We start from the raw sequence: 140,922 nt of genomic DNA on the forward strand, positions 1-140,922 counted from the left end.
CTCTGATGTAGGATAAGATGGCAGCTGTATCTGAAAGTCTTTCCACATTCATTGCATTCATGAGGTTTCTCTCCAGTGTGGATTCTCTGATGGGCTGCAAGACTGGAGCTAGATCTGTAAGTCTTTCCACAATGATTACACTCATACGGTTTTTCCCCAGTGTGAATTCTCTGATGTGCAGCAAGTAGGGAGTTTAGTCTGAAAGCCTTTCCACATTGATTACATTTATGTGGCTTCTCACCATTGTGGATTCTCTGATGTACATCAAGACTGGAGCTAGAACGGAAAGCTTTTGCACACTCACTACATTCAAAAAGTTTCTTTCTATTGTGGATTCTCTGATGTGAAACAAGTAGATAGTTTTGTCTGAAAGCCTTTCCACACTGATTACATTCATAAGCTCTCGCTGCAGTGTGGATTCTCTGATGTACAGCAAGATTTGAGCTGTCTCTGAAAGCCTTTCCACATTGATTACATTGATAAGGTTTCTCTCCAGTGTGGATTCTCTGATGTGCAGCAAGATTGGAGCCGCTTGTGAATGCCTTTCCACATTGATTACATTCATAAACTTTCTCCATATGGGTTTCCTGATGTAGAGTAACATGGCCTTTAAATCTGAATGCATTTCCACAAGGATTACATTCATAAGGTTTCGCACCATTGTGGATTTTCTGATGTTGAGTAAGATTGGAGCTCTGTAGCAATGCCTTTCCATGTTTATCATATTTATAAAGTTCCTCTCTAGTCTCCATGCTCTGATGTACAGCAAGACTACAGGTGCAGCTCCCATCCTTTCCACACTGACTGCATTCAGGAGACTGCCTCTCACTATCAATCATGTGATGAATACGGAAGGAGGAGAGTTCACTAAAATGTACATCACATTCATGAAGATCATGTGGGTTCTCTCCAGTATGAATTTTTTGACAGTAAATCGGGGAGGACTGTTGGCTCATGCTTTTCCCACAGTGATGACAACCATAAAGTTTATCTCCAGGGTGAACTTTCTGAAATGCAGCACAGATTTGGCTCCTAATGAAGTCACAGTGACCAGCACTCATGAGGTTTTCTTGCTGTGCTTCTTCCACAGAAATACTTAGCTTTTCAGTAGTCTCTCTCTTTCCAGGTCCAATCATTCCTTCTGCAAAAAAACAAATCGTGAAACATATTTACAGAGACACAGGTACACACACACACAATTATAAACACTTCCCTCCACTGGAAGAAAGTAAACTGATCTATATGACACTTCTTCAGGTAAAGATAAAAGTATTCCAAGTTAAATTGACACAATCAAAATGTTTGAAAATGCCACTACTTCAGATCTGCAGAATAACTTGACTTGGAAAGACCTTCACAGACAATCACATTGGATCCTCAGAAACACCTGTGAAACTGGCAGACCCAGCATTCATGCTACAACCTCAAGTCAGGCCATGAACTCTGAATGGCTGAGTTACCAGAAAAGTGTCCCTGCAGATATCATTAGATCACCCACCCTGCAATTGGGCATGTTCTGTCCACAGAACTTGATGGCCCTTTTCCATGGCACTTTTGTTCAAATTTTTTTTTTAAGAAAAAATGTTTTCTTTTTGCATGCTTGACTTTTTTCTCCCTCTCTTTGGGTCTTCCTATTACCTGAGACACAGAAATATTGAAATTAGGCCAAATCACGAGCGTACTTTAAACTCCAGGGAAAAGAAGAGTCAGTCAATGGAGGTGGCAAACTTAACTGTTTCCTTATTTTAAGAAACTGCCATGGCAACTGCCAACCTTGAGCAATCACAACTCTGATGAGTCAAGCCAGCAACACTGGACCAGAGACCCCACCAGAAAGATTAGGACTCACTGAAGGCTCAGGCATAGGTAGTTTTATTACCAACAAAATATTGTTAATTAAAATATGTACTTTGAAAAAACAAAATAGTATTGTGCATGTCATAGAAAACAGTATTTATAAACATAAATTTCATATGCACTGAAAAACCAAAAATTAAAGTGACTGACTTGATTGCAATATATGCTTTACTGCAGAGCTCTGGAACTGATTCTGCAATATCTCTGAGGTGGACCTGGATTTGTTCTCATTCTTGTCTTGATTTTTAAGTTTTTTTCCCCTAATTCTACTCTCCTTAATCTATTTTTATATTCACTCCTTGAGTTCCCCTTTATTCCACGGTATCCCAATGAACTAGATGTCTTTACACTCCCAAACACTCTCCTTTCCCTGGATTAGTTAAGACCAAGGTTCCTGATCTGCTGTTTCTTCTCCACCATTTCCATGTTCCTCTGGCAGACTGACAGCTCCTTGACCTCAGGGACTGCCTTTTCCCTTCCTAAAACTTGGTGAGTTGCCTAGAAAACTGAAGGTGTTTAATCCATACTTGTTCACTGACAGGACCCATGGTTGATACCAGGCCCCAGCTTCTGCCTCAATCCCTACATTCTGTTCTCTGCCTTACTTGGAAAATGCAGACCTGTTTCTCACTCTTTCATTTTATCTCCTTTTTGTGTGAACTTTGTCTGCTTCTAAACCTGATGGGACCTGAGCAAGCCCAGAGAGAACACTGCAGAAACTCTTTTTAGGCTCCTGAAGCATCCCATACTAAGGGACACCTAGGAATTTCTAATTAGCACTTGGCCAAACTCAGAGTGACTGTCAGTTCAATGAATGTGGCCAACAATTCTCCAAGAAGGGGCCAAAGACTGGGCCTTAGAGATCAAGGGAGGGACACAAGTTGATAATTTAGGTAAAGCATATCCTTGGATTAATTCTAAATGAGGCAACAACCTTTGCTTGTACTTAGATGCTACTGAATGGAAAGAGAAAATCATAAAACCTGCTGCCTCAGTCAACTACAATTTTAGGGTATTTAAATTCAGGGTGGACCTCATGGTGCCAAGGGTATCCTTTGAGTCCCTTTCGGTAGTTAAGTGGTGCAGTAGCTACTGATTAGGGAGACTGATGTTCAAATCCAGCCTCAGACACACTTACTAGCTTTGCAACCCTTCCCAAGTCACTTAGGGCTCTTGCCCTTGATTTCCTTGTCTATAAAATGAGCCTGAAACACAAATGGGAAATCACTCCAGCATCTTAGCCAAGAAAACCCCAAAAGAGGTCATAGTGAAACAGAAATGACTGGAAAGACTGAAAACCACAACCTGACTCCCTATCTCCTTCACCACAGCATCTTTCCCAATTCTTTTAATTCTTTCCCAAATGTCCCTGATTACCTGCTCCCACTGTCCACCCCACTAATCACCTTCTCAGTGAAGAAATGTGCTTTCTATTTTTTCTTTGAAAAAACTGGATGCTTATCAAGAGCTATCTTATCCTCCTCATTTTCCATCCATGAAGTGACTTTTTCTCTTTGACGTCACTGTCAGATGAAATGATCCCCCTGCTAGCTAAAGCAAACTCCTTTCCATGAATAAATCATCCCATTCCAGGACATCATCTTCCTCAGTATGATGCCCCTCCAGCATTCCTTTTAATCACTACTTTCCAGTCTCTCCCACACTAATGACTATTTCCCTACTGCCAGAAACCATTTCTTGCTAATGCTCAAAACATGATCACTTGATCCATTCAATCCAAGAGATATGTTTCCATGATCTTTCTTCTATTTCTTGGCTAAACAGCTGGAAGTGCCCACTTACAAGTGGAGTCACCAAAGCTCTTCTCTATTCTCAGCAGTCTAGCGCCCAGTTTCATTGTTCAACTGAAATTCCTCTCTCCACAATTACCAAGAACATCCACGTTGTGAAATCCACTGGTCACTTCTTCATCCTCATCTTTCTTTCCTTCTCTACAGCTTTTCACAATCAATCACCCTTCTTTTTTTCTCTCACTCTATTAGCGACACTAATATCATTGTTGTCCAAAACAAACTTATTCTCTTTCTTCCGGCCCTCCCATCTTCCTACTTTCCTAATGCTGTCCAAGGAATCCTCCCATTAGAGCACATTCATAAATGAGGTATCATGCCTTCTTCATGGAGTTTCACAAACACTTCTGTCTCACATAGTCAATCTGCTCCTATGTCCTCTGATTCCACCCAGATAACATTTCTCCCATAACACCCCCTTCTCTCCCAACACTTCTATTGTCTTGCTTCAGGTCCTGAACACCACACAACAGAGCTATTTCAAGAACCTGATACTTGTTCCAGGTGCTCCAAGTCTCCCTCCACTCCAGTCATTCCACCACTCCCTTACAAAGATCATCTTCCTAAAGTTCTTGACTGACCATATCACCATATCCTCAACAATCTCCTGGGGCTCCCTAGGAAAAGGATCAAATACAAAATCTCTTCTAAGGCTATTAATCACCTACCCTCTCTCTTTACATACCCCTCCCTTATTCTTCTAAATTTTCTTTCCCTTCACATCCCCACCAAACTTGCTATAATCCACTGGTATGAGCCTCACTTTTATTTTGTGAAGGGGACACTCTGCCTTCCAAATGTTTTGGCTTTCCAAGCCATGTCCAGACATGGAATGCCATCCCTGAAGCCCCAGCTAGGGCCCACCTTCCACAATAGGCTTTCCAGTTCTCCTTCACTGTAGTACATTTCCTCTCTCAATGAGATCCAATCTGTCTTGTCCATAATAGATTTCTACATGGTTGTTAGCATGTCATCTGCCCACCCAGTCTGAGAACACCACTAAAGCAAGGAATGTTCCTTGCATCTCTTTATGTTGATTAAGAGCGGGTATGGAACTTAGCAGCAACTTTCTAAGTCTTCACTGATGAGAACAATGCCTAAGAAAGAAACCATATTTAAAAGCCTAACCCCCTTTTGCACTTTCAGGGAAGTTCCATGCCCCCAAATTCTAAACAATGCATTTTTTTTAGGATCATAGATTTATCAGTAGGGGATAGCTTAATTGCACGGTGTCTAACTTCCTAATTTTACAGAAGAGTCAACTGAAAATCAGTGGGGTTCAGTGACTTGTGCACAGACTCACTGCTAAAAGTCTCTGAAAAAGAATCCCAATTCAGGTGTTCCTGCCCCCACATCTAACACTTGCTTTGCTACAACACCAAGAGACACAGCTCTCATGTGCCTGCTTTTTCCTCACTCACCTGGACAGCAGGTCCTCAGGCCTTCTTGTTCCAGCATCATTGGCACCTCCCTTTCCTCCAAATAAGAAACCAAATATTCTCTGGGAACTGGAAGCCCTGATAATGTGGAAAAAGGAATGAACATGGAGACATACTTAGAATTTAGTTCTCTTTCAGGAAAACAGAGTACATACAAAGCCACTCCATTTTGAGAATTGCTCCTTCATGTTCGCAAACCTCTGGCTTATTCTTCCATTAATGGTTGTAATGCAAGTAACCAAAAAAGGATATGCCAGATCAGCATTGAGCTCCAGCAGATTAGAGCTTGATGGATCAGCTCTGGATCTGCCTCCTCCTCAACTCCTCACCCCATGAAACCTATAAAAACCTGGTTACTGTACATTCAGTGAGTCATTGCTCTTCTGGTGAGATTCTCCTTTTGGGGAACTGAATGAACCTTAGGTACTCAAATTTTAACACTTGGCCAGTCTCTGATTCCTGCCATTGACAGGGGCATGCAATCAAGGAGGAAAAGATGGTGGCCAAAAGTGTTTAAACATGATTTCCATAGCATTCATTTTTAAGAACTTTGGGGAAAGGTGGGGGAGAAGATCATGGAGCCAATGGAGAATCAGAAAATTTGATCATGGTGCACCTTCCTCAAAGGAGGCACTCATTGCAGAATTTCATTATCTAGAAATTAGAGGTGACTGGTAGTGAAGTAGGGCAAGGTCTGGGAATAGACTAAGAAATGCCAAAGATTAAATCCCCCCTCAGACAGTTTTTAACTGTGTGTCTGGAAAAGACACTTAACCTGTGTTTGCTTCAGTTTTCTTAAATGCCATTTGGGGATAATAGTATCAGCTAATAACATTATATTGTAAAGTAAGGACATAACACAACAGTTGATGAACAGCAGGTGAATGGGAAGGATTATTTCCCTCTGTCCTTTCCCACCATCTGTACAACATAGTGGAGGCAAATGAAAGAAAGATTAAGGACAAATTTGTGACACTTGACACAATCAGAAACTGAGAGTTACAAAGTGATGCTTCTCAGAAAGAAGGATATCCTAAATACTTGGCCCATCCCAAAGAGGAAGAGGTTACAGAGAAAAGCAGGCTGAGCACTTCTCAGGTACTTGGCAGACAAAATTAATATCCAGGGAGAGGGTGGGTTAAATAATCCATAGGATTAGTTCTACATCTGAGATACTTCAACACTGACCTACCTCAGGCTACCTAGAATTGCCATGAGACAGCTGCAGTAGCAACAACAGAACATACATGTTATCTTCATACCATGTACTGACCTTCTAGAGGAAAACCAGGGAGCAGAAGGACCCTCTCTCTTGGACACTGGAGACCAGCACATTTCCCTTTCTAGTAATAGATAAATGCTCCAAAGTCAGCACACTGGAAAATGAAGATATTGCTTTTGGTAGCAGACTCAGAGTGGCCAGGGAAAATGTCCTTACCCAAGGAGAGTAGGTTGTGGGCATTCTCCAGCATGACTGCCTTGCAAAACTTCTTCTGAGGATGGTCTAAGAGGTCCCATTCCTCTGGGGTGAAGTCCACAGACACATCCTGAAATGTCACCAGCTCCTAAAGCATCAAGAGCCACAAGATTTAGACCTGAAAAAGACTCCAGAATTCAGGCAGTCTAACCTCACCAAGTGAGAAGAGGAAACTGAAGCACAAAAAGGGGACTGAACTAAAAGTCTTATCCTAGTTCAGTGAGAATCAACATTCAAAACCATAGTCATTGAGCTCAATGAAAACTTGAGAAAAGTATTTCATGTGTCTTTTTTCTGTGAGATAGAAACACCAAAGGAGGGGAGAAAAGTGAAATGTCTTCCTTATCAGAACTGATAAAAATAATATTTTATCAACAATATTCTGTCAGGTTTGTGAGAAGTTGGCAAGTAGAATATATTCTGGGGTGTCAGGCAGAGAATGTTTGCTATAGAAAAGAGAGGGAAGAGAAAGAAAAAAATCTGGTTAATTTCCTGAGAGCCTGGAATAAAGTCTTCTCTAGATAAAAGATGAAAAGGATTCATAAGATATACTAATTACAATCGAGACTGAAGTGAAGGAGATGAGACTTTCCAGCCAAGTGAAGGAGAATTCTCTGTTATTACAGTGTGTCTGGGGCTGTCCTTTTTATAATCCGTCATGGCTAAAACATCTTATGCCTTTTATTTATGATAGCTTTCATTTGTCAATAAGTTATTATTTCCTTATTAAAGTATTTAGTTTTATAGTTCTTCATTTTTGTTGTTCTTTGTGTTCACAGCAGACCAAAACTGCATCACTATGTAAGGGTTCAAGTACAATGTGTCTGACCATGGATGATCAGACTAATAGAGGCCAGAAGGCTCTACCATAGGTTGGGAACAAATAGTCCACAGGAACATTTGGGGTGGAGATGCCTCTCAATTTGCACATCTCACTATTCTTTTGAAATACTGCAATTCTGCTTTGCTAGCATAGCACAGCATGCATGTTCTTTGATGTTCATAACCTATGCTGGGTGGTCCTTTCACAGTCTCCCATGTCTCACCACTGATTTCAAAATTCTTCAGAAAGACCTTGGAAATATGGCCTTGTACTATGTCTTCTGACCACACTGAGTGCCTTCTTTGCATGTGTTCTCCATGAAACAGTCCTTTAGGGAAACATCCTTTTGGCATTTGAACAACATGGCCAGTCCATCAGAGTTGTGCTCCCTGTTGTAGAATGTGAAGGACTGGCAATCTAACTGGAGAAAGGATCTCAGAGTTCAGTACTATGGCAGGAGACCTTCAGATTCTCCCTAAGACAATTTAAATGGGATTCAAAGATGATTCACAATTTCTCCACTTGCTGCAGTCAGTGGATGGCTCCATGCTGAATGGTGGACAATCTGTATTTTCTTTTTCTACATTTTCTGAAATATTATTTCCCTCTACTACATGTTATGTTTTTAATATTTGTTGTATTTAAAATTTTAGAGTTCCAAATTCTGTCTCTCTTTCCCTCTATTCCTTCCCCCCCCTAATTTAGATAATAAGCAATAAGATATAAGTTATACATATGCAATCATGTAAAACATTTCTGTATTAGTAATTTTGTACAAAAAGACTTGGAAAAAATAGAAAAAGAATGTAAGAAAAAAGGTGAAAAATAGCATGCTCCAGTCTGTATGGCAAACAGTATCAGTCCTTTCTCTGGAGACAGACTTTGCCATTAGTCCTTTGGGCATTTTCTTGGATCACTGTATTGCTGAGAAGAGCTAAGTCACTCACAGTTCTTCACTGAACCACACACACTGCTGTTACTGTATACAATGTTCTCCTCATTCTGTTCACTTCATGTTGCATCAGTTCAAGTAAGTCTTTCTAGGTTTTTCTGAAATCATCCTCCTGGTCATTTCTTATAGCATAATACTATCCCATTACAATCACATACTAGAGATTGTTTAGCCATTCTCAAACTGATGGGCATCTCTTCACTTTCCCACTCCTAAGCAATGCAAAAAAGAGCTACTGAAAACATTTTTGTACAAACAGGTCCTTTCCTCATTATTCTGATGGCTTTGGGCTATAAACATAACAGTGGTATGGTATTTATTGGATCAAAGATTATGCACACTTTCTTAATTCTTTAGGCACAGTTCCAAACTGCTCTCCACAATAGTTGGACCAATTCATAACTCCATCAACAGAACATTAGGGTCCCAGTTTTTCTACATCTCTTCAACCTCCATCATTTTCCATGTTTATCATATTAGCTGATCTGGTAAGTATGAGTTGGTGCCTCAGAGTTGTTTTAACATAGCACGTGTCTAATACAAGTTTAGAAGGTTTTTTTCGTGAGCATAGATAGGTTTCATTGAATATTCCCAAAACTGCCTGTTCATATCCTTTAATTATTTATCAGTTGGAGAATGAAGTATATTTTTACAAATTAGAATCAGTTCTCTATTATTCATGAAATGAAGCCTTTATCAGAGATACTTACTGAAAAAAATTCCCCAATTCTCTCCTTTCCTTATAATTTTCATAGTATTGACTTCCTTTGTGCTAAAATTTTTTAATTTTATTTGGATTTAATTTAATTAAATTTTCTGTGAATTATGGATTGTACAGTTGTATTATTCTCTAGAACTTGTTTGGTCATAAATTCTTCCCTTATCCATGCACCCATGGAATTTTTGCAAAAAGTAACTGTGGACTAGGGCAGGAAGATATTACAAACGTGTAAAAAGGCAGAAACTATCAATATAGCCTTTCATTCTGTAATAAAATAAGAATGGAAATTGCCTCAAAGACAACAAAAGTGTCAAACCAAATGGAGACTTAACAACAATATTTATACATTTAATTCTATAGTAATGAAATGATGGGGACAACTGAGGGCGGTGTGGATAGAATGTTGGAACTGGAGTCAGGAAAAAGAGTTCAAATTCAGCTTCAGTGTCTTACTAGCTACGTGATCCTGGCCAGGGCTTTTCATTCTGTTTGGCTCAGTTCCCTCATCGGAAATATGAATTGGAGAAGTAAAAACCACTCCAACATCACTGCGAAGAAAACCGCAAATGGGGTCACAAGGACTGGGACACAGCAGAATAACATCAATAATAACAACAACAAAACTGTGGAGGTCACGTTTCACAGCAGAAGAAAATAACAAAATTCATTTGGAAAAAATAAAAGAACTACAATAATATCATGGGGGATGATGGAAACAAGTAAGAATAGGGGAGGAAGAGACATCGAACTATAGTAAACAGCATTGGTCATCAACACTGTGTAGTACTGGGGGAGAGAGGGAGTGAGAGAGAGAGAGAGGGAGGGAGAAATGAATGGAACAGATTAAACAAGGGAGACTCAGAATCATTAGAACTCAGTAACTCCATGTTTGGTAAAGTGGACAAAAGCCTGATTAAGGAAAAAATCCATATTTGGCTAAAAAAAAACCACTGCTGAGAAAAGCAGAAAGCTGTCAGGAAGGAAATTAGGAATAGACCCGCACCTCATACAGTACTCTACAATACATTCCAAATGGATGTTTTATTACTGTTCAGTTGCTTCAGTCTTATCTCACCCTCCATGGCCACATTTGACGTTTTCTTGGTACAGACCTGATACACTAAGAGGGTAAAATACAAATTGAAAGAATCCACCAACCATCTCCTAAAAGAGATCTAAAATTTAAACTGCCAGGAATATTAAACTCCAGTGCTCCCAGTTCAAGGAAAAAAAGAGTACAATCAGCCAGAAAGAAGTAATTCATATGTCAGGGAACTACAGTCAAGCTAACTCACAGGTGAAGAACTTATACATTAAAAATAATCGGAAGGTGTGGAATAGAATATTCACCAAGACAAAGGAGCTAGGATGGTGACAGAGAATCATATACCCAGAAAAACTGAATATAATCCTTCAGGGGAAAAAAATGTTCATTCAATAAATAGAGGACATTCAAGCATTCCTAATGAAAAGACCAGACCTCAATAAAACTTGGGTCTTGAAATACAAGACCCAAGAGAAACATCAAAAGGTAACAGAGCAAACAAAAGAGATTCAATAAGGTTAAAATGTTTATATTCCTACATTGGAAGATGATGCCTGTAACTCTGAAGACCTTTAGGACGATTAGGGCAATTAAGAGCATTAGAGTATTTGAAATTTTACTAAACTATATTTGGAATTACACTATAAAAGGGGTACAAAAATAGGGATGCCTTTGATCCAGGAATAACAATATGAAGCTGCTATCCACAAAAGGTTTTTTTCAAAAGATACAAAAGGACCTACTCAGACTCTTTCTGTGGGGGCAAAGTACGGGAGATTGAGGAGATGCCCACTGATTGCCTTTACAAGTTGTAGTATATGACTGCAGTGGAATACTACTGTGTTACAGAACATGACAAGCAGGATTTCAGAAAAACCTAGAAATGCTGAAATGAACTCATGCAGAAGGAACTTAGCAGAAAGTAATAGCAATGTTGTATGATGAATAGCAGTGAACAACTTAGCTCTTCTCAGCTATATAATAACCTAAGACAATCTGAAAGGATTCATGATGAAAAATGCTCTCCCTCCTCCATAGAAAGAATTGATTCAGAATATAGACCTAAGCACACTAGTTTTCACTTGCTTTCTTTTCAGCACAATTTTTTTCCCATGAACTAATATGAAAATGCTTTACATGACTGCATATGTAGAACCTATTTCTGATTACTTACCACATGGAGGAGGGGTAAGAAGAAGGAAGCAGGTAGAGAACTGTGACCTCAGAATTTTGGAATAAAAATGTTTTTACATGTAATTGAGGGAAAAGGAAGTATTGTTTTAAAAAAGACTAATAGCCAGTGGCAGCTGGGTGACACAGTAGACAGAGTACCAGACCTAGAGACAGGAGGATCTGAATTCAAATTTAGCCTCAGACACTTACTAGCAATGTGACCCTGGGCAAGTCACTTCCCCCTGTTTTCTCAGTTCCTCCTATGTAAAATGTGCTGGAGAAAAAAATGGAGAAACACTCCAGTATCTCTGCCAAGAAAACTCCAATGTGTCAAAAAGATTTAGACAAGACTCAAACAACTGAAAAACAACCAATAGCCATTCCCCAATAGATAAATGGTTAAAGGATCTGAACAAAATGTTATCAGTAACAACTGCCAAGAATTCCTACCCATATGAAAAAATGTCCCAAAATACTAAGAAAAGTAAACCATACCACAGAGAACTGATCTCACACTCGACAAAACTGACAATAGCACCAGTCAATGATGCAAGAGTTGTGAGAAGGTGGGCACACAAATACATTGTGGATGGAGCTATGGAAGTGGAGAAGATCATGCAGATCTGAGTTCAAATGCTATCTCAGACACTGACTTATGTGACCCTGGTTGATAACTCATTGAATCTGTTGGCCTCAGTTTCCTGTGAAAAAAAGGTAAGAAGAGCAACTACACTATAGGGTTGTTGTGAAGATGGTCAAAAGTAGATTTGGGGGACAAAGGAAGACACTCCACTGGGTCTTTGCCTTTGAGCCCTACGCCTCTTTGATAAGAACTGAGTGTCTCCTTTAGGACCTCCTTTTTTCCCAGTATAAAAGAAAACTCCCAGAATTTTAAATAGTTCCCCAAACTCAGTCCCTTCTTATATCTTCTCTGACAAAAGAAGTACCAGGCCTTTCATAAACGCAAATAAAGTAATAGCTAAAGAAGGTATTCTTTTCTTTGCCCTGGTCCACACAGCTTGGGGAAGGGCCTTTGATCATGGGAATGTGACCCAAAAGACAACTTAACCGGTCTACTTGACTCTGCCAGATTTTCCAGAAACACAGGACCAGAGCATGCAGGAGGCCAGGAACACCTCAGCCCCTCCTCATGGTATTTACTCCTGTCACCCCTCACTGGCCCCTCAGTATATCCTTCATGATGCCCAGCTACAAGACAGTGTGCACCAGACAGATGAACCATTTGTGCACATCAGACCATGGAGAGTAAGCAGAGCATCCTGTCCTCCAGGTCTGCCAGGGAGAGCTTGGCCAAAGAGGCAAAGGGGGTGGAGGGTGGGGCAGTTCTAGGGACACATGGGTAGGGGTGGTAGCCATGCACACAGGAGCAAAGACAAGATCCCTACAGAACAGAGAGGAAGGAGTGAAGAGGTCTTAGGAAGGGAACAATTGGGGGTGAGGGATAGTTAGTGATTTTGATGCCAGTATGCCATGGATTAATTCAAAAGACACAGAACAGGATGGTGGTGTTAGTACGGTTTTCAATTTCCTGCCTATTTTTGTAAAGGAACAATCCACAGGGAGGGGACTGCCAGCCTTACAGACAATCATCTTTGTCTACAGAAATGTCCTCTGTGGGGGTCAAGTCTGTAGAGAGAGTGCACTCACCTGGGGTGGGGGTCTGCAGCTGCCAAGAGCCATTCCTTCTGGCTCCACACTCTCAGCTTGGGCCAGGCTTTGGTCTTCTACAGACAGCTGGGGAGAGAGAAGGATCCTGAAGCCTAGAAGTAGGGTCAGGTAGGACAAAGATAGTCCCACCTTGTCCTACTACTATTCTTTCCCCTTCCTTTCCCCCATTCTTATTCAGATAACAAGGGGCAGAAGGTACTTGGGATCCCACGTGGAACAAGAGCAGTCAGAGCCTCAATGGCTACGGAATCAGAGATTTCCCTCTGACTGGGTCCAGGACATGAGCACAAAAGAGCAGTCCAGCTCCTGACCTTTCCCCCACCCCCACCTAGACACTGAACAATCCTCTCAAATATCCTGTATTTGTGGCCCCCACCCAGAGCAACCCTTCTTAGTGGGTTACCCTGGAATCATCCCAGGCCCCTTCTCCTTCACCTCAGGATCACCACAGGCAGCCTGCCACCCCTCAAGCCCATCCCAAATCTTCCCACTGTCCTTTCTTTTTCTCTATAAAAGTCAATTTTAACCCAACCAAAGGGGCAGATTAAAAAACAATTTCACCCTCTAGTACTGGCAACACAATCAGCCTTGTGTCTGAATGAAAAATGGCCTGAGGGGCCCAGTTCTTGGAGGCAGATCCAGGCCTTCACGCGGGCGTTTCCAGGTTCACTCAAGCCTTCCCCTTTTATTTCACTCAAGGCAGGATTCCTGGGTCCCTGACGGTGAGGTGTGAATTCTGTGAGAAGGTGACAGAGTCTTAAATCCGGGGGTTGAGGGGGTAGCCCCAGACTCTAAAGAAGTGGTCGGGAGTCGGCAAAAGAGAAGCTTGTCCAGGGACCAGGCTGGGGGGAGAGGACTGGTCCAGGGGGACCTGGAGCTAGACTCAGCACAGGGTCAGAGGGGGAGGATGAGACCCAATGGGATGAACAGCCCGCAGGTCTGTGAGGGGCTGGCTCACACCTACCTGGCACCTGCACCCACAGAGATGGCCTCCACAAGGCAGAGATCTCGGGTCCAAGAGAAGACACCGTGATCCGGGATCTGAGGAAAGAAGGCTGAGGGAGGTCCAGACCTAGGGTAGAAGGCAGAGAGATCTCAGCACAAGTTCCGGTTTTCAGCCAGCCCACTCTGGGAGGCTCCTCCCAGCCTCTGACGCCCCCTTTTCTCCAATCCCACCCAGGGTCTGGCACTCAGGACCCTTTCTCCCTCTCCTCCCCAAGTCCTGCCCTCCATCACCTGGGCAGCCGTGTCCACTGGGATGACCCCTCTTCCACCCTAGACTCTCCCCAGGCCTCCAAACTCCACCCCAGAGCTCCTGTTCCACCTGGACCACCCCCCACCAGGCTGGTCATCTCTGAGGGCTCCTCCTCCCCCATCACCCTCCACCTGATTTCTTATTGGAGGAAAGATTCAGGACTTTAGGAGCTGGGAGGGGGAGAACCAGGCAGAGGCGAGCTGGAGATTTCCAGGGAGCAAGGGATTCCCCGGCTACGGAGCTTAGTTTGAGGGTGGGGGTTGTTTACAAAATGCAGGCAGTCTGATGAGCACATTCTCCTAGTTTGAATTAGAATGGGGCTCATTTCAAGTCAGATCCCAGCAGGATAATTGGGATGTTCGACCAGCTCAGGACAGATCCACCCTTAAGGTGAAGTAGACTTAAAATTCAGCATTTAAGGTGCTGACCTGAACTATTTTCCCATTTGCTTTTCTGCCTCCTTTCACAGATGAGGAAATCAAAGCCAAGAGCCCTAAGTCACTTGCCCAGGGTTCCAAAGCTAGTAAGGGTCCGAGGCTGGGTTTGAACTTGAGTTTTCCTGACCAGTACTCTATCCCGTGCACCACCTGGCTACCCCAAGGGAGTCAGTTACCTTAATGTCAAAGGATACCCTTGCCACTGTGAGGTCCACTCTGAAAATACATACCCTAAGTTTGTAGTGTACCCAGGCAGCCTAGTTTTATTATTTTCTCTCTTTCCATTCAACAGCATCTAAGTACTAGTAAAGACTGTTGCCTCACTTAGAATTGTTTGAAATGTATGCTTTACATAACTCATCTACCTGTGTCCCTTCTTTGATCTCCAAGGCTCAACTTTGGCCCCTTCTTGGAGAATTGTTATGCAGATGTGTTGAATTTGACAGCCACTCTCAGTTTGTTGAAGTGGGAAGTAGAAATTTCCTGGTGTCCCATAGGATAAGATGCTTCAGGAGCCTTAAAAGAAGTCTCTGCAATCTTCAGTATGGACCTGGTCTGGTCCCATCAGGGTGAGAACCAGACAAAGTTCACTCAAATAGGAGAAAAGGTGAAAGAGAGTAAAAGGGCTGACAGGGCTGAGGCCAGAACCTGCATTTGCCAAATAAGACAAAGACCAGGATACAGGAATTGAGGTCGAATCTGGGGCCTAGTGTCAGGCACAGGCCTGTTAGTCAGTTAACATGGATTAAGCACCTCCAATTTTCTAGGCACCTCACCCCGTTTTAGGAAAGGAAAAGGTGCAGTCCCTGCTGTCAAGGAGCTGCCAGTCTGTCATAGAAACATGGAAATGGTGGAGAAGAAGCAAGAGATCAGGAACCTTGGTCTTAGGTGATCCAGGGAAAGGAGAGTGTTTGGGAGTGGAAAGGCATCTAGTCCAATGGGATACAATGCAACAAAGGAGAATTCAAGGAGTGAAATTAATAATAGTATAAGGAGGGTAGAATTAGGGGAAGAAGATTCAAATCAGGACAAGAATGAGAAAAACTCCAGGCACACCTCAGAGATTTCAGAATCAGTTGCAGAGCTTGGCAGTAAAGCAAATATTCCAATCCAATGAGTCACCTGTACTTTTGTTTCTTCAGTACATATAAAAGTTATGTTTATAAATACTGGTGTCTGTTACACGCATAATACTATTTTGCTTTTTAAGAGTGCATATTTTAATTTGGAAATATTTTATTGGCAAAAAAAGCTGACTATACCTGAACCTTCAGTGGGGCCCAAACTTCTTTCTGGTGGTGTCTCTGATCCAGTGCTGCTGGCTGCTGACTCACCAGCATTGTGATTGCTCAGTTGCCATGGCAGTTTCTTCAAGTAAGACAACAGAGGTTACCATATTGATATTGGCTGACTCTTCTTTTCCCTAAAACCCCACTGTAGGCTTATACATTGGCCTAATTTCAGTATTTTTGTGTCTCAGAGAATAGGAAGACACAAAGGGAGAGAGAAAACAGTCAAGGATACAAAAAAAAAAACCCAAAACATTGTTTCTTAAAAAAAGGTAGAACAAAAGTAAGTGCCATGGAGAAGGGCCCTCTAGTGCCATGGACAGAACATGCCCACTTGCAGGGTTGGTGGTCTAGTCTCAGCTGCAGGGATACTTTTCAGGTCACTGAGCCGTTCTGAGCTCATGGCCTGACTTTATGTTGTAGTAAGAACGTTGAATCTGCCGTTTTCCCAGGTGTTCCTGAGGATCCAGTATGATTGTCTGTGAAGCTCTTTGTAAGTCAAGTTACCCTACAAATTTGAGCTAATGGCATTTTCACACAATTATGATTGTGTCTTTGTAGACTTTTATGTGCACCTGGGGAAGGATCATGTAGATGAGTTTATTTTCTTGCGATGCAGGGAAAGGTTTATAATTATATGTGTGTGTACATGTGTCTGTGTATACATATTTTACTATCTGTTTTTTTTGCAGAAGGAAAGATTAGACCTAAAAGGAAAGACACTACTGAAAAGCTAAGGATTTCTGTGAAGGAAACATACCAAAAAAACCTCAGGAGTGATAGTTCCTGTGCCTTCACTGGGAGACAAATCTGTGCTATAAATGAGGGAATCTGCACAGGAGAGAAACCTCATGGTTGTCATCATTATGGGAAAACCATGAGTCAACAGCCATCCCTGACTGACTGTCAAAAAATTCATACTGTAGAGAAACCACGAGTCTCAAGAATGTGCTGTATCTTTCAGTGAACACTCATCCCCCCTTTTTCATCACGGTATTGACAGTGAGAGGAAAAAATCAGTGTGGAAAGGCTGGGAGTTTGCAGCTGACGTCTTGCTGTACATCAGAGCATGGAGACCAGAGAGCAAACTTATGAATATGAGAAATTTGGAAAGGCATTCCCATAGAGCTCTAATCTTACTCAACATCAGAGAATCCACAATGGTGAGAAACCTTATGAATATAATGACTGTGGAAATGCATTCAGATTAAAATGCCATCTTACTGTACACCAGATAACCCACACTGGGGAGAAACCTTTTGAATGTAATCAATGTAGAAAAGCTTTCAAAGAGACATCCAGTCTTGCTGCACATCAGAGAATCCACACTGGAGAGAAACATTATGAATTGAATCAGTGCAGAAAGGCTTTCAACACTTACATGCTCTTAGATAAGTGGGAGTTACCTAGAGGCATAAATCAATTCTGATTTGTTAAAAATTAATGAGAATGAGTATTATAATGAGATCTGGACTTTTTCCAGTGAGGGACTGGGGTGGGGGGCCATGAATCTTGACTCATTTTTGGACAAAGAGACTTATTTCTATCCAGATCACCCTTACGTAGGGCAGTCTAGACCAGAGGAGTCCACTACCCCTCAGACCTGTTTAACTAAAACACAATGGGCCAGAATTCACCTAGAATGAAATCTCTTTAAATTTTGGTCAGATCTAAATTTTCACAGTTGTACAAGTCTTTCCCAAGATTTCATCCGATCATCAACCCTGCCCTTCAAAGACTGGATAAATCACTTACAGTGGCCAGTCTCTGAATGAGGAAATGGGGAAGAAGCTTAGTCCTAATTCAAAAATTGTTTATTTATACGGGAGAAATATTCATTCCTCTCACATCAGAGAATCTATTGTAGAGGACATATCTCATTAATGTAATAATGAAAAGTGTTCAAGCTAATGTTGTCCTTTGTTTCCTATCAGAATTCATATTAGATAACAACCATGGTGCAACGGCATTCAGATGGACTCTGGAGCATATTACACACATTATGGTCCAGCCCTGTCTGGAGTCAGGGAAGGTCTGCAGTCAGAGATCATCTCTTCCTTTACATCAAGGATTCCTAGTGGAGAGAAGACTTAGGAATGTGCTTAATGAGGACCTGCCCTTTCCTGGAAGAGGCAGGTCATGAGACAGCATAATATTCACACTAGAAGGAAGCTTTGTAAAAGCCACAATTGTGGGAAGGTTGTCACCTGAATGTCATAAATTTTTATTTGTGTGCTCCAAACGTACATTGGAGAAATCTTCCTACAGATAAAACTTATGGATCTAATGAATGAGCTATGGTCTATCCTTGTAACACACACCTCACTAGACATTGTATATTTCATATAATGCATGAAACCCTAAAAAGGGATTCAATTTATCTCAGAAACCCCAAGGTTTCTCAAGACTTCCCTAAAATATGCCATGGCCCCCTAGGGGGAAGCCTGCCACTGGCTTCTTCACTTTACTCTCCCACTGTAGTGAGACACCATTCCTGCTCACCCTTGAAGCTGTCCTAGGCTGGCAATCTGGTTCACTCCTCTACAACTGATTCTAAGTCATTATTGCAAGGTCATTTTCAAGGGAATCTGGAAGAGCCTAGACAAGTGAGTGCCTCATCTTACCGTCTTGGCTCCAGTAGTCCTTATGCCCATGTTTTCAAGCAATACTCCCTTGATAGCTCAAATTTTCTTGAAAAGGTCTTTTTTCTTTCCCATTCAGTTGTTTTCTTCTATTCCTTTGCAATGCCCATTTAAGAAAACCTCATGTCTCCTTGTTATTCCCACAAATTATGAATTCATTTGGGGAAATCTCCCCTTTTATTTTCCCTTTCCTTCTTTCCTTAGCTATTTGTAAGGCCTCATCAAACAGGAATTTTTCTTTGTTGGTCTTTTGCTTAGGAGTATATTTAGTTGTTGCCTCCTGTACAATGTTAGGAACCTCTGGTAATGGCTCCTCAGCCACTCTGTCTCCCAGATCTAGTCCCCTCAGTCTATGCATCACTGTCATTTCCTATCCATAAGCCATGCTATTTTATCATATCTTTAGGGTCTAATGGTTTTCCCTGTTTTCTTCCATTTGAGTCTGAATTTTGCAGTTACAACCCCAGGACTTGGGCCTCAGTCAGCTGCTGATTCACATTTTGACTCATTGTATGGAATGTCTCCCCACTCTGCCTTTGCCCTAGAACATTTTTTTGCAGTTTTGTGGTTTCATGTAACATATGCCTCTTTGGAGTCAGTGGTGGGAAGATAGAATTGTTGCTGTGGTAGTGAATGGTTTTCCTTGGATTGGAACAGTACTTAAGTATATGTTGGGAAAATCTTGCTGGAGATAAAAGTTAGGGATCTAATTAACAAGATTAAGTCTCTTGCTCAAGACCTCATTAGATTTCCCAGTGTAAGAGACCTCATTAAACATCCACATTTACTCACTCTGATTAAATCCCTAAAAATACAGCTTTTCCCCTTGAAATCCTGATGTTTCTCATTATTCTTCAATAATATTCCCTTGAATTAATACACTGTAATTTCTTTAGCTGTTCAACAGTTGATGGATATTCATTTTCTTCTTGGCTGGAACAAAATTTTCTGGAACAAATATTTTTATAACGGACAACAATCCATCTAGAGTGTTCAAATCATAGCTGGACAAAATGTTTTTCTATGTAAGTCAACAATTTGGAGAATATATTCAACTGAATTGATGTTTAAATGGCAACAAGTTTTTAAGTTTTTCTCATTAGAACAGTAAAATTTGTTTTCAATCTGTAATGTTACTTTTGTTATGCTTCAAACTTTTATTGTGGTTTTTGGGAAATCATTTGGTAAGTAATATTAAATTTAAAAAGCATGCCTAGAGGGTGATGGAATTATATTCTTCAGAAATTCAATTCTGTTTTGCTCTGGAGGCTGTGAAATGGTGAATTAAACTGTTAGAGAATGTAATTACAGTGTTGAATAACTGCTAGGTATTTGATTGGATGAATTGAATTTAAAAAAGAAAAATACTAACAGCTTTTGGGAAAAGTAGAGTAGACAGATTCTCCTTCTCTGGGGAGTTCTTTGGAGACTGACCAAATGCTTTGGGTTACCAAATCTAAGCCCTGGGGCAGAAGTTGCTTAAAATAGTTGATGAAATAGAAGCCCAAGTCAAGACCTTTTTCCCTTGGATCAGGAGGGCTTTTGCCCCATCTCTCCCAAGGGCCTGGGATAGTCTGGCCTTTGTGGGGGTGCGTGGTGGGGGCAGTGGCTCCTTGGATTCCCCTTCCATTTCTCTCAGCCCAGATACTCCCTATCTGATCACCATTTAGCATTCTCTTCCTTTAATCCTAGCATCCTTCTCATATTCCCCCTACTTATGTGTGTGTGTTGGTCCTTCCTTGCTGAAGAAGACGATGCCATCAGAGAAATGATGACATGACTTGCACTTGACTTTGTTTTGAGTGAGGGAGGGCTGTGCAGGTCACCAGCCTTATTTCTCCTCCAGAGCCATCTGAATCCAGTGACCAGATATATTCATCAAGATGACTGGAGATGACCCAGGATGAGGCAATTGGGGTTAACTGACTAGCCCAAGGCCACACAGCTAGTGAGTGTCAAGTGCCTGAGGTGATATTTGAACTCAGGTCCTCCTGACTCCTGCACTGGTTCTCTATCCACTGCACCACCTAGCTGCCCCATTCCCAACTACTTAGCATTCTCTTGAAGTCCAAGTTGCCCAGTCTGGTTTGTGGTTTGTCTGGACTACCAGCTGCTCCCATCAGGACTCTCCCTGAGATTGATCTATGAAGACCATGTCTAGGACCCTGGGACTACCTGGAGACACCTGGATGCTTTTTCTGTATTTAAGGTCCATCTTGTCTCCATGAAGTCCTTCAGACTGTCTAGTATAGATTCTCTCTGGCCTGCTTGTGAATACAAGCCTTACAAATGCTTAGGCTCCTTTAAGAGTCAACTCAGTATGGTGAATCTTTCACAAACTTTGTTATTCTTTGGTTTAAGAGGGCTTGTGTTGAATTCATTCGAGCAGGACCCGGCATGTTGGTATTTTGGGGTCCCCAGAACCCCTAAACCTCATCAGTTCCATCTTGAATTCCTTGCTGACCCAAGGGGATCCACTGTTGAATGAGTTTCTACACTGACATAACAAACTCCTTTTAATTCTCCTTGTCCTGAGTTTTGCCTTTTTAATCCAGGTGAAAACCTGAGTGGAGAATTTACCAGGTCCTCAGTACTTTTCTCAAAGAGTAAATAATCAGACATTTTAAAGCAAAATATACCCAATTAAATATAGAACAGTGTGGAAACATTACAACCACTCTCTTACAGCTTAAGTCATAAATTGATAGCATTCAGATCAAAAGAAAATTACGTTTTCTAATGGTACAAGTGCATGTCTCTTAAAAAAAATTTCTTTTCAAATTAAAAACATACCACGGTTCTCGCAAATCCTCATTTGAGAAAATTTTGGAGCATAATAACAACAAAAAAGATGTTACAGTGTTAATACATGGAACAAAATTGCCAGTCCAATAACATCAATTCAGCGGATTATCTAAATTAGAATTACCTTAGAAAAAGCACTTTGTCCATTTATGCCTCTGACCCTCTAGGCTGACTGCATTCAGGGAGGAGCAAAGGGTAATTCTGACCCAGTGACACCGAATTCTTATTCTTTCAGCTCCTAAACCCGTGTCCTTAAGTGCCAGATTTTAAGTCTGTTTCACAGTAAGGGTGGATCTGTCCTTAGCGGGTCAAACATCCCAATCATCCTGCTGGGATCGGACTTGAAATGAGCCACATTCTAATTCAAACTAGGAGAATGTGCTAATCACTCTGCCTGCATTTGGTGAGCAACCCCCATCCTCAAACTAAGCTCCGTAGTTGGGGAATCCCTTGCTCCTTGGAAATCTCCAGCTGGCCTCTGCCTCCCCTCCCCCCCCCCTCCCCCGCCAACTCCTAAAGTTCTGAATCTTTCCTCCAATAAGAAACACGTGGGAGGGTAATGGAGGAGGAGGAGCTCTCAGAGATGACCAGCCTGGTGGGGGGTGTCCCAGGTGGAACAAGAGCTCTGGGGTGCAGTTTGGAGGCCTGCGGAGAGGCTAGGGTGAAAGAGGGGCCATCCCAGTGGCCAAGGCTGTGCAGGTGATGGAGGGCAGGGCTTGGGGAGGAGAGGGAGAAAGGGTCCTGAGTGCTTGACCCTGGGTGTGATTAGGGGAAAGGGCCCTTAAAGGGGCCTCAGAGGCTGGGAGGAGCCTCCCAGCGTAGGCAGGTTGAAAACTGGAACTGGTGAGATCTCTGCCTTCTTCCCTGGAGCTGAGATCTCTCTGCCTTCTGCCCTTGGACTGGAGCTCCCTCTGCCTTCTTTCCTCAGATCTCAGATCACGTTGTCTTTGAGTGGAATAGGTTTAGTGAAGACTTCTCAGATTGTAATTCTTCTCCCAGGGGTGAGGTCAGACCGAGAGGCTCAAGATTACAATATTTTTAATAATTCCATATAAGGGTATAAAACTGTGTAGCACATTAGGGTCTCGATGATTGGATAAAGCTTACATGACCCTTCGATGTCTTCATTTCAAAAGGGATTCGTTAGATTTCGCGTCTAGAATGTAAGATCGTATTCTCAGCTAATGAGGATAATGGTCAGCGGGGGAGGGAGGGACTTGCGTTAGGGTCTGAATGTATCACTGCCTTTTCTTTGTCTTCGGCTTTTGCTGCTCCAGGTGAACTCCAGGAATTGCCCTGCTTCTCGAGAATCGAATAAATCAACTTTCTGTTATCACTTTGAGAGGCCTCTGAGTAATTAATTTAAGTAGGGATCTGAGCCATCCCACTCATCTTCCCTTGGACCTGAGATCTCTGCCTTCTGGAGGCTTTCTCTGTGGGTGCAGGTGCCAGGTGGGTCGGAGCCAGCCCCTCACAGACCTGCTGGCTGTTCATCCCATTGGGTCTCCTCCTACCCTTCTGACCCTGTGGTAAGTCTACCTTCAGGTCCCCCTGGAGCAATCCTCCCTCTCCTGCCTGGCTCCTGGACAAGTTTCCTCCTGCTAACTCTTTTCCAGACTCCAGATCACTTCTCAAAGGTCTGGGGTTACCCCTCCCCTAGATTTACGATTGAATTTTTGAATTTTCACAAAATTCACACCTTCTCGGCAGGGACCCAGGAATCCTGTCTTGAGTGAAATAAAAATGAAAGGCTCTAGTGACCCTGTAAATGCCTATGTGAAGGCCTGGATCTGCCTCCAAGGAAATGGGCCCCTCAGGCCTTTGTTTTCATTCAGAGCCAAGGCCCATTGTGTTGCTTATAGAGGAGGGTGAGATGTTTTTTTTAATCGGCCTCTTTAGTCTGGTCAAGACTGACTTTTATGGGGAAAAAGTAAAGATGGTATGAAGATTAGGGATGGGATTGAGGGGTGGCAGGCTGCCTGTGGTGATCCTGAGGTAAAGAAGAAGGGGCCTGGGGTGATTCCAGGATAAACCACTCAGAAGGGTTGGGCTGGGTGGGGGCCACCACGACAGGGGATTGAAAGCATTATTCGGTATCTAGGTGTGGGGGGAAGTTCAGGCTGTGGGGGCCCTTTAGGGGTCCTGGTCCCACACTCAGTCAGAGGGAAATCTCTGATTCAGGAGTCATTGAGGCTCTTATTGCTCTTATCCCATGTAGGATCCCAAGCACCTTCTGCCCCTTGTTATCGGAATAACAGGAGAAAGGAAGGGGAAAGAAGAGTGGTAGGAGATGGTGGGACCATCTTTTTCAAGCAGGACCCCTACCTCTAGGCTTCATTCTCTGTCCTGAGGGCAGGGCCTCACCCCCTGTAACTTCCGTAGGCCAGCCTCCGTTCTCTTTATCCTTCTCTCTCCCAAGCTCAGTTTGTAGAAGACCAAAGCCTGGCCCAGGTTGGGAGTGTGGAGCCTGAAGGAATGGCCCTTGGCAGCTGCAGACCCCCACCCCAGGTGAGTGCACTCTGTCCACGGACTTGACCCCCAAAGAAGCTATTTCCATAAACAAAGAGGATTGTCTGTAGGCTGGTGATCCCCAACCTATGCATTGTTTCTTTACAAAAATAGGCAGGAAATTGGAAACAGTAGCAACAACACCATCCTGTTCTCTGTCCTTTGAATTAATCCATGGCATATTGGCATCACAATCACTAACTACTCATCCCCAGTGGCTGCCCTCCTAAGACCTCTTCACTCATTCCTCTCTGTTCTTTAGAGATCTTGTCTTTGTTCCTGTATCCATGACTACCACCCCTACCCCACATGTCCTTAGGACTGCTCCCCCTTCCCCTTTACCTCTTTGGCCAAGCTCTCCCAGGCAGACCTGGAAAACAGGATGCTCTGCTTATCCTCCATGGTCTGATCTGCATAAATAGTTAATCTGTCAGTTGCACACTGTCTTGTAGTTGGGCATCATGAAGGGCACAGTCAGGGGGCAGTGAGGGGTGAAAGGAGTTAGTATCATGAGCCAGGGCTGAGGTGTTCCTGACCTCCTGCTTACTCTGGTCCTGTGTTTCTGGAAAATCTGGAAGCTCCAGAAGACAGGTTAAGTTGACTTTGGGCTCACATGCCCACCATGTTCAAAGGCCATTAACAGAGCTGTTTGGACTAGGCCAAAGAAAAGAATGCCATCTTTAGCTGTTACTTAATTAGCATTCGTTAAGGGCCTAGTACGTCCCTTGTTAGAGAGGATATAGGAAAGAACTGAGTTTGGGGAACTACTCAAAATTCTGGGAGTTTTCTTTTCCTGTAGGGGAAAGGGCTGTCCTAAAGGAGATGCTCAGTTCTTATCAAAGAGGTATAGTGCTCGAAGGCAAAGACCCAGCACAGTGAATTACTTTCTTCCCCTAATCTACTTTTGACCATCTTCACAACCCCATGCATAGCACAGGTCCTCTTCTTATCTTTATTTCACAGTTCAGGAAACTGAGGCCAATAGATTTCAAAGGCTTACCAGCCAGGGTCACATAACTAGTCAGTGTCTGAGGCGGCATTTGAACTCCGATCTCCCTGATCTTCTCCCATTCCATAGCTCCATCCACAGTGTGTTTGTGTGCCCATCTTCCCACAGCTCCTCCAACATTGACTGGTGCTATTGTCCTTGCTGTCAGTTTTGCAGAGTGTGAGATGAATTCTCAGAGGTTTGCTTTGCTTTTCTCTTCTATGTGGGTTTGGAGCATTTTTTCATATGACTAGGAATACCTGGCAGTTGCTTCTGATAATTTTTTGTTCAGATCCTTTAACCATATATCTATTGGGAAATGCCTATTTGTTGTTTTTCAGTTGTTTTAGTCTTGTCTGGCTCTTTGTGACACACTGGGGTTTTCTTGGCAAAGATACTGGAGTGTTTCTCCATTTCTTTTTCCAGCACATTTTACATAGGAGGAACTGAAGCACACAGGGGGACATGATTTGCCCAGGATTACATTGCTGGTTAGTGTCTGAGGCTAAATTTGAACTCAGATCCTCCTGACTCCAGGCCTGGCACTCTGTCTACTGTGTCACCTAGTTGCCATTGACTACTAGTCTTTTTTAAAACAATACTTCATTTTTCCCCAATTACATGCAAAAACATTTTTATTTCTAAATGTTGAGGTTATAGTTCTCTACCTGCCTCCTTCCTCTTATCTCTCCTGCATGTGGTAAGCAATCAGAAATAGGTTCACATATGCAGTCATGTAAAACATTTCCATATTAGTTTATGGGAAAGAAATTGTACTAAAAAGAAAGCAAATGAAAACTGGTATGCTTTAGGTGTATATTCTGAATCAGTTCTTTCTATGGAGGGGGGAAAAGGGCATTTTTCATCAAGAATCCTTTCAGATTGTCTTACTTTGTTATATAAGCTGTGAATAGCTAAGTTATTCACCATTGCTCCTCAAACAATATTGCCTCTGCTTTCTACAACGTTCCTCCTGCATCAGTTCATTTCAGCGTTTCTAGGTTTTTCTGAAATCCTGCTTGTCATGTTCTGTAACACACTAGTATTCCACTGCAATCATATACTACAACTTGTAAGGGTATTCTGCAATCAATGGGCATCTCCTCAATTTCCCATAATTTGCCACCCCAGAAAGAGTGTGAGTAGGTCCTTTTGAAAAAAACCTTTTGTGGATAGCAATTTCATATGGTTATTCCTGAGTCAAGGGGCATCCACATTTTTGTACCCCTTTTCTTATAGTTTCAAAAACTCTTATCATGGTTGAATCAGTTCACAAATCTAGCAACAGTGCATTATTCTCCCTGTTTTCCTACTTCCTTCCAATATTTATCATTTCCCTTTTCTGTTTTATTTGTCAATTTAATAGGTATGAGGTTTGTTTTAATTTGAGAGTTGTTTCAAGTTGCATTTTTCTAGTTAATAGTCATTTGGAGAATTTTTATATGACTCTAAATAGCTTTGATTTCCTTGTTTCAAAGCTGCCTATTCATATCTTTTGACCATTGATCAACTGGGTTGTGACTTGTAGTCGTATAAATTTGACTAGGTACTCCATACGTCTGAGAAATGAGATCTTTATGAGAGGTACTTGGTGTAAAATTTTCCCAGGTGTCAGTTTTCCTTGTAATCTTGATTTTATTGATTTGGTTTCTGTAAAAAACAACTTTTGAATTTAGTACAATCAAAATTATCCATTTTGCATCTATTAATTCAATATAAGGGTGAGTTAATTCCATTCATATTTACAGTTTTGATACCTGTGTATATCCCTCCATCCTATTTCCCCTTCTCATTCTCTCTTTCTTCCACCTTTTACCCTCTTTCCTCAGCAGTGTTTTCCTTCTGATCAATGCCTCCCCCAATCTACCCTTCCTTCTATCAGTCTCTCCCCTCCCCCATTATCCAAGTCCCTTTTGACTGCTCTGTAGGATGAGTTAGATATCTGTACCCATCCAAGCATGGATGTTATTCCCTCTTTGTGCCAATTTGTTCAGAGTAAGGCTCAAGGCCTCCATTCCCACCTCCCCCATGTTCCCCTTCACTGTAATACCTCTTCTTTGTCTCTTTTATGTGAGATAATTCATCCACTTCTGCCTTTCCCTTCCTTCTTGTTGGAATGCAATTCTCTTTTTCAGCCCTTAGTTTTGTTTTCTTGAATACCACCCCATCACAGTTAATGTATACTATCAGTGTATACTCCTTCTCATTGCCCTAATAGTCCTAAAGGTCTTTAGTTACAGGTATCATCTTCCAATGTAGGAATATAAGCAATTTAACCTTATTGAATCTCTTTTGTTTACTCTGTTTACCTTTTGATGTTTCTCTTGGTTCTTGTATTTCAAGATCCAATTTCTGTTCAGGTCTGGTCTTTTCATTAGGAATCTTTGAATGTCCTCTATTTATTGAATGAACATTTTTTTCCCCTGAGGGATATATTCAGTTTTTCTGAGTATGTGATTTTTGTTCACCATCCTACTTCCTTTTTCTTGGTGAATATTCTATTCCACACCCTCCGATTGCTTTTAATGTATCCGTTCCTCACTTGTTGTGTTAGCCTGACTATAGTTCCATGCCATTTGAATTACTTCTTTCTGGCTGATTGTACTCTTTTTATGTCCTTGAACTGGGAGCACTGGAGTTTAGCTATAATATTCCTGGGAGTTTTCATTTTGGTTCTTTTTTAGGAGATGATTGGTAGAATCTTTCAATTTCCATTTTACCCTCTTAGTATATCAGGTCTGTACCAAGGAAACGTCAAATGTGACCATGGAGGGTCAGACATGACTGAAGCAACTGAACAGCAACAAAATATCCATTTAGAATGTGTTGTAGAGTATTGTATGAGATGTTGGTCTAATCTTAATTTCCTTCCTGACTGCTTTCTACTTTTCTCAGTAGTGTTTGGTTTTTTTTAGCCAAATATTGATTTTTTCCTAAATCAGTCTTTTGTCCACTTTACCAAACATGGAGTTACTGAGTTGTAATGATTCTGAAATTCCCTTCTTTCATCTGTTCCATTCATTTCTCTCTCTCTCTCTCCCTCACCCCACTACCACACAGTGCTGATGACCAGTGCTGTTTGATATAGTTGCTCCCCTATTCTTACTTATTTCCATCATTCCCCATGATATTATTGTATTTCTGTTATTTTTCCAAATGAATTTGGTTATTTTCTTCTGCTGTGAAACGTCACCTCCATAATGTTGTTGTTGTTATTGACGTTATTCAGCCGTGTCCAAGTCCTTGTGACCCCGTTTGGGGTTTTCTTGGCAATGATGCTGGAGTGGTTTTTATTTCTCCAGCTCATTTTTCAGATGAGGAAACTGAGTCAAACAGAGTTAAATTCCCTGCCTGGGATCACATAGCTAGTAAGAGTCTGAAGCTGGATTTGAACTCACATTTTCCTGACTCCAGTTCCAACATTGTATCCCCTCTACCCCCAGTTGTCCCCATCATTTCATTACTATAGAATTAAATGTATAAATATTGTTGTTAAGTCTCCATTTGGTTTGAATCTTTTGTTGTCTTTAAACCAATTTCCTTTCTTATTTTATTACAGAATGAAAGGCTCTATTGACAATTTTTGCCTTCTTACATGTGTTTGCAGTACCTTCCTGCCCTATTCCGCAGTTATTTTTTGCAAAAATTCCATGGGGTGCATGGATAAGGGAAGAATTGATGACCAAACAAGTTTTAGAGAATAATACAAAATGTACAATCCATAATTTTGATCATATAAAATTTAAATGTGTTAGCATAATCAAAACCAATGAAATGAAAATTATAAGAAATGGAGAGAATTGGGGAATTTTTTTCAACAAGTATCTCTGATAAAGGCTTCATTTCATAAATAATAGACAACTGATTCTAATTTGTAAATTATACATTTGTAAATTTGTAAAGTATACATCTTTCTCCAACTGATAAATAATGAAAGGATTTGAACAGGCAGTTTTGCAAACATTCAATGAAACCTGTCTATAATCATGAAAAAAATGGTCTAAATTTGTATCATACATGTGCTAAGTTAAAACACCTCCAAGGCACCAACTCATACTTATCAGATCAGCTAATATGATGAACATGGAAAATGATGGAGGTTGAAGAGATGTGGAAAAACTGGAATCCTAACATTCGGTGGGTGTAGTTATGAACTGATCCAACTCTTGTGGAGAACAATTTGGAAGTCCTCAAAGAAGGCACTCAGTGTGGTCAGAAGTCATAGAAGAAGGCCATATTCCCAAGGTCTCTCTGAAGAATTTTGGAATCAATGGTTAGACATGGGAGACAGTGGCTAAGGACCACCCACCATAGCTTATCAACATCAAAGAACATGGTGTGTTGTGCTAGAGAGGTAGCATTGCAGTATTTCAAAGAATAGTGAGATGAGCAAATTGAGAGGCATGTCCACCCCAAATGTTCATGTGCACTATTTGTTCCCAAACTGTGGTAGAGCCTTCTGGCCTCTATGAGTCTGATCATCCATGGTCACACACATTGTACTTGAACCCTTACATAGCGATGCCCTTTTGGTCTGCTTTGAACACAAAGAACAACAAAAATGAACAACTGCGTAAGTAAATACTTTAATAAGGAAGTAATAACTATTGACAAATGAAAGCTATCATAAATAAAAGGCATAAGATGTTTTGGCCATGACAGATTATACAAAGGGTAGCCCCAAGACACAGTGTAATAACAAAGAATTCTTCACTTGGCTGGAAAGTCTCATCTCCTTCAGTTCAGTCTAGGTTGTAATTAGTATATCTTATGAATCCTTTTCATCTTTTATCTAGAGAAGATTTTGTTTCAGGCTCTCAGGAAATTAACTAGATTTTTTTCTTCCCTCTCTTTTCTATAATCAAACATTCTCCCCCTCGAACCCCACAGTTGACTCTACTGGCCATCTTCTCCCAAAGCTGACAGAATATTGTTGATAAAATTTTATTTTTATCCGTTGTGATAAGGAAGGAATTTCACTTTTCTCTCTCTTCCTTTGGTCTTTCTATCTCACAGACAAAACGTACATTTTTTCCCAGATTCCATAGTAAGATGTTCCTCCACTTTATTCCAATTGATCATGTCAAATACATCTCTCAAGTTTTCATTGAGGTCTTAATGATTGTGGTTTTAAAGATTGATTCTCAGTAAAGTAGGAGAAGAATTTTAGGTAAATCCCCTTTTTGTGCTTCAGTTTCCTCTTCTCCCTTGATGAGAGTTAGACTGCTTGAATTCTGGAGTCTTTTCCAGGTCTAAATCTTGTGACTCTTGATGGTTTAGGAGCTGGTGACATTCCAGGATGTGTCTGTGGACTTCACCGCAGAGGAATGGGACCTCTTAGACCATCCTCAGAAGCAGTTATACAAGGCAGTCATGCTGGAAAATGCCCACAACCTACTCTCCTTGGGTAAGGACATTTCCCCTGGGCACTCTTACTTAGTGTGCTACCAAAGGCAATATCTTCATTCCTCAGCATGCTGACTTTGGAGCACTTATCTATTACCAGAATGGGAAATGTGCGGGTCTCCAGTGTCCAAGCGATACAGTCCTTCTGCTGCCTGGTGTGAAGATAATCTGTATGTTCTGTTGTTGCTACTGCAGCTGTCTCATACCAATTTTAGGTAGCTTGAGGCCTAAGGCAATGTCAGTGTTGAAGCATCTCAGATGTAGAACTAATCCCATGTATTTTTTAGTCCAACCTCTGCCTGGACACGAATTTTCTCTGCCAAATATCTGAAAAGTGCTCAGCCTGCTTTTCTCTGTTTCCTCTTCCTTTTTGTGATGGGCCAAGTATTTAGGATATCCTACTTTCTGAGAAGCATCAATTTGTAACTCACAATTTCTAGTTCTGCCTAGTGTTACCCAATTGTCCTTAATCTTCCTTTACAGCGCCTCCACTACCCACTACAGGTGGTGGCAAAGCAGAGAGGGCAATAAACCTTTCTCTTCACCTGCTGTTCATCAGCTGTTGTGTTATGTCCTTTCTTTACAATATTATCTTATTAGCTGATATTATTGTTCCCATCTGGTGTTTGAGAAAACTGAAGCAAACAGGGGCTAAGTGACTTTTGCAGACACACAGGTAATAACTGTCTGAGGGTGGATTTAATCCTTGGCATTCCTCAGTCTATTTCCAGGCCTCACCCCACTGCACTACCAGTCACCTCAAATTTCTAGATAATGGGAACTCTGCAATGAGTGCCTCCTTTGAGGAAGGTGCACCATGATCAAATTTTCTGATTCTCCATTGGCTCCATGGTCTTCTCCCCCACCTTTCCCCAAAGTTATCAAAAATTAAAGCTATGGAAATCATGCTTAAGCACTTCTGGCCGCCATCTTTTCCTCCTTCATTGCATGCCCCTGTCAATGGCAGGAATTAGAGACTGGCCAAGAGTTAAAATTTGAGTAACTAAGGTTCATTCAGTTCCCCAAAAGGAGAATCTCACCAGAAGAGCAATGACTCACTGAATGAACAGTAACCAGGTTTTTATAGGTTTCATGGAGTGAGGAGTTGAGGAGGAGGCAGAGCCAGAGCTGATCCATCAAGCTCTAATCTGCTGGAGTTCAATGCTGATCTGGCCCATCCTTTTTGGGTTACTTGCATTACAGTCATTAGTGGAAGAATAAGCCAGAGGTTTGTGAACATAAAGGAATGATTCTCAAAATGGAGTAGCTTTGTATGTACACTGTTTTCCCTAAAAAGGACTAAATTCTAAGTATTTCTCCGTGTTCATTCCTTTTTCCATATTATCAGGGCTTCCAGTTCCCAGAGAATATTTGGTGTTTTATCTGGAGGAAAGGGAGGTGCCACTGATGCTGGAACAAGAAGGCCTGAGGAGCTGCTGTCCAGGTGAGTGAGGTAAAAGCAGGCACATAAGAGCTGTGTCTCCTGGTATTGTAGGAAAGCAAGTGTTAGATTTGGGGGCAGGAACACTTGAATTATGATTCTTTTTCAGAGACTTTTAGCGGTGAATCTGTGCATAAGTCACTGAACCCTACTGATTCTCAGTTTCCCCTTCTGTAAAATTAGGAGGTTAGATACCATACAATTAAGCTGTCTCCTACTGATAATCTATGATCCTAAAAAAATGCATTGTTTAGAATTTGGGGGCATGGAACTTCCCTGAAAGTGCAAAACGGGGTTAGGCTTTTAAATATCGTTTCTTTCTTAGGCATTTTTCTCATCAGTGAAGACTTAGAAAGTTGCTGCTATATGCCATACCATCTGTTAAGCAACATAAAGAGATGCAAGGAACATCACTTGCTCTCCTGGTGTTCACTGACTGGATGGGCAGATGACATGCCAACAGTCATGTAGAAACCTGTTATGGACAAGACAGATTGGATCTCATTGAGAGAGGAAATGTACTACAGTGAAGGAGAACTGAAAAGCCTATTGTGGAACATGGGCCCTAGCTGGGGCTTCAGGGAAGCCAGGATGGCATTCTCTGTTTGGAGACAGCTTGGAAAGCCCAAACATTTGGAAGACAGTGTCCTCTTCACAGAATAGATGTGAAGCCCATACCACTGGATTATAGCATGTTTGGTTAGGATGTGAAGGGAAAGAAAATTTAGAAGAACAGGAGAGCGGTATGTGAAGAGAGATGGTAGGTGATTAGCAGCCTTAGAAGAGATTTTATATTTGATCCTTTTCCTCGGGAGCCACAGGAGATTGTTGAGGATGTGATGATATGGTCAGTCAAGAACTTTAGGAAGATGATCTTTGTAAGAGAGGGGTGGAATGACTGGAGTGGAGGGAGACTTGGAGCAACTGGAACAAGTATCAGGTTCTTGAAATAGCTCTGTTGTGTGGTGTTTGGGACCTGAAGCAAGACAGCTGAAGTGTTGGGAGAGAAGGAAGTGTTATGGGAGAGATGTTATCTGGGTGCTCTCAGAGGACTGAGGAGCAGATTGAATATGTGGGACAGAAGTCTTTGTGAAAGTCAGTGAGGAAGACATGACACCTCATTTATGAAAGTTCTCTAATGGGAGAATGCCTTGGAGAACATTAGCAAAGTAGGAAGATAGGAGGGTTGGAGGAAAGAGAATGAGTTTGGTTTGGGGAACAATGAAATTAGTGTCACTAAATTGCAGAGAGAGTATAGAGTGAGAGAGAAAAAGAGGGGTGATTGATTGTGAAAAGCTGTAGAGAAGGAAAGAAAGATGAAGATGAAGATATGAATAGTGGATTTAACAGAATGGATGTTTTTGGTAATTTTGGAGAGGGGAATTTCAGTTGAACAACGATACTGGGAGCGAGACTGCTGAGAATTTCAGAGAAAAGAGTCAGCGACTCCACTTGTAAGTGGGCACTTCCAGCTGTTTAGGCAAGAAATGGAATAAAGATCATGAAAAAATATCTCTGGGTTTGAATGGATCAAGTGATCATGTTTTGAGCATTAGCAAGAAATGGTTTGTAGCAGTAGGGAAAGGAGTTTGCTTTAGCTAGCAGGGGGATCATTTCATCTGATAGTGACATCAAAGAGAAAAAAAAGTCACTTCATGGATGGCAAATGAGGAGGATAAAATAGCTCTTGATAAGTATCCAATTTTTTCAAAGCAAAAATGGAAGGCACATTTCTTCACTGAGCAGGTGAATACGGAGGTGGACAGTGGGAACAGGCAATCAGGGACATTCGGGAAAGAATTAAAAGAATTGGGAAAGATGCTGTGATGAAGGAGATAGGGAGTCAGGTTGTGGTTTTCAGTCCTTCCAGTCATTTCTGTTTCACTATGAGCTCATCTGGGGTTTTCTTGGCTAAGATGCTGGAATGATTTCCCACTTGCGTTTCAGGCTCATTTTATAGACAAGAAATCAAGGGTAAGAGCCCTAAGTGACTTGGGAAGGGTTCCAAAGCTAGTAAGTGTCTCTGAGGCTGGATTTGAACTTCAGTCCTCCTAATCAGTACCTACTGCACATTTAACTACCTAAAGGGACTCAAAAGATACCCTTGGCACCATGAGGTCTACCCTGAATTTAAATACCCTTAAATTGTAGTTGACCCAGGCAGCAGGTTTTATGATTTTCTCTTTCCATTCAGTAGCATGTGAGTACAAGCAAAGGTTGTTGCCTCGTTTAGAATTAATCCAAGGATATGCTTTACCTAAATTATCAACTTGTGTCCCTCCCTTGATCTCTAAGGCCCAATCTTTGGCGCCCTCTTGGAGAATTGTTGGCCACATTCATTGAACTGACAGTCACTCTGAGTTTGGCCAAGTGCTAATTAGAAATTCCTAGGTGTCCCTTAGTATGGGATGCTTCAGGAGCCTAAAAAGAGTCTCTGCAGTGTTCTCTCTGGGCATGCTCAGGTCCCATCAGGTTTAGAACCAGACAAAGTTCACACAAATAGGAGATAAAGTGAAAGAGTGAGAAACAGGTCTGCATTTGCCAAATAAGGCAGAGAACAGAATATAGGGATTGAGGCAAAAGCTGGGGCCTGGTGTCAGTCATGGGTCCTGTCAGTCAAAAAGCATGGATTAAGCACCTCCAGTTTTCTAGGTATCTCACCAAGTTTTAGGAAGAGAAAAGGCAGTCCCTGCGTTCAAGGAGCTGTCAGTCTGCCAGAGGAACATGGAAATGGTGGAGAAGAAACAGCAGATCAGGAACCTTGGTCTTAACTAATCCAGGGAAAGGAGAGTGTTTGGGAGTGTAAAGACATCTAGTTCATTGGGATACCGTGGAATAAAGGGGAACTCAAGGAGTGAATATAAAAATAGATTAAGGAGAGTAGAATTAGGGGAAAAAAACTTAAAAATCAAGACAAGAATGAGAACAAATCCAGGTCCACCTCAGAGATATTGCAGAATCAGTTCCAGAGCTCTGCAGTAAAGCACAATCAAGTGAGTCACCTCAGTTTTTGGTTTTTCAGTGCATATGAAATTTATGTTTATAAATATTGTTTTCTGTGACATGCACAATACTATTTTGTTTTTTCAAAGTACATATTTTAATGAAAAATATTTTGTTGGTAATAAAAGCTGCCTGTGTCTGAGCCTTCAGTGAGTCCTAATCTCCTTTCTGGTGGGGTTTCTGGTCCAATGTTGCTGGCTTTTGACTCATCACAGTTGTGATTGCTCAAGGCTGGCAGTTGCCATGGCAGTTTCTTACAATAAGGCAACAGTTAAGTGTGCCACCTGCATTGATTGACTCTTCTTTTCCCTTGAGTTTAAAGCCCCGTTGTACACTTATGACTTGGTCTAATTTCAATATTTCTGTGTCTCAGGTAATAGGAAGACCCAAAGAGAGGGAGAAAAAAGTGCAAAAATAAAACATATTTTCTTAAGAAAAAGTTAACAAAAGTAAGTGCCATGGAAAAGGGCCATCAAGTTCTGTAAACAGAACATGCCCAGTTGCAGGGTTGGTGATCCAATCTCACCTGCAGGGATACTTTTCAGGTAACTCAGCCATTCAGAGTTCATGGCCTGACTTCAGATTGTGGCATGAATGCTGGGTCTGCCAGTTTCAGAGGTGTTTCTGAGGATCCAATGTGATTGTCTGTGAAGGTCTTTCCAAGTCAAGTTATTCTGCAAATCTGAAGTAGTGGCATTTTCAAACATTGTGATTGTGTCAATTTAACTTGGAAGACTTTTATCTTTACCTGAAGAAGTGTCATATAGATCAGTTTACTTTCTTCCAGTGGAGGGAAGTGTTTATAATTGTGTGTGTGTGTACATGTGTCTCTGTAAATATTTTCACCATTTGTTTTTTTGCAGAAGGAATGATTAGACCTGGAATGAAAGGGACTACTGAAAAGCTAAGTATTTCTGTGAAAGAAACACACCAAGAAAACCTCATGAGTGATGGTCCCTGTGACTTCACTAGGAGACAAATCTGTGCTGTATTTCAGAAAGTTCACCCTGGAGGTAAACTTTATGGTTGTCATCATTGTGGGAAAAACATGAGTCAACAGTCCTCCCTGATTTACTGTCAAAAAATTTGTACTGCAGAGAACCCACATGAGATTCATGAATGTGGTGTACATTTTAGTGAACACTCATCCTTTCTTAATCATGATATGATTGATAGTGAGAAGCAATCTCCTGAATGCAGTCAGTGTGGAAAGGTTGGCAGTTGCAGCTGCAATCTTGCTGTACATCAGAGCATCGAGACTAGAGAGCAACTTTATGAATATGATAAACATGGAAAGGTATTCCTACAGGTCTCCAATCTTACTCAACATCAGAAAATCCACAATGGTGAGAATGCTTATGAATGTAATCCTTGTGGAAATGCATTCAGATTTAAAGGCCATCTTACTCTACATCAGAAAATCCATACAAAGAAACTTTATGAATGTAATCAATGTGGAAAGGCATTCGCAAAGGGCTACACTCTTGCTGTACATCAGAGAATCCACACTGGAGAGAAACCTTATGAATGTAATCAATGTGGAAAGACTTTCAGAGAGAGCTCCAAACTTAGTGTACATCACAGAATCCACACTGGAGAGAAACCTTATGAATGTAATCAATGTGGAAGGTCTTTCATTTCTAGCTCCAGTCTTGGAGAACATCAGATTATCCACAGTGGAAAGAAACGTTATGAATGTAATCAATGTGGAAAGACTTTCACACGAAACTACCTACTTGCTGTGCATCAGAGAATCCACACTGGGGAGAAACCATATGAGTGTAATCAATGTGGAAAGACTTTCAGGTCTAGCTCCAGTCTTGCAGCCCATCAGAAAATCCACACTGGAGAGAAACCTCATGAATGCAATGAATGTGGAAAGGCTTTCAGAGAGAACTCCAAACTTATTCTACATCAGAGAATCCACACTGGAGAGAAACCTTATGAATGTAATCAATGTGGAAAGGCCTTCAGAGACAGCTCAAATCTTGCTGTGCATCAGAGAATCCACAGTGGAGAGAGACCTTATGAATGCAATGAATGTGGAAAGGCTTTCATTAAGAGCTCCAAACTTATCCAACATCAGAGAATCCACACTGGAGAGAAACCTTATGAATGTAATCAATGTGGAAGGTCTTTCATTTCTAGCTCCAGTCTTGGAGAACATCAGATTATCCACACTGGAAAGAAACGTTATGAATGTAATCAATGTGGAAAGGCTTTCAGACTAAGCTCTCTACTTTGTGCCCATCAGAGAATCCACATTGGAGAGAAGCCTTATGAATGTAATGAATGTGAGTAGGTCTTCAGTTCTAGCTCCTCTCTTGCTCTATATCAGAGAATCCACACTGGAGAGAAACCTTAAGAATGTAATCAATGTTGACTTTCAGAGAGAGCTCCAAACTTAGTCTACATCAGAGAATCCACGCTGGAGAGAAACCTTATGAATGTAATCAATGTGGAAAGGCTTTCGGAACCAGACTTTCTAGTTGCTGCACATAATAGAATTCACACTGGAGAGTACTATAATATAATTGAACCTTTTATATACACTCTCACCTTATACAAACCTGATGAAAGCAAATTTGAGGAGAGATCGTTTCTGGGTAATTATTTAATGATGGCTCCTTTATAATTTATAAAACAATGGTCATTTAGCTATCTCTTACCAACCAAATAGGAATCATGGAGACCTCTCAAAACTTATATTCCCTTAGCTAAGTGGGAGTTACCTATAGGCATAAATCAATGCTGATTAATTAAATTTTAATGAGAATGAGTATTATGAGATTTGGGCTTATTCTAATGAGGGATGAGGGGGAGGGGCCTGAATCTTGACTCAGTTTTGGACAAAGAGACTTATTTCTAGCCTGATCACCATTACTTAGTGCAGTGTAGACCAGAGGGGTCCAATTCCCCTCAGAACGGTTTCACTAAAACACAATGGGCCAGAATTTACCTGTAATAAAATCTCTTTACATTTTGGTCAGATCTAAATTTTCCCAGGTCTTGCCCAAGATTTCATCTGATCATCAGCCCTTCCCTTCAAGGACTGACTGAGTCACCTACACTGGCCAATTTCTGAATGAGGACATGGGGAAAAAGCTTCGTCCTAGTTGAATAATTGTTTATTTATATGGGACAAACATTCTTTTCTCTCATATCAGAATCCATTCTAGAAGACATGTAATTAGTCAATCAATATGAAAAGTGTTCAAGCTAAAGTCATTATTGATGTTATTCTGATATTTCCTATCAGAATTCCCATGGGTAGAAACTATTCCCATAATGAATGTGGAAAGACATTCAGATGCACTATAGAGCTTGGAGACATCAGAAATTTCACCTTATGATCTAGCCCTGTCTGGACTCTGGAAAGGTCTGCAACCAGAGATCATCTCTTCCTTTACATCAAGGATTCCTCGTGGAGAAAAGACTTATGAATGTGCTCAACGAGGACCAGCCTTTTCCTGAAAGAGGCAGGTCAGTAGACTGCAAAGTATTCACAATGCAAGGAATCCTTATAAAAGCAGTAATGGTAGGAAGGTCATCACCTGAATCTCAATTTTTTGTGTATTCCAATGTGTACATTGAAGAAATCTTGCTGGATGGATCTAATTAATGAGTAATGCTTTCTCCCTGCAGCACAGACCTCAGTAGACATAGTATATTTCATATAGTGCATGAAGCCCAAAAAAGAGATTGAATTTATATCAGAAACCCTAAGGTTTATCATGAATTCCCTAACATGTGCTGTGGCATCCTAGGGTGAAACCTGTCTCTGGCTTCCTCACTTAACTGCACTTTCCCACTGTAGTGAGACACCTTTCCTGCTCACCTTGCAAGCCGTCCTAGACTGGTAATGTGGTTCACTGCTCCAAAACTGGTTCTGAGCCATTATTGCAAGTTTGTTTTCAAGGGAATCTAGAAGAGCCTAGACAAGTGAGTGCCTCACTTTGGCCCCAGAAGTCCCCATGCCCACATATTCAGGAAATACTCCCTTGATAGCTCAAATTTTCTTGCAAAGGGCTTTTGTCTTTTCCATTCAATTGTTCTATTTTGTTGCAATGCTCATTCAAGAAAACCTCATCTCCCCTTGCTAATCTCATAAATTATGAATTCATTTGGGGGAAATCTCCCCTTTTCTTTTCCCTTTCCTTCTTTCCTTAGCTATTTGTAAGGCCTCATCAAACAGCCATTTTGATTGGTTGCTCTATTTCTTTGGAATATATTTAGTTGTTGCCTCCTGTGCAATGTTAGGAACCTCTGCTAATGGCTCTTCAGCCTCTCTGTCTCCCAGACCTAATCCCCTCACTCTATGCATCACTGTCATTTCCTATCCATAAGTCATCCTATTTTATCATATCTTTAGGGTCTAATGGTTTTCCCTGTTTTCTTCCATTTGAGTCTGAATTTTGCAGGTAGAAGCTCAGGACCTGGGCCTCAGTCATCTGCAGATTCACATTTTGACTGATTGTGTGGAATGTCTCCCCTCTCTGCCTTTTCCCTATAGTATTTTTCTGCAGTTTTATGGTTTCATATAACATTGGCCTCTTTGGAGTCAGTGGTTGGAAGATATGACTGTTGCTGTGGTATTGAATGGTTTTCCTTGGATTTGAACAGTACTTAAGTGTATGTGGGAAAAATCTTGCTGGAGATAAAAGGGATCTAATTAACAGGGTTAAGTCTCTTGCTCAAGCCCTCAATAGATTTCCCTACATAAGAAACCTCATTAAACATCTAAATTTACTTACTCTGATTAAATCCCTAAAAATACAGCTTTTCTCCCTGAAATCCTGATGTTTCTCATTATTCTTCAATAATATTCCTTTGAATGAATGCATTGTAATTTCTTTACCTATTCAACAGTTGATGGGCACTCATTTTGATCTTTGGTAGAATAAAACTTTTTGGTACAAAATTTTTATAAAGCACAACAATCGATGTAGAGTGTTCGCATCATAGCTGGACAAAAGGTTTTTCTGCGTAAGTCGACAATTTGGAGAATATATTCAACTGAATTGATGTCATTTAAATGGCAACAAGTCTTGTTTTAAGTTTTCTGGTCAGAACAGTAAAATTGGTTTTCAATCTGTAATGTTACTTTTGTTAGGCTTCAAAATTTCATTGTGGTTTCAGGAAATTATTTGGTAAGTAATGTGAACTTTAAAAATCATACCTAGTGGGTGATGCAGTTACGTTCTTCGGAAATTCAATTCTCTTTTGATCTGGATGCTGCGAAATGGTGAGTTAAAATGTAGGAGAATTTGATTACAATGTTGAAAAACTGCTAAGTATTGAATTGGATGTATTTAATCTAAAGAAGAAAAATAGTAATAGCTTTTAGGAAAAGTAGAACAGACGTAGATTCTCATTCTTTGGAGACTGACCAAATGCTTTGGGTTACCACATCTAAGCCCTGGGACAGAAGTTGCTTAAAGTAGTTGATGAGGTAGAAGCCCAAGCACAGACCTTTTTCCTTTGGATCAGAAGGGCTTTTGTCCCATTTGTCTGAAGGGCCCCTCAGGTTGATAAAGTGGTGGAGCTGCCCCCAGTACCCTGTCCTCCAGTCTTCTGAGGATTTGGAACAATGGGAAAGCCTGGGTGGTGGCAGTGCTCACACTTTCTCCACCTCTCTCACCAAGCCCTGGGCAAAAACAAAGACTGAAGGTAAGGTTACCCACCTTAAGATGGTTAAGTTCTCTGCTTTAGCCAGTTACTCTGGCCCTAACCACCCCTTGACCCCCTGGGTCATAGACATTGAAGGGGAAACTCAAGAATGTCTCCAGACATACCCCCTCCCCAGCCTACTTGAGGATCTGTTGTTTAAACATTCCTTCCTTATGTCCTCCTGTTGCTTTGTCCCCTTGCTGGAAAGGAGGCTAATGGTGAAGTTGGGGGAGCCAATTTTCTCTAGTTAATCCTCCCATCTCCTTTTTCCCTCTGTTCACTAAATCTCCCCATGTTCTCTTGAGAGGGTGGGAGACAGTGGGCGACAGTGCTCCCAATTGCTTGGGATCTGGGAACTCCAGAGGGAGCTACTTCTTCCACCCCACCTGTTGTTAGCCTCTCAGACCCTAAAGTGCTCCATCTCAGCCAGTATCTGATTAAACCTGAGGGCTGGGAAGAACTACAACCTTTCATTGATAAATTCCTTAAGTATAAAATCCTTGTCTCTTGTTCATCTCCATGCAACACTGCAATCCTTCCTGCAAAAACGCCTCATGGACAATACTCACAATTTATTTTTGCCTTTCCATGTAACCCTCCTTTATTTGGCCAGGTTTCAGTAAGGGACGTAAAGGACCTGAAACTAACAGGTAGTAGCTTAATTCAGTGTGTGGGGGATATTCTTATCTGTAGCCCCACCCAGGAGGGTTCTTTGGCTGCTGCCACTGAAGCCCTTAATTTCTTGGGCATTGAAGGTTATAGGGTCTCTTTCAACAAAGTCCAGATAGCATGCCAGTCCATAAAGTATCTAGGCCCTGAACTCAGGCCCACCTCTCACTCCCCAACCTCTGAGCTAAAAAGGACCATCCTATCTATCCCTGTTCCAGCCACTAAGAAACAAGTGTCAGTGTTTTTAGGCATGGCTGGATTTTGGAGACTCTGGATTGCTACTTTCAGTTTTTTGCTCAACCCCTTTATGACCCTCCTCAAGGCACTGAGTGGGATAGGTTTCGTGAAGACTTCTCAGATTGTAATTCTTCTCCCAGGGGTGAGGTAAGACTGAGAGGCTCAAGGTTACTATATTTTTAGAACAGAATAGTTCGATATAAGGATGTAAAACTGTGTAGCACATTAGGGTCTCAATGATTGGATAAAGTTTACCTAATTCTTCAGTGTCTTCATTTCAAAAGGGATTGGTTAGATTTCATGTCTAGAATGTAAGATCATATTCTCAGCTAATGAGAATAATGGTCAGTGGCGGGGGAGGGCCTTGCATTAGGGTCTGTATAAATCACTGCCTTTTCTTTGTCTTCTGCTTTCCTACTCCAGGTGAACTGGTGTAGGATTGTCCTGATTCTTGAGAATCTAGTAAATAAACTTTCTGTCATCACTTTGAGAGGCCTCTGAGTAATTGATTTAAGTAGGGATCTGAGCCAATCCACCGACTCAGACCAGGCTAAAGCTTTTGAGACTCTGAAAACTAATTTGACCACCACTTCAGCACTGGTTCTACCCAAGCTAGAAAAGCCTTTCACTCTGTATGTTGATGAAAGGAGAGGACAGGCTTTGGGAGTCTTAACCCATTCCTTAGGACCTGACCCCAGGCCAGCTGTTGTTTTTATTTACTCAAAATATGCTTTCCTTGTTCTCTATACCCATGGAGCAATCTGGAAAGAGAGGGGATATCTGCCAGCAAAAACCTCCCCTATCAAATATGCCCTTCTGTGTTTTAGCCTTGCCATAGTCGTCTTTAATTTTCTCCACAGACGTTATCTTTTGTGCCAGGGAGATTGTCTTTTCTTTATACTCCTTGTGTGCCTGTTTGGTCTAACCTCCTTGCCAGGTTCGTCTTTTCCAGAGTGCAAGCCATCAACTTGCAGATGACAACCCAGGCTATATACCAACCTCTGACTGAATCCTAGGTCTCCAGGCCACTGGACCTAGCACCGCCCAGGTTCTGAAATCTGACCCCTTGAACAGGACCCATTCATTGAGGCAGGGACAGCTCTACACCCCTTGCCAGCAGGAAGCAGTTTTAGAAGCTGAGACTTTTGCCCCTTACCACAAAAGAATTTGGGTCTAATCTGTTGGAGGGGGGAATGATGAGGTAGAAGCCGAAGGTAAGACTTTTTTCCCTTGGATCGGGAGGGCTTTTGTCCCTTTAGTCTGAAAGGCCCCCAGAAAATCTGGCCTTTGGGGCCTGGCTCCTTGGATTCCCCTTCCATTTGTGCCAGTGATGGTGTTCAGACTCTAGAAACCTCCCTGAACTCCCTTTGAAGCTCCCCACCTGGCCTTTGCAGATAGGTTCCCCGCTAATCTTGCCACTTAACCCGGCCTTTCATAGTCAAATTTGTAGTCAGTTCCTCCTGAACCTTTCACATTCAGATTTATTTCCCTTGGCCTAGCCAGGACTTCCATTGTCTGTTACCTCTGGATTGCCCCACCTACATCCCACCCAACCACATCACTACTCACCCCACCTCCTCAAGACCCTCCCTAAAGCCCTCCTCCCATCACCTGAGACTACCAGACCACCCCCCCAGATCCCTCCTACACTCTTTTCTGTATTTAAGGTCCATCTTGCCTCCATGAAGGCCCTCAGATTCAATGTATCTGGCCCCCTTGTGGAATACAAGCGTTCCAACTGCTTAGGTTCCTTAAGAGTCAACCTAAGGTGGTGAATCTTTAATAAACTTTGTTTTCTTTGGCTTTAATAAAGCTTGTGTGGAATTCATTTGAGGAAGATCCAGCATGTCGGTATTCTAGGGTCCCCAGCACCCCTCAACCTCATCACTAAACACGTACCCTGAAGGAATATTTCATATCCCTTGAATAAAGTAGGTTCACTGCGTCCTCTTGGTGACCTCTCAAGGAACGTAACCTGCGTGAGGTGGCCATGTACCAATGTTCCGGGATCTAGCCACTCCCGGAACACATAGATAATACTTGGAAGATTTGGCTAATCCCCCCAGTAGATGATTCATTAACTTCTATCTTGTGGCCCCCGTATGGTATGTCCTTGATGGGTAAACATCTGCATTCCCATGGCCAGGTGCCGGACCAGCTTGGAACAGCATACAGAGCCATTGGCCAAAAGCCTTCTTTGTCTGGATCCCTAGAAATTCCCCTCTCTCAGGGTAAGTCCTCGGAATCTCACCCATGGAGAGGATGCTCTGCCTGGGACCTCCTGTTCCCAATGCAGACCCTGCAAGCTGTATCCCGGCATTCCCAGCTAAGAAAATTCAGGAGTTGGTGCTGCCCTGGATTCAGGTTCTCTCTTCCTTTTAACGCTTATTTGATTATCGTTCTGGTTATAGTAGTGTGATTAGTGTTGTTGACCTTAAAACTTTGTTAAGAAAAGGCAATAGGCCAAATGCATACATTTTATGATTTAATTAATTAATCAATTCCCTATTAAAGACAACGGTAACATAATGCATTATGGAGCCAGAAATGTTCTGGCTATCCAGTGCAGAAATCTTCTGGCTTATATACATTTTGCTGTGAGAAAGGAACTCTCCTAGTTGAACAAATCATAAATTTAGAAAGACAAGACAATTAACAAAGCAATGTTAGTCAGGCCTTGAGATTCCCAGCTGGGTAAGCATATGTCTCAGTGATAAGGAAAGAAACCCCACCACTAGCAAGTGGCAGGCTTCCTCCCTTAAACAGATAATTGATATAGGAAAGGGTAAACAATGTTCAATAGAAATTATGATCTAAGATGTCTATATTTTCTTTATCACTAATATGTCATAACATAGTATATGTCTATAGATCAAAGGAAAGTCCCATTATTCATAACATAGTATGTGTCTATAGATAATAAGATTCATCAAAGGAAAGTCTCATTATTCAAGATATAGTGTCTTAAGTTTAAAGGTCTCCTTGAGGAGTGTAGAGTCGGCCTTGGCTGGCTTTTGCTGACATAGGAAAAGGCACTCTCTGAGTTTACTTCAGAGAGAACAAAGAGATTTTTCCAAAATTTTATATTAAACATTATCAGTGTTTATTGCACGTTGCTGGATATGTTATTGTAAGAAGCCTTTATCCTGCTGTCTTGGAATATTAAAATCTATTTTTTCCCTATTATTGTGACTGCACGCGTAGTTTGTGGGAGCGAATCCGAACGGAAAGTAAAATTCACCACACATGCCCTTAAATGCCGAATTAAGAAAATCTGATTTTCAATGAGCCACATTCTCATTCAAACTAGGAGAATGCTAATCAAACTGCTTGCGTTTGGTGAATAACCTCCATTCTCAAACTAAGCTCCCTTGGGCTGTGAAGCCCAGGCTTGCCTGGAAATCTCCAGCTCGCCTCTGCCTTGTTCTCCACCTCCCAACTCCTAAAGTCCTGAATCTTTCCTCCAATAAGAAATCAGGTGGAGGGTGATGGGGGAGGAGGAGCCCTCAGAGCTGACCAGCCTGGTGGGGGTGGTCCAGGTGGAACAGGAGCTCTGGGGTGGAGTTTGGAGGTCTGGGTGGAGTCTAGGGCAGAAGAGGGGTCATCCCAGTAGTCAAGGCTGTATCCAGTTGATGGAGGGCAGGTCTTGGGAAGGAGAGGGAAATAGGGTCCTGAGTGCCTGAATCTGGGTGTAATTGGAGGAAAGGGGGCCTCAGAGGCTGGGAGCAGCCTCTCAGAGTGTGCTGGCTGAAAACTGGAACTTGTGCTGAGATCTCTCTGCATTCAACCCTTGGACTGGAGTTCCCTCTGCCTTCTTTCCTCAGATCCCGGATCACGCTGTCTTCTCTTGGACCTGAGATCTCTGCCTTCTGGAGGCCATCTCTGTGGCTGCAGGTGCCAGGTAGGTGTGAGCCAGCCCCTCACAGACCTGTTGGCTGTTCATCCCACTGGATCTCGTCCTTTCCCTCTGACCCTGTGGTGAGTCTAGCTCCAGGTCCCCCTGGAGCAATCCTTCCCCCACAACCTGGTTCCTGGAGCTTACTCCTGCTATCTCTTTTTCAGACTCCCAGTCACTTCGCAAGAATCTGGGGCTACCCCCATTCAAGATTTTGTCAGCTTTTCACAAAATTCCCCTCAGGGATCCAGGAATCCTCTCTTGAGTAAAACACAAGTGAAAGGCTTGAGTGACCCTGGAATTGCCAGTGTGAAGGCCTGGATCTGCCTCCAAGGAATTGGGCCCCTCAAGCCTTTTTTCATTCAGAGACTAGGCTGATTGCATTGCCAACAAATAAAGGAGGGTGAGATGGTTTTGTTTTTTAAATCTGCCCTTTTGGTCTGGTCAAGACTGACTTTTATAGGGAAAAAGTAAAGATAGTATGAAGTTTAGGGATGGGTTTGAGGGATGGGTTTGAGGGGTGGCAAACTGGTGATCCTGAAGTAAAGGAGAAGAGGTCTGTATGAAGATTAATAGCCTGGGGTGTTTCCAAGGTAATCCACAATGGAGGGCTGGGCTGAATGAGGGCTACCTTGAGATGCAATTGAAGGGATTATTCTTCAGGAGCTGTGTTGCCCTTTTGAGTTCCTGGTCCCCTACCCAATCAGAGGGAAATCTCTGATTCAGGAGCCACTGAGCCTCTGACTGCTGTTGTCCCATGTGGGATTCCAAGCCCCTTCTACCTCTTGGTGATCTGAGTCAAAACTGGGGAGGGGAAGAGGAAATAAGAGGAATGGGAGAGAGTGGGACCATCTCTTTCTATCCTGACCCTGCCTCTGGGCTTCATTCTCTCTGCTGAGGGCAGGGCCTCACTCCCTGTAAATCCCCATAGCCCATCCTCCTGCCCAGCAATCCTTCTGTCTCCCCAGCTCAGTCTGCAGAAGACCAAAGCCTGGCCCAGTCTGGGAGTGTGTGGAGCCAGAAGGAATGGCCTTGGACAGCTGCAGACCCCCATCCCAGGTGAGTGCACTCTGTCCACGGACTTGACCCCCAAAGAGGCCATTTCCATAGACAAAGAGGATTGTCTGCAAGTCTGGCAATCCTCTATCGATTGTTTCTTTATGAAAGTAAGCAGGACATTGAAAATGGTAGTAACAACACCACTCTGTTCTCTGTCCTTTGAAGTAATCCATGGCATATTGGTATCACAATCACGAACTACTCCTCATCCCCAGTGGCTGCCCTCCTAAGACCTCTCCACTCATTCCTCTGTTGTGTACTGCCCTTGTCTTTGCTCCTGTATCCATGCCTGGCACCCCTCTCCCACATATCCATAGGACTGCTTTCCCCCTCCCCTTTGCCTCTTTGTCCAAGCTCTCCCTGGCAGACCTGGAAGACAGGATGCTCTGTTATGCTCCATAGTGTGATCTGCACAAATAGTTAATCTGTCAGTTGCACCCTGTCTTGTAGTTGGGCATCATCAAGGGCACACTGAGGGGGCAGTGAGGGGTGACACGAGTAAATGCTATGAGCAGATGCTGAGTTGCTCCTGGCCTCTTGCATACTGTGCTCCTGTGTTTTTTAAAATATGGCAACTCTAGAGAACAGGTTAAGTTGGCTTCTGGTTCACGTTCTCATGTTCAAAGTCCCTTAGCAGAGCTGTTTGGACCAGGCCAAAGAAAGAGTGCCTTCTTTAGCTGTTACTTAGTTAGCATTTGTTAAGGGCTTAGCACTTCCCTTGTTAGATAGGATACAGGAAAGGACTGAGTTGGGGAACTATTCAAAATTCTGGGAGTTTTCTTTTCCAGTGTGGGAAAGAAAGGGCTGTCCTAAAGGAGACACTCAGTTCTTATCAAACAGGTATAGGGGTTAAAGGCAGAGACCCAGGAGAGTGAATTACTTTCTCCCTCAAATCTACTTTTAACCATCTTCACAGCAGCCCTATAGAGTAGTTGCTCTTCTTATCTTTTTGTCACAGTTCAGGAAACTGAGGCCAACAGATTCAGTGAGTTACCAACCAGGGTCACATAACTAGTCAGTGTCTGAGGTCTCATTTGAACTTAGATGTCCATGATCTCCCATTCCATAGCTCCATCCACAGTGTGTTTGTGTGCCCAGCTTCCCACAGCTCCTCCAACATTGGCGGGTGCTGTTGTCATTGCTGTCCGTTTTGCAGAGTGTGAGATGAATTCTCAGTGGTTTGGTTTACTTTTCTCTTCTTAGTGTTTTGGGGCATTTTTTCATATGGCTGGGGATTCTTGGCAGTTGCTTCTGATACTTTTTTTGTTCAGATCTTTTAACCATTTATCTATTGGGGAATGGCTGTTTGTTGTTTTCCAGTTGTTTTAGTCTTGTCTGACTCTTTGTGACACATTGGGGTTTTCTTGGCAGAGATACTGGAGGGTTTCCCCATTTCTTTCTCCAGCACATTTTACATAGGAGGAACTGAGAAAACAGGGGGAAGAGACTTGCCCAGGGTCACATTGCTAGAAAAACGTCTGAGGCTAAATTTGAACTCAGATCCTCCTGACTCCAGGCCTGGCACAATCTACTATGTCTCCTAGCTGCCATTGGCTTTTAGTCTTTTTTGAAACAATATTTCATTTTTCCCCAATTACATATAAAAATATTTTTATTCCCAAATTCTGAGGTCACAATTTTGTACCTGTCTCCTACCTCTTACCCCTCCTACATACAGTAAGCAATCCAAAACAGGTTCTACATATGCAATTACATAAAGTATTTTCATATTTGTCATTTCATTGAGGGAAAAGTGAATGAAAAAGAAAGCAAGAGAAAACTCGTGTGCTTTGGGTCTAGTATTCTGAAACAGTTCCTTCTATGGAGGGAGAGAGCATTTTTCATCATGAATCCTTCAGATAGTCTTAATTTATTATATAGCTGAGAATAGCTAAGTTGTCACTGTTGTTCATCATGCAATATCGCTGTTACTTTGTAAAATATCGTCCTGCATCAGTTTATTCTGCATCAGTTCATTTCAACATTTCTAGGTTTTTCTGAATTCATCCTCCTTGTCATTTTCTGTAACACAATAGTATTCCATCGCCATCATATGCTACAACTTGTAAAGGCATTCCCCAATTCATGGGCATCTCCTCAATTTCAAATACTTTGCTACCACAGAAAGAGTTATTATAAATACTGTCATATGAGTAGGTCTTTTCTACCTGTTTAAAAAAAGTATTTTGTGTATAGCGAGTTCATAATGTTATTGCTGGGTCAAAGGGCATCCACCTTATATAGCATTTTGAGTACAGTTCCACATTACTTTCCATGATGAGTGAATCAGTTCACAAATCCAGCAACAATGCATTAGTGCCTCAATTTTCCTATTTCCCTGAAATATTTATCATTTCCCTTTTCTGTTTTATTAGTCAGTTTAATAGGTATGAGTTTGGTTTTAATTTGAGAGTTGTTTTAAGCTGCTTTTTTCTAATCAGTACTCCTTCAGAAAATTTTAATATGATTATAAATAGCTTTGATTTCTTTGTTTGTAAACTGCCTATTCATATCCTTTGACATTTATCAATTGGTTTGTGACTTGCATTCTTATAAATTTTGACTCAGTACTTTATCTAAATATTTGATGTATTTGTCAATTTTTCCCAGTTGTCAACTTTCCCTGTAATCTTGGTTGTATTGATTTTATTTCTGAAAAAAAAAAAACCAACTCAAATTTAGTACAACCAAAATTACCTGTTTCACATCTATTAATGCATTTTGTGATTGAGTCAACTGCATTCATATTGGCAGTTATGATACCTGTATATATCCCTCCATCCTATGTCCCCTTCTCACTCTCTCTTTCTTTGACCTTTTACCCTCCTCATCAGTGTTTTGCCTCTGACCAGTACCTCCTCCAGTTACCCTTCTATCAGTCTCTCCCCTCCCCCCTTATCCAAGTCCCTTTCTACTTCCCTGTAGGATGAGTTAGATATATGTACCCATCTCAGCATGTATATTATTCCCTCTTTTTGATAAGAGAAAGACTCAAGCCCTCCATTCCCACCTCCCCTGTGTTCCCCTTCACTGTAATAGCTCTTCTTTGCTTCTTTTCTGTGAGATAATTCACCCCCATGTACCTTTCCCTTCCTTCTTCTTGCAGTGTCATTCTCTTTCTCACTCCTTAGTTTTGTTTTCTTCAATATCATCCTATCACAATTAACGTATACTGTCAATGTATACTCTCTCTAATTGCCCTAATAGTCATAAAGTTCTTCAGAGTTCCAAGTATCCTCTGCCAATGTAAGAATATAAACAATTTAACCTCATGGGACCTTTTGTTTTCTCTTTCCTTTTTACCTTTGGATGTTTCTCTTGGGTCTTGTATTTACAGACCCATTTGTTGTTCAGCTCTGGTCATTTCCTTAGGAATGCTTTAATATCCTCTATTTATTGAATGTTCATTTTTTCTTTCCCCTGAAGGATTTTATTCACTTTTTCTGGGTATGTGATTCTTGGTCACCATCTTAGTTCCTTTGTCCTGCTGAATATCATATTCCATTCTCTCTGATTTTTTTTTTATGTAAAAGTTCCTATTTTTTTGTGTTAGCCTGACTGTGGCTCCATGACATGTGAATTGCTTCTTTCTGGCTGATTATGCTCTTTTTTTTCCTTGACATGGGAGCTCTGGAATTTGTCTATAATATTCCTGGGAGTTCTCATTTCACGTCTTTTTTAGGAGGTGATTGGTGGATTCTTTCAATTTGTGTTTTGCCCTTTGGTTCTTAAGATACCAGGTCTGTGCCAAGAAAATACCACATGGGGTCATGGAGGGTCAGACATGACTGAAGCAACTGACAGCAACAGTGACATCCATATAGAAGGTGTTGTAGAGTATTGTATGAGATGTTGGTCTAATGCTAATTTCCTTCCAGACTCCACAGTGTTTACTTTAACCAATAAGGAGTATTGCCTCAATCAATCTATTTTCCATTTTACCAAACATGGTGTTTCTGAGTTCTAATGATTCTGAGTCTCCCTTGTTTGATCTGTTCCATTCATTTCTCTCTCTCTTTCTCTCTTCTCTCTCCCCTGCTCCCCATCCCACATAGTGCTGACGAATGCTGTCTACTTTAGTCTGATGTCTCTTCCTCCTACATTCTTATTTCTTTTCATCATTCCCCTTGATAATATTGTAGTGATTTTATTTTTCCCAATAATTGTTGTTATTTTCTTCAGCTGTGAAATATGTCAGTCATCATTTTTTTTTATTATTACTGATATTTTTCAGCCATGTCCAAGTCTCTGCGACCCCATTCGGGGTTTTCTTGGCAATGAGGTTGGAGTGGTTGTTATTTCTCCAGTTCATTTTTCAGATGAGGAAACTGAAGCAGACAGAGTTAAATGCCCTGCCCAGGATCACATAGCTAGAAAGAGTCTGAAGCTGAATTTGAACTCAGATTTTCCTAACTCCAGGCCCAACATTCTATCCACTCTGCCCCCATTATTTCATGACTATAGAATTAAATGTCTATATATTGTCGTTAAGTCTTCATTTGAGTTTGAATCTTTTATCTTTGAACCAATATCCATTTTTATTTTATTGCAGAATAAAAGGCTTTATTCATAATTTCTGCCTTTTTACCTATGTTTGAGTATCTTTCTGCCCCAGACCACAATTGCTTTTTTCAAAAATTCCATGGGGTATAAAGCAACAAACTCTTTCTTCAATTCTGATTTGATTTCTAAAGACATTTGACTTTTTTAATCATTGAACATCCCTTTTTATCCCTCATTGCTAAATATATATTTTCAGGATAAATCTCCCTGTGCTGCATACTGAGCTTCACTGCTCTCTGGAACACATTGTTTCATTCTCTCCTCATATCTAGTAGGTTTGGAATAGTCTTAAATATTTCAGGTTCCTTTTCATTGCATTTCAAAGTTTTTCTCTTACTGGCTTTTAGAAACCTCAGCCTCAAGGACCTGACAGTCTAAAAGAAGAGGACAACACACAAACACAAAAATGATCAACAGTTTGGAGTAAGCCCCTGTTCAGGGGCTCAGAGCTGAGCCCCAGAGGTGTTGAGCCATCTGAGAAATGAAATGTCTGAAATGGGCTTTCTACTTAAATGAAGGTTGGAGTTCATAACCCCATCCTGTGGTGAGGAGAGATGAACATGGAAGGCCTGCATAGGACAGAGGTCTTAAAGATCTTTTGTTGGGTGTTAGGCATTCATGGATCAGTTATTGATAAATAAGAGGGCTGTCATCCTGAAGTGAAAGCCCATGTGATGAGTACTCTGCAATGAAGAAGAGTAACTCTAGAGACCCTAGTGAAAAACAAGGATTATAAACTCTTGGGAATCTCAATGTCCAATAAACACCTTAATTGTTCCAAAGAAAAATAACAAAGGAAGTGAAAGTTTATATCTAGGTTAAAAAATAGACCATGTGTGAGGTATTTTCAAGAAGAAATCACTATGATCAAATATAAAGTATAATGTGGATGGAGAATTATTCCCAAATGTCAGAATCTCTGATAACTTGAATCATATCCTTATATGGAAATTGAAGACCAACAAATTCCAGGCACATTGACCAAATATTCATTGTGCATGTAACAGATTGGAAATATCAATGACTGTTCCCAAGTGTCCAGGCATTATCAGATTTGGCTTGTCTTGCTTGTATATGACCTCTTCTTTTGACGTTTGTCCTCCCAAGTTTCCAGAGTTCTAGAGGTATGTTTAGAGCCTTTACTTCTCTTGAGGAAACTGTCAATATCTTTCTGATGCATTAGTTGAAATACAACCTATAATAATTAAATGTTGCTCTTTTTTTAACATAAGAAAGAACCTTCCACCATTACTCTTATTTCTATGTAACCAAGGAACTGCATATGGCTCCATTCTCTGATGCTTGTGGTCATTTTGACCTGGTAGTAACAAGAAGAAAATACAGGTTTACTAAATGGATGAGGTAATCAAAGGAATCAACAAAAAATATCATGACAGATTTCAAACTGTGTTATAAAGCCATAATTATCAAAACAATGTGGTCCTGGCTAAGAATTGAAGTGATGGATCAATGGAGTAGATTGGTATAAAGTACCTTATATTAAATGACTGCAGTGATCTGGTATATGATTAACCCAAACCCAAGGGCCTATTTCTACAAAAATACTTTCAGGAACTCTTAGTGTGTTGGCTAGGAATGGGAAATTGAATAGTTGCCCATCAGGGGGAGAATGGCTAAACAATCTCTGGTCTATAATTGTAATGGGATATTATTGTGTTATAAGAAATGACTAGGAGGATGATTTCAGAAAAAACCTAGAAAGACTTACTTGAATTGATGCGAAAGAAGTGAACAGAAGCAGCTGAACATTATATACAGTAACAGCAGTATGGATCAATGAAGAACTGTGAATAACTTAACTATTCTTTCTAATATTGTGACCCAAGAAAATGCTCAAAGGACCAATGCCAAAGTCTACTATCTGCCTTCAGAAAAAGGAGGGATACTGTTTGCATACAGCCTGGAGCATGTTATTTTCCACCTTGTATCTTACATTCTTTTTCTTTTTTTTCCCCAAGTTTTTCTGTGCAAAGTTACTACTACAGAAATGTTTTACATTATTGCACATGTGTAACCCATGTCTTACTGTTTAGTTGGTTGTTGTCCGTTGTAGTCAAAGAGGACCAAAATGACATCACCATGATAAAGTGAAATTTCAGTGTGTCCAGCTGTGGTTGATCAAACCAATACCAGTTCAGAATGTTCTACCACAGGTTGGGGACAGGTTGTCTGTGTGAAGATTTGGGGTGGATATCCCAGATTTGTGCATCCTGCTTTACTTTGTGCTGTCTCAATTCTGCTTTGCTCAAAGAGCACAGAATCCTCTCTGATGTGGGCACACATGCTGAGCGGTCCTGCACCACTGTCTCCCACGTGGCATAGTCAAATCCAAAGTTCTTCAGAGACACCTTGAGAGTATCCTTCTATTGCTTCTCACCACCATGCGATCCCATTCCCCATGCAACTTCTCAATAAAATAGTCTTTTTGGCAAGCGTACATTTTGCATTTGTTCAATGTGGCCAACCCATTGCAGTTGCACTCTCTGAAGCACAGTTTGAATACTTGACTGTTCAGCTCCAACAAGGACTTCAGTTTCTGGTACCTAATCCTGCCAGGTGATCATCAGAATCTTCCTAAGACAGTTCAAATGGAAGCAATTCAGTTACTTTGCACGGAACTGGTAGGTTCTCCATGTTTCACAAGCATGTAACAATGAGGCTAGTACAAAGGCTCTGTAGACCTTCAGTATGATACTCTAATACCTCTTCTCTCCCAAACTATTCTTTGGGGTCTCCCAAACATTGAGCTGGCTCTGGCAACACATGCATCAACCTCATTGTCAGTGTGTACATCCCTGGAAAGTACACTGGTAAGGTAAGTGAACTTATCAATGGAATTCAAAATTTCTGCATTTGCTGTGACTGATGGTTCCACACATGGATGGTGTGATGGTGGCTGATGGAGCACCTGTCTTTTCTTGGTGTTAATGATGAGACCAAAATTAGCACAGGAACCAGACAACTGATCCTTATGTTGTTGCATCTCAGCTTCAGAGGCTGCATTGAGTGCACAGTCTTGTGTAAAGAGAAAATCATGCACCAACACTCCCTCCACTTTGGTATTCACTTGTAACCTTTTCAGATTGAAGAACTTGCCATCGGTACAGTAATTGACCTTGATGCTATGTTCATCCTCGTTGAAAGCATTTGTCAACATAGCTGTAAACATCATGCTAAAAAACATAGGGGCAAGTTTCACAGCCCTGTTTCACTCCACTGCTGACTGGGAAGGCACGAGAGTATTGTCCATTATCCTGAACCTGGGCAAACATGCCATGGTGAAATTGATGGACAATGTTGATGAACTTCTCTGGGCAACCAAATTTTGATGTAATTGTCCATTCACTACTAATAGTGTCAAAAGCCTTGATCAGATCTGAAAACGTTGTGTACAGACCACTTTTCTGCTCCTGGCATTTCTCCTGGAATTGTGGGGCAGCAATCACCATATCAACTGTTCTTAACCCTAAATGCCCTTTCTGAAACCTCACTGGCTCTCAGATGTATGCCTGTCTTCCAGGTGAAGGATCAGTCCATTAAGGAGTACTCTTTCAAGAATTTTACCTGCAATGACTAAGAGAGAGTTCCCCCAGTGTTTGTCACAGGACAATCTATTCCCTTTACCCTTATAGAGATGGACAGTGGAGGCATCCTTGAACTCTAGAGGATAACCTCCTCTTGCCATATAACTTGAAAAATTTCAGTCAGTTTTTGCATGAGCAATGGTCACCCTACCTTTCAAATCTCAGCTGGGATAGACTCAGCACCAGGTGCTTTGCCACATGAAATGAACCTAATGGCCCTCTAAACGTGTTCTTCAGCTGGAAGTTCAGCTAAGGAGGGATTGACTTCAACCTGAGGTAAATGGTCAATGGCCTCAGCATTGATTGATGATGGTCTGTTGTTCCTAATCAATGTGGCTCCATCAGCACTGAGTAGTTGTGATGCACCATAGGTTTTCGTTCCATAAATATCTTTCAGGGAATCACAAAAGCACTTTGGATTGTTACTATCAGCACAAAACTGAATTTCATCTGCCTTCTCACTGAGCCAGGAATCCTGCATCTCTCTAAGCTTTGCTTATACTTTCCTTATGATGGAATTAAATGCTGCTTTCTTAGAGGTGAATGAGCTATCCTGCTGGTACATCTTGTGGAATACTTCTTTTTCATTTAGCAGCTTCCAAGTTTCCTCATCATTTTCATCAAACCAGTCTTGGTGTTTGTGAGTGTTCTGACCCAGATGAGCAAATGCAGGGCTGTGCATCAAATCTCTGAAAGCTGCCCACTCCTTTTCTGCTCCACTGTTCCCAACTGTGTGTTGGCTCAACTTTCCCTCTAAGTCAGCAATAAACTGTTTATGGTCAGAGATGAGCTCTAGTTTGTTGAGATTAGTTCTTCTGGTATTCATTTTGCCTTGGGGGTGGTGCTTTTGATGAATGCACATATTTAGCTTGGAAAGGATAATTCTCCAATAAGTGCAACACTGCACCACACATTGCCTCTGTCACTCTCACATCTTGTCTGTCTCTTCTCCTTACAATCACCTAGTCTATTAGATGCCAATGTTTGCTGCAAGGGTGCATCCATGAAGTTTCATTGCACTGAGGTAAACAGAAGACAGTGTTGGTGATGAGAAGGTCAAACAATACAATACAAGCCTTCAGCAGGAAATGACCACCACTGTTGCTCTTTCCACCTCCATTCCTCCCTAGGACTCCCTGTCAAGTCTGCTTTGTGAGCCTACTCTAGCATTAAAGTCACCCAGAATTATAAGCTTGTCCTCTTTTGGCACATTGATGATAAGTGTCTCTAGGTCTTCATAAAATTTCTCTTTGACTTCATCAGGCTTTGTCGTGGTGGGAACATAGGCCCTGATGGTGGTTGCATGGCATTTTCCTGCAAATGGCAATCACATTGTCATGAGCCTGCCATTCACTGTTTTTGGCAGGCATAGCAGCTTGTTGATTAGATTAGTTTTGATTGCAAAATGCCCGCCAGTTTCACGGCACTCCCCTTCACTGCTCCCACTCCAGAAGAAGGTGTATCTAACTTCTGTAAGATAGCCTTCTTTTGCCAACCTTGTTTCACTCAGGGCTGCTCTGTGGATGAGATACCTGTTCAGTTCTCTTGCAACAAGAGCAGTTCTTCCAGGTCTACTGGATTTTGTGTTATCTATTAGTGTGCACACATTCCATGTGCCCATGGTGAATAAATGTTTTGATGTTTGCAGACTTTTCATACATATTATAATTTTTGTGTGTTTTGACTGCATAGTGGGATTCGTCACCTGCTACAGTAATCAGGATAGGGTGTTGGGTAAACAGACAGTGTTTAGGGCACTTTTTCTAGCCCCCTTCCTCACACCAGGAGTTGAGCAATGCAATCCTTAAAAGGCTGCTCAGACACCCAGGGGGCTGAATTGTCCCACTGCTGCTTCCACTGAGAAACAACCCTGGGCCACCTGTGTGCAGGATCATGACTATAGCTCCCAGTGTATCCACACCTACTGCTTCATCACTTGCCTACTGCCAGAAGACTTTGACGTATAATAGTCAAATGGCGTGGGTGATGTCTTTTGATTCATGTGTGAATTGGATTTAAGTGAGGCAGAGTTGTATGAAGTCATCAGCCTCACTCCCTCCAGAATCATCATAGTTCAGTGGCAGGACCAAGTGAAGATGGCTGGCACTGTCTCAGGAAGCAGTGATGTCTTGTCTAACTAAGCTCTAAGTACTCCATATCACCTGCTCCATCTGCCTTCATGGCCACTGCAAAAAATTATTCTCATCCACCCATTCCAGCAGAGGAAGTTTTTGCATACTTGAGGTAGACACCCCGCTAACTCACCAATGGATTTGGAAACACTTAGCTACCCTCAACCTGGTTTACTAGAGTGTGACCAATGCACATGCTACACCTTGTTGGAGCCACAGGTGAGAATTAGGTGGAACAGGTAGATACCAAAGTTGGAAAGAACCTCAAATAGGGCTCTGCAGTCATCACACCAAAGGTACTGGTCTTCCCTGAGCACACTCTACACCTACACTATGTAAATTAGTGGCAGAGGGAAGAGAGGGAAAGAGTGATCGAATCTGGAACTGAAAAGTATAAAAAAAAAACCCTGTAGTAAGGGGAAATAATATTTCAGAAAATGTATACAAGGAAAATAGAGGTTCTCCACCATTCACCATGGCACCATGCACTGACTGCAGCAAATGGAGAAATTGTGAATCTTCTTTGAATCCCATTACAATTATCTTAGGAAGATTTTGAAGGTCACCTGGAAAAGTACTGGACTCTGGCTTTCTCATGTTAGATTGCCAATCATTCACGTGCTATAGCAAAGAGCACAATTCTGATGGTCTGGCCACGTTGAAAAGCCAAAAGTATGTTTTCCTAAAAGACTTTTATGGAGAACACATGCAAAGTAGGCACTGACAATGTGGTCAGAAGACATAATACAAGGGCATTCCAAAGGTCTCTGAAGCATTTTGTAATCAGTGGTGAGTCATCAGAGACAGTGACAAAGGACTACCCAGAATAGCTTATCAGCATCAAAGAACATGGTGCAGAATTGTAGCATGTCAAAAGAATAGTGAGATGTGCAAATGGAGAGGCCTCTCCACCCCAAATATTCATGTGGACTATTTGTTCCCAGCCTGTGGTAAAGCCTTCTGGCCTCTTTTAGTCTGATCATCCATGGTCACAAACATTGTACTTTCACCCTTACGTAGTGATGTCTTTTTAGGCTGCTTTGAACACAAAAATCCAACAACAATGAACAACTACCTTACTAAATATTTTATTAATGAAATAGTAAGTTATTGACAAATGCAAGCAATCATAAAGAGAAGGTAGAGATGCTTTGGCCATGACAGGTTATATCTAGGGCAGTCTCAAGACCCAATGTAACGACATAATTCTCCTGCACTTGGCTGAAAAGTCTCATCTCCCTTAGTTCAGTTCAGGTTATAATTAAATATCTCTTATGAATCATTTTCATGTTTTATCTGGATAGAACTTTGATTCAGGCTCTGAGGTAATTAGCTAGATATTTTTCTTCCCTCTCCTTTAATCAAACATTCATTCTGCCCCTCACACCCCAGAATACACTCTACTTGCCAGCTTCTCACAAACCTGACATAATATTATTTAGAACATTGCTTTTATCAGTTCAAATAAGGAAGAAATTTCACATTTCTCTCTTTCTCTTCCTGAGATCTTTCAGAATCACAGATAACAACACAAAATTTGTCCCAGATTCCATAGTAAGACATTCTTCAGGTTTATTCCAAGTGATCATATGAAATACTTTTCTCAATTTTCAGTGACTTCTCAGTGACTATGGTTTTAAGTATTGACTCTCTTACTCAACAAGGATATGACTCTTAGGTCAGTCCCCTTTTTGCACTTCAGTTTCCTCTTCTCACTTGATGAGGGTTGGACTGCCTGAATTCTGGAGTCTTTTTTAGGTCTCAGTCTTGTGACTCTTGATGTTTTAGGAGCTGGTGACATTCCAGGATGTGTCTGTGGACTTCACCCCAGAGGAATGGGACCTCTTAGACCATCCTCAGAAGAAGTTTTACAAGGAGGTCATGCTGGAGAATGCCCAAAACCTACTCTCCTTGGGTAAGGACATTTCCCCTGGCCCCTCTGCTATCAGAGGCAGTATCTTCATCCCTTATTGTGCTGGCTTTGGATCATTTATCAATTACCAGGAAGGGAAGTGGGGTGTTCTTCTGTCCTTCTGCTGCCTTCTACATCAGACTAGATGGTAAGAAGATAACATGTATGTTCCCTTGTTGCTCCTGTAAGCTGTCTCTTGGCAATTCTAGGTAGCTTGAAGTCAAAGATCAGATCAGTGGTGAAGCATCTCAGTTGTAGAACTAATCCTCTGGATTATTTACCCCAAGCTCTCCCTGGACATTCATTATTTTTGCCAGATCTCTGTAAAGTGCTCAGAAAGTATAGTTCTCTTTGTACCCTCTTCCTCTTTGGGATGGGCCAGTTATTTAGAATATCCTTCTTTTTGACAAGCATCAGTTTGAAACTCTCAGCTTCTGGGTCTGCCAAGTGTCACACGTTTCTCCTTAGTCTTTCTTTAAATTGCCTCCACTATCCAGTACAGGTGGTGGAAAAGGACAGAGGGAAATGAATCTTTGTCTTCACCTGTTGTTCATTAGCTGTTGTGTAGAGTACTATTTTACAATATTATGTTATTAGCTCATTATTATCCCCATCTGGCATTTGGGAAAACTGAAGCAAACAGAAGTTAAGTGACTTTTCCAGAGACACACAGTTAGTAACTGTCTGAGGCTGGATTGAAACCTTGGCATTCCTCATTCTCATCCCAGGACTCTCTCCTCTGCACTACCAGCTGCCTCTTAATTTCTAGATTATGGAAAGTCTGCAATGCATCCCTCCTATGGTGAAGGTGCACCATGATTTAATTTTCTCATTCCCAGTTGGCTCCATGACCTTCTCCCCCACCTTTCCCCAAAGTTCTCAAAAATGAATGCTATGAAACCATGCTTAAGGGCTTCTGGGAACCATCCTTTGCTCCTTGCTCTCATGCCCCCTATACATGGTAGGAATCACAGACTGGCTAACAATTTGAATTTGAGTAAGCTTCATGGAGTTCCCCAAAAGGAGAATCTCGCCATGAAAGGCACTCCTTGAAGAAACAGTGAAAAGGTTTTATAGGTTTCTTGGGTGGATAGGAGACAAAGCCAAAACTGATTCATCAAGCTCTAGTTTTCTGGAGGTCAGTGCTGATATGGCACATCTTTTTTTGGTTACAAGCATTAATGGAAGAAGTCAGATGTGTGTGAGCATGTTGGAGTGATTCTCAAAATGGAGCAGCTTTGTATGTATACTATTTTCCCTAAAGAAAACTCAATTTTAACTTTTTCTCCATGTTCATTCCTTATTCCACATCCTTAGGGCTTCTAGTTCCCAGAGAATGTTTGGCTTTTTATTTGGAGGAAAGAGAAGTACCACAAAAGCTGGAACAAGAAGGCCCGAGGAGCTGCTGTACAGGTTAGTGACAGGAAAGCAGGTATATGAGAGCTGTGACTCTGGGTCTTGGGGCAGTGCAAGTGGTAGATTTGGGGTCAGGAACACCTGACTTGGAATTCTTTCTCAGAGATTTTTAGTTATCTGCCACTCACATAGAATTAATCCTAGGATATACTTTACGTAAATCATCAACCCATGTGCCCTCCTTGATCTCCAAGGCTCGATCTTTGGACCCTTCTTGGAGAACTGTTTGGCAGATTCATTGAATCTGACGGCCACTCTCAGTCTGATGAAGTGGGTAGTAGAAATTCCCAGGTGTTCCATAGTAAGAGATTCTTCAAGAACCTACAAAGAAGTCTCTGTAATCTTTACCATGCATCTGGTCAGGTCCCATCAGGTTTAGAACTAGAGAAAGTTCACTGAAATAGGAGATAAGGTGTAAAAAGGAGAACAATGGGGCTGAGGCCAGACGCTGCATTTGACAAATAAGACAGAAACCAGAATATAGAGATTGAGGTAGAAGCTGGGGCCTGGCGTCAGTCATGGATCCTGGCAGTCCATCAATAAGCATGGATTAAGCACCTCCAGTTTTCTAGGCACCTTATCAAGTTTTAGGAAGGGACAAGGCAGTTCCTGCTGTCAAGGAGCTGCCCATCTGTCATAGAAACATGGAAATGGTTGAGAAGAAACAACAGATCAGGAACCTTGGTCTTAATTGATCTAGGGAAAGGAGAATGTTTGGAAGCAGAAAGCTATCTAGTTCAGTGGGATACATTGGAATAAAGGGGAACTGTAGGTGTGAAATTAATAATTGTTTAAGGAGAATAGAATTGGGAAGGATTCAGAATAGAGACAAGAATGAGAAAAAATCCAGGTACACATCAGCCATATTGCAGAATCAGTTCCAGACTTTGGTGGTAAAGCAAATATTGCAAGCAAGTGAGTCACCTGACCTTTTTTCAGTGCATATAAAAGTTATGTTTCTAATATACTGTTGTCTATTACATGCACAATACTACTTAGCTTTTTAAAAGGACATATTTTAATTTGGAAATATGTCTAGTAATAAAAGCTACCTATATCCCAGCCTTCAGTGAGTCCTGATCTTCTGTCTCGTGGGGTCTCTGGTCCAGTGTTGCTGGCTGTTGACTCATCACACTTGTGATTGCTCAAGGCTGGCAGTTGCCATGGCAGTTTCTTACAATAAGGCAACAGTTAAGCTTGCCACCTACAATGATTGACTCTTCTTTTCCCTTCAACTTATAAACCCATTCTAGGCTTATGAATTGGCCTGATTTCAATATTTTTGTGCTTTGGAGAATAAGACCCAAAGGGAGGGAGAGAAAAGTCAAGCATACAAAAATAAAACATGTTTTTCTCAAAAAATGTAGAACAAAAGTAAGTGCCATGGAGAAGGGCCATCTAGTTCCATGGACAGATCATGCCCACTTTCAGGGTTGGTGGTCCAGTGTCACCTGCAGGGATACTTTTCAGGTCACTCAGTAATTCTGAGCTCATGGCCTGACTAGACGTTGTAATAAGAATGCTAGGTCTGCCAGTTTCACAGATATTTCTGCAGACCCAATATGTTTTGTCTCTGAAGCTCTTTGTAAGTCAAGTTATCCTGCAAATTTGAGCTAATGGCATTTTAAGACAATCATGTTTCTGTCTTTTATGACTCTTTTCTTCACCTGGGGAAGGACCATGTAGATCAGTTTATTTTCTTGCAATGGAGGGAAAGGTTTCTAATTATATATCTGTGTACATGTGTGTCTGTGTATATGTTTTACTGTCTGTTTTTTGCAGAAGGAATGATTAGACCTGTAATGAAAGAGACTACTGAAAAGCTAAGGATTTCTGCGAAGAAAACACATGAAGAAAACCTTATGAGTGATAGTCCCTGTGACATCACTGGGAGAGAAATTTGTGCTACAAATGACAGAATCCACACAGGAGAAAAACCTTATGGTTATCATCATTATGGGAAAAACATGAGTCAACAGTTGTCCCTGAAATACTGTCAAAAAATTCATACTGGAGAGAAACCACATGAGTCTCATGAATGTGGTGTACCTTTTAGTGAACACTCATCCTTCCTTTCTCCTCACAGTATTCACAGTGAGAGGAAACCCCACAAATGTAATCAGTGTGGAAAGACTGGAAGTTGCAGCTCTAGTCTTGCTGTACATCAGAGCATGGAGACTAGAGAGCAACCTTATGGGTATACCAAACTTGGAAAGGCATTCCCACAGAGCTCCAGTCTTACTCATCATCAGAGAATCCACAATGGTGAGAAGTCTTGTGAATGTAATCATTGTGGAAATGGATTCAGATTTAAAGATCACCTTGCTGTACATCAGAAGAGTCACACAAGGCAGAAACCATATGAATGTAATCAATGTGGAAAGGCATTCGCAAGGAGATCAAGTCTTGTTAAACATCAGAGAATCCACAGTGGAGAGAAACCTTATGAATGTAATCAATGTGGAAAGGCTTTCAGAGACAGCTCCAATCTTGCTAAACATCAGAGAATCCACACTGGAGAGAAAGCCTATGAATGCAATCAATGTGGAAAGGCTTTCAGAAGAAAGTGCCATCTTGCTGTACACCAGAGAATACACAGTGGAGGGAAACCTTATGAATGCAATCAGTGTGGAAAAGCTTTCAGACAAAACTTCAACCTTATTCTACATCAGAGTATTCACACTGGAGAGAAACCTCATGAATGTAATCAATGTGGAAAGACTTTCAGACTAAACTTACGACTTGCTGCACATCAGAGAATCCACACTGGAGAGAAACCTTATGAATGTAATCAATGTGGAAAGCTTTTTAGACTTAACTACCAACTTGCTGTGCACCAGAGAATCCACACTGGGGAGAAACCTTATGAATGTAATCAGTGTGGAAAAGCTTTCAGACAAAAGTCCTCACTTACTGCCCATCAGAGAATCCACACTGGAGAGAAACCTTATGAATGCAATCATTGTGGAAAGGCTTTCAGATACAGCTCCAGTCTTGTTGCACATCAGAGAATTCACACTGGAGAGAAACCCTATGAATGTAATCAGTGTGGAAAGTCTTTCAGAGAGAGATACACGCTTGCTGTACACCAGAGAATCCACACTGGACAGAAACCTTATGAATGCAATCAGTGTGGAAAGACTTTCAGACTAAACTTACGACTTGCTGCACATCAGAGAATCCACACTGGAGAGAAACCTTATGAATGTAATCAGTGTGGAAAGCTTTTTAGACAAAACTCCCAACTTGCTGTGCACCGGAAAATCCACACTGGGGAGAAACCTTATGAATGTAATCAGTGTCGAAAAGCTTTCAGAGAAAAGTGCCTACTTGCTGTGCACCAGAGAATCCACACTGGAGAGAAACCTTATGAATGCGATCATTGTGGAAAGGCTTTCAGATACAGCTCCAGTCTTGCTCAACATCAGAGAATCCACACTGGGGAGAAACCTTATGAATGTAATCAGTGTCGAAAAGCTTTCGGACACAGGTGCCTACTTACTGTGCACCAGAGAATCCACACTAGAGAGAAACCTTATGAATGCTGTCATTGTGGAAAGGCTTTCAGATACAGCTCCAGTCTTGCTCAACATCAGAGAATCCACACTGGAGAGAAACCTTATGAATGCGATCATTGTGGAAAGGCTTTCAGATACAGCTCCAGTCTTGCTAAACATCAGAGAATCCACACTTGAGAGAAACCTTATGAATTCAATGAATGTGGAAAAGTTTTCAGTTACAACTCCACTCTTGCTGTACATCGCAGAATCCACACTGGAGAGAAACTTTATGCATTTAGTCAATGTGGAAAAAGCTTTCAGAACTAAACTCCCTACTTGCTGCACATAACAGAATCCACAGTGGAGAGATACACGATGTCATAAAACCTTTTATATACATTATCACATTACCATACAATTCTGCTGAAAGCAAAGTTGAAGAGACATAATTTCTGGGTAATCATTTAATTATGGCCAATTAATAATTAATAAAAACAAGGGTCATTTAACTATCTCTTACAAACTAAAGGTGAATCATGGAGACCTTTCAACATTTATATGCCCTTAGATAAGTGAGAGTTAACCTACAGGCCTAAATCAATCCTGATTAGTTAAAACTTAATCAGAAGGAGTATTATAATGAGATTTTGACTTATTCTAATGAGGGACTCAGTGGGGAGACGTGAATCTTCACTCAGTTTTGGACAAAGAGACTTATTTCTATCCAGATCGCCATTGCCTGGGGCAGTCTGGATCAGAGAGGTCCACTTCCCCTCAGACCTGGTTTACTAAAATACAATGGGCCAGAGTCCACCTAGAATAAAATCTCTTTAAATTTTGGTCATATCTAAATTGTCAAGTTGAATAAGTCTTGCCCAAGACTTCATCTGTTCATCAACCCTGCCCTTCAAAGACTGGCTGAATCACTTACAGTGGCCAATTTCTGAATGAGGAAATAGGAGAAAAGTTTAGTTCTCCTTCAGTAATTGTTTCTTTATATGGGAGAAACATTCTTTTCTCTCACATCAGAGAATCCATTCTAGAGGACATATCTCATTAACATAATCAATATGAAAAGTATTAAGGCTAACATCATTCCTTATTTTCCATCAGAATTCACCTGAGATAGAAACCATATTCCTGTAATGAATGGGGAAAAACATTCAGATGGACTATTGAACTTGTTAGACACCAGAAATTTCACCTCATGAACAAGCCCTGCCTGGACTCAAGGAAGGTCTGCAGCCAGAGATCATCTCTTCCTTTACATCAAGGATTCCTAGTGGAGAGAAAACTTAAGAATGTGCTCAGTGAGGACCAGCCTTTTCCTGGACGAGGCAGGTCACTAGGCACCACATTCTTCACACTACAGGGAAGTCTTAGAAAAGCAGTAATGGTAGGAAAGTCATCACCTGAGCCTCATAAATATTTTTGTTTGTGTCCATTGGAGAAATCTTCCTGGAGATAAGACTGAAGAATTTAATGAATGGGTGTTGGTCTTTCCCTGGAGCACAGACCTCACTAGACATTGTGTATTTCATATAGTGCATGAAGCCCTCGAAAGAAACTGAATTTATCTCATAAACCCTAAAGTTGCTCATGATTTCCCTAAAATATGCCATGACCCCCTAGGATGAAGCCTGCCACTGGCTTCCTCACTTTACTGCACTCTCCCACTGTAGTGAGGGACCTTTCCTGCTTACCCTTCCAGCTATCCTAGGCTGGTAATGTGGTTCACTGCTCCAAAATTGGTTCAGAGCCATTATTGCAGGGTTGTTTTAAAGGGAATTTGGAAGAGTATAGACAAGTCATTGCCCCAGCTTGCCATCTTGGCTCCAGAAATCCTCATGCCCCTATTTTCAGGAAATACTCCCTTGACAGCTCATTTTTTCTTGAAAAGGACTCTTGTCTTTCCCATTTAGTTGTTTTCTTCTGTTTCTTTGCCAATGTCATTTAAGAAAACCATAATTCTCCTTGATATTCTCACAAATTATGAATTCATTTGAGGAAATCTCCCCTTTTCATTTCCCATTCCTCCATTCCTCAGCTATTTATAAGGCCTCATCAAACAGCCATTTTGCTTTGTTCTTTTTCTTCAGGATATATTTACTTGTTGCTTCCTGTACAATATTAAGAATTTTTTTAATATGACTGTAGATAGTTTTAATTCTTTGAAAATTTCCTGTTCATATCCTTTGACCCTTAATCAACTGGGGAATGACTTGAATTCTTGTAAATTTGACTCAATTTTCTATACACTTTAGAAATGAGGCCTTTATCAGAGGCACTAGTTGTAAAAATTCTTTTTCTGCTTCCCTCCTTAGCTTTGTTGCACTGGCTTCATCTGTGCAAAAACTTTCCAGTTTAGTGTAATTGAAATTATCCATTTTGCATTTCATAATGTTCTCTGTCTCTTCTTTGGTCATAATTCCTCCATTCACCATAGATCTGGCAGATAATCTACTCCTTGCTCCCATAATTTGCTTACAGTATCACCCTTTATACCTAAACCATGTACCCTTTCGGAATTTATTTTGGTATACAGTGTCAGACACTGGTCCCTTCCCTTCCCTTCCTCTCCTCTCCTCCCTATATTTTCAGCCACCCTGGATTAGAGTGAATGTCAATAGTAACTGTTTGTCTTTTGCCCAGCAATTGTCAGGGTTTTTTTCTCGAAGTTTGATTTTTTTTTTCTTTTTCTAATTAAAGGGGCCATCCCTTATGTCAGTTCTTCAAGAGACCTATTCAATGAATGGGCACTATCTCTCTCAAAGTGAGGAACTTGAAACGGTCTTGGCCTAAAAGGGCCAGGGTCTCCCACTGCATCCTGGGTCACTTCCAGTCATCGTGATGAATATCTGGCAACTTGTTCCAGATGGCTCTGGAGGGAGAAGTGAGGCTGGTGATCTTGCACAGCCCTCCCTCTCTCAAGTCAAAGTCAACTGCAAGTCATGTCATCATTTCCCTGATGTCCCAGTCCTATTGAAAAACAAAGGACAAACACAACCAACAAGGCAGAGTGGACTCAGCATAGATCCCTGGGAGACAAAGTGGAATATGCTGGAGATTTGCTGACCTTTCAAACCCACATCAAATCTTTGCCTTGACATAGTTTCTCTTGTTGCAAACCCAGTTTCCTTTGGTGGAATCTCCATTCCAGTTCTCTGCAGCAAGGACAAAGATTAAATGTCTTTTTCTCAAGAGCTGCCCCCATTCACCTCACAGAACTGGGCTTCCTATGACCTAGGCAGGGCCCAGGAACAAAGTTGAATGGCCCACCCCAGTCATTGCCTTTTCAGTCTCTGGTTCTGGGATTGACAAGGCCTCATTGGCTGCCTGAGGCTTCCTGTGTGTGCACCTGAGTGTGTTGCAGTATGCCTCCCACCAGCCATGAGGGAGATTCTAGGACAGCAGGTAACAGGGAGAGAGGCTGGACATTTTTGTTTACTTGTAAGCAGGAAGGAAACAATCAGGAAGCAGGGAGAGGCTGAACATAAATGAGAGGATTCTGATGATAGGAGGTGTCATCTGCTGAAAGAGAGAGAATGGAATGGGGTGGCTTAGGAATGTTGACAGGTTGACTTTGACATGAGCATGGCTTCCTCATATGGGTCAGGCAGGGTGAAGGAGGAGACAGTGGCAGAAGGTGCCTGGAAATGGGAGATGAGGAGAAAAGAACAGGGAGCTCTCTGAGAATGACTTCCATTTTCTTCAGGAGAATATGAAGGCAGGTTCTCAACTGAGAAAGCATGGTTGACTGAGCTACTGAAAGTCTGAAGGATGAAAACATCCTGAAGAACAACGATGCTAAGTGAGATAGTGAGTTAATGAAGGTGTAAAACATTGCCTCTCAGCACTGTAGCCCCCAGTGAGTTTGTGGAGCATCAGTTTGGAGTGGACCCAGTCAGAGGGGTCTCAGGGATTTTCTTCACATTCATTAAGCAGCATTTGTGTCTTTGTGTATTTTTTTTCTGAATTCAGTTTTCTGGCTGTTTTCCCCTTCCACTCTTAGGCACTGCTTTATCCAGATAATTAGCTTTCTTCTATCTATTTTAACCCAACTCTTCCCACTGGCTCTTTTCACCTCAGCCTCCACCTTCTCTTCTAGTTGTCCACCATGTCCCTGTTTTTAGAGTTTTATTTTCTGCTTTCTTTATCTCTTCCTTCTTTATTTAGTTATATAATGCCCCCTTTGACCCCTTCTTTTCTCTGTTGAAGTGAAGTCTTTCGTTCACTATCCCTTTTCCTCTATGACTTTTGATTCTTTTCTTTTTCTACACTTTTTCTTTTAAGAAAAATTCCTGAAGCTCATTCTTATTTCTCTTCCCTTTCTTTCTAGGCTGAACCATCATCCTTCAGTTCCTCTTCTGTATGTTTATTCATTACTTAAGTCCTGTGTGAGCACTCACACCTTAGAGAAAGTGTTACATTAGATGCCTTCAACAAACCCTTCACACTCAGAGATTCATTTACTCTTATAAACGTTTTTTTCTCCCATCATTTTGCCAACTCAGAGAGGCTGAGTCATCTCACCACAGTCACACAGCTGCTCAGGGAGAGCTGATACTCAGCCAGGTCACATCCCAAGGCTTACACTCTTTCCCCAAATATCCTTGGTGTTCTCAGGCCTGTGTTTCCCAAAGTAAATGGAAGGATCCTCAGCCCTCCCTCTTCTCTCTCTGTCCCCATTTCCTCTCCCAGCATAGGCAGATATAGACATGGAAGGTGCAGAAGACAGATAGGTAATATAGACAGATGATACAAATACAGATATTCATGATATAAACACATGTGATAAAGATGAGGCCACAGTGAATGAGGGGTAGGGAGGTGACCTGAGAGTCAAGAAACCCAGCATCCAATCCTGATTCTCACCCATGCTGGCTGTGTTCTTCACCTTAACCTCTGAGTGCTAAACACAACTCCTCAGGACTCTGCTTTATGGAGAAGATTCTAAGATGCACAGGTTGATGTTTGTGCATGGGAATTGCTCACACCAAATCACGTCTGGATGAATCAGTGCCTCTATAGATACACTGCAGACAGCAAGGTGGTGCAGTGCAAGGAAACCAGGGCCTGGATTCAGAAGAACTAAGTTCAAATCTTGCCTCAGAGATTTACTTGATGTCACTTCAACTCTGACTGTGTCAGTTTCCTCATCTGTAAAATGGTCAGTCCCCCCATTAGTGCTACTTTTTAGTAGCACCTCCCTTTTAGTGCAATTCTAAGGGTAAAAGGAGATAAAATTTCAATGTACTTTGCCAACATAAGGGCAATCAAAAATGTCACCCCCATAATAATAGTAATTAATATTATCACATCCTCCCTTAGATTATGAACCCCTCTGGAGCATGAAGCATTCCACTTTTTCATTTTTGTCCCAAGCATTTAGCATTTGTTTTTTCCCCATCTTTTTTAAGTGTCCTTTGACCTGATGAATTTCCAATGCAGGTCAAAGCAAACTTTTTATTCTTTGCTTTTCTTTGGGTATTTTGGTCTGTGTCTTCTTTTACAACACGACTAATCTGGAAATGGGTTTGCCTGACTGCACATGTATAACATATGTCAGATTGCTTCGCTTCTCAATGAGAGAAAAGGAATGGGAGGCAGAAAATTTGGAACTCAGAAATTCAAAAAAAAAAGTTTAAAATATCTGTTAGATGTAATTGGAAAAAATAAAATATTTTTCAAAAGCAGAACTGCTTGTTCGTGTGTTTATTCACTGTTGGCTGATGAAAGAAAAGAGGCTGGGGGCTGGGATGCCAAACAGCAGGCTCTTTTAATCCCCCAGGACAGAAGTGATTATCCAGAAATCAGTTATTCTCCAGTGTGTCTCTTACTCAGTTATTCTCACTTTCATGTCCTCACATTGGCACACAGATTGACACACATCCGCACCTCTGGAAAGAGTCACAAGCAGGGTATGGGATGGATCACAGAAAGGGTCCTCACCTTCATGGCATGTCTGGCATGGGAGAATGGGGACAAGGGCAGATATAACCTTTCTTTTCTCAATGCTCAGAACAAATAGAGTAAGGTCATCTAGTGACTGACGAAACCCATTTCCCTCGGAAAGAGGCTCTGCTGAGCTTTTCCCAGGGGCTGAAGCTAGGATCTGTCCATGAGTCTCACCCTCCTCACTGCCTCCTTGAGTTCACACCTTCTCCAGCAGAGGGAGGTAGTGGGGCAGGTCCAGGAGCAGGGTCAGTGGAGGCACCTCCAAAGCCTCCAAGCTGTGAGCTCCTGCTGTCTCTGCCACCTGCCCAGGGTTGGAGCTCTCTCATGGTTATGGGAAATCTAGTCCAGGGACACAGAGAGAAGCCTCTCCTCATTTACCCAAACAAGTAGTACCAGTACTAAACATGAGCTTGCCTTTGCTCTTGATGTAACACAGCTGGGGACATAAAAGAGTGAGGCTCCTCCCCCAGTGCCTGTCTCCGTCAGCGTGACTCAGTGTGGCTTACTGGGTTCCTGAGGTGAAGCTCTTACCAGTCCTGGGACTGTTTGGCATGTGGAGACCCAATGACCTTGTAGTGAGTCCTGCTCAGGGTATCAAAGTTTTCCTTCTTCCCTCTTGCCCTCCCAGGGCTCTGAGTGCTCTCTCTACAGGTGTCTAAAGGCCAGGAAGGTCTCCCCAGGGCAGCTCCTCTGGTTACTGGTGCGCTGGGCTCAGATTAAGACCCAGTAGAGCAGTGAAGGGTTTGGAAGACCACAGGTTACAAGGGATTAAAGACTTGATGACCCCTAGGCCAGCCACACATTACAAACATTGGCAAGTCTGTGGGAAAGATGGTTTCTATCTCATGTTGACAGCCAATAATAACTCCTTACAAGTTGCTTCCAATTTCAGTAGTCTCCAGAAAATCTTCTTGTTCCTACACTTTGACTTGGACATTGACTTATTTCTGTCATCTACTTTTGTTCATTTCCTAGATTTCCAAGGAGCCATTATGATGACTGAGTCTCCAGGATCCTTGTCTACATCACCAGGAGAGACAGCCAGCATCAGCTGCAAGGCCAGTGAGAGTTGAAATAAGTTTAGTATTGTCTACTTTAATTGGTACCAGCAGAAAAGCCTGGCCAAGTCCCCAGGCTCCTCATCTACTATGCTACTGCACAGGCATCTGGAGTGCATGCCCAGTTCAATGGCAGTGGGTGTGAGACAGATTTCACTCTCACCATCAGCAGCCTGGGGCCTGAGGTTGCTGCAGATTATTACTATCTGCAGTCTAGGCTCTCCCCATTCCCACAGTGCTTCAGCCCTGAACAAAAACCTGCCCAGGCTATTCAGGAAGTTCACCTCAGAGCAGCTTCCTCTATGGTCCTGAGGACAGAGCAGCTCCTGCTCTCTGGGCAGGCTCACATCACCCAGGGCTTCCAGGTCCCCTCCTTCTAACAGAGCCTCATCAGTCACAACCACTGTCTGCATAACCAAGGCAGAGTGAAGGTAGCACAGCCCTCTGGGAAACAAAGTGCAAAATCCAAACAGGGAAATGCTGACACTACAAGTCCATTGATCTCTTTGCCTCCACATAATGTGTTTTTTCTTCTTTGCAGCCTAAGTTTATGGTAAGGAGGCTTTGCTCTAGTTCTCTGTAGCAAATGATAGAAAGTTGGCAGTTGCCAATGTTCAGTTGTCACCCTGTGTGACCCCACTTGGGGTTTTCTTGGCAAATGTCCTGGAATGGTTTGTTATTTCCTTCTCTAGATCACTTCACAGATGAAGAAACTGAGGCAAATAGGGTTAAGTGATTAACCCAGGGTCACCAAGCTAGTAAGTGTCTAAGTTCAGATTTGAACTCAGGAATATGAGTCTTTTGGATTCCAGGCCCCCTGCTCCATCCACTGAGCCACCTGGCTGCCATGATATAGACTAGGTTCCTTTTCCTCCAGTCCTGGCCACACTGGGCTCACAGGGCAGGCTTCATTATGACCCGGGCCTGACTTCAACCCAAGGTGAATTACCTGAATCCCCAAGCCACTGCCCTAGTAGAGACTCCTCATTTCCTCCACCTGGAGATCAATGGACTTATAGGCTACCTCAGGGTAATGTGTACAAGAGGAGGTTTGGAGTGTACCTCCCAGCAGGCATGTTGAGAGTTCCTTATAGAGCTGTTGGCAGGGTCACACCCATTCACTGACTATCCCTGGGAAATGTCTCTTATTCTGTTCTCTGACCCAAGGGATCTCTTGGTGGTATGATGGCCCAAGGCCCTGTCCATTCCCTTTAGTGCCAAAAACACACAAATGTATTCACTACTACTCCTCTGCCTTCTAGTCAGCCTTTGTAAGTGAAAGGAAGAGGAGACTGGCTCAACTCCTACATTCATCTCAATGGGATTTGGGTCCCCATCCTCACAATGTTCCCAGACTCTTTTCTTCACTCTCATGGACCCAGTCCCACGAGTAGGGCTGCATGAAGTACAAGGATTTGCTTACATTGAATTTCTTTGCATGAATTTTCTTACATGTAAGTGTTTTCTTACATGGAATGAAGCCATGGGAACGTCCAAAGAAAGGTAATCTCAGCTGATATGTAAAATGAACCATGAGCAGCCAGAGAAAACAGATTTCCTCTAAGAGGAGGCCCTTGAGCTCAGCTTTAAAGAATAATATGCATTCTCAGAGGCAGAGGTGTGCAGAGTGTTATTCAGGAATAGGGTACAGCCTGGGCAAAAGTGTGGAGACAGGAAGTGAAATATCATTTGTGATGGAGAGTAAGGCAACACTTTAATTTGGATTGTAGAAGAAATAAAGGAGTGTATTATGTAATTTGTCTGGAAAGGTTTGCTGAGCTTGATGGTGAAGGCTTTAAATGACAGAGTGCTTTGTATTTTATCCTAGAGACCTAAAGAAACCATTCCATTTTAATCAATCAGTTTGTTCATAAACATTTATTAAGCACCTTCCTTGTTCCAGGCACATGGGTACTTCTATGGTCAGATGTCTGCTCCAGTTGAAGGACCAGAGACACTCACGTCCTGACCTTGTATTTCATTTGATATATAGATACTTTTAGAGGCCTGGAAGGAACTGCCCTTTTGTCCACTGGTCAAGTAAAATGAAAACCTTTTCTAAATTACCAAATAAGGAGGAAGGAAGGAGGAAGAGTGCAGGAAGCAGCAGAATTAGGAAGAAGGAGTCTTAACTCTGAAGGTACCATCACAGCAGGAGGCTGAAATGGGGGTAGAGGGCTGAGGCTCCAGCAGTCAAATGGTTTTCCATCAGTTGACCATCCATTACCCAGTCCAGCATCCCATCATCTAGAGCTAGACACCCCAAATTCTTGTACTACTTTATAGAACAAAGCTTCCTTCCCTAGAAAGGTGTTTGAGATAGTTTGTGCGTGTATCAGTGTCCCTTACATTCCCTGGGATTGACGTCTCAGACCCAGCCATAATACCCACAGACGGGAATTTCCTTCTCTCTACCTCTATGTGATTCTTCATGGAAATTCCTGTCACCGATTTTGTAAATTCAAAAGAAGGGCAACATTTTGAGTCTTACATTCAAACCTCAGATCATCAACCTGCCAAGTACACCATGCAGTAAAACTGATTCCATTGAGAAATCTCCCCATCTCCATCTTCCAACTGTGGGGTAGACCCAATGCTAGAACTTCATGGAGACAGTTAAGAGTAAGGATTGTAGGCAAAGAGGCCCGGTTGATTGCCCTGGCTATGGCTCCCTACTTTAGTACGGACATTGCCTCACAATGTCCTCTTCTAGCCATATGCTCAATAGGGGACCAGTGCCGTGATACAGAGCCTTACACTTTAGTATTCATCCAGCGATTCCCTTACCTGGAGAGTTCCCTATAGGCCTACAATAAAAATTACATTCCTTTTTCTGTCATTCCTTAGTAAACTTCATTTATCCCCTCAGAACACAGGACCACCTTGTTGGTAGAATTTCCTCAGGGTCCTTGCTAGGGACAGCCAGAATAAAGGAGCATAGGTTACAGACAGGCAGTAAACTGTGGTTTATTTATCCACTCAATAGTGTGACACTCTCTACATAAAAGTACGTCTCAGGGTTCCACAGAGGACAATAGAGACAGTCTCTCCTCCTGGGCAACGTGACCCACATTGTGAGTGGGATCTATGAGGTCTTGTTGGCAGTCTTATAAAGTTTTGGGTAAGATCAGGTTGGGGAACAGAGATAGGGAAAAGTATATTTGAGTGTGTATATATGTATATGTATATATGTATATGTATGTGTATATATACAATATGTGTGTGTATATACACATATACATACACATATAAATAGAGATAGATATATGTGTGTATGTATTTAAAATTATTCTAATATCAATATTATATTAATTAATATCAATATTAATAATTTAATAGTATTTTCCCCCAATTATACATCCAGACTATTTTCAGCATTCTGTTTTACAAGATTTTGAGTTCCACATTTCTCTCTCTTCTTCATGCCTTCCCCTCTTCCTAAAATGGGAAACCATTTGATATTGGTTATACATGTGCTATCATGTAACACATTTCCATATTAATCACAGTTGTGAAAGAAGGAACAGGTCAAAGGGGAAAAATACAAAAAGAAAAAGAATAAAATAAGTGAAAGAAGTATTCTTGGATCTGCACTCAGAGTCCATCAGTTCTTTATCTGGTTGCAAACAGGATTTTCCTTGTGGAGTCCTTTGTAATTGCCTTAGATCACTGTGCTGATCACTATGTGGCTGAGAAGAGCTGACATTCATAGTTGGAAATCACACAATTTTGCTGACATTGTGTATTTTCGTGGTTCTGCTCATTTCACTTTGTATCAGTTTCTACAAGTCTTTCAGGTTTTTCTGAAATCTGACTGTTCATCATTTCTTATTGTAATTGTATTCCACTACATTCATACACCACAGGTTTTTCATGCATTCCCCTGTTGATGGACACCTAAATTTCCAATATTTTGCCAACCATAAAAAGGGTTGCTGTAAAGATTTTGACACATGTATGTCCTTTTCCCTTTTTTGTGATCTCTTTGGAATACAGACCTAGTAGTGATATTGCTAGAACAAAGGGTATGCACAGGTTGGTTGCCTTGGGAAATAGTTTCAAATTATTGTTCGGAAGGGTTGGATCGGTTCACAACTCCACCAACAGTAGTTAGTATTCCTTTTATGTTGGCCACCCATCTATGGGCTACTCTTTCTATCTCAACACTTGCTTAAAAGTGTCTCAGGAACTTTATATCAGCCACTTGTACCAATTGTTCTGAGGGAGCATTTCCTACTTGCACCTTTGGCTGCATCCTGTCCCCTACTCTCCCAGTAGGTTTCCCCTTTCTAAATTTTACTCCTAAGTTAAGGCACAATGCCACAGCTCCTTCTAGTTCAGTACTCTTATTGATCTCTTAAAGTCACCCCTCTGAAATGGGAGCTTAATGTGTAACCATTGTGATCCTTGGGGCACCTAAACTCAGACCAAAGTAACTTAGTGCCCCCAAATCATCTTCTTCATGTGAATCCTGGCTTCTTTCTATACTTGCCCCTACTCTTATTCCTCTACTGGCTATAATCCTTCGGTGCCTGTTTGGTCTTTGTTTGCTTAACCCCCTTGCCAGGTTTATCTCCTCCAGGTCTGAGCCATCAACTTCCAGATGACAGCTCAACCTGAGACTAAATCCAAGGTCTCCAGCCCACTGGACCTGGCACTGCCCAGGTTCTGAAGTCTGACCCCTTGAACAGGACCCAGAGAGGCAGGGACAGCTCCATGTGCCTTGGCAGCAGGAAGCAGTTTTAGATGCTGAGACCTTCACCCCCTATCACAAAAGAATTTGGGTCCCATCTGTTTGAGGGGGCAATGATGGGGTACAAGCCTAAGCTGAGGCCTGTGTCCCTTGGACCAGGAGGGTTTTGGTTCCAATTGTCTGAAGAACCTTGGAAAGCCTGGCCTTGGGGGCTCCTAGGATTTCCCTTACTTGTTTTACTTTGATCCTATTACCAACCACTTAGGTAGCATTCTTTTGAGGTCCTAGTCACCCAGGCAGGATTGTGGATTGTCTGGACCACTCCCATCAGGATCCTCCCTGGGTTTGATCTACATTGCAGGCTGACATGCCCTATCAAGACCATCCCTGGGACCCCAGACTCCTTGGGGACACCTGGATTCTTTCCTGAGTCTTTCTCTGTATTTAAGTTCCATCTTGCCTCCATGAAGGCACTCAGATTCACTCCAGCTCAGACTGTCTAGCTGAGATTCTATCTGGCCTGCTTGTGAATATAATCGTTACAAATGCTTAGGCTCCTTTAAGAGTCAACCCAGTATGGCAAATCTTTAATAAACTGTGTTTTGCTTTGGCTTTAAAAAGGCTTGTGTCAAATTCATTTGAGCATTCCCTGGCGTGTTGGTATTTTGGGGTCCCCACATCACCTGAAACCTCAACAGAGCTATAACCAAGTGGCACTGATTGGGTGCTTGGGTGCATGTGCTTGGACCCCAATTCTAAAACCACATTTCTCTTTAAAAATCACATTTCTCCCTAGCCTCAAAACACTATGTCAGGCAGTTTCTGCCCAGCCCAAGGGCATAGCCTGCCCCAGCAGGAACCATCATCTCCTTTCCTCCCACAATAGCCAGTGTCACCTATAGAATTTACCAATTACAGTCAGCTGCATACTGACTGAAGCTGTGCACTGGATCCTAACGACATTTACCACTCACTGACCAATCACATGTATCTTCTACTTAGATGGATGTGTACTCCCTTTCCATTAATCTTGTCTAACAAGACATTGATGAGAGAAGCCGGGGTTTTTCCTGGTCAGCCCTGACTGGTGGTTGACTTAGTGAAGGTTCAGACCTAAAAGCACACTTCCATACAGCCCCGCCTTGGCTATTTCCCGATGAATTTTGGGTAAAATATCTGCACAGTAGATATCAGAAGGGCACTAGCCCGTCACCCTCTGTGCATCTGCACCTGGTAGTCCTCAGGTCTTGGCAATAGCGGGGTGCTGAGATGTGAAGGCCCATCCCATTCTACTGCAGTGGACCTAGCCAGATGGTCAGCAGGCTTCACTTCTGAGAGACCATCTCTCCCAGCAGCGGCATAAACCATGTTACAACGGGAACACAGGAAACAAAATTGCCAGTCAAATAACACCCATTCAGACGATTCTCTTAGGTAGAGCACCCACTTGATCAATTTATGCGTTTGACCCTCCAGGCTGGTCACAGTCAGGGAGGAGCAAAGGGTAATCCTGATCCGGTTACACTGAATTCTTATTCTTCCAGCTCCTAAACGCGTGCCCTTCAAAGCCGAACCTTAGGTCTACTTCACCTGAAGGTGGATCTGCCCTGAGCGGGTCGAACGTCCCAATTACCCTGCTGGGATCCGACTCCAAACGAGCCCCGTTCTAATTCAGACTAGGACAACGTGCTCATCAGACGGCCCGCATTCAGTGCACAAGCCCCGCCCTCAGTCAGCCCGGTTGGGCCGGGAATGCCCAGCTTCCCTGGACTGCGCAGCTCGCCTCTGCCTGGTTCTCCCGCTCCCAGCTCCTGAAGTCCTGAATCTTTCCTCCAATAAGAAATCAGGAGGAGGATGGGGGAGGAGGAGCCCTCAGAGACGCCCAGCCTGGTGCGGGTGGGGGAGGGGCGGCTCACGTGGACCGGGAGCTCTGGGGTGGAGTTTGGAGGCCTGGGCGGAGTCTAGGGCGGAAGAGGGATGGTCCAGGTGGAGGAGGGCGGGTCCTGAGGGCCTGAGCCTGGGTGTGATTGGAGGAACGGGGCCTCCGAGCTGGGCGGAGCCTCCCGGAGTGGGCGGGCTGAAAACCGGAACTGGTGCGGAGATCTCTCTTCCTTCTTCCCTGGAGCTGGTATCCTTCTGCCTTCTGCTGTCTTCCCTCCGCTCCCGGATCACGCTGTCTTCTCTTGGACCCGAGATCTCTGCCTTCTGGCGGCCATCTCTGGGTGCAGGTGCCAGGTGGGTCGGAGCCAGCCCCTCCCAGACCTCCCCCTCTGACCCTGTGCTGAGTCTAGCTCCCCCCCAGCCTGGTCCCTGGACGAGCTTCCTCCTGCTCCTTTCCGGACTCCCGATCGCTTCTCAAGAGTCTGGGGCTGCCCCCTCAACCCCCGGATTTAAGACTCTGTCACCTTCTCACAGAATTCACACCTCCCCGTCAGGGACCCAGGAATCCTGCCTTGAGTGAAATAAAAGGGGAAGGCTTGAGTGACCCTGAAACGCCCGCGTGAAGGCCTGGATCTGCCTCCAAGAGCTGGGCCCCTCAGGCCTTGTATCATTCAGAGACAAGGCTGATTGAGAGAGGAGGGTGAGACTGTTTTTTAATTTGTCCCTTTGGTCTGGTCAACACTGACTTTCATAGAGAAAAAGAAAGGATGGTGGGAAGATTTGGGATGGGATTGAGGGGTGGCAGGCTGCCTGTGGTGATCCTGAGGTGAAGAAGAAGGGGCCTGGGATGACTCCAGGGTAACCCAGTAAGAAGGGTTGGGCTGGGTGGGGACCAGCATGGCTGGGGATTGAAAGGTTTGTTCAGTGTCTAGGTGGGGGTGGGGGAAAGGTCAGGAGCTGGATTGTTCTTTCTACTCATGTCCTGGACCCAATCAGAGGGAAATCTCTGATTCAGGAGCCATTGACTGCTCTTGTTCCACGTGGGATCCCAAGCATCTTCTGCCCCTTGTTATCTGAATAAGAATGTGGGAAAGGAAGGGGAAAGAATAGTAGTAGGAGATGGTGGGACCATCTTTTCCAAGCAGGACCCCTACCTCTAGGCTTTATTCTCTGTCCTGAGGACAGGGCCTCACCCCCTGTAACTTCCTGTACTCCAGCCTCCTGCCCCGGGATCCCTCTGTCTCTCAAGCTCAGTCTGCAGAAGACCAAAACCTGGCCCAGCCTGAGAGTGGAGCCAGAAGGAATGGCCCTTGGCAGCTGCAGACCCCCACCCCAGGTGAGTGCACTCTTTCCACAGACTTGACCCCCAAAGAGGATTGTCTGTGAGGCTCGCAATCCTTACCTATGGATTGTTCCTTTAAAAAATAGACAGGACATGGAAAATGGTAGTAACAACACTATCCTGTTCTCTGTCCTTTGAATTCATCCCTGGCATATTGGCATCACAATCACTAAGTACCTCTCATCCCCAGTGGCTGCCCTCCTCAGGCCTCTTCACTCATTCCTCTCTTTCTGTAGGGATCTTGTCTTTGTTCCTGTATCCTTGCCTGGCATCCCTCCCCCACATACCCATAGGACTACTCCCCACCTCCCCTTTGCCTCTTTGGCCAAGCTCTTGTTGGCAGACCTTGAAGACAGGATGCTCTGCTTGTCTTCCATGGTCTGATCTGCACAAATGGTTAATCTGTCTGGTGCACTCTGTCTTGTAGCTGGGCATCATCAAGGGCACACTGAGGAGGCAGTGGGGGGTGACAGGAGTAAATACTGTGAGCAGGGGCTGAGGTGTTTGTGACCTCCTGCGTGCTCTGGTCCTGTGTTTTTGGAAAATATGGCAGCCCAAGAAGACAGGTTAAGTTGGCTTTTGGGTCACATTGCCATGTTCAAAGGCCCTTCCCAGAGTTGTTTGGACCAGGCCAAAGAAAAGAATACCTTCTTGAGCTATTACTTTATTTGCATTTATGAAGGGCCTAGTACTTGTTTTGTCGGAGAGGATATAAGAAGGGGTTGAGTTTGGGGACCTCTTTAAAATTCTGGGTGTTTTCTTTTATAGTGGGAGAAAAGTAGGTCCTAAAGGAGACCCTCAGTTCTTATCAAAGAGGCATAGGGCTCAAAGGCAAAGACCCAGTGAAGTGTCTTCTTTTCTCCCCCAAATCTCCTTTAGACCATCTTCACAACAACCCTATAGTGTAGTTGGTCTTCTTATCTTTATTTCACAGTTCAGGAAACTGAGGCCAACAGATTCAGTGAGTTCCCAACCAGGGTCACATAACTAGTCAGTGTCTGAGGTCGCATTTGAACTCAGATCTCCCTGATCTTCTCCCTTTCCATAGCTCCATCCGCAGTGTGTTTGTGTGCCCAGCTTCCCACAGCTCCTCCAGCATTGGCGGGTGCTGTTGTCATTGCTGTCAGTTTTGCAGAGTGTGAGATCAGTTCTCCGTGGTGTGGTTTACTTTTCTCTTCTTAGTGTTTTGGGGCATTTTTTCATGTGGCTGGGAATTCTTGGCAGTTGTATCTGATAATTTTTTGTTCAGATCCTTTAACCATTTGTCTATTGGGGAATGGCTATTTGTTGTTTTTCAGTTGTTTTAGTCTTGTCTGGCACTTTGTGACACTTTGGGGTTTTCTGGGCAGAGATACTGGAGTGTTTTCCCATTTCTTTCTCCAGCACATTTTACATAGGAGGAACTGAGACAAACAGGGAGAAGTGACTTGCCCAGGGTCACATTGCTAGGAAGTGTCTGAAGCTAAATTTGAACTCAGATCCTCCTGACTCCAGTCCTGGCACTCTATCTACTGTGTCACCTACCTGCCATTGGCTATTAGTCTTTTTTAAAACAATGCTTCATTTTTCCCCAATTACATGTAAAAACGTTTTTATTCTTAATTGTAAGATCATAGTTGTCTCACTGCCTCCTTCCTCTTACTCCTCCTGCATGTGGTAAGCAATCAGAAATAGGTTCTAAGTATGCAATCTTGTAAAGCATTTTCATATTAGTTCATGGGAAAAAATTGTACTAAAAAGAAAGCAAGTAAAAACTAGTGTGGTTTCAGTCTATATTCTGAATCACTTCTTTCTATGGAGGGGGGAGAGCATCTTTCATCATGAATCCTTTCAGATTGTCTTAATTCATTTTATAGCTGAGAATAGCTAAGTTATTCACTGTTGTTCATCATACAATATTGCTGTTACTTTCTACTAAGTTCCTTCTGCATCAGTTCATTTCAGCATTTCTAGGTTTTTCTGAAATCCTGCTTGTCATGTTCTGTAACATAGTAGTATTCCACTGCAGTCATATACTACAACTTGGAAAGGCATTCTGCAATCATTGGGCATCTCCTCAATCTCCCATACTTTGCCATCACAGAAAGAGTATGAGTAGCTCCTTTTCTATCTGTTGACAAAAACCTTTTGTGAATAGCAGCTTCATATTGTTATTCTTGGGTCAAAGGGCATCCACATTTTTGTACCCCTTTTCATATAATTCCAAATAGAGTTTAGTATAATTCCAAATACTCTAATGCTCTTAACTGCCCTAATAGTCCTAAAGGTCTTCAGAGTTACAGGCTTCATCTTCCAATGTAGGAATATAAACATTTTAACCTTATTGAATCTCTTTTGTTTGCTCTGTTCACCTTTTGATGTTTCTCTTGGGTCTTGTATTTCAAGATCCAGTTTTTCTTCACGTCTGGTCTTTTCATTAGGAATGCTTGAATATCATCTATTTATTGAATGTCCATTTTTTTGCCATGAACAATTATATTCAGTTTTTCTGGGTATGTGATTCTTGGTCACCATCCTGGGAATATTCTATTCCACACCCTCTGATTATTTTTAATGTATAAGTTCCTCAGTTGTGTGTTAGCCCGACTGTAGTTCCATGCCATTTGAATTACTTCTTTCTGGCTGATTGTACTCTTTCTTTCCTTGAACTGGGAGCACTGGAGTTTAGCTAGAATATTCCTGGCAGTTTTCATTTTGGATCTTTTTTAGGAGTTGATTGGTGGATTCTTTCAATTTCTATTTTACCCTCTTAGGATATCAGGTCTGTACCAAGAAAATGTCAAATGTGGCCATGGAGGGTCAGACATGACTGAAGCAACTGAACAGCAACAAAATATCCATTTAGAATGTATTGTAGAGTATTGTATGAGATGCTGGTCTAATCCTAATTTCCTTCCTGACTGCTTTTTGCTTTTCTAAGCAGTGTTTTTTTTTTTTAGGCAAATATGAAATTTTCCTTAATCAGTCTTTTGTTCACTTTACCAAACATGGAGTTACTAGTTCTGATGATTCTGAGTCTCCCTTGTTTGATCTGCTCCATTCATTTCTCTCTCTTTCTCTTTCTCTCTTTCTCTCTCTCTCTTACTCTTTCTCTTCCTCTCTCCCCCCAGTACCACACAGTCTGGATCAGTGCTGTTTACTATAGTTTGATGTCTCTCCCTCCCTCCCTCTCTCTCTTTCTCTTTCTCTCTCTCTCTCTCTCTCTCACACTCCCTCACTCCCTCTCTCCCCCAATACCAGAGTGTTGATGACCAGTGCTGTTTAATATAGTTTGATGTCTCTTCCTCCCCTGTTCTTACTTATTTCCATTATTCCCCATGATATTATTGTATTTCGGTTATTTTTCCAAATGAATTTTGTTATTTTCTTCTGCTGTGAAATGTGACCTCCATAATTTTGTTGTTGTTATTACTGCTGTTGTTCAGCCACGTCCAAGTCCTTGTGATCCCATCTGGGGTTTTCTTGGCAGTGATGCTGGAGTGGTTTTTATTTCTCCAGCTCATTTTTCAGATGAGGGAACTGAGCCAAAGAGAATGAAATGCCCTGCCCAGGATCACGTAGCTAGTAAGAGGCTGAAGCTGGATTTGAACTCACATCTTCCTGACTCCACTTCTAACATTCTATTCACTCTGCCCCTGGCTGACCCCATCATTTCATTACTATAGAATTAAATGTATAAGTATTATTGTTAAATCTCCATTTGGTTTGAATCTTTTGTTGCCTTTGAGCCAATTTCCATTCTTATTTTATTACAGAATGAAAGGCTATATTGGTAATTTCTGCCTTTTTACATATGTTTGCAATATCTTCTGCCCTAGTCCACAGTTATATTTTGTGAAAGTTCCATGGGGTGCATGGATAAGGGAAGAATTTATGAGCAAACAAGTTCCAGAGAACAATACAAAATGTAGAATCCATAATTTTGATCATACATAATTAAAAAGTTTTAGCACAAACAAAACCAATGCATTAAAAATTATAAGGAAAGGAGAGAATTGGAGAATTTTTTTCAAAAAGTATCTCTGATAACAGGCTTCATTTCATAAATATATAGAGAACTGATTCTAATTTGTAAAAATATACGTTATTCTCCAGTTGATAAGTAATTAAAGAATATGAACAGGCACTTTTGAGAATATTCAATCCAAACTATCTAATCATGAAGAAAATGCTCTAAATTTGTATTAGTTACATGCTAAGTTAAAACAACTCTGAGGCACCAACTCATACTTACCAGATTAACTAATATGATGAACATGGAAAATGATGGAGGTTGAAGAGATGTGGAAAAACTGGGACCCTAATGTTTTGTTGATGGAGTTATGAACTGATCCAACTATTGTGGAGAACAATTTGGAAGTGCTCAGAGGACTATAAAAGTATACATACCCTTTGATCCAATAATACCATACCACTGTTATGTTTATAGACCAAAGACATCAAAATAATGAGGAAAGGACTTATTTGTCCAAAAATATTTTCAATTACTTTTTTTATATTGCATAGGAGTGGGAAATTTAAGCGATGGCCATCAATTTGAGCATGGCTAAACAATCTCTAGTATGGGATTGTAATGGGATATTATTGTGCTATAAGAAATGACAAGGAGGATGATTTCAGAAAAACCTAGAAAGACTTATTTGAACTGATGCAGCCGAAAGTGAACAGAATGAGGAGAACATTGTATACACTAACAGCAATGTGTGTGGTTCAGTGAAGAAGTGTGAGTGACTTAGTTCTTCTCAGCAATGCTGTGATCCAAGAAAATGCCCAAAGGACTAATGCCAAAGTCTACTGTCTGTCTCCAGAGAAAGGCCTGATATTGTTTGCCATTCAGACTGGAGCTTGCTGTTTCTCACCATTTTTCTTACGTTTTTTTTTCCCCAAGTCTTTTTGTTCAAAATGACTAGTGCAGAAATGTTTTACATGATTGCATATGTACAACCTGTATCTTATTGCTTATTACCTAAATTGGGGGGGAGGGAAAACGGGATAGAATGTGGAATTCTAAAGTCTGAAAAACAACAAATATTTAAAAAGTAACATGTAGTAGAGGGAAATAAATTTTCAGAAAATGTAGAAAAAGAAAATCGAGGCTGTCCACCATTCAGCATGACACCATCCACTGACTGCAGCAAATGGAGAAATTGTGAATCTTTTTTGAATCCCATTTGAATTGTCTTAGGGAGACTCTGAAGGTACCTGGCAAAGTACTGAACACTGAGGTCCTTTCTCAAGTTAGATTGCCAGTCCTTCACATTCTACAGCAGGGAGCACAACTCTGTTGGACTGGCCATGTTGGTCAAATGCCAACATCCGTTTGCCTGAAAGACTGTTTTATGGAGAACACATGCAAAGAAGGCACTCAGTATGGTCAGAAGACATAGTACGAAGCCATAGACATGGGAGACAGTAGCAAAGGACCACCCATCATAGCTTATCAACATCCAAGAGCATGCTTTGCTGTGCTAGCAAGGCAAAAATGCAGTATTTCACAAGAATAGTGAGATGTGCAAATTGAGAGGCATCTCCACCCCAAAGGTTCATGTGGAGTATTTGTTCCCAAAGTGTGGTAGAGCCTTCTGGCCTCTATGAGTCTGATCATCCATGGTCAGACAATTGTACTTTAACTCTTACATACTGATGCCCTTTTGGTCTGCTGTGAACACAAGGGACAACAAAAATGAACAACTATAAAATTAAATACTTTAATAAGGAAATAATAACTTATTGACAAATGAAAGCAATCATAAATGAAAGGAATAAGATGTTTTGGCCATGACAGATTATACAAAGGGCAGCCCAGAGAATTCTCCTTCACTTGTCTGGAAAGTCTCATCTCCTTCAGTTCAGTCTGTATTGTAATTAGTCTATCTTATTAATCCTTTTCATCTTTTATCTAGAGAAGATTTTGTTTCAGAGTCTCAGGAAATTAACTAGATGTTTTTCTTCTTCTTCCCTCTCTTTTCTCTAATCAAACATTCTCTCCCTCACATTCCAGAAGATACTCCACTTGCCAGCTTCTCACACACATGACAGAATGTTGTTGATAAAATATTATTTTTATCAGTTGTGATGAAGAAATTTCACTCCTCTCTCATCCTTTGGTCTTTCAGTCTTACAGATAAAAGACACACTTTGTCCCAGCTTCCGTAGTAAGACATTCCTCAGTTTTATTCCAGTTGATCATATCAAATATTTCTCTCAAGTTTTCATTGAGCTCTTAATGACTACAGTTTTTACTCTCTTACTCAAGAAGGTTATGACTTTTAGGTAAATTCTGTTTTTTTGCTTCAGTTTCCTCTTCTCACTTGATGAGGCATATAGACTGCTTGAATTCTGGAGTCTTTTCCAGGTCTAAATTTTGCAACTCTTGGTGGTTTAGGAGCTGGTGACATTCCAGGATGTGTCTGTGGACTTCACCCCTGAGGAATGGGACCTCTTAGACCATCCTCAGAAGCAGTTTTACAAAGCAGTCATGCTGGAGAATGCCCACAACCTACTCTCCTTGGGTAAGGACACTTCCCCTGGCCATTCTTAGTCTGCTACCAGAGGCAATATCTTCATTCCTCAGTGTGCTGAGTTTGGAGCTTTTATCTATTACTAGAATGGGAAATGTGCTGATCTCCAGTGTCCAAGAGACACAGTCCTTCTGCTGCCTGGTTGTCCTGTAGAAGGTCAGCACATATGTCAAGATAACATATATGTTCTGTTGTTGCTACTGCAGCTGTCTCATGGCAATTCTAAGTAGCTTGAGGTCTAAGATCAGGTCAGTGTTGAAGCATCTCAGATGTAGAACTAATCCCATGGATTTTTTAGCCCAACCTCTCCCTGGACATTAATTTTCTCTGCCAAATCTCTGAAAAGTGCTGAGCCTGCTTTTCTCTGTAACCTCTTCCTCTTTGGGATGGGCCAAGTATTTAGGATGTCCTTCTTTTCGAGAAGCACCAATTTGTAACTCCTAGTTTCTGGTTATGCCTAGTGTCACACATTTGTCCTTCATGTTTCTTTAAATTGCCTCCACTACCCAGTACAGATGGTGGAAAAGGACAGAGGGGAATAAGCGTTTCTCTTCACCTGCTGTTCCTCAGCTGTTGTGTTATGTCCTTTCTTTACAATATTACGTTATTGGCTCATTCTGTTACCTACATCTGGCATTTGAGAAAACTGAAGCAAACAGAGGTTAAGTTACTTTTTCAGAGGCACACAGTAACTGTCTGAGGCTCGATTTAAACCCTGGCATTCCTCGCTCTAGTCCAAGGCCTCTCTCCACTGCGCTACCAGCTGCCTCTAATTTGTAGATAATGGGAACTCTGTAATGTGTCCCTTCTATGAGGAAGGTGCACCAGGATCAAATTTTCTGATTCCCCGTTGGCTCCATGATATTCTCCCCCACCTTTCACCAAAGTTCCCAATAATAAATGCTATGGAAACCAGGCTTAAGCACTTCTGGTCACCACCTTGTGCTCCTTGATTGCATGCCCCTATCAATGGCAGGAATTAGAGACTACCCAAGAGTTAGAATTTGACTAACTAAGGTTCATTTAGTTCCCCAAAAGGAGAATCTCAGCAGAGGAGCAATGACTCACTGAATGAACAGTAACCAGGTTTTTATAGGTTTCATGGAGTGAGGAGTTGAGGAGGAGGGAGAGCCCGAGCTGATCCATCAAGCTCTCATTTGCTGGAGCTCAGTGCTGATCTGGCACATCTTTTTTTGTTACTTGCATTACAACCATTAATGGAAGAATAAGCCAGTGGTTTGTGAACAAGAAGGACTGATTTTCAAAGTGGGGTAGCTTTGTATGTACACTGTTTTCCGTAAAGAGAACTAAATTCTAAGTATTTCTCCATGTTTATTCCTTTTTCCACATTATCAGGACTTCCAGTTCCCAGAGAATGTTTGGTTTCTTATTTGGAGGAAAGGGAGGCATCACTGATGTTGGAACAAGAAGACCTGAGGAGCTGCTGTCCAGGTGAGTGAGGAAAAAGCAGGCACATGAGAGCTGTGTCTCTTGGTGTTGTAGCAAAGCAAGTGTTAGATGTGGGGGCAGGAACACCTGAATTGGGATTCTTTTTCAGAGACTTTTAGCAGTGAGTCTGTGCACAAGTCACTGAACCCCACTGATTCTCAGTTTCCCCTTCTGTAAAATCAGGATGTTAGATACCATGCAGTTAGGCTGTCTCCTACTGAAAAATCTGTGATCCAAAAAAAAAAATGCATTGTTCAGAATTTGGGGGCATGGAACTTCCCTGAAAGTGCAAAAGGGGGTTAGGGTTTTAAATATGGTCTCTTTCTTAGGCATTTTTCTCATCAGTGAAGACTTAGAAAGTTGCTGTTATGTGCCATACCCTCTCTTAAGCAACATAAAGAGATACAAGGAACATCCCTTGCTCTCCTGGTGTTCACAGACTGAGTGGGCAGATAACATGCCAACAGTCGTGGAGAAACCTGTTATGAACAAGACAGATTCGATCTCATCGAGAGAGAGAATGTACTGGAAAGGCTTATTGTGGGAGGTAGGCTCTAGCTGGGGCTTCAGGGAAGCCAGGGTGGCATTCTACATCTGGAGATGGCTTGGAAAGCCCAAATTTTGGAACACAGAGTGTCCTCTTCAAAGAACAGAAGTGAGGCCCATACCACTGGATTATAGCATGTTTGGTGGGGATGTGAAGGGAAAGAAAATTTAGAAGAACAGGAGAGGGGTATGTAACGAGAGGGTGAGTGAGTAATAGCCTTAGAACATATTTTATATTTGATCATTTTCCTAGGGAGCCCCAGGAGATTGTTGAGGATGTGGTGATATAGTCAGTGAAGAACATTAGGCAAATGATCTTTGTGAGTGATGGAATGACTGGAGTGGAGGGAGACTTGGAACAGCTGGAAGAAGTATCAGCTTCTTGAAATAGCTCTGTTGTGTGGTGTTCAGAACCTGAACCAAGACACTGGAAGGGTTGGGAGACAAGGGGTTGTATGGGAGAAATGTTATCAGGGTGGAATCAGAGGACTTAGGAGCAGACTGCATATGGCTGTCTGAAGTGTTTGTGAAAGTCACTGAGGAATGCATGACACCTCATTTATGAGCCTGCTGTAATGGGAGGATGCATTGGAGAGCATCAGGAAAGTAGGAAGATGGGAGGGTTGGAGGAAAGAGAATGAGTTTGCTTTGGGGAGTAATGAGATTAGTGTCACTAAATCCCAGAGAGAATGAGAGAGAAAACGAAGGGTGATTGTTTGTGAAAAGCTGTAGAGAAGGAAAGAAAGATGAGGATGAAGAAATGACCAGTGGATTCAGCAACGTGGATATTTTTGGTAATTTTGGTAATTTTGGAGAGGAATTTCAGTTGAACAATGAAATTGGGAGCTAGACTGCTGAGAATTTCAGAGTAAGGAGTTGGAGACACCAGTTGGACCTGGGCACCTCCTGCTGTTTAGCCAAGAAGTGGAAGAAAGATACTGTAAAAATATCTCTGGGATTGAATGGATCAAGTGATCTTGTTTTGAGCATTAGAAGGAAATGGTTTGTAACAGTAGGGAAGGAGTCATTAGAGTGGGAGCGACTGGAAAGTAGAGAGAAAAGGGAATGCTGGAGGGGCAACGTACTGAGGAAGATGATGTCCTGAAATCAGTTGATTTACACATGGAAAGAAGTTTTCTTTAGCTAGCAGAAGGAGAATCATTTCATCTGATATATAGAAGATGAGGAGGATGAGATAGCTCTTGGTAAGTATCCAATGTTTTCAAAGAAAAAATAGAAGGCAAATTTCTCTGCTGAGAAGGTGAGTGGGGGGTAGACAGTGGGAGCAAGCAATAAGGGACGGTTGGGAAAAAATTAAAAGAATTGGAATAGCTCCTGTGGTAAAGGAGATAGGGACCCAGGTATGTGGTTTTCAGTCCCTTCATTCATTTGTGAGTCATGTTCCCATTTGGGGTTTTCTTGGCAAAGATACTGGAGTGATTTCCCAGGCTCCTTTTACAGATGAGGAAATCAAGGCCAGGAGCCCTAAGTGACTTGCCCAGGGTCCCAAAGCTAGTAAAGGTCTTAGGCTGGATTTTACCTTGAGTCTTCCTGACCAGTACTCTCTCCAGTGCACCACCTTGGTTCCCCAAGGGAGTCAGGGAAATGTCAAAGGATACCCTTGCCACAGTGAGGTCTACCTTGAAAATACATACCCTAAGTTTGTAGTGTACCCAGGCAGCCTAGTTTTATGATTGTCTCTCTTTCCATTTAGCAGCAGCTAAGTACTAGAAAAGGCTGTTGACTCACTTAGAATTAATTCAAAGATATGCTTGACCTAAATCATCTACCTGTGTCCCTTCTTTGATCTCTAAGGCTCGATCTTTGGCCCCTTCTTGCAGAATTTTTGGGCAGATTTATTGCATTTGACAGCCACTCTCAGTTTGTTGAAGTGGGAAATAGAAATTCCCAGGTTTCACATAGTATAACATACTTCAGGAGCCTTGAAAGAAGTCTCTGCAATCTTCAGTGTGGACCTGGTCTGGTCCCATCAGGGTGGGGCTGAGGCCAGAAATTGCATTTGCCAAATAAAACAGAGACCAGAATATGGAAATTGAGGTAGAATCTGAGGCCTAGTGTCAGTCATGGGCCCTGGAAGTCAGTCAATAAACGTGGATTAAGCACCTCCAGTTGTCTAGGTACCTCACCACGTTTTAGGAAGGGAAAAGGTGCAGTCCCTGCTGTCAGGGAGCTGCCAGTGTGTCATAGACACATGGAAATGGTGGAGAAGAAGCAAGTGATCAGGAACCTTAGTCTTAGCTAATCCAGGGAGAGGAGAGCGTTTGGGAGTGGAAATACATCTGGTCCAACAGGATACAACGGAATAAAGGGGAATTCAAGGAGTGAAATTAATAATAGTTTAAGGAGAGTAGAATTAGGGAAAAAAGATTCAAATCAGGATGAGAATGAGAAAGAATCCAGGTACATCTCAGAGATTCCAGAATCAGTTGCAGAGCTTGGCAGTAAAGCAAATATTGCAATCCACTGAGTCACCTGTACTTTTGTTTTTTCAGTACATATAAAAATTATGTTTATTATATACTGTTGTCTATTACATGCATAATACTGTTTTTGCTTTTTAAGAGTACATATTTTAATTTGGAAATATTTTATTGGTAAAAACAGCTGACTATACCTGAGCCTTCATTGGGGCCCAAACTTCTTTCTGGTGGTGGCTCTGGTACAGTGCTGCTGGCTGCTGACTCACCAGCGTTGTGATTGCTCAGTTGCCATGGCAGTTTCTCAAAATAAGGCAACAATCAATTGATATTCATTGACTCTTGTTTTCCTTTGAACTTAAAAACCCCATTGCAGACTTATAAATTGGCCTAATTTCAATATTTTTGTATCTCAGAGAATAGGAAGACCAAAAGGGAGGGGAGAAAAAAGTGAAGCATACAAAAAGATAACAGTGTTTCTTAAAAAAAGGTAGAACAAAAGTAAGTACCATGGAGAAGGGCCATCTAGTTCCGTGGACAGAACACGCCCACTTGCAGGATTTTTGGTCTAGTCTCAACTGTAGGGATAGTTTTCATTATCACTCAGCCATTCTGAGCTCACAGCCTGGCTTTATGTTGTAGTAAGAATGTTGAGTCTGCCATTTTCACAGGTGTTTCTGAGGATCCAATATGACTGTCTGCGAAGCTCTTTGTAAGTCAAGTTATCCTACAAATCTGAGTAAGGGCATTTTCAAACCATTGTGATTGTGTCTTTGAACACTTTTATCTGCACCTGGGGAAGGATCATGCAGATAAGTTTATTTTCCTGCAATGGAGGGAAAGGTTTATAGTTGTATGCGTGTATACATGTGTCTCTGTAATGTATGTTTTACTATGTATTTTTTTGCAGAAGGAACTATTAGACCTAATTGGAAAGACACTACTGAAAAGCTAAGGATTTCTGTGAGGGAAACACACCAAGAAAACCTCATGAGTGACAGTTGCTGTGCCTTCACTGGGAGACAGATCTGTGCTATAAATGAGGGAATCCACACAGGAGAGAAACCTCATGGTTGTCTTCATTGTGGGAAAACCATGAGTCAACAGTCATCCCCGATTTACTGTCTAAAAATTCATACTGGAGAGAAACCACATGAGTCTCATGAATGTGGTGTACCTTTTAGTGAACACTCATCCTTCCTTTTTCATCACAGTAATGACAGTGAGAGGAAACCTCATAAATGTAATCATTGTGGAAATGCTGGGAGTTGCCGCTGTAGTCTTGCTGTACGTCAGAGCATGGAGACTAGAGAGCAGCCTTACGAATATGATAAACTTGGAAAGGCATTCCCACACAGATCTAATCCTTATCAACATCAGAGAATCTACAATGGTGAGAAACCTTATGAATGTAATCACTGTGGAAATGCATTCAGATTTAAATGCTATCTTACTGTACACCAGAGAATCCACACTGGGGAGAAACCTTATGAATGTGATCAATGTGGAAAGACTTTCAGACAAAACTCCCATCTTGCTGCACACCAGAGAATCCACACTGGAGAGAAACCTTATGAATGTAATCAGTGTGGAAAGTCTTTCAGAGACAGCTCCAAGCTTGCTGTACACCAGAGAATCCACACTGGACAGAAACCTTTTGAGTGTAATCAATGTGGAAAAGCTTTCGGAGTAAACTCCCTACTTGCTGTACATCAGAGAATCCACACTGGAGAGAAACCTTATGAGTGTCATCATTGTGGAAAAACTTTCAGAGTAAACTTCCTACTTGCTGTACATCAGAGAATCCACACGGGAGAGAAACCTTATGAATGTAATCAATGTGGAAAGGTTTTTAGGCAAAACTCCCAACTTGCTGTACACCACAGAATCCACACTGGAGAGAAACCTTATGAATGTAATCAGTGTGGAAAGTCTTTCAGAGACAGCTCCAAGCTTGCTGCACATCAGAGAATCCACACTGGAGAGAAGCCTTACGAATGTAATGAATGTGGAAAGGCTTTCAGAGAGAGCTACAGTGTTGCTGCACATCAAAGAATCCACACTGGAGAAAAACCTTACGAATGTGATCAATGTGGAAAAGCTTTCAGAGAGAGATCCAGTCTTACTGCACACCAGAGAATCCATACTGGAGAGAAACCTTATGAATGTAATCATTGTGGAAAAGCTTTCAGACGAAACAACCAACTTGCTGTACATCAGAGAATCCACACCGGAGAGAAACCTTATAAATGTAATCAGTGTGGAAAGGCTTTCACACAGAACTCCACTCTTGCTGCACATCAGAGAATCCACACTGGAGAGAAAACTTAATGTTATCAGTGTGGAAAAGCTTTCAGAGAGAGATCCAGTCTTGCTACTCATCATTTTACTATACAATTCTGATGAAAGTAAAGTTGGAGACACATAATTTCTGGGTAATCATTTAATTATGGACAGCTACTAATTAATAAAAGAGTGGTCATTTAGCTATCTCTTGCAAACTGGAGGTGAATCATGGAGTCCTTTCAACATTTATGTGCCCTTAGATAAGTAGGAGTTACCTATAGGCATAAATCAATTTTGATTAGTTAAAACTTGAAAAGAATGAGTATTATAAGGAGATTTGGATTTATTGTAAAGAAGAACTGGGTTCAGGGGAGGGAGGCATGAATCTTGACCCGATTTTGAAGAAAGAGACTTATTCTTATCCAGATCACCCTTACGTAGGGCAATCTAGACCAGAGGGGTCCACTATCCCTCAGACCAGTTTGACTAAAACACAATGGGCCAGAATAAACCTAGAATAAAATCTCTTTAAATTTTGGTCAGATCTAAATTTTCACAGTTGTACAAGTCTTCCCAAGATTTCATCTGATCATCAACTCTGCCCTTCAAAGATTGGTTGAATCACAGTAGCCAAATCTCTGAATGAGGAAATGGGGAAAAAGCTTACTCCTAATTCAATAATTGTTTATATGGGAGAAATATTCATTCCTCTCACATCAGAGAATCTTTTAGAGAACATATCTCATTAATGTAATCAGTATGAAAAGTTGAAGGTAATGTTCTATATTTCCTATAAGAATTCACATGAGATAGCAACCATATTCCCAAAATGAATGTGCAGAGACATTCAGATTGACTATGGAGCATGTTAGACACCAGAAATTTCACCTTATGGTCAAACCCTGTCTGGCCTCAGGGAGGGTCTCTCTTCCTTTACGTCAAGGATTCCTGGTGGAGAGAAGACTTATGAATGTGGTAAATGAGGACCTGCCCTTTCCTGGAAGAGGCAGGTCAGTAGACAGCACAATATTCACACTAGAAGGAAGCCTGGTAAAAGCCACAATTGTGGGAAGGTCATCACCTGAATCTCATAAATTTTTATTTGTGTGCTCCAATATGTACACTGGAGCAATCTTCCCGGAGATGAAACTTATGGATCTAATTAATAAGCTGTGGTTTCTCCTTGGAGCACAGACCTTACTAGACATGGTATATTTAATATAGTGCATGAAACCCTAAAAGGGATTACATTTATCTCAGAAACCCCAAGGTTTCTCAAGACTTCCCTAAAATATGCCATGGCCCCTTAGGGGGAAGCCTGCCACTGGCTTCTTCACTTTACTGCACTCTTCCACTGTAGTGAGACAGCTTTCCTGCTCACCCTTCAATCTGTCCTAGGCTGGCAATCTGGTTCACTCCTCTACAACTGATTTTGAGCCATTATAGCAAGGTTGTTTTCCAGGGAATCTGGAAGAGCCAAGACAAGTCAGTGCCTCACCTTACCATCTTGGCTCCAGTAGTCCTTATGCCCATGTTTTCAAGCAATACTCCCTTGATAGGTCAAATTTTCTTGGAAAGGTCTTTTGTCTTTCCCATTCAATTGTTCTATTTTGTTGCAATGCTCATTCAAGAAAACCCCATCTCTCCTTGCTAATCTCATAAATTATGAATTCATTTGGGGGAAATCTCCCCTTTTCTTTTCCCTTCTTTCCTTAGCTATTTGTAAGGGCTCATCAAACAGACATTTTTCTTTGTTGGTCTTTTGCTTAGGAATATGTTTAATTGTTGCCTCCTGTACAATGTTAGGAACCTCTGGTAATGGCTCCTCAGCCACTCTGTCTCCCAGATTTAGTCCCCTCAATCTTTGCATCACTGTCCTTTCCTATCCATAAGCCATGCTGTTGTATCATATCTTTAGGGTCTAATGGTTTTTCCCTGTTTTCTTCCATTTGATTGTGAATTTTGCAGTTAGAACCTCAGGACTTGGGCCTCAGTCAGCTGCTGATTCACATTTTGACTCATTGTATGGAATGTCTCCCCTCTCTGCCTTTGCCCTAGAACATTTTTTGCAGTTTTATGGTTTCATGTAACATTGGCCTCTTTGGAGTCAGTGGTTGGAAGATGGAATTGTTGCTGTTGTACTGAATGATTTTCCTTGGATATGAACAGTACTAAAGTATATATTGGGAAAATCTTGCTGGAGATAAAAGTTAGGGATCTAATTAACAAGATTAAATCTCTTGCTCAAGACCTCATTAGATTTCCCAGTGTAAGAGACCTCATTAAATATCCAAATTTACTCAGATTAAATTCCTAAAAATACAGCTTTTCTCCTTGAAATCCTGATGTTTCTCATTATTCTTCAATAATATTCCTTTGAATTAATAAACTGTAATTTCTTTAGCTGTTCAACAGTTGATGGATACTCATTTTGTTCTTTGGTGGAACAAAATTTTCTGGTACAAATATTGTTATAATGGACAACACTCCATCTAGAGTGTTCAGATCATAGCTGGACAATATTTTTTTCTATGTAAGTCAACAATTTGGAGAATATATTCAACTGAATTGATTTCATTTAAAGGGCAACAAGTTTTTGTTTTCAGTTTTTCTCATTAGAACAGTAGAATTTGTTTTCAATCTGAAATGTTATTTTCGTTATACTTCAAAATTTTATTGTGGTTTTTGGGAAATTATTTGGTAAGTAATGCTACCTTTAAAAATCATACCTAGAGGGTGATGCAATTATGTTCTTCAGAAATTCAACTCTCTTTTGATCTGGATGCTGTGAAATGGTGAATTGAACTGTTAGAGAATGTGATTGCTATATTGAAAAACTGCTAAGTATTTAATTGGAGGTATTTAATTTAAAAAAGAAAAATAATAATTTAGGTTTTGGTAAACGTAGAAAAGATGTAGATTCTCCTTCTCCGGGGAGTTCTTTGGAGACTGAGCAAATGCTTTGGGTTACCAAATCTAAGCCCTGGGACAGAAGTTGCTCAAAGTAGTTGATGATGTAGAAGCCCAAGCGAAGACCTTTTTCTTTTGGATCAGTACAGCTTTTGTCCCATTTGTCTGAAGGGCCCCTCAAGGTGGAAAAGTGGTGGAGCTGCCCCCCAGTACCCTGTCCTCCAGTCTTCTCAAGACTTGGAACCACTGGAAAGTCTAGGTGCTGGAAGTGCTGTCACTTTCTCCACCTCTCTTGCCAAGTCCTGGGCAAAAACGAAGGCTGAGGGTCAGGTTACCCATCATAACAAGGCTAAATTCTCTGCTGTAACCAGTTACTCTAGCCCTACCTGCCCTTTGACCCCTGGGGTCATAGGCATTGAAAGGGAATCTAAGGAATGGCTCCAGTCGTATCCCTTCCCCAGCATACTTGAGGATCTCTTGTTTAAACGCTCCTTCCTTATGCCCTCCTCTAGCCCTGCCCCCTTGCTGGAAAGGGACCTGATGGTGAAATTGGGGAGCCAATTTTCTCTAGTCAATCCTCCCATCTCCTTTTTCCCCTCTGTTCCCAAGTATCAAGGCATTATCAGATTTGGCTCTGGCAGTGCATACATCAACCCCATTTTCAATGTGTACTTCCCTGGAAAGTGTACCTCCAAGGTAAGTGAACTTATCCATAGCTTTCAAAACTTCTCCATTTGTTGTAAATGATGGTTCCACATATGGATGGTGTGATGTTGGCTGATGGAGCACCTGTGTTTTCTTGGTGTTAATTATTAGGCCAAAATTAACACAGGAGAAGAGAATTGATCCATATTTTGTTCCATCTCAGCTTCAGAGGCTGCATTGAGTGCACAGTCTTCTGCAAACAGAAAATCATGCACCAACACTCCCTCCACTTTAGTCTTGGCTTGTATCTGTTTCAAATTGAAGAACTTGCCATCAGTACAGTAGTTGTCCTTGATACTGTCTTCATCCTCATTGAAACCATTTGTCAACATGGCTGAAAACATCATGCTAAAAAGCATGGGGGAAGTACACAGACTTGTTTCACTCCACTGATGACTGGGAAGGCACAAGAGAATTGTCCAGTACCCCAAACCTGGGAAATATTGTGTACAGACCTCTCTTCTGCTCCTGGCATTTGTCCTGGAGTTGTCCAGCAGCAAGTACCACATTGACTATTCCTCGACCCTTTCTGTAGCCACGATGGCTCACAGGTATATCCCCATCTTCCAGGTGAAGGATCAACCCATTAAGGAGTACTCTAGCAAGAACTTTGCCTGCAATGACTAAGAGAGAGATCCCCCTGTGATTCTCGAGGGCAATCTGTTCCCTTTAACCTTTTTAGAGATGGACAATGGAGGCATTCTTGAACTCCTAACCTCCTCTTGCATGTAACCTGGAAAAAATCAGTTAGCTTTTGTATGAGCAGGGGTCCCCCTACTTTGTAAATCTCAGCTGGAATAGAATTAGTACCAGGTGCTTTGCCACATGAAAGGAGCCTAATTGAGCCCTCTAAACCTCTTCAGTTGGAAGTTCAGCTAAGGAGGGATTGACTTCAACCTGAGGTAAAGGGTCAATGACCTCAGCATTGATTGATGATGGTCTGTTGAGAACACTATGGAAGTGTTCAGCCCATCTCTCTAGGATCATGTCCTTATCACTGATGAGTGTGGCCCCATCAGCACTGAGTAGTTGTGATGCACCATAGGTTTTTGGTCCATTCAAAGCTTTCAGGGAATCATAAAAGCACTTTGGATTGCTACTATCAGCATAAAACTGAATTTCATCTTCTTACTGAGCCAGGAATCCTGCATCTCTCTAAACTTTGCTTGGACTTTCCTTTTGATGGAAATAAATGTTGCCTATTTAGAAGTGGATGAACTATCCTGCTGGCACATCTTGTGAAATACTTGTTTTTCATTTAGCAGCTTCTGAATTTCCCCATCATTTTCATCAAACCAGTCTTGGTGTTTGCAAGTGTTCTGACCCAGATGAGCAAATGCAGTGCTGTACAGCAAATCTCTGAAAGCTGCCCATATCTTTTGTCCTCCACTGTTGCCAACTGTGTGTTGGCTCAACTTTTCCTCCAAGTCAGCAACAAACTGTGCACACTCTAAGAAGAACTCTAATTTGTTGAGATTAATTCTTCTGGTAGTCATTTTGCCTTGAGGGTGGCACTTTTGACGAATGTGAATATTTAGCTTGAAAAGGATAAGTCTATGGTCAATCAGTCTGCACCACTCTGCACCACACATTTCCTTTGTCACTCTCACATCTTGTCTGTTCCTTCTCCTTATAATCACATAGGCTATTAGATGCCAATGTTTGCTGCAAGGGTGCATCCATGAAGTTTTATTGTGTTTAGGTAAATGGAAGACAGTGTTGGTGATGAGAAGGTGATATGATGCACAAGTCTTCAGCAGTAAATGGTCACTGCTATTGCTGTTTCCAACTCCATTCCTCCCTCATACTCCCTGTCAAGTCTGCCTTCTGAGCCTACTCTAGCATTAAAGTTGTTCAGAATTATAATCTTGCCCTCTTTTGGCACATTGATGATAAGGGTCTATAGATTTTCTGAAAATTTGTCTTTGATTTCATCAGAGTTTGTCATGGTGGGAGGATTGGCACTGTTGATGGTGGCAGGAAGTTTTCCTGTGAGTGGCAATCGCATTGTCATGAGCCTGTCCTTCAGTCCTTTTATCAGGCATACCAGCTTGCTGATTAGATTAGTTTTGATTGCAAAACCCATGGCAGCTTCACAGCACTCCCCTTCACTGTGCCCACTCCAGAAATCGCTGTATCCAGCCCCAGCTTCAGTAAGCTGGCCTTCATTTGCCAACCTTGTTTCACTCAGAGCTGCTCTTTGGATGCTATACTTGTTGAGTTCTCTTGCAACAAGAGCAGTTCTTCTTTCAGGTCTACTGGATTTTGTGTTGTCTATTACTGTGTACACATTCCATGTGCCAATGGTGAGTGGAATCATCTTTGCAGATGTTTTTGTACGTTTTTGTTTATCCTTTTTGTGTTTCAACTACATAGTGGGATTCCCTGCTTGCCATGGTAATAAGGCCAGGGCTGGGTAAGGAGACAATGTTTAGGCACCTTTTCTAGCCCCCTTCCTCACACCAGAGGTGAGCAGTGCTATCCTTAAAAGGCTGCTCAGACACCCAGGGGTCTACCAGGTCCCTCTGCTGCTTCCAATGAGAAAGGATCCAGTGGCCTGGGACACCTGTTTGCAGGGTTGTGACTACAGCTCCCTGTGTATTCCCACCTCCTGATTTATCACTTGCCTGTCACCACAGAACTTTGAGGTATAATAGTCAAATAGTATGGGTGATGTCTTTTGATTCATGTATAAATTGGATTTAAGTAAGGCAGAATTGCATAAAGTCATCAGCCTCACTCTCTCTTCCAGAGTCCTCATAGTCCAGTGGCAGGACAGAGTCAAGACAGCTGGTATTGGGTCAGGTTGCAGTGGATAACCTTGGCATCTTCAGTGTCTAACCAAGCTCTAAGTGCTCCACATCACCTGCTTCATCTGCCTTCATGGCCTTTGGAACAAATTGTTCTCATCCACCCATTCCACCAGAGGAAGTCTTCACGTGCTTGGAGTAGACACCCCCCCAACTCACCAACTGGTTTGAGATCCCTTGTTTACCCTCAACCTGTTTTGGCCAGTCTGCTGAAATGGTTTACAGGAGTGTGGCTGATGCACATGCTGCAGCTTCTTGGAACCACAGGTGAGAGTTAGGTGGAACAGGTGGACACCAAAGGTGGAAAGAGTCCCAAAAAGGGCTGGGCAGCCATCACGCCAAAGGCACTGGTCCTTCCTGAACACACCCTACACCTACACTATCTAAATTACAGAGTAGGGAATTGAGGGAAAGAGTTATAGAATTTGGAACTGAAAACTTTAAAAAAACAACAAATTAAAAGCAAAAAACGTAGTTAGGGGAAATATTTTTTTTTGAAAATGGAAAAAAGGAAAATAGAGGTTCTTCACCACTCAGCAGGGCACCATCCATTAACTGCAGCAAATGGAGAAATTGCGAATCTTCTTTGAATCCCATTTGAATTATCTTAGGAAGAGTCTGAAGGTCACCTGCCATGGTACAGGACTCTGACTTTCTCAAGTTAGACTGCCAATCATTCACATTCTACTGCAGAGCACAACTCTGATGGACTGGTCATGTTGTTGAAATGCCAAAAGTATGTTTTTCTAAAAGACTATTTCATGGAGAACACATGCAAAGAAGGCACTCACAATGTGGTCAGAAGACATAATACAAGGGCATTCCCAAGGTCTCTAAAGAATTTTGTGATCAGGGGTGGGACATGGGAGACGGTGGCAAAGGACTACCCAGCACAGCTTATTGCCATCAAAGAACATGCTGTGCTGTGCAAGCAAAGCATAATTGCAGCATCTCAGAAGAATAGTGAGATGTGCAAATTGACAGGCATCTCCACCCCAAATATTCATGTGGACTCTGTTCCCAGCCTGTGGTAAAGCCTAATGGCCTCTTTTAGTCTCATCGTTCATGGTCAGAAACATTATAATTTCACTCTTACGTGGTGATTTCATTTTAGGCTGCTTTGAACAGAAACAACTATACAAATGAATATTTTAATAATGAAATAATAAGTTATTGAGAAATGGAAGCACTCATACAGAAAAGGTGAAAGATGCCTTGGACATGACAGGTTATATCCAGGGCATCCTCCAGACCCAATGTAATGATGCATAATTCCCCTTCTCTTGGCTGAAAAGTCTCATCTTCCTCAGTTCAGTCCAGGTTGTAATTAAGTATCTCTTATGAATCTTTTTCATGTTTTATCTAGATACTCCCTATCTGACCACCATTTAGCATTCTCTTCCTTTGATCCAGGCATCCTCTTCATATTCCCCATTACTTAGCATTCTCTTAAAGTCCAAGTTGCCCAGCCTGGTTTGTGGATTGTCTGCACTACCAGCCACTCCCATTAGGATCCTCCATGAGGTTGATCTCTGAACCTGGGACTACCTTGAGACACTTGGATGCTTCCCTGAGTATTTTTCTGTATTTAAGGTCCATTTTGCCTCCATGAAGGTGCTCACATTCAATCAAACTCACACTGTCTACCTGAGATTCTCTCTGGCCCGCTTGTGAATACAAGTGTTACAAATGCTTAGGCTCCTTTAAGAGTCAACCCAGTAAGGGGAATCTTTAATAAACTTTGTTTTTCTTTGGTTTAAGAAGGCTTGTGTTGAGTTCATTCAAGCAGGACCCGGTGTGTCAGTATTTTGGGGTCCCCTAATCCTCATTAGTTCCATCTTGAATTCCTTGGTGATCTAAGGTGATCAACTCCTCAATGTGTTTCTACATTGACGCAGCATAACAAACTCCTTTTAATTCTCCTTGTCCTGAGTTTTGCCTTGAATGGAGAATTTACCAGGTCCTAGGAACTTTTCTCCAAGAGTAAATAATCATACATTGTAAAGTAAAATGTACCCAATTAAATTGAGAACAGTTTGGAAACATTATAACCACTCTCTTAGAGTTTGTCATAAATTCATAACATTCAGATAAAAAGACGTGCATGTCCCTTTAAAAAAATTTTTTTCAAATTAAAAATATATACAATGGTTCTCCCAGATCCCCATGTGAGAAAATTTTGAGCCTAATAACAACATAAAAGATGTTACAGTGTTAATACATGAAACAAAATTGCCAGTTCAATAACATCAATTCAGCTGATTATCTTATTGAGAATTACCTTAGAAAAAGCACTTTGTCCATTTATGCCTCTGACCCTCTAGGCTGACTGCATTCAGGGAGGAGCAAAGGGTAATTCTGACCCAGTGACACCGAATTCTTATTCTTTCAGCTCCTAAACACAAGCCCTTAAGTGCCACATTTTAAGTCTGTTTCACCTTAAGGGTGGATCTACCCTTAGCTGGTCAAACATCCCAATCATCCTGCTGGGATCAGACTGGAAATGAGCCACATTCTAATTCAAACCAGGAGAATGTGCTAACCCCGCTGTCTGCATTTGCTGAGCAACCCCCATCCTCAAAGTCAGCCCGGTTTGGCTGGGAATCCCCAGTTTGCCTGGAAACGTGCAGCTTGCCTCTGCCTTATTCTCTCCCACCCAACTCCTAAAGTCCTGAATCTTTCCTCCAATAAGAAATCAGGTGGAGGGTGATGGGGGAGGAGGAGCCCTCAGAGCTGACCAGCCTGGTGGGGGTGGTCCAGGTGGAACAGGAGCTCTGGGGTGGAGTTTGGAGGTCTGGGTGGAGTCTAGGGCAGAAGAGGGGTCATCCCAGTAGTTAAGGCTGTATCCAGTTGATGGAGGGCAGGTCTTGGGAAGGAGAGGGAAATAGGGTCCTGAGTGCCTGGATCTGGGTGTAATTGGAAGAAAGGGGGCCTCAGAGGCTGGGAGCAGCCTCTCAGAGTGTGCTGGCTGAAAACTGGAACTTGTGCTGAGATCTCTCTGCATTAAACCGTTGGACTGGAGTTCCCTCTGCCTTCTTTCCTCAGATCTTGGATCACGCTGTCTTCTCTTGGACCTGAGATCTCTGCCTTGTGGAGGCCATCTCTGTGGGTGCAGGTGCCAGGTAGGTCTGAGCCAGCCCCTCACAGGCCTGCTGGCTGTCCATCCCATTGGGTCTCATCCTCCCCCTCTGAGCCTGTGGTGACTCTAGCTCCATTGCTCCTGGGAGCAATCCTCCCTCCCCAGCCAGGTCCCTGGACAAGCTTCCTGCTGCTCTTTTCCAGGCTCCCGACCACTTCTTTAGAGTCTGGGGCTGCCCCCTCAACCCCCCAATTTAAGATTGTGTCACCTTTTCACAAAATTCACACCTTACCCGCAGGGACCCAGGAATCCTGCCTTGAGTGAAATAAAAGTGAAAGGCTTGAGTGAACCTGGAAACGCCCGCATGAAGGCCTGGATCTGCCTCCCAGGAATTGGGCCCCTCAGGCCTTTTTCCATTCAGAGACAAGGCTGATTGTTTTGCCTGTAGAGGAGGGTAAGATTTTTTTTTTTAATCTGCCCATTTGATCTCCTCAAGAGTGAGTTTTATAGGGAAAAAGGAAAGATGGTTTGAAGATTTGGGATGGGTTTGAGGGGTGGTAAATTGGCTGCAGTGATCCTGAGGTGGAGGAGAAGGGGCCTGGATGAAGATTAATAGCCTGGGGTGATTCCAAGGTGACCCACAATGAAGGGCTGGACTGGGTGGGGGTCACCTTGACAGGAAATTGAAGGGATTATTTAGTATGTAGGTGGAGGTGTGGGGGAAAGGTCAGAAGCTGGGTTGCCCTTTCAGGTTCCTGGTCCCCTACTCAGTCAAAGGGAAATCTCTGATTCAGGAGCCATTGAGGCTCTGACTGCTCTTGTCAGATGTGGAATCCCAAGCCCCTTCTGCCTCTTGATGATCTGAATGAGAACTGGGGAGGGGAAGGGGAAAGAAGAGGAATGGGAGAGGGTGGGACCCTGAAACCTGATCCTACCTTTTGGCTTCATTCTCTCTCCCGAGGGCAGGGCCTCACCCCCTGTATATCCCCACAGTCAACCCTCCTGCCCAGGAATCCTTCTCTCTCCCCAGCTCAGTCTGCAGAAGACCAAAGCCTGGCCCAGGCTGGGAGTGTGGAGCCAGAAGGAATGGCCCTGGACAGCTGCAGACCCCCACCCCAGGTGAGTGCTCTCTCTCTACAGACTTGACCCCCATGAATGCCATTTCCAGAGACAAAGAGGATTGTCTGAGGCTGGTGATCCCCTCCCCATGTTTGCTTCTTTACAGAAATAGGCAGGAAATTGAAAACAGCCCTAACAACACCATCCTCTTCTCTGTCCTTTGAATTAATCCATGGCATATTGGCATCACAATCACTAACTACCCCTCATCCCCAGTGGCTGCCCTCCTCAGCCTTCTTCTAGCATTCCTCTCTTCTGTAGGGATCTTGTCTTTGTTCCTTTATCTATTCCTGGCACCCCTCCCCCACAATTCCATAGAACTGCCCCACCCCCCCACCCCCTTTGCCTCTTTGGCCAAACTCTCCCTTCCAGACCTGGAAGACAGGATGCTGTGCTTATCCACCATGGTCTGATCTGCACAAATCGTTAATCTGTCAGTTGCACACTGTCTTGTAGCTGGGCATCATCAAGGGCACACTGAGGGGGCAGTGAGGGGTGACAGGAGTAAATGCTATGAGCAGATGCTGAGGTGCTCCTGGCCTCCTGCATACTCTGGTCCTGTGTTTCTGGAAAATATGACAGCTCAAGAAGACAGGTTAAGCTGTCTTGGGTCCCATTCCCCTCTTCGAAGACCTTTACCTTTTGTTTGGACTAGGCCAAAGAAATGAATGCCTTCTTTAGCTGTTACTTAATTAGCATTTGTTAAGGGCCTAGTACTTCCCTTGTTGGAGAGAATTTAGGAAAGGACTGAGTCTGGAGAACTATGCAAAATTCTGGGAGTTTTCTTTTCCAGTGGGGGAAAGGGAGGTCCTAAAGGAGACACTCAGTTCTTATGAAAGAGGCATAGGGCTCAAAGGCAAAGACCCAGCAGAGGGAATTACTTTCTCCCCCTAATCCAGTTTTGACCATCTTCACAACAAGCCTATAGGGCAGGTGCTCTTCTTACCTTTATTTCACAGTTCAGGAAACTGAGGCCAACAGATTTCAATGAGTCAGTGTGTGAGGCCGCATTTGAATTCAGATCCCAAGATCTTCTCCCATTCCGTAGCTCCATCCACAATGTGTTTGTGTGCCCAGCTTCCCACAGCTCCGCCTATATTAACTGGTGCTGTCAGTTTTGTCAGTTTTGTCAGTTTTGAGATGAATTCTCAGGGTGTGGTTTACTTTTCTTAGCGATCTGGAGCCTTTTTCATTGGCTGGGAATACTTGTCAGTTGCTTCTGAAAATTTTTTGTTCAGATCCTTTAACCATTTACCTATTTGTTGTTTTCCAGTTGTTTTCGTCTTGTCTGACTCTTGGCTGTACATTGGGGTTTTCTTGGCAGAGATGCTGGAGGGTTTCCCCATTTCTTTCTCCAGCACATTTTACATAGAAGGAACTGAGACAAACGGGGAAGTAAGTGACTTGCCCAGGGTCACGTTGCTAGAAAGTGTCTGAGGCTAAATTTGAACTCAGATCCTCCTGACTCCAGGCCTGGCACTCTATCTACTGTATCACCTAGCTGCCATTGGCTTTTAGCCTTTTTTAAAACAATACTTCATTTTTCCCCAATTACAAGTAAAAACATTTTTATTCCTAAATTTTGAGGTCAGTTTTGGACCTGCCTCCTTCCTCTTACCCCTCCTGCATACGATAAGCAATCCAAAACAGGTTCTACATTTGTAATCCTATAAATCTGCTGGCATCTAAAGCATTTCCATATTAGTCATTTCATGGGGGGAAAAAATTGAACAAAAATGAAAGTAAGTGAAACCTAGTATGCTTTAGGTCTAAATTCTGAATCAGTTCTTTCTTTGAGGGGGGGATGACATTTTTCATTATGAATCCTTCCAGATTGTCTTAGTTTATTATATAAGTGATAATAGCTAAGTTACCATATCTCTGTTACTTTGTAAAATGTCATCCTGCATCTGTTTATTCTGCATCAGCTCATTTCAGTCTTTCTAGGTTTTTCTGAAATCATCCTGCTTGTCATGTTCTGTAACACAATAGTATTCCATTGCAGTCACATACTACAGCTTATAAAGGTATTTGCTAATTCCTGCGCATCTCCTCAATTTCTAATACTATGCCACCACAGAAAGAGTTAGTATAAATACCCTCATATGAGTAGGTCCTTTTCTATCTTTTTAAAAAAGTATTTTGTGGATACTGACTTCATAACGTTATTATTGAATCAAAGGGCATCCACCTTCTATAGCATTTTGAGTGTAGTTCCACATTACTTTCCATAATGGGTGGATCAGTTCACAAATCCTGCAACAACGCCTTAGTGTCTCACTTTTCCTATATCCCTGCAATATTTATCATTTCCCTCCTCTGTTTTATCAGTCCATTTAATAGGTGTGAGGTTGGTTTTAATTTGACAGTTGTTTTCAGTTGCCTTTTTCTAATCAGTAGTCCTCTAGAGAATTTTTATATGACTATAAATAGCTTTGATTTCTTTGTTTGAAAACTACCTATTCATATCCTTTGACCATTTGTCAGTTGGGTTGTGACTTGCATTCTTATAAATTTGAGCTCAGTACTTTATCTATATATTTGAGAAATGAGGCCTTTATCAGAGATACTTGCTGTAATTTTTTTCCCAGTTGTCAACTTCCCCTGTAATCTTGGTTGTATTGATTTTATTTCTGAAAGAAAAACACTTTCAAACTTAGTACAATCAAATTTGCCTGTTTTACATCTATTAATGCATTTTATGGTTGAGTTAATTGCATTCATATTTGCATCTATGATACCTGTGTATATCCCTCCATCCTGTTTCCCCTTCTCACTCTCTCTTTCTTTGACCTTTTACCCTCTCTCCTCACCCGTGTTTTGCCTCTGACCAATGCCTCCCCCAGTCTACCCTTCTTTTATCAGTCTCTCCCCTCCCCCCTTAACCAAGTCCCTTTCTACATCCATGTAGGATGAGTTAGATATCTGTACCCATCTATGCATGTATGTTATTCCCTCTGAGCCAATTTTTCTAAGAGTAAGACTGAAGCCCTGCATTCCCACCTCCCCTGTGTTCCCCCTTCACTGTAATAGCTCTTCTTTGCCTCTTTTATGTGAGATAATTCACCCCCATGTACCTTTCCCTTCCTTCTTCTTGGAGTGCAGTTCTCTTTCTCACTCCTTAGTCTTGTTTTCTTGAATGCCACCCCATCACAATTAATGTATACTGTCAATGTATACTCCTTCTAATTGCCCTAATAGTCATAAAGTTCTTCAGAGTTACAGGTATCCTCTTCCCATGTAAGAATATAAACAATTTAACCTTATGGAACCTTTTGTTTTCCCTTTCCTGTTTACCTTTGGATGTTTCTCTTGGGTCTTGTATTTGAAGACCCAATTTTTGTTCAGCTCTGTTCATTTCTTTAGGAATGCTTCAATATTCTCTATTTATTGAATGTTTATTTTTTCTTTTCCCTGAAGGATTATATTCACTTTTCCTGAGTATGTGATTCTTGATCACCATCCTGGTTCCTTTGTTTTGCTAAATATCATATTGCATACCCTCTAATTTTTTTATTTTTTAATGTAAAATTTCCTCATAACACAAAAGTTAGCCTGACTATGACTCCATGACATGTGAATTGCTTCTTTCTGGCTGATTATGCTCTTTTTTTCTCGGACTGGGAGCTCTGGAATTTGTCTATAATATTCCTAGCAGTTTTCATTTTGGATCTTTTTTAGGAGGTGATTGGTGGATTCTTTCAATTTCTGTTTTACCCTTTGGCTCTTAAGATACCAGGTGTATGCCAAGAAAATACCACATGGGGTCATGGAGGGTCAGACGTGACTGAAGCAACTGACAGCAACAGTGACATCAATATAGAATGTACTGTAGAGTATTGTATGAGATGTTGGTCTAGTCCTAATTTCCTTCCTGACTCCACAGTGTTTACTTTAACTAAATAAGGATTTTTACCTCAATCAGTCTATTTTCCACTTTGCCAAACATGGAGTTACTGAGTTCTAATGATTCCAAGTCTCCCTTGTTTGTTCTGTTCCATTGATTTCTCTCTCTCCCTCTCTCCCTCCCTCTCTCTCTCTCTCCCCCCAATAGCAATGATGTTGCTGACCAATGCTGTACAGTACAGTTTGATGTCTCTTCCTCCTCCATTCTTACATTCTTGTTTTTCAGCCATGTCCAAATCTTTGTGACCCCATTTGGGGTTTTCTTGGCAATGATGCTGGAGTGGTTTTTATTTCTCCAGCTCATTCTTCAGATGAAAATAGTGAAGCAAACAGAGTTAAATGCCCTTCCCAGGAGCACTGAATTTGAACTCAGATTTTCCTAACTCCAGGCCCAACATTCTATCCACTCTGCACCCAGCATTTCATGACTATAGAATTAAATATGTACATACTGTTTTTAATCCTCCATTTGAGTTTGAATCTTTTGTTGTCTTTGAACCAATTTCCATTCTTATTTTATTATAGAATAAAAGGCTTTATTGATAATTTCTGCCTTTTTACATATAATTGAGTATCTTTCAGCCCTAGTCCACAGTTACTTTTTACAAAAATTCCGTGGGTGCAAAGAAACAAATAATGTCTTCAGTGCTGATTTGATTTCTAAAGACATTTGACTGGTTTTTTTTTCTTTTAAATCAGTGAACATCCCTTTTGTCCCTCATTGCTAAGTACGTATTTTCAGGATAAATCTCCCTGGGCTGCATACTGAGCTTCACTGCTGTCTCTCATTGTTTCATTCCCTCCTCATATCTAGTAGGTTTGGAATAGTCTTAAATATTTCAGTTTCCTTTTCATTGCATTTGAAAGTTTTTCTCCTGATGGCTTTTAGAAGTCTCTTAGCCTCAAGGACCTGACAGTCTAACAGAAGAAGACAACACACACACACAAATGATAAACAGTTTGGAGTAAGCCCCTGTTCAGGGGCTCAGAGCTGAGCCCCAGAGATGTTGAGCCAGCTGAGAAATGAAATGTCTGAAATGGGCTTTCTACTTAAATGAAGGTTGGAGTTCATAACCCCATCCTGTGTTGAGGAGAGATGAATGGGGAAGGCTTGCAAAGGACAGAGGTTTTGAAGATCTCTTATTGGGTGTTAGGCAATCAAGGAGCAGTTATTGATAAATAAGAGGGCTGTCTTCCTGAAGTGAAAGCCCATGTGATGACTACTCTGCCATGAAGAAGAGTAACTCTAGAGACCCTAGTGAAAAACAAGGATTATAAACTCAATGACCAATAAACACTTTAACTGTTCCAAAGAAAAATATTAAAGGAAGTGAAAGTTTAATTGTAGGTTAAAAAATAGACCATGAGTCAGAATGTTTTGATGAAGAAATCACTATGATTAAGTATAAAGGATAATTTTGGTGGAAAGTTATTCCCAAATATCAGAATCTCTGACAACTTGAATCATATCCTTATATGGGAATGTAAGACCAACAAATCGCAAGCACATACACCAAACATTCATTGTGCATGGAGCAGACTGGAAATATAAAGGACTGTTTCCAACTATGAAGGCATTATCAAATTTGGCTCATCTCTCCTGCATATGGTTTGGGTTTTTTGGCTTTTTTCTTCCCAAGTTTCCAGAATTCTAGAGGTATGTTTAGATCTTTTATTTCTCTTGAGGAAACTGTCAATATCTTTCTGATAAATTAGCTGAAATACAACCTCTAATTAAATTTTACTCGTTTTTTAAATCTTTTTTTAAATCTATGAACCTTCTACCATTACTCTTATTTCTGTTTAACTAAGGAACAGCATATGGCTCCATTCTCTGATGCTTGTGGTAATTTTGACCTGATAGTTACAACAAGAAAATACAAGTTTACTCAATGGATGAGGGAATCAAGGGAATCAACAAAAAATGAAGAAGGTGGTCTGATCCTAGCAGATTTCAAACTGGTTTTAAAGCCATAATTATCAAAACAGTGTGGTACTGGCTAAGAATTAAAGTGATGGATCAATGTAATAGATTGGTATAAAGTATCTTATATTAAAGGACCCCAGTAATGTGGTATATGATTAACCCAAACCCAAGGGCCTATTTCTACAAAAATATTTTCGGCAGCTCTTATCATGTTGGCTGGGAATGGGAAATTGAATAGCTGCCCATCAGTGGGAGGATGGCTAAACAATCTCTGGTCTGTAATTGTAATGGGGTATTGTTGTGCAATAAGAAATGACTAGGAGGATGATTTAAAAAAAATCTTGAAAGACTTACTTGAACTGATGCAAAAAGAAGTGAACAGAAGCAGCAGAACATTATATACAGTAACAGCAGTATGGTTCAGTGAAGAACTGTGAATAACTTAACTATTCTCAGCAATACAGTGACCCAAGAAAATGCTCAAAGGACCAATGCCAAAGCCTACTATCTACCTCCAGAGAAAGGACTGATATTGTTTGCATACAGCCTGGAGCATGCTATTTGTCACCTTTTATCTTACATTCTTTTTCTTTTTTTACCCCAAGTCTTTCTGTACAAAGTAACTAATACAGAAATGTTTTACATGATTGCACATGTGTAACCTATGTGTTATTGCTTACTTGGTTGTTGTCCCTTGTAGTCAAAGAGGACCAACATGACATCACCATGATAAAGTAAAATTTCAGTGTGTCCAGCTGTGGCTGATCAGACCAATACCAGCTCAGAATGTTCTACCACAGGTTGGGCACAGATAATCCCTGTGAAGATTTGGGGTGGATATTCCAAATTGGCACATCTTGAGTTTACTTTGTGCTGTCTCAATTCTGCTTTGCTCAAAGACCACAGCACCCTTTCTGATGTGGGCACGCTATGCTGACCCGTCCTGTACTAGTGCCTCACACGTTGCACAGTCAAATCCAGAGTTCGTGAAAGTATCCTTGCATCATCTCTTCTGGCCACCATGTGATCACCTGCCCCATGCAAGTTCTCCACAAAATAGTCTTTTTGGCAAGCATACATTTTGCATTCAAACAATGTGGCCAGCCCATGGGAGTTGCACTCTCTGAAGCCCAATTTGAATACGTGACTGTTCAGCTAGAGGAAGGACGTCAGTGTCTGCTACCTAATCCTGCCAGGTGATCCTCAGAATCTTCCTAAAACTGTTCAAATGGAAACAATTCAGTTTCTTTGCATGGTGCTGGTAGATTGTACATGTTCCACAAGCATATAACAATGAGGCCAGCACAATGGCTCTGTAGATCTTCAGTCTAATACCTCTTCTCTCTCAAACTTTTCTTTGGAGCCTCCCAGACACTGAACTAGCTGGCAATGTATGCATCAACTTCATTGTCAGTGTGTACATCCCTGGAAAGTACATTGCTAAGATAAGTGGACTTATCCACAGCATTCAAAACTTCTCCATTTGTTGTAACCGATGGTTCCACATATGGATGGTGTGATGGTGGCTGATGGAGCACCTGTCTTTTCTTGGTGTTAATTATGAAGCCAAAATTAGCACAGGAAGCAGAGAATTGATCCTTATGTTGTTGCATCTCAGCTTCAGAGGCTGCATTGAGTGCACGGTCTTGTGCAAAGAGAAAATCATGCACCAACACTCCCTCAACTTTGGTCTTCACTTATAACCTTTTCAGATTGAAGAACTTGCCATCAGTACAGTAGTTGACCTTGATGCTGTGTTCATCCTCATTGAAAACATTTGTCAACATGGCTGAAAACATCATGCTAAAAAGCATGGGATCAAGCACAGCCCTGTTTCACTCCATTGTTGACTGGGAAGGCACAAGAATATTGTCCATTATCCAGAACCTGGAGAAACATGCCATCATGAGACTGATGTACAATGGTGATAAACTTCTCTGGGCAACCAAATTTTGATGTAATTTTCCATTCACGACTAACAGTATCAAAGGCCTTGATCAGATCTACAAACATTGTGTACAGACCTCTTTTCTGCTTCTGGCATTTCTCCTGGAGTTGTGGGGCAGCAAACACTATATCTACTCTTCTTTGGCCCTTTCTGAAACCTCATTGGCTCTCAGATGTATGACTATCTTCTACGTGAAGGCTCAGCCTATTAAGGAGGACCCTTTCAAGAATTTTGCCAGCAATGACTCAGAGACAGATCCCCCTGTGATTGTCACAGAACAATCTGTTCCCTTTACCCTTATAGAGATGGAGAATGGAGGCATCCTTGAACTCCTGGGTGATAACCTCCTCTTGCCATATAACCTGGAAAAATTCAGTCACCCTTTAGGAGCGATGATCCCCCTACCTTTCAAATCTCAGCTAGAATAGAATCAGCACCAGGTGCTTTACCACATGAAATAAGCCTAATGGCCCTCTAAACCTCTTCTTCAATTGGAAGTTCAGTTAAGGAGGGATTGACTTCAATCTGAGTTAAATGGTCAGCCACCTCAGCATTGATTGATGATGGTGTGTTGAAAACACTATGGAATTGTGAAGTGCATCTCTCTAGGATCACGTCCTTATCACTAATCAATGTGGCTCCATCAGCCCTGATTAGTTGTGATACACCATAGGTTTTTGGCCCATAAATATCTTTCAGGGAATCATAAAAGCATTTTGGATTGTTACTATCAGCACAAAACTGAATTTCATCTGCCTTCTTACTGAGCCAGGAATCCTGCATCTCTCTAAGCTTTGCTTATACTTTGCTTATGATGGAATTAAATGCTACTTCCTTAGAAGTGAATGAGCTGTCCTGCTGGTACATCTTGTGGAATACTTGTTTTTCCTTTAGCAGCTTCTGAATTTTCACATCACTTTCATCAAACCAGTCTTGGTGTTTGTGAGTGTTCTGACCCAGATGAGCAAATGCAGTGCTGTACAGCAAATCTCTGAAAGCTGCCCACTCCTTTTCTGCTCCACTGTTGCCAACTGTGTATTGGCTCAACTTTCCCTCCAAGGCAGCAACAAACTGTTGACGCTCAGAGAAGAGCTCTAACTGGTTGAGATTAATTCTTCTGGTATTCATTTTGCCTTGGGTGTAGTGCTTTTGAGGAATGCAAATTTTTAGCTTGGAAAGGATAAGTCTATGATTAGTGCAGCACTCTGTACCACACATTGCCTCTGTCACTCTTACATCTTGCCTATCCCTTCTCCTTACAGTCACCTAGTGTATTAGATGCCAATGTTTGCTGCAAGGCTTCCTCCATGAAGTTTTATTGCGTTTAGGTAAATGGCAGACAGTGTTGGTGATGAGAAGGTAATGTGATGCACAAGTCTTCAGCAGGAAGTGACCACTGCTGTTGTTGTTTTGATTGCGAAACCCACTCCAGTTTCAAGGTGCTCACCTTCACTGCTCCCACTCCAGAAAAAGGTATATCCAACTCCAACTTCAGTAAGGTGGCATTATCATTTAAAAAACACATGTAGTAAGGTGAAATCATTTTTCAGAAAATGTAAACAAAGAAAATAGAGATTCTCCACTATTCAGCATGGCACAATCCATTGACTGCAGCAAATGGAGAAATTGCGAATCTTCTTTGAATTCCAACTGAATTATCTTAGTAAGATTCTGAAGGTCACCTGGCATAGTACTGGACTCTGGCTCTCTCATGTTAGATTACCTATCATTCATATTCTACTGCAGAGAGCACAACTCTGATGGACTGGCCATGTTGTTGAAATGCCAAAAGTATGTTTTCCTAAAAGACTATTTCATGGAGAACACATGCAAAGAAGACACTCACAATTTGGTCAGAAGACATAATACAAGGGCATTCCCAAGGTCTCTGAAGAATTTTGTAATCAATGGTGAGATATGGGAGACAGTGGCAAAGAACTACCCAGCATAGCTTATCGCCATCAAAGAACATGCTGTGCTGTGCAAGAAAAGTAGAATTGCAGTATTTCAAAAGAATAGTGAGATGTGCAAATTGACAGGCATCTCCACCTCAAATATTCCTGTGGAGTATTTGTTCCCAGCCTGTGGTAAAGCCTTCTGGCCTCTTTTAGTCTGATCATCCATGGTCAGAAACATTGTACTTTCACCCTTACATATTGACATCATTTTAGTGTACTTTGAACATAAAAATCAGCAAAAATGGACAACTATATAACTGAACATTTTAATAATGATATAATAAGGTATTGACAAATGAAAGCAGTCATGAAGAGAAGGCATAAGATGTTTAGACTATGACAGGTTATACCTAGGGCAGCATCAAGACCCAATGCAATGACAGATTATTCTCCTTCACTTGGCTAAAAAGTCATCTCCCTCAGTTCAATCCAGGTTGTAATTAAGTATCTCTTATGAATCGTTTTCATGTTTTACCTAGACAAAACTTTGATTCAGGCTCCGAGGTAATTAGATATTTTTCTTATCTCTCCTCTAATCAAACATTCATTCTCCCCCTCATACCCCAGAATACACTCTACTTGCCAGCTTCTCACAAACCTGACATAATATTATTTAGAACATTGTTTTTATCAGTTCAAATATGGAAGAAATTTCACATTTCTCTCTTTCTCCTCCTGAGTTCTTTGAAAATCACACATAACACTGACAATTTGTCCCAGATTCCATAGTAAGATATTCCTCAGGTTTATTCCAACTGATCATATCAAATAATTTTCTCAATTTTCAATGACCTCTTAGTGACTATGGTTTTAAGTATTGACTCTCTTACTCAACAAGGATATGACTTTTAGGTCAGTTTCCTCTTCTCCCTTGATGAGGGTTAGACTGCCTGAATTCTGGAGTCTTTTTCAGGTCTAAATCTTGTGACTCGGTGGTTTAGGAGCTGGTGACATTCCAGGATGTGTCTGTGGACTTCACCCCAGAGGAATGGGACCTCTTAGACCACCCTCAGAAGGAGTTTTACAAGGAGGTCATGCTGGAGAATGCCCACAACCTACTCTCCTTGGGTAAGGACATTTCCCCTGGCCCCTCTGCTATCAAAGGCAATATATTTATCCCTCATGCTGGCTTTGGGTCATTTATCAGTTACTAGGAAGGGAAATGGGGTGTTCTTCTGTCCTCCTTCTGCCTGGTTTTCCTCTAGAAGGTGAGTAGATTGTGTGAAGATAACATACCTGTTCAGTTGTTGCTCCTGTAGCTGTCCCTTGGCAATTCTAGGTAATTTGAGGTCAAAGATTGGGTCAGTGTTGAAGCATCTCAGTTGTATAACTAATCTTCTGGATTATTAGCCCAACCTCTCCCTGGACATTAAGTTTTTGTGCCAAATCTCTGAAAAGTGCTCAGTCTGCTTTCTTTTGTACATTCTTCCTTTTTGGGATGGGCCAATTATTTCAGATATCCTCCTTTTTGAGAAGCATCAATTTATAATTCTCAGTTTCTGATTGTGCCAAGTGTCACACATTTGTCCTTAATCTTTCTTTAAATTACCTCCACTATGCAGTACAGGTGGTGGAAAGGACAGAGGGCAATAAGCCTTTCTCTTCACCTGCTGTTCATCAGCTGTTGTGTTAAGTGTTAGCTTTACAATATTATGTTATTAGCTGGTATTATTATCCCCATCTGAAATTTGAGAAAACTGAAGCAAATAGAGGTTAAGTGACTTTTCCAGAGACACACAGTTAGTAACTTGTCTGAGGCTGGATTTAAATCCTAGCCTTCCTCATTCTCGTCCCAGGACTCTCTCCTCTGCACTACCAGCTGCCTCTAATTTCTAGATAATGGAAATTCTACAATGAGGCCATCTTCCTATAAAGAAGGTGCACTATAATCAAATTTTCTTATTCTCAGTTGGCTCCATGACCTTCTTGCCCACCTTTCCCCAAAGTTCTTAGAAATAAATGCTATTAAACCATGCTTATAGAGGTCTGAGAACCATCCTGTGCTCCTTGCTCTTATGCCGCTATCCATGGTAGGAATAAGGGACTGGTTAAGCATTTGAATTTGACTTAAGATTCATTGAGTTCCCCAAAAGGAGAATCTGACCATGAAAGGCAATGATTCCTTGAAGGAACAGTAACCAGGTTTTTATAGGTTTCATGGTTGGATGGGAGACAAAGGCAAAACTGATTCATCAAGCTCTAATTTTCTGGAGCTTAATGCTGATCTGGCACATTCTTTTTTTAGTTACTTACATTACAAGCATTAAGCATGAAGAATAAATCAGATATGTGTGAGCATGATGGAGTGATTCTCAAAATGGAGCAGCTTTGTATGTACACTATTTTCCTTAAAGAGAAATCAATTATAAGTTTTTCTCCATGTTCATTCCTTATTCCACATTCTTAGGGCTTCCAGTTCCCAGAGAATATTTGGCTTTTTATTTGGAGGAAAGGGAAATACCACAGATGCTGGAACAAGAAGGCCTGAGGAGCTGCTGTGCAGGTGAGTGAGGTGAAAGCAGGTATATGAGAGCTGTGACTCTGGTTCTTGGGGCAATGCAAGTGCTAGATTTGGGGGCAGGAACACCTGACCTGGGATTCTTTCTCAGAGATTTTTAGCTATGTGTCACTCACTTAGAATTAATCCTAGGATATGCTTTACCTAAATCATCAATCCATGTCCCTTCCTTGATCTCTAAGGCTCAATCTTTGGACCCTTCTTGCAGAATTGTTTGGCAAATTCATTGAATTTGACAGCCACCCTCAGTCTGATGAAGTGGGTAGTAGAAATTCCCAGGTATTCCACAGTAAGAGATTCTTTAGGAGCCTTAAAAGAAGTCTCTGCAGTCTTCACTATGGACCTGGTCAGGTCCCATCAGGGTTTGAACTAGAGAAAGTTCACTGAAATAGGAGATAAGGTGCAAAAAGGAGAGAAACAGGGCTGGGGCCAGAAGCTGCATTTGACAAATAAGATAGACACCAGAATATAGGGACTGAGATGGAAGCTGAGGCCTGCTGTCAGTCATGGTCCCTGGTAGTCAGTCAATAAGCATGAATTAAGTACCTCCAGTTTTCTAGGCATCTCACCAAGTTTTGGGAAAGGAAAAGCCGGTTCCTACTGTCAAGGAACTGCCAATCTGTCACCAAAACATGGAAATGATTGAGAAGAAACAACAGATCAGGAACATTGCTCTTAGCTGATCTAGGGAAAGGAGAGTGTTTGGGAGTGGAAAGCTATCTAGTTTAGTGGGATACACTGGAATAAAGGGGAACTCAAGGAGTGAAATTAGTAATAGTTTAAGGAGAATAGGATTAGGGAAGATTCAAAATCAAGACAAGTATGAGAAAAAATCCAGGTACACCTCAGCCATATTGTAAAATCAGTTCCAGACCTTGTGGTAAAGCAAATATTGCAAGCAAGTGAGTCACCTGAAATTTTCTTTTTTCAGTGCATATAAAAGTTATGCTTCTAATATACTGTTGTATATTACATAGAGAATACTATTTTGCTTCTTAACAGTACATATTTTAATTTGGAAATATTTCATTGGTAGTAAAAGCTACCTATTTCCCAGCCTTCAGTGAGTCCTAATCTTTCTGGTGGTGGTTCTGGTCCAGTGTTGCTGGCTGTTGACTCATCAGAGTTGTAATTGCTCCAGGTTGGTAGGTGCCATGGCTTTTTCTTAAAATAAGGCAATAGAGAAGGTTACCACACTGATTGACTCTTCATTTCCCTTCAACTTAAAAACCCATTCTAGGCTTATGAATTGGTGTAATTTCAATATATTTTGTCTCAGAGAATAGGAAGACTTAAAGGGAGGGAGCAAAAAGTCAAATATACTAAAAGAAAACAATTTTTCTTAAAAAAAGGTAGAATAAAAGTAAGTGCCATGGAGAAGGGCCTTCTAGTTCCATGGACAGAACATGTCCACTTGCAGGGTTGGTGGTCTAGTCTCAGCTGCAGGGATACTTTTCAGGTCACTCAGCCATTCTGAGTTCATGGCCTGACTTGAGGTTGTAATAAGAATGCTGGGTCTGCCAGTTTCACAGGTATTTCTGCGGATCCGATACGATTGTCTGTGAAGCTCTTTGTAAGTCAAGTTATCCTGCAAATTTGAGCTAATGGCATTTTAAGACAATCATGTTTCTGTCTTTTAAGGCTTTTTTCTTCACCTGGGAAAGGATCATGTAGATCAGTTTATTTTCTTGCAATGGAGGGCAAGGTTTCTAATTATATATCTGTATACATGTGTCTCTGTGTATATGTTTTACTGTCTGTTTTTTGCAGAAGGAATGATTAGATCTGGAATCAAAGAGACTACTAAGAAGCCAAGGATTTCTGTGAAGGAAACACACCAAGAAACCCTCATGAGTGCTGGTCTCTGTGACTTTACTGAAAAACAAATCTGTGCTACAAATGATGGAATCCGCACAGGAGAAAAACTTTATGGTTGTCCTCATTGTGGGAAAAACATGAGTCAACAGTCATCTCTGATTTGCTGTCAAAAAATTCCTCCTGGAGAGAAACCACATGAGTGTCGTGAGTATGGTGTACTTTTTAGTGAACACTCATCCTTCCTTATTCATCACAGTATTCACAGGAAGACAAAACCTCATGAATGGAATTGATGTGGAAAGGCCGGGAGTTGCAGCTGTAGTTTGCTGTACATCAGAGCATGGAGACCAAAGAGCAACCTTATGTATATGATAAACTTGAAAAGGCATTCTCACAGAACTCCAGTCTTACTCCACATCAGAGAATCCACAATGGTGAGAAGTCTTGTGAATGTAATCATTGTGGAAATGGATTCAGATTTAAAGGCCATCTTATTGTACATCGGAAAATCCTTTCTGGGGAGAAAACTTATGAATGCAATCAATGTGGAAAGACTTTCACAAGGAGCTCCAATCTTGCTGCACATCAGAGTATCCACACTGGAGAGAAACCTTATGAATGTAATGGATGTGGAAAGGTTTTCAGTTCTAGCTCCACTCTTGCTGTGCATCAGAGAATCCACACTGGAGGGAAAGCTTATGAATGTAATGAATGTGGAAAGGTTTTCAGTTCTAGCTCCACTCTTGCTGTGCATCAGAGAATCCACATTGGAGAGAAACCTTATGAATGCAATCAGTGTGGAAAATCTTTGAGTTCCAGCTCCAGTCTTGCTGTACATCAGAGAATCCACACTGGAGAGAAACCTTATGAATGTAATCGTTGTGGAAAGACTTTCAGACAGAGTTCCAATCTTGCGGAACATCAGCGTATCCACTCTGGAGAGAAGCCTTATGAATGCAGTCAGTGTGGAAAGGCTTTCAGAAAGAGCTCCACTCTAGCTACACATCATAGAATCCACACTGGAGAGAAACCTTATGAATGTAATCAGTGTGGAAAGGCTTTCAGAGACAGCTCCACTCTTTCTTCACATCAGAGAATCCACACTGGAGAGAAACCTTATGAATGTAATCAGTGTGGAAAGGCTTTCAGAGAGAGCTCCACTCTTTCTTCACATCAGAGAATCCACACTGGAGGGAAACCTTACGAATGTAATCAGTGTGGAAAGGCTTTCAGAAGAAACTGGCGTCTTACTGTACACCAGAGAATCCGCACTGGAGAGACACCTTATGAATGCAATCAGTGTGGTAAAGCTTTCAGAGAGAACTTCAAACTCATTCTACATCAGAGAATCCATACTGCAGAGAAATCTTAAAAATGCGATGAATGTGGAAAGGTTTTCAGTTACATACTGGAGAGAAACCTTATGAATTTAGTCTGTGGAAAGGCTTTCAGAACTCAGCTCACTACTTGATGCACATAACAGAATCCATAGTGGAGAGATACATGATGCCATAAAACTTTTTATATACACTATCACATTATCGTACAATTTTCTTGAATTCAAATTTGCAGAGACGCAATTTCTGGGTAATTATTTAATTATGGCCAATTAATAATTAATAAAACAATGGTCATTTAACTATCTCTTACAAACTAAAGATGAATCATGGAGACCTTTCAACATTTATATTTCCTTAGATAAGCGGGAGTTACCTTCAGGCCTACATTAATTCTGATTAGTTGAAACTTAATCAGAAGGAGTATTATAATGAGATTTTGACTTATTCTAATGAGGGGAGGCATGAATCTTCACTCAGTTTTGGACAAAGAGACTTATTTCTGTCCAGATCACCATGGCCTGGGGCAGTCTGGACCAGAAAGATCCACTTCCCCATAGCCCTGTTTGACAAAAATACAATGGGCCAGAGTTCACCTAGAATAAAAACTCTTTAAATTTAGGTCAGATCTAAATTTTCCCAGTTGAATAAGTCTTACCCAAGTTTTCATCTGATCATCAGCCCTGCCCTTCAAAGGCTGGCTGAATCACAGTGGTCAGTTTCTGAATGAGGAAATGGGGGAAGAGCTTAGTTCTAATTCCCTAATTGTTTCTTTATATGGGAGAAATATTCTTTTGTCTCACATCAGAGAATCCATTCTAGAGGACATATGTCATTAAAATAATATGAAAAGTGTAAGGGCTAAGGTCATCCCTTTATTTCCATCAGAATTCACCTGAAATAGAAACCATATTCCTTTAATGAATGGGGAAAAACATTCATATGGACTATTGAGCTTGTTAGACATCAGAAATTTCACCTCATGAACAAACCCTATCTGGACTCAGGGAAGGTCTGCAACCAGAGATCGTCTCATCCTTTACATGAAGGATTCCTAGTGGCGAGATTTATGAATGTGCTCAATGAAGACCAGCCTTTTCCTGGAAGAGGCAGGTCACTAGATACCACATTATTCACACTACAAGGAAGTCTTATAAAAGCAGTAATGGTAGGAAGGTCATCACCTGAGGCTCTTAAATTTTTTTGTTTGTGTACTCCAATGTGTGCTTTGGAGAAATCTTCCTGGAGATAAGACTTAAGGATTTAATTAATGGGATATGGTCTTTCCCTGGAGTACAGACCTTAGCAGAGATCGTATATTTCATATAGTGCATGAAGCTCCAGAAAGAAATTGAATTTATCTCAAAAACCGCAGAGTTTCTCATGACTTCCCTAAAATATGCCATGACCCCCTAGGATGAATCTTTCCATTGGTTCCTGACTTTAGTACACTCTGCCACTCTAGGGAGAGATATCTTTCCTGTTCACCCTTTAAGCTGTCCTAGGCTAGTAATGTGGTTCAGCACTCTAAAATTGGTTCTGAATCATTACTGCAAGGTTGTTTTCAAGGGAATTTGAAAGAGCATAGACAAGTGATTGCCTCACCTTGACACCTTGGTTCCAGAAGTCCTCATGTCAATATTTTCAGGAAATACTCCCTTGATAACTCAGTGTTTCTTGAAAAGGACTCTTGTCTTTCCCATTCAATTGTTTTCTTCTATTTCTTTGCCATGGTCATTTAAGAAAACCTTATTTCTCCTTGATATTCTCACAAATTATGAATTCGTTTGAGGAAATCTACCTTTTCTTTCCCTTTCCTTCATTCCTCAGCTATTTGTAAGGCCTCATCAAACAGCCATTTGGCTTTGTTCTTTTTCTTTGTGATATATTTAGTTCTTGCTTCCTGTACAATGTTAAGAATCTCAGTCAATGGCTCTTCAGGATGTTTTATCTACCAGATCTGATCCCCTAAATCCATGCATCCCTTTGAATTCCTACCTGTAAGCCATGCTATTTCGATCATATCTTTAGGGTCTAATGGTTTTCTTCTATTTGAGTCTGTATTTCGCAATAATCACCTCAGGATCTGAGCCTCAGTCAGCTCCAGATCATGTTTTTCCAAATTGTGTAGAACCCCCCTCTGCCTTTTCCTTAGAAAATGTTGTACAGTTTTATGGTTTCATAAAACTCAACAGTTTTGGCCTCTTTGGAGTCAGGGATTGGACGACTTAATTGTTACTGTCAAAGAATGGTATTCTTTGAACTTGAACTGTATATGTGTATACATTGGAAAAATCTTGCTGGAGATAAAACTTAGGACTCTAATTAACAGGATTGTCTCTTGCTCAAGACCTCATTAGATTTTGCAGTATAGGAGGCCTCTTTAAACATTCAAAGATATTTACTGTGATTAAATCTCTAAAAATAGAGCTTTTCCTTGCGAAATCCTGATGTTTCTCATTATTCTTCAATAATACTCCTTTTAATTAATGTACTGTAACTTCTTCAGCTATTCAACAGCTGATGGGTATTCACTTTGTTCTTTGCTGGAACAAAATGTTCTGGTATAAATATTTTGATAAAGCACAACAATCTGTCTAGAGTGTTAAAATCATAGCTGGACAAAGTGATTGTGTAAGTCAATAATTTGGAAACTTTTCAACTGAATTATCATTTGAATGGCAACATGTTTTTGTTTTAAGTTTTTATCGTCAAAACAATAAGATTTGTTTTAAATTTGTAATGTTACTTTTGTTATTATGATGCTTCAAAACTTTATTGTTGATGAGTGCTGGAAGGGGTGGGGTGGGATCATCACAAAGACCAGTGTACCAAGGGCAGGCAGCCTGGAAGGAATTCACAGACTCAAGCATTGTTGACATCAAGGTAAACATTTATTATGCTTTTCAGAGGGCAGGAGTTCTTAGGGAACCTGCAACCTTATTAAAAGTTTATATAGGATATTCTATAGTGAAACATGTGCCAAATATGCTAAGTAGGTGTTTTGGGGTAGAATTAGGGAGTGGTTAAGGAGTGGTTAGTTCTTAAAGGAACATGCACTTTTGAGATTTACTGCACAGGTATTTTACTTAGAGTTCCTCAGGAAATACCCCAAGGGGGGTGCTGTCTAAGGGTGTTCTTTTAGGCCTGAAAAATCACTAAGTCGACTAAAGGTCTGGTCTGGCTCAGAAATGTCAGGTTACTCTCATCAAAGTCTTGTTAGACAAGGTAAATGTAAGGAAGTGTACCTATGTCTCAGTCTAGGATACGTACGATCAGTCAGTGAGTAGTCAATGTTGTCATGACCCAGTGCACAGCCCGTTCAGTCAGTGAGCAATGGGATCAGACTGATAAGTTCTGCAGTTGCACCTGGCTGCCTTAGCAGGAAGGGAGACAGTGGTTGCTGCTGGATAGGTGGTTTCCTTGGGCTGGGGAGGAAGTGCCTGGGATAGTATTTGGAGGCTATAGAGAGAAATGTGATTTCAGAATTGGGGCCCAAGTACATGTTCCCAAGCATCCCATCATTGTGATTCTGGAAATTATTGGATTAGAAATGTCACTTTTAAAAATCATACCTAGTGGGTGAAGCAATTGTACCCTTAGGAAATCAACTTGTCTTTTGATCTGGATGCTATGAAATGATGAATTAAACTGTTAAAGAATGTGACTACAATGTTGAAAAACTGCTAAGTATTTAATTGGATATATTTAGTTTACAAAATGAAGATAACTTAACTTTTGGGAAAAGTGGAGAAGACATAGATACTCCTTAACTGGGGAGTTCCTTGGGGATTGAGCAAATGCTTTGGGTTACAAAAGCTTATCAGCCCTGGGACAGAAGCTGCTGAAAGTTCAGGTCTTCCAGTTCCCAAGTAATGAAATGTTTTACTGAGTAATTAAGTCAAATAGCCAAAGTAAGGTTTGGGGAGGGGGAGCTTGCACATTTGTTTATTATATCCAAGTTTTGTGAGAATTTGCCTGGCAACTGATTATGAAAATTATGAAACTTCATCTCGAGTAATATATCTGAGAATTACTACATCTTTGAAGCAACTCAATTTCAAATTGAATAAACCAACAAACTGAGTAAAATTGACAGATGTTGGAATGCAGAAAATAAGAAAATGACTGCAATCCTCATTGTCCAGGCACTCTATCAGGTCAATTCAACAAGCCCTGATTGCGTGCCAGTCTTGGTGTTAGATACAGGGGGTACCAAGGAAGGCCAAACAACCCTTGCCCATAAGGAGCTCACATTTAAAGGATTTGGTCAAATATTTAAGTCAACAAGCTTTTGTTAAGCATCTGGTCTTTTCCAAGCAACTGGTAGGTTCTTGGGATTCCCATAATGTGAAAAGAAAATAGACAATTTGCAAGCAATTACACCACCACCACCTCCTCCCCTACACCCACACATACACCCAAACAATGCATAATCACAAGGAGATACAGGGGGATAGGCTAATTGGCCTGGAGTCAGTCAGATCTAGCCTCAGTTTTCTCCTCCATAAAAAAAAGGAATTGATAGTGTTGCAGTCTAGGTGTGCTAGGTATCCTCAAATCCAAAGGTGCAGTGTAGGGGTCCTTCTCAAAGGAATTCATCCACTCACTCAATTTCCCCACTGACACCTGGCAGACTTGAAGCCTGACTGAATGCAAGTGGACAATCTAATCGTGCCTGAAATTGACATGAAGTTGGGGAGATATTGTATCCCTGCAATATCCCTACTCTTGGTGGCAATTTCCTATAGTCAAAAGGTTTATAAGCTTAATACCAGATCTATTCAATTACAGATTACGGATAGGGGAACATCCAAGGTTGTCTAAAATTAAGCTATTAGGCATAGGACTTCAGACCAACAACAAGTTAGGGTCCTTTAATTCTTAGTGATATGTGGAGAGACAATTAGGTCAAGAGTTTGTGAAGTTAGCAACATACATATATTTGTGTCTCAGTTGGCTAATGTTTAAAAAAAATTCTTTTGTGGTCCATATTGTGAATGCTTTAAAAAGAAGTATCACCTGACCAAAAGTTTGAATTGTTTTATCTGTTATAAACTGTTAAAAATGAAAAAAAAAAAAAAAAGAATTCATCCACTCAGACCTTTTAGTCTAAGTATCAAGTATCATCAATAGAAGCCAGCCACCTAGTGAGTCTGTGCTGTTTGTGAAACCAATACAAGTAGGCTAGATCTGAAGAATCTGCATTTGATAAGGTTGGGACTGATACTTTTATACAGAAAGACTAGGGGAGCATCTGAATGAAATCTGGCAGTTACAAGTAGCCTAGGGTGGTCTGGAAGTAATGGAGAAAGGAGCCTAGATGGGATGAAGGAGTGTTAAGTAATTGAGGTAGATGAGTGGGCCAGATGCTGGGTTCCTGAAATGCGTAGGGAAGTTCAAGGGCCTCTCCTTTGAGGGGTTCAGATTTCCCCATCATTGTGACCTACAGAGCAGGGTTGTTGTTAGGATCTGAGGAGATAATATTTGCACCTCCAACTAAGCAGGTTCTTAAAAGCCCATTTGTTTCCTACGTAAAATCTATATACAAGGTAAATTGGAAGAAATAAACAGATAATGAAACAAGGAAAGCTTGAAATCAGTGAAATCAGGAGACTAAGATAAGGAAGGAGAGCATTTAAGGAATGGGTGAGGAGGGGCAGTGGTGGGAACCAGTGAACATGCAGAGTCAGGAGATGGAGATTCACATGTGACAAACAATATGGAGGCCAATGTCACTGCTCCTTAGTACATGGAGAGGAGCAAGGTGTATGACACCTAGAAAACTAGTGTCAGGAGAGAAACAGCTCTTTTCTGAGTTCAAGTGGTGGGTAACTGCTGCCAACTTCCCACAATGCAGAGCTTATGCAGATTAAAACTTGGGCTTTATTAATGCTCAAGTATAGGTTCAGGCCTCAGAAAAAACCAACATGCATGTAACTAAGGTGCTGCATCTACTCTTGTCTCTTCGCATGATAAGGGTTGCCCTAAGAGCTCTAAGTACAGCAGTGAAAATATCTAACATTCTAACTCTAACAATTCTTGTTGCTGGATCTTTAAAAAAGAATGAGGAAGACGAAGGCCTCTTCTTCCTCCTGCCTCTGACCACGTGAGGGCGCTATTGCTCTTCTCCTAGGGACAGATTGCTTGTCCTTCATTCTCAGAGAGGACCAATGACAACTTGAGGGTGATGCCTTGACTTGAAAATGAATTGGATGTCATTGAGGCAGGGCTGTACAAAGTCACCAGCCTCACTCTCCTCCAGAGCCATATGTGTCCAGTGGCAAGGCACAGATCAGGATGACTGGAGGTTGCTCCAGAGGCAGTGGGATACCTTGTCCTCTTTAAATAAAGGTCTTGCCCAGGTCTCAGTTTGTCTCAAGAGCCACCTAGCAATTTAAGGTCTGGTAAGAAATGAAGCAAAATATGGTCTCATTTGTTATTCAGAAAAAAGAAAAAAAATCAATCTGGGAGGGACAGATTCTTTCTCAGGGTTTCTTGCCAGAGCAGAAATGATTGTGAATTACACCCATCAAGGCCCAAACAAGGTCCACCAGAGGCTTGGGCTGGGATGGATTCTTGGCCAGTCAGTGAGAGTCAGTGATTTGGGTTTAAGGCATAGGCATGTAGCTCCATTTGAACTCCAATGGGCTTTATCAAAGTGTGATTTCACAGAGCTCTATTTCAGGAAATTTATGGTCCACATGTAAGTGTATGATTCCCCATGGGGAAGAAGAAAGGGAAAAAGGAAGGTAGGGTGGAAGGATGAAAGGAAGGAGAAGGAAACGGTGAAGGAAGGAAAGAAGGAAGGAAGATAGGAGGAAGATAAGGGAGAATGGGTGGAAAAAAGAATGGAAGGAAGGAAAGGGAAACAGAGGAGGGAAGGAAAGAAGGAGTAATGTTGCCCAAATAGAAACAGAGGGGCCCAGCGGGGCAGCTGCTAGTACTCACAGATTGATTTTTGTTCTTCTACTCAAAGAGGACCAAAGACATCAGGCAGTTGATGGCTTTGTTTATGAGTGAATTGGATTTAAGTGAGGCAGGGCTGCACAAAGTCACCAACCCCACTCTGTCCTCTAGAGCCATCTGGATTCAGTGGCAAGATATAGATTGAGAAGACTGAAGATGGCCCTGGTTGCAGTGGCAGAATCCATTGTTTATTGATTAACTGAGTAACCCAGTAATCAAGAATCCCAGAACAGCATCCTGTTTCTGATTCCCACTGGTCATGTGATACTAATAACTTCTCTAGAATGGAGGGCCCTCCTACAAGTATACCTTGTAGAGAAATTACCTAGCTTTCTGGGAGAAGGTTTGGATTGGGAGCTTTTCACCCCAACTCTGCCTGCATAAGAGAGAAGTTTCGATAGAGGAGAGACAGATGGATGAATGGATAAATAGACTGATCTATGTCTATCTATGGAACTCTGACCACTGGGGAGAACAGGGGATAGAGTTTTGTGCTTAGAACGTCTGACTTCAGATCCTGCCTCATTCATTTATAGCTGTTCCCCTGTGAGCATGTCCCTTAACTGCTGAGTGTCTCAGCTTTCTCATCTGTAAAATGGGAATGGTACCTCACATCTGTGTTTTCAGTTCAGAGAACCTACCCCCTAGAACCATTGTGAGGACGAGATGAGACAAGGCACTCACTAAATGTTAGTTGTTATTATTAATAACAATACTGTTATTAATATGTTTTAGCTGCCATGAAACAGGCCCTGTTTGTTATTTCCATCTGCAGGACTTAGCATTCTGTTTTTGCCCATAACTTATTGACTGCTTTGTCATTTATTCCTTCACTGCTGTTGATTGATTGGAGAGAGGAGAGACCAGAGGCAGAGACTTCAACAAGAAGACTATGATCTTCCCCTAAGAGAGAAGTGATTGGCCTGATGTGAATGACTCATTCTCCTGCTTCCTTGTCTCTGTCTCTAAGCCAGTCACTCTCTCTTTTACATAGATTGGCCCAGATCCAAGTTCTGAGAAGTGGCCAGACTTGGGAGATATCATCTCTACAGGCCTATAGCTTCTCCCTTTTTTATGTCTGGGATGGGAATGTGGGGACGGGAGCAGGCACAATGTTTGCCTCCTCAATGCGCGGCATAACTCCAGTGACCTCACGTAGGGACTGACTGATCCATTCAACTGGGTATTTCTCAGGGACCTTATCTAAAGGATTGTCCAGCCTTGGATAGACCCTGCTCACTGCCTCCTTGACTTCCTAGCTTCCCCAGTAGTGGGAGGTGTTGGGGCAGGTGAGGCACCCTGAGCTCCTGCAATCTCTGCCACATCCCTAAGACTTGGAGCTCTCTCCTGGCTACAGGGAATCTAATCCTGGGGCACAGCCAGAAGCCTTTCCTCATTTATCCACAACTAGTGGCAACCATTCTTATGTCAGACACTAAACATGAACTTTTCTATGGCCTGGGGGTTTCTGATTTGGGTACACAAAATAGGAAGCCATGTCCCCCAGGACCAACCTCAAGTGGTGTGACCTAGTCTGGCTGCCAGGATCCTGAGGTGAGGTTCATACCAGATCTGGGGCTCTTTTGCACATGGAGACCCAAGGCAGCTCTCACAAGCTCTGCTCAGGATACATGGGGCCCTCTCCCTGTCTGTCTTAGTGCTTGGTGCTCTATTTACAGATCTCCAGGGGCCAGGATGATTTCCCACTGTGAGCTTCCTCTGGCTCTTGGTGCTCTGGGCTCAGGGTAAGACATGGAAGATCAGAGAAGGAGCCTCCAGAGTAGGGGTTTTCCCTAGAAAACAAAACAAAACTAAACTAAACCTATGTTTCCCTTGATGCAGTGGGTTAAGAAGTTTAAGTGCAGCAAAGGCACATGGGCTGACAGGCATGACCAGGCCACACAATAAAAAATACAAATAAAAAATAGCTGTGAGGTCTGTGGGAAAACACGGCTCATGTCAGGCCTCGATAACAAATATGGTTGATAGTCAGAAATTTGGGAATTCATGGTTTTCCATAAAATTGTTTTGTTCTTACATTTTAACATGGTCATTCATTCATTTGTCTTGATGTAATTCTTGTTTCTTCTTAGACTCCAGTGGGAATTGTACCAATACAGTATCTAGACTCTCTGTATAGATTTCCAGGAGAAGGGGTCACCATTCTCTGCAAAGCCAGTGAGAGCCTTACTCAGAAGGACATGGTTTGTTTGGCTTTGTTTTTTACGCGAATGATTAAACTGGTACCAGCAGAAACCTGACCAAACCCCCAGGCTCCTCATCTACAGGGTAACCAGGGTGGTACAAGGAGTGCCTGCCTCCTTCAGTGCCAGTAGGTGTGGGGCCGATTTCAAACTCAACATCAGCAGGCTGGAGCCTGAAGATGGTGCAGGTCATTACTGTCAGCGGTCCAAGATCTCCCCATTCCCACAGTGCTTCAGCCCTGAACAAAACTCTCCCCAGGCTGTTCAGAGGATTCAGTTCAGAGCAGCAGCTGCTTCCTTGTGGGTCCTCAGGGCAGAGCGGACCTTGCTTTCTGGGCAGGCTCCCATCTGCTAGGGCTTCCCCTTTGCTGCCCCTGGCCCATCGGCTCTCGTTGTCCTACCAGAGGCATCACATAGACACTCTTGTAGCCAACGTGAGTTGGAGATAGCACAGACTGCTGGGAAACACCATGGCATAGATTTGCTGAGAGATGAAGATCATTTGAAACCTTTTATGTCACATCAAGAGACTTTCTCTTCTTGTGAGCTCCAGTCCAAGTTGCAGAGCCCTATAGTGCTTCTCTGTGAGTCGGAACACATCACTCATTCTCTGTTTCCCTCATTTTCCTCAACTGTAAAATGGGGATAATAGCAGCATCAGGTTGTTGTGAGAATACAATAAATTTAGATTGGTAAAGCAATTGGCACAGTGCATGGCACAGAGTAAATGTTACATAAAGAGGTATTGCCTTTGCTTTCTCATTTTCATTCAGTACTGGTGCAGTTTACAAAGCACTACAAATGTCTTCTAGGTTGGATTTCCTGGTAGTTGTGTGAAGCTAAAGGTTTAAGGTGAATCAGACCCTTCCTCAATGATTTGGAATCCTTGGTTCTGGTCAAGAGCCTATGAATGTCAGGGCACTGACACTTCTTGTAGCTGAGTAACTTAAATCTTACTGTCCAGTCACTTTCTCATTCACACATTCATTCATTCATTCATTCATTTATTCATTCATTGTTTCAATTGTGACTAACTGACTGGAGAAAGGAGAGATAGGAGACAATGAGCACAAATATGGAGCCATTGTCATCCCCCAGGAGAGGAAAGATTAGCCATAAGGGAAAGTACTCAGCCTCCAGCCTCTCAGTCTCTGCCTCTAAACCAGTCTCCCTCAACTCTGTGGTCTCCCTTTGGCACACAGATTGACCCATATTCACCTTCCCAGTAAAGGCACAGACAGACATGGGATGGAATATATCTCTAGGACTATATTTTCTCCCTTATGGGGTATTTGTTGAATGGGGCAATGGAGACCAGGATGGACATAGTCTTTCACTCCACAAAGTTCAGGACAACCCTAGTAACCTCATCCAGTCAATGACAGGATCCATTCATCTCAGAGTGACATTTTCCTAGGTTTTTCTCATGGGCCCTGCCTAAGACCCGTTCAGTCTCAGCTAGACCCTCCTCATTGCCTCCTTGAATTCACACATTCTCCAGAGACTAGTGGGGCAGGTAGAGGAAGAGAGGAAGGTGGGGAACCCCCAAAGCCTTCAAACTGTGAGTTTCTGCCCTCTCTGCCTCCTCCTCAGAGCTTGGAGCTTTCTCCTGGTTTCAGAGAATTGAGTTGTGGGGGACAGAGAGAAGAATCTCTTTGTTATCTCTAATCAGATGCAGTGATTCCTCTAGCAGTCATTAAATATGAACTTGTCCATATTTCTAAAGTCCCAATTCAAAATTCAAGAAATAGGAAAAATAAGTCTCCAATGTTTGTGTTAGCCAGAATGTCTTTTTTTAAGGTTAATTTATTTTTAGTTTTCAACATTCTCTTCCATAAGTTTTAAATTTTCTCCCCCTTCTTCCCCTCCTCCCTCCCCAAGATGGCATCCAAGGTGATATAGACTCTACACATACATTCCTATTAAACATACATATTTTCATATGAATCATGTTGCATAGAAGAGTTAGAATGAATGAGAGAAACCATGAGAAAGAAAAAGATAAAACAAAACAAAAAAGAAAATGGTCTACTTCACTCTGCATTCTGACTCCATAGTTCTTTCTCTGGATGTGGATGGCGTTTACCATCGTGAACCTTTGGAGTTGTTTCAAGGCCTTGCCTTGCTGAGAAGGACTAAGTCTATCAAAATCAGTCATCACACACTGTGGCTGGTTCTGTTAACAATATTCTCCTGCTTCTGTTCACTTGACTCAGCTTCAGTTCATATAAATCTTTCCCGGTTTTTCTGAAGTACACCTCTTCTTCATTTCTTATAGTACAATAGCATTCCATTACATTCATATACCACACTTTATTCAGCCATTCCCCAATTAATGGGCCTGCCCTCAATTTCCAGGTCTTGGCCATCACAAAAAGAACTGCTATAAATAATTTTGTACATGAAGGTCCTTTTCCCATTTGTATGATCTCATTGGGATACAGCCCGAGAAGTGGTATTGCTGGGTCAAAGGGTACACACATTTTTGGAGCCCTTTGGGCATGGTCCCAAATTGCTGTCCGTAATGGTTGGTCAGCTCACAGCTCCACCAAAGATGATTTAGTGTGTAAACTCTCCCTGCTCAAGATATAAAAAAGTTCCTCCTTTCTGCCCTCCCAGGGCTCTGAGTGCTCTCTCTGCAGGTGTCTAAAGGCCAGGATGCTCTCCATGGCAGCTCCTCTGACTCCAAGTACTCTGGGCTCAAAGGAAGACACAGCAGAGCAGTGAAGGGTTTAGAAGACCGCAGGATACAAGGGATTAAAGACTTGATGACCCCTCAATCCAGTGGGTGAGCAAGCTTAGGCTCCACAGAAGCAGATGGGGGCAGACCAGCATGACCAGCACCAGGTTACAAACATTGGGAGGTCTGTAAGAAAGAAGGCTTCTGTCTCATGTTGACAGCCAAAAAAACTACTTGCACGTTGCTTGCAATTCTCCAGAAAATCTTCTTGTTCCTACATTTTGACTTGGATATTGACTTATTTCTGTCTTCTACTTTTGTTGGTTTCCTAGATTCCCAAGGAGCCATTATGATGACTGAGTCTCCAGGACACTTGTCAACATCTCGAGGAGAGACCGTCATCAGCAGCTGCAAGGCCAGTGAGAGTTTAAATAAATTTGGTATTGTCTACTTTAATAGGTACCAGCAGAAGCCTGGCCCAGCCCCCAGGCTCTTCATCTACTTGGCTACCAGCCTGGCAACTAGAGTGCCTTCCTGGTTCAGTGGCAGTGGGTCTGACACAGATTTCACTCTCACCATCAGCAACCTGGAGCCTATGAGGATGCTGCAGATTATTACTGTCTGCAGTCTAGGCTCTCCCCATTCCCACAGTGCTTCAGCCCTGAAGAAAAACCTCCCCAGGCTGTTCAGGGCATTCAGCTCAGAGCAGCTTCCTCTCTGGTGCCCAAGGCAGAGCAGACCCTGCTCTCTGGGCAGCCTCTCATCTCCCAGGGCTTACAGGGCTCCTCCTTGTAACAAAGCCTTGTCAATCATGAACACTGTCTCCACAGCCAAGGCAGAGTGAAGGTAGCACAGGCCCCTGGTAAACAAAGGGGAAAATCCAAGCAGGGGAAATGCTGACACTTCAAGTCCATTGATCTCTTTCCCTGAACAAGATATTTTTTTTTCTTATTTGGAGACGAAGTTTATGGGAAGGAGGCTTTGTTCTTGTTCTCTGTGGCAAATAATAGAAAGTTGTTGGTTGCTGATGTTCAGCTGTGTCTGACTCTTTGTGATCTCACTTGGGATTTTCTTGGGAATTGTCCTGGAGTGGTTTGCCATTTCCTTCTCCAGCTCATTTCACCGATGAGGAAACTGAGGCAAATAGGGTTAAGTGATTTACCCAGGGTCACCAAGCTAGGAAGTATCTAAGGTCACATTTGAACTCAGGAGTATGAGTCTTTTGGATTCCAGGCCCAATGCTCCATCCACTGAGCCACTTGTGTGCCATGATATAGACTAGATTCCTTTCTCTTGAGTCCTGGTCACACTGGGCTCACAGGGCAGGCTTCATTATGACCTGAGCCTGACCAGAAGCCCAGGTGAATGCCTTGACTCACCTAGCCAGTGCCCAGTGAGAAACTCATCATTTCCTGCATCTGGAGATCAATGGCCTTATGGGCTAACTCAGGGTAATGTGTGTACCAGGAGGGTTAGAGCATACCTCCCAGCAGGCATGTTGGGAGTTCCTTATAGAGCTGGTGGCAGGGTCACACCCATTCACTGGCTATCTCTGTGAGGTGTCCCTGATTGTATTTTCTGACCCAAGGAATCTTTAGTGGTATGAAGGCCCAAGGCCCTGTCCATTCCCTTTAGTGCCAAGAACACACATATGTATTCACTACCAGTCCCCTACCTTCTAGTCAGCCTTTATAAGTGAAAGGAAGAGGAGATTGGCTCAACTCCTACATTCATCTCAATGGGGTCTTGGGTCCCCATACTTGCAATGTTCCCAGACTCTTTCCTTCACTCTTGTGGACCCGACCCCAGCAGGGGGCTTGCATGAAGTACAAGGATTTGCTTACATTGAATTTCTTTACATAAAGTCTCTTACATGTGAGAGTTTTCTTACATGAAATGAAGCTATGGGAAAGCCTAGAGAAAGGCTGATGTGGAAAAACGTTCATATGGAAAGTGAGCCATGGGCAGCCAGGGAAAGCAGATTTCCTCTAAGAATGGAGCCTTGAGCTCAGCTTTAAAGAACAGTATGTATTCTCAGAGTCAGAGGAGTGTAGAGTGTTTTTCAGGAATAGGGCACAGCCTGTGCAAAGTTGTGGAGATAAGAGGTGAAATATCATTTGTGATGAAGAGCAAGACAATTCTTTATTTTGGATTGTAGAAGAAATAAAGGAGTGTATCATGTAATTAACCTGGAAAGGGATGCTGAACTTGATGGCAAAGACTTCAAATGACAGAATGCTTTGGATTTTGTCCTAGAGACCCAAAGAAACCATTCCAATTTAATCAATCAGTCTGTCGATAAACGTTTATTAAGCACTTCCATGTTCCAGGCACATGAGGAGTTCTATGGTCAGTTGTTGAAGGACCAGAGACACTCAGGGCTTGATCTTGTATTTCATTTGATATATAGATATATAGATACTTTCAGAGGACTTGGGGGGAACCAACCTTTTGTCTTCTGGTCCACTAAAATAAATAAAATAAAAATCTTTTCTAAATTACCAAATAAGGATGAAGGAATGAGAAAGAGTGAAGGAAGCAGCAAGAATTACTCTGAAGGTACCATCACAGCAGGAAGCTGAAATGGGGGTAGAGGGCCAAGGATCCAGCAGCCAAATGGCTTTCCATCAGTTGGCCATCCATTATCTGGTCCAGCATCCCATCATCTACACCTAGACACCTCAAAGGCTGGTACTACTTTATAGAACAAAGCTTCCTTCCCTAGAAATGTATTTAAGATAGCTTGTGTGTGTACAAGTGTCCCTTATATTCACTGAGACTGACATCTCAGACCCCGCCACAATAGCCCCAGGCAGGGGACTTGCACTCTCTATACCTCTCTGTGATTCTTCATTGAAACCCCTTGCACTGAATGTGTAAATTAAAAAGAAGGGCAATATTTTGAGTCTCACATTCAAACCTCAGATCCTTGAACTTCCAGACATGCCATTCAGTAAAACTGGTTCCACTGAGAAATCCCCCCGTTTCCATCCTCCAGCTGTGGGGTAGAACCAATCATAGAACCTCATGGAGAGGGATAAGAGGAAGAATTTTAGGAAAAGAGGCAGGGCTGATTCCCCTGGATGTCGCTCCCTACTTTAATGTAGACATTGGCTCATTATCTCCTCTTCTAACCACGACCAGTGCCATGATATAGAGCCTTATCCTTTAGTGTTCATGCAGCAGTTCACTTACCTGGAGAGTTCCCTAGAGACTTACCAGAAAGATTACTTTCCTTTTTCTGTCATTCCTTAGGAAACTTCATTTTATCCCCTCAGAACACAGGACCATCACAATTGAGAATGACCATCACTGACTCTCATGAGACTTCCAGTGTGGGAGTTTAGAAGAACACTGTGGAATGAGGCAAATTTTGTTGGAATACATGCAAATAGGTGATAAACAGGGTGAAATATTTGGGAAAGATGAATTTGGAAGTTCAGTGGAGTAGGACCCATTGGCTGTTGATGTCTGCTAATCTTCAACGCCCTAGTTTTCTCTCCATTGCTTTAGCTAAAGTGTAATTTGCCTTTTTTGGAGACTGCTGTTTTCCATGATCCATGACCACCTGGGATCTCTGGAAGATTATAGATATTTAGAAAGATGGGTTGTAGTGGCAAGAATGAACTCTGCATGAAAGTACCCACATTCAATCCAGGCAATTCTCATCTCAGTCCTGGGAGCCACTTCATAAGATCCTTCATTTTCTGTTGATTCATGTGGAAAAATGAGAGGAAGAGATGCTCTAACTGGATGTTCAGTTCGTTTGATGTACTCTGTAGTCCACATATTGCACAACAATAGGTCCCTTCCCAAAGTCCACTTGATGGCTTCAGAGTGATTATCAGTAGTAACTGTTGCTCTTTCCCTTCCCCCTGGATTGACTTCTATTTTTCCTATTGCTCATTAAAGGGGCCATTCCCTGTTTACTTCTTAAAGAGGCCTCTTCACTGAATGGGCATTACCTCACTGTGAGTACCTGAATAGACCAAGGTTTCCTAGTGCATCCTGGGCCTTCTCCAGTCATCCTGATGAATATCTGGTCACTGGATCCAGATGGCCCTGGAGAGGACCTTACACAGCCCTACCTCACTGAAAACAAAGTCAAGTGGAAGTTATGTCATCATTTGTCTGATGCAGTGGTTTTCTTTGAAAATGAAGGACAAAGACAGACAGACAGTACCTTTGATGCAGAGTGAGGGATGGAGAGAGAGAGGTGATAGAGCAATGGTGTAGGGAAGCTCTGTGAGATGATTAGGCTTATGGATGATATCCCTGGGGGACTTCTGTACCTGGGGTGAACATTGGAAGCCTGGGAAGAGGACAGGGAGGAGAAGAGAGGTCATTCTAGAAGGTGGAGGGCAGGGCAGGGTGGGACTCTTTGGATCAGGAGGATGTACCCTGAGCAGGTTGGCTGGAAGCAGAAGCACTAGAAGCTGAGTGCTCTCTGCCTTCTAGGAGCCATCTCTGCATAGGCAGGTGTCAGGTAGGTCTGAATGAGGGCCCCTTCCCGTACCACATTTCTGCTGGCTGCCATCTGCATTGGACTTCTTTTTTCCCCTCTGACCTCTTGGTGAGTATCCTTCAGCTATGCCAGGAGCAGGCTTTCCTGCTGGTCCTGGTTCCCAGGGTTGCCCCTGTTAATTGTCCAGGCTCCCTGCTCCATCCCAAAGTTCCTAGGGTGCCAACTCTAGTTTTATCTTTGGGTCACAATTGCCTGACCCACATATCTCCCCCACAGTATCTGATGGAGGCAGAGCTCTGGGTTGGAATCCGTGAGGTTCTGATTGGTCTCATCCCATCTAGGGTCTCAAGCCCCTTCTTCCTCTTGGGTCTCTGTGGGAGTATGGAGGAGGGGTATAAAGTCAAAGGGAAAGAATTAGAGTGGGTGGCAAGTCTTCTTCCTGTCCAGGTCAAGCTGTCTTCCAAACCTGACCCTCCCTGTTGTCCTCAGATGTTGGTAGGGGTCTTACCCCTGAGGGCAATATCAGGTGACTCCTGTGAGACTTCATTTTCTATAATTTGGAGCAGGTCGGCATCCAGCCTAGTAAGAAAAGGCAAGAACAAAGTTCCTCCCTCTGCCATCCTTGTCTTATCCCTCCCCAGCTCAGTCTGCAGAAGACCAAAGTTTGAAGCCAGAGAGAATGGATGCTAGGACCCAGAAACATTCATCCCAGGGCCGGCAGCCCATCCACAGAGCAGACCAGCATCATCAAAGATGGAATCTAAGAGAGCCAAGGGAGCTTCATCCTGTTAGACACAGGTTGGCCTTTGCAGTGCTGTCAGCAGAGCATTAATTGCACTCCTGCTTCTTCTCATTTCCTCCTGCCTCAGACCACACATATTTCCCCAGGTCTCTCTGAATCCCTCTCATTTACCATATCTTAGTGCAAGTCAAGAAGCATTTAGGAAGTGGCTGCTCTGTGCCAAGCACTGTGCTAAACTCCTGGGGATGCAGAGAAAGGTTAAAAGTATAACAGGCCCTACCACTTATGTGTTGACAGTATAATTGGGAGGAAACATCTCATCAGCTGTGTCCAAACCAGCTCTCTACAGTATGGATGGGAGGCACCTGAGAGGGAAGGCTCTGGCACTTTCTTAGACCATTAAAAGCTTGTTTTCAGAAGGTGAGATTTTAGCTGAGATGTGAAGGAAGCCAGGAGGCCCAGGTAAAGAGAGAGGACATTCCAAGCATGAGAGACAGCCATTGGAAAGGCACAGACCAAGGAAGGTCAAGGATCAGCCAGGAGGCCAGTGTCCCTGGTCAGAGAGGAGAAGGAATCTAAGTGTAAAAGAAGGGAAGTTAAGGGGCTTGTTTTATGGTGTACACTGTGTGCTAGGAGCCATATAAATATTATCACATTTGATCCTGTTGGGAGAATTTCCTCAGGGTCCTTGTTAGGGACAGCCAGAGTAAGGGAGCATAGATTACATACAGACAGTAAACGTTGGTTTATTTATCCACTCAACGGTGTGACACATTTCAGATTGAAGTGTATGTCTCAGAGTTGCACAGAGGATATAGAGACAGTCTCTCCTCCTGACTGATATGACCCACACTTTGGGTACGATATGTGAGGTCTTTTAGGCAGACTTCCAAAGAAGTTTTGGGTATGATCAGGTTGGGGAACAAAGCTAGGGAAAGGGGTATTTGTGTGTGTATATACATATATATATATGTATACATATGTATATAGGTATATATGTACATCTTTGTGTGTGTATACACATATACGCATACATACATTCATATAGATGTAGATTCTGTATATGTGTGTATATAAAATTATTTTAATAATAATATTGTTATATTATTCATTTCAATATTAATGATATTAATAACTGAGTAGTATTTTTCCCAATTATACATCCAGACAATTTTCAGCATACTGTTTCACAAGATTTTGAGTTTCACATTTCTCTCTCTCCTTCATGCCCTTACCTCTTCCTAAAATGGGAAGCCATTTGATATAGGTTATACATGTGCTATCATGTAACACAAATTTCCCTATTAATCATAGTTGGGAAAGAAGCAACATATCGTAGGGGAAAAAATGCAAAAAATAATAAAGGGAAAGAAGTGTGCTTGGATCTGCATCCCAAGTCCATCAGTTCTTTACCTGGCTGTGGATAGGATTTTCCCTCTGGAATGCTTTGTAATTGTCTTGGATCACTGTGTTGCTGAGAAGAGCTGACATTCATAGTTAGAAATCACACAATTTTGCTGAGAGTGTGTAGAATGTTTTCCTTGTTCTGCTCATTTCACTTTGCATCAGTTTGTACAAATTTTTCCAGGTTTTTCTGAAATCTGACTTGTCATCATTTCTTATTGCAGAATAGTATTCCATTGCATTCATATGGCACAGCTTCTTCAGCCATTCCCCAATTGATGGACATCTCAATTTTCAATATTTTCCCAACCACAAAAAGGGTTCCTGTTAAGATTTTGGCGCATGTATGTCCTTTTCCCTTTTTGATGATCTCCTTGGAATACAGACCTAATAATGGTATTGCTGAATGGAAAGGTATGTACAGGTTGGTTGCCTTCAGGAATAGTGTTAAATTGTTCTCCAGAAAGTTTAGATCAGTTCATAACTCCACCAACAGTGTATTAGTATTCCAATTTTCTCACATCCTCCCCTACATTTATTGTTTTCCTTTTTTATAATATTACCTAATCTGATAGGTGTGAGATAGTACCCAGAAATGGTTTTTATTTGAATTTCTTTAATCAAAAGTGATTTAGAGCATTTCTTCATGTGCTCATAGATGATTTTGATTTTTTCGTCTGAGAACTGCCTGTTCACATCCTTTGACCATTTACCAACATGGGAATGACTTGTCGCAAATTTGACTCACTTTTCTATGTATAGGAGAAAGAGGTCTTTATCAGAGACACTTGCTTTAAAGATCGTTTTACATTGTTCTGTTTTCATTGAAAGGTATATTTTTTAGCAAAAGGAAAAATATGTTAATTTACAGTTATAGTAAGAAAGGTCAGTTAAAAAGGCCTTTAGTATAACTACTTATACTAGTCCAAAGAAAACATTAGCTGCTTGATTAGTCAAGTAGTTAAGCAAGATTTGCTGATCCCTTTGTGCCATCTTACATACAGTAACAGGACAGACAATGAGTCTATGAGTTTTTTCAAAGATTGGGGGAAAGGAGGTACTGAAAGGGACATTCTTTACATTGATATAGGTAAATCATCTAATAGAATCAGTTATATTTTCTCAAAAATTCCATTTTGAAAACCCTCATGAACTTGGTATATGAAAGCCTCAGTGGTGAGAATTGGTGGATATGAGTAGAAAAGCTGTGATCATCCTTCCCAGAGTTAAAGGAGGAAAGAGATTGGCAGGGGATGGGATAACACTAACTAGAAAGCAACAGTCAGGAGATAAGGGTTGGGCTGGTTGAGAGACGTCCCCAGTCAGGAAGTCAGGCCTCTGGGTCAGCACCAGGGGGCTAAGGGAAGCAGGGATCATGGCATGAAGGTGACATCAAAGACCACTTGTCATGCTTAGAAGACTAGTCAGTTAGAGTAGAGGTAGGTTTTCTGACCTCTCTGACATCCTGGATCATACTTGACTAGGACCTGCAAGCCCAGCCTTGTATTTCTAGAAGATAGTTATCTCAATTCAAAAGGTTACTTCTTTCAACCAGGGGGTCTGACAGGAAGAGGAGTCCAAGGCAAAAGTTGCCTAGAAAGGTACAGTAGGTGGAAAGCAGAAGAAACCCCAAGAGTGTCAGTGGGCCAACCTCTTGCTCTGCAGGTTCAAGAACCCCTCTCTACCTCAGTCCTTAGGCCCCAGGATCATCCTGTTCCTCCACTCAACTCTCATGGCCAGAAACTCAGGCTGCTGTCTTCCCCTCTGCCCCTATTCCTGGTCTCCATCAGCTGTAATGCCATGGTCATGGGAAGGACCCTTCTTCTGCCTTGCCCTTGTCCTGGTGTATCAACTTAAACCCCAGGGCTCAAATTCTACCTGGGCTAAAATGGAAAAGATTGGTTTCCAATGAGAGCTCCTCCTCCCTCATCTGTCCATCCCCTCCCAGTCTCCCTTTTTCATCCTTCTGTGATGAAAAGAACCCTTCTCCTCCTGAATGGAAAGTCTGCCACAATAAAACTTTGGCAGTCCATTAACCCAAAGGAGTGGGCCCTGCATTTGAAGGTCCCAGTAGCAAATGGCTTTAGGGAAAATTGAGATATTGCATGATATACCATTTGCAACTGCAAATCTGTCATTCATAAAACTTTGTCCTAAATGAAATTCGTATGCAGTCTCCTTAAAAGTCACATGTGTTCTCCTCTTAGGATATTTGTGATGTTTGACCCTTCTTAGGGAGATTATTCCTTCATGCAAATACACTTATCTTTGGGCAACGAGGCAATATTTTTAGAGATTATAAAGATAAGGGTTAAAAGGATCATTGAATCCTTTGGTTCCTGAATGCAATCAGTCTAGAGTGTCCAAATGATGAAGGGATAAAGTGGTTTTGTATGTCAGATAGTTCAGAAATGCGTTCAGCTGAAATGATGTTATTTGGTTGACAAGTTGATACTTTTGTATTATTATTATTATCCTAACATTTCTTTTATTATAATTTTTTTCTAATTTAAAAAATAAGTCCTAGAGGTTTATCCCATTGTATCCCTAGGGAATGAACTCCTCTTTTCAACTTGATGCTCCCAAATCATGAATTAAGCTGACAGAGTATGTGATTGTAATGTTTCAAAAGTTATGTATACAATTTGACTTCTGAAATATCATATTCCACGCCCTTTGATCCCTTAATGTAGAAGCTGCTAGATCTTGCGTTATCCTGATTGTATTTCCACAATACTTGAATTGTTTATTTCTAGCTGCTTGCAATATTTTCTCCTTGACCTGGGAACTCTGGAATTTGGCCACAGTGTTCCTAGGAGTTTCTCTTTTTGGATCTCTTTCATGCGGTGATCTGTGGATTCCTTGAATAATCATTTTGCCCTCTGGTTCTAAAATGTCAGGGCAGTTTTCTTTGATAATTTCATGAAAGATGATGTCTAGGCTCTTTTTTGATCCTGGCTTTCAGGTAGGCCCATAGTTTTTATTTTTTTTATTTTATTTTTTTTATTTTTTTTTTATTTTTTTTAATTTTTTTATTTTTTTAATGTTTAACAATCACTGCCATACAATTGCGATTTTATCCCTCCCCACCCACCCCCCACTACCTCCCTCCCTCCCCACGACTGCATACAATTCTGTATAGATTCTACATATACTTTCCTATTGAGTATATTTTCACTATAGTCATGCTATGTAGTCAGACTAAGATAAATGAAAGAATCCGTATAACAAATCAGAACATGATACACAAACAGATACACATACACAAACATGATCTGCTACATTATGTGAGTGACTTCCATATTTCTCTCTCTGAGTGTGGAAGGCATTTTGCCTTGAGGTCCACCATTGGGATTTTTTTTTTTTTTCAGAAGTTCTTGTGTTATTACAAAAATCTAAGTCTACCAGAAAAAACTCTCACACACTGTGGTTGTTGCTGTGCATAAAGTTCTCCTGGTTCTGCTCCTTTCACTCAGCATCAGGTCATATAAGTCCTTCCAGGCCTCTCTGAAGTCTTCTTGTTCATCATTTCTTATGGCACAATAGTACTCCATTACATTCATATACCATAATTTATTCAGCCATTCCCCAATTGATGGACATCCCCTTGACTTCCAGTTTTTGGCAACTACATAGAGTGCTGCTATAAATATTTTTGTACATGTGGGACCCTTTCCCATTTTTATGATCTCTTGGGGATATAGTCCTAGAAATGATATTGCTGGGTCAAAGGGTATGCACATTTTTGTAGCCCTTTGGGCATAGTTCCAAATTGCTCTCCAGAATGGTTGGATGCGCTCGCAGCTCCACCAACAATGAATTAGTGTTCCAACTCTCCCACATCCTCTCCAGCATTTATCATTTTCTTGTTCTGTCATGTTTGCCAATCTTATAGGTGTGATGTGGTACCTCAGAGTTGTTTTGATTTGCATCTCTCTAACCAATAGTGATTTAGAGCATTTTTTCATATGATTATAGATAGCTTTAATTTCTTCCTCTGAAAATTGCCTGTTCATATCCTTTGACCATTTATCAATTGGGGAATGACTTGTATGATTATACATTTGGGTCAGTTCTCTATATATTCTAGAAATGAGGCCTTTATCCCCGAGCTTAGCTGTAAAAATTTTTTCCCAATTTACTACATCCCTCCGGATTTTGGTTGCATTGGGTTTGGTTGTGCAAAAACTTCTCAGTTTAATGTACTCAAAGTTATCCATTTTGCATTTCCTAATGCATTCTATCTCTCCTTTAGTAAAGAATTCTTCCCTTCTCCATAGATCTGATAAATACACTATTCCTTGCTTCTCCAGTTTATTCATGGTATCAATCTTTATACCTAAATCATGTACCCATTTGGACTTTATTCTTGTGTACGGTGTCAGGTATGGGTCTATGCCTAATTTCCGCCACACTGTTATCCAGTTTTCCCAGCAATTTTTGTCAAACAATGAGTTCTTATCCCAGAAGCTGGGGTCCTTGGGTTTATCAAACAGAAGGTTGCTATATTCCTTGCCTACTGCATCTTGAGTGCCAAGTCTATTCCACTTGTCTACCTCTCTGTTTCTTAGCCAATACCAAGTGGTTTTGATAATTGCTGCTTTATAGTACAGTTTAAGGTCTGGTAGCGCTAGGCCACCTTCCCAAGCATTTCTTTTCATTAGTCCCTTTGATATTCTGGACCTTTTGTTTTTCCAAATGAATTTTGATATTATTTTATCCAGCTCTAGAAAGTAATTGTCTGATAGTTTAATTGGTATGGCACTAAATAAGTATATTAATTTGGGTAGAATTGTCATTTTTATTATATTAGCACGGCCTACCCATGAGCA

The 140,922-nt window shown here is 41.8% G+C and overlaps 3 protein-coding genes and 2 long non-coding RNA genes across 6 annotated transcripts in view; 4 read left to right on the forward strand and 1 right to left on the reverse strand.

Annotated features, from left to right (window-relative positions):
* The window catches only part of LOC140521605 (uncharacterized), a 17,975-nt gene extending 4,485 nt beyond the window's left edge, over positions 1–13,490 (reverse strand). The window contains 5 exon segments of the mRNA XM_072636832.1: positions 1–1,141; positions 5,090–5,185; positions 6,546–6,672; positions 12,967–13,053; positions 13,423–13,490. The exon segment at positions 1–1,141 is cut by the window's left edge and continues 1,617 nt beyond it. Of these exon segments, the coding sequence (XP_072492933.1) occupies positions 1–1,141; positions 5,090–5,185; positions 6,546–6,672; positions 12,967–12,999 (1,397 nt within the window). The 5' untranslated portion in view covers positions 13,000–13,053; positions 13,423–13,490.
* Positions 13,491–16,049: 2,559 nt separating this feature from the next.
* On the forward strand, positions 16,050–18,818 carry LOC140521612 (uncharacterized). The gene is made up of 3 exons (XR_011973004.1): positions 16,050–16,251; positions 16,661–17,131; positions 17,903–18,818. It is a non-coding gene; the product is annotated as an uncharacterized lncRNA (long non-coding RNA).
* Positions 18,819–21,999: 3,181 nt separating this feature from the next.
* On the forward strand, positions 22,000–41,827 carry LOC140521609 (uncharacterized). The gene is made up of 7 exons (XM_072636849.1): positions 22,000–22,114; positions 22,693–22,944; positions 23,835–23,923; positions 30,192–30,318; positions 31,666–31,761; positions 35,625–37,055; positions 37,768–41,827. The coding sequence occupies exons 3-7, from the start codon at positions 23,891–23,893 to the stop codon at positions 37,788–37,790; spliced, it is 1,710 nt and encodes a 569-aa protein (XP_072492950.1). The 5' UTR covers positions 22,000–22,114; positions 22,693–22,944; positions 23,835–23,890; the 3' UTR covers positions 37,791–41,827.
* Positions 41,828–58,362: 16,535 nt separating this feature from the next.
* On the forward strand, positions 58,363–117,760 carry LOC140520197 (uncharacterized). Its single transcript, XM_072633996.1, is given in 12 exon segments — positions 58,363–58,506; positions 59,821–59,916; positions 61,702–63,743; positions 63,746–63,866; positions 70,353–70,439; positions 77,162–77,558; positions 77,699–77,709; positions 78,227–78,345; positions 84,737–84,863; positions 86,229–86,324; positions 90,216–91,685; positions 116,790–117,760. Coding segments are annotated over 12 exon segments (5,571 nt in total). The 5' UTR covers positions 58,363–58,472.
* Positions 100,572–102,461, forward strand: LOC140521613 (uncharacterized). 2 transcript variants are annotated; one of them, XR_011973006.1, is made up of 3 exons: positions 100,572–101,138; positions 101,394–101,549; positions 102,062–102,461. It is a non-coding gene; the product is annotated as an uncharacterized lncRNA (long non-coding RNA). The 2 variants fall into 2 exon arrangements; XR_011973005.1 differs by having other exon boundaries at positions 102,126–102,461.
* Positions 117,761–140,922: the final 23,162 nt, after the last annotated feature.

Source organism: Notamacropus eugenii, chromosome 1 (genome assembly GCF_028372415.1).
Source record: "Notamacropus eugenii isolate mMacEug1 chromosome 1, mMacEug1.pri_v2, whole genome shotgun sequence".
Lineage (NCBI taxonomy): Eukaryota > Metazoa > Chordata > Mammalia > Diprotodontia > Macropodidae > Notamacropus > Notamacropus eugenii.

Bases quoted from the DNA above. Each gene is read 5' to 3' on its own strand.
- LOC140521609 (XM_072636849.1), top strand. From the start codon at position 23,891: ATGGCCCTTGGCAGCTGCAGACCCCCACCCCAG. The intron at 30,319-31,665 runs GTAAGGACATTT...CCATATTATCAG, and splicing joins CCACAACCTACTCTCCTTGG to GGCTTCCAGTTCCCAGAGAA. The intron at 31,762-35,624 runs GTGAGTGAGGTA...GTTTTTTTGCAG, and splicing joins CCTGAGGAGCTGCTGTCCAG to AAGGAATGATTAGACCTGGA.